General features: G+C 48.9%; 6 protein-coding genes across 10 annotated transcripts; 2 read left to right on the top strand and 4 right to left on the bottom strand.

Moving 5' to 3' along the window:
- Positions 1-5,310: 5,310 nt before the first annotated feature.
- On the bottom strand, positions 5,311-10,313 carry LOC120688420 (trihelix transcription factor GTL1-like). Of its 2 annotated transcripts, none has more exons than XM_039970739.1 (3): positions 9,153-10,313; positions 6,687-8,379; positions 5,311-6,527 (listed from the first exon to the last, which is right to left on the bottom strand). In XM_039970739.1, the coding sequence occupies exons 1-3, from the start codon at positions 9,557-9,559 to the stop codon at positions 6,516-6,518; spliced, it is 2,112 nt and encodes a 703-aa protein (XP_039826673.1). In that variant the 5' UTR covers positions 9,560-10,313; the 3' UTR covers positions 5,311-6,515. The 2 variants fall into 2 exon arrangements, with proteins under 2 accessions (XP_039826673.1, XP_039826672.1); XM_039970738.1 differs by having other exon boundaries at positions 5,311-6,531; positions 9,153-10,306.
- A 19,529-nt stretch (positions 10,314-29,842) lies between these two features.
- LOC120688418 lies at positions 29,843-40,908 on the bottom strand. 2 transcript variants are annotated; one of them, XR_005681086.1, is made up of 4 exons: positions 39,949-40,907; positions 38,655-39,203; positions 38,303-38,572; positions 29,843-30,279 (listed from the first exon to the last, which is right to left on the bottom strand). XR_005681086.1 is itself a non-coding variant. In XM_039970737.1 (4 exons), the coding sequence occupies exons 1-3, from the start codon at positions 40,813-40,815 to the stop codon at positions 38,462-38,464; spliced, it is 1,527 nt and encodes a 508-aa protein (XP_039826671.1). In that variant the 5' UTR covers positions 40,816-40,908; the 3' UTR covers positions 29,843-30,279; positions 38,444-38,461. The 2 variants fall into 2 exon arrangements, 1 of the variants encoding a protein (XP_039826671.1); XM_039970737.1 differs by having other exon boundaries at positions 38,444-38,572; positions 39,949-40,908.
- Positions 40,909-44,118: 3,210 nt separating this feature from the next.
- LOC120688416 (sphingoid long-chain bases kinase 1-like) lies at positions 44,119-52,184 on the top strand. 3 transcript variants are annotated; one of them, XM_039970733.1, is made up of 9 exons: positions 44,119-44,420; positions 45,652-46,182; positions 46,287-46,655; positions 47,635-47,728; positions 47,802-47,839; positions 48,639-48,785; positions 49,835-49,934; positions 50,061-51,019; positions 51,263-52,184. In XM_039970733.1, exons 2-9 carry the CDS (start codon positions 45,775-45,777, stop codon positions 51,413-51,415), a joined length of 2,268 nt encoding a protein of 755 aa, XP_039826667.1. In that variant the 5' UTR covers positions 44,119-44,420; positions 45,652-45,774; the 3' UTR covers positions 51,416-52,184. The 3 variants fall into 3 exon arrangements, with proteins under 3 accessions (XP_039826667.1, XP_039826669.1, XP_039826668.1); XM_039970735.1 differs by having other exon boundaries at positions 44,145-44,420; positions 45,702-46,182; positions 51,263-52,111; XM_039970734.1 differs by lacking the exon at positions 44,119-44,420 and having other exon boundaries at positions 44,580-46,182.
- Positions 52,185-54,631: 2,447 nt separating this feature from the next.
- Positions 54,632-55,515, bottom strand: LOC120688417. Its single transcript, XM_039970736.1, has 2 exons — positions 55,320-55,515; positions 54,632-55,166 (listed from the first exon to the last, which is right to left on the bottom strand). Exons 1-2 carry the CDS (start codon positions 55,405-55,407, stop codon positions 54,943-54,945), a joined length of 312 nt encoding a protein of 103 aa, XP_039826670.1. The 5' UTR covers positions 55,408-55,515; the 3' UTR covers positions 54,632-54,942.
- Positions 55,516-77,009: 21,494 nt separating this feature from the next.
- LOC120688415 (pyridoxal reductase, chloroplastic-like) lies at positions 77,010-95,666 on the top strand. Its single transcript, XM_039970732.1, has 10 exons — positions 77,010-77,168; positions 93,386-93,464; positions 93,497-93,568; positions 93,753-93,830; positions 93,943-94,036; positions 94,217-94,340; positions 94,490-94,591; positions 94,682-94,833; positions 94,933-95,026; positions 95,280-95,666. Exons 1-10 carry the CDS (start codon positions 77,025-77,027, stop codon positions 95,463-95,465), a joined length of 1,125 nt encoding a protein of 374 aa, XP_039826666.1. The 5' UTR covers positions 77,010-77,024; the 3' UTR covers positions 95,466-95,666.
- LOC120688414 (methionine gamma-lyase-like) lies at positions 95,517-99,413 on the bottom strand. Its single transcript, XM_039970731.1, has 2 exons — positions 98,509-99,413; positions 95,517-96,444 (listed from the first exon to the last, which is right to left on the bottom strand). Exons 1-2 carry the CDS (start codon positions 99,317-99,319, stop codon positions 95,819-95,821), a joined length of 1,437 nt encoding a protein of 478 aa, XP_039826665.1. The 5' UTR covers positions 99,320-99,413; the 3' UTR covers positions 95,517-95,818.
- Positions 99,414-117,289: the final 17,876 nt, after the last annotated feature.

The raw sequence follows: 117,289 nt of genomic DNA, 5'->3' as shown, positions 1-117,289 counted from the left end.
ATTAATCCGTCATATACAATTCGAGTAATACATGGAAATTAACAATCGAGCTATGGATGGCTAGGTGACAACCAGAGATTCTCTTTCGGGGTATATTTCCATTTTGTGTCGATTTTGAACAAAAAAAAAGATGGTTTGTGTATATTAATCCAATGCAAGTTGGATGGTAAATTGATGAGCTGCTTCTTTTTTGTCAGTTAACTGGATGTGTGCTTGCTGTGTTTGCATTGCCAGCCGGACGATCTGTTAGACTTCGGGGAAATGCTAGTTTTAGTCTACTGATAACATATATGCAACGCAATCATGTGGGTGTCATTATCAGATAATTAGCTGAGGCATTAAACTAAGCGGGGCCACTTGGTATGGCGGCTACAGACATCCAGGGATTAACTAAATCGATGACTCTAATTAAACAGCGTCACCTACCATAGAGACCGCACCATTGGAATGCAAAGGGTAGGCCTACTCTTGAATCGAATTTGTTGTTTTGAACTAGACTATTTTGTTTCCTTTTTTTTCATGAAGTGTCGAAAAAGATTCTACAATAATTAATGTGCATCAGAAATAGCTGTTTTCTGCAAAATGTGTATCAACATAGTTTTAGATTTTTAAAACTCACCGTGAATTTGCATTTTCGCTAATTTTGAATGCAAGCAGATTTTTTAAAAAGAAAAACTCTAGCAGGCACGCTTGGTGGATACGAGGCGCTAGAGGCGGCACGAAGGCTACCCAGGGTAGTGTTCCAGCAGATAGGGAGAGAGTCAAATGCTTTAGCTCATGACATGGCCCAGCTCGCTGTGCGTCTGAACCACAGTGCAGTCTGGCGCGGTCGTTTTCCTGCTTGCGTTGAGCGTTGTGCTGCTCAAGATGTAAACGCTCCAGTTTAATTAATAGAACTCTTCCTTTTCGCAAAAAAAGGTAATTAAGTTTGTTTAGAGAAACGACAGTGTCGACAGCCATCTCAAGCTCTCAGAACGCCGGAATTGAATTAGGGCACTGGATTTAGATCGAGATCCTGCCAATTTTACTTGCTAGCTAGTAGGTAGCTGCTTGTCACGTGTGATCCCGTTCAAGAAGTGATATAGATCCGGATCGACCCATGCAAACACATGCTTGCACTTGCACTCTGTGGTGGTAAATGGTAAATCTACAGCGTCGCCTTGAGCAGACAGATCCAAACCCAACAAGAGAGCTTGGTAAATGGTAGTATGCCGCTAGTCATGTCGAGCCGAGCGTGCATGCACCGGATAGATGTTGAGCTTGCCTGTTTGGGATAATGGAGGACAGGAGGAGCTGCCTGCGGGCGGCTGATGAGCTCAAAGCCTCGGCATGCGTGAGCGCTGGCAACCGTACTTCCCCCTGCAGTACGCCCCTGCTCCCCCTCTGTACATCGATCAGGAGGGAGTACCCGGTACGGTTCTGACGCTTGCATGCCGTGGATATATATATATATATATATATATATATATATATATATATATATATATATATATATATATATATATATAGGTAACCGCTTGCTTGTGAAAATTAATATTTCTGTTTTTTTTGCCAACTGCAATTTTCAAAAGCTTCTCCAAATTTTTGTTCCAAAGTGCTCTGGCCCTTTTTGGGCAATTTTATGCCCCAATTCATTTCCGGACGACGGAAATTACCCGCCCTGAAACTTGGCAGGGGTTCCACTCCACGTAACATTACGATTTCCCTATGACACGATGAAATTCCCGCTCTATATATTGGTAAGAGATAAATGAAATTTCGCGGTTCCAAATTGAGGCTAATTGAATCATCTCACACGGGCAGCGTTAGCAGGAGAAGGACAATCCTGGTGTAGCAGGTCGGGTGTTCGCCTAGCCAGGCTCGTCGGGGAGTAACAGCGCCTCGTGAAGCGTGGAGTCACCGCACATGCTGCCGCGCAGTAAATTCGTACGCCGTGCTCTTTTCACCTTTTTACCGCCCCCCCCCCCCCCCCCCCGTTTACTCTTTTTTTTTACCGCCGCTGCTGCCTGCTGGCACCCTTCCGCTCTGCGTAGAGTACCTGGATCGCCAAGAGTGGGAGAGAATCGGATGGAGGTGAGGGGAAAGGGTAAATTTTGCTGGGATCGGAATGTCCCTCGGCTCATGAGGTTTGTGTGCGCTTGCCTTCTGGGCCTTCTGACTGGACTGCCTTTTCTAATCATTAGAAAAGCTGCCGGCTGTCCACAATGGCAAGAGCAAGAGCAAATTTGCTCTTGCCTCGTTTCCCACGCCTTCTCTGTCTATAGTGTCAAACAGTGCATCTACAGTGCCAAACAGTAGATTTACTCCTCCATTTCCTCCTATCGCTGTGGACGGTCTTAGAGTGAGTGACACACGGTTCTTGTGTTGGTGTAGGAGTACACTACAGCATGTGCAAGAGCTACACCTATACAAAGCCGGTAAATAGCATGCGTGAATTTAGCAGCACATTTTACAAAAGGATCACTTCAAGAGGTACGGTTGGCAAAATGGCGCTCTCCATCTTCTCATGAATTTATAAGAATGGGTTGCAATTGGATTTGTCTAGCACTCTAGCTAGATACTGATGTAAATGTACTGATCATTGGGCTGAGATTTTTACCACGACAAAAACTACCTAGGTGAAAAGTCAATACAGGTGGTAAAAGAAGAGAAAAAGGGCCCGGATGAAAAAGGGGGGCCGCCGGGCAAAATGGGAAGCAGGGCCGCATGCAATGTGGGCTCCACTGGACATGTCTGATCCCTACCACCCCGTCCCCTTCCCTTCCTGTTTTTTTTTCACTACTCCACCTCCTCTACCCCGGCCCCTTGTACCTTTCTCACCTCCCCATGTGCATCATTCAGCCTGCCTGCTGCAGCAACAAGAAAGCGGTAGAGCCATGCCCCTCCCTTCTCATGCTAATTGCCCGAGCGCAGAGAGAGAAAGCCCCCCTTCATTCCCAGCAGAGAGAGATTTTTGCTAGTAGTACTTGCTAAAAGAAAAAAAAAACGTGCTGCAAGTAGATGCAGGGTGCACTGTAGCTAGAGGAAGGCGCAGCAGCAGCAGCTCTAGTGTAGACCACAGACCAGTACCACTACATGCTAGCTAGGCCGCAGGCCAGGCAGGCATCGTCCCGGTGGTGTACGCCTCGACTCCTCATGCTTCCGGCCGGCTGCTGATGAGAGCCTCCCACTCCAGGCTGCTGACGCGAGATCAGGCACGGGACGAGACGCCACCCATCCACCCGGCAGGGCGGCACCCGCGCCGTGAGCTAGAGATGTGAGCTCGTAGCCGCCGGGCAGGCCGGCCTGCGACGCGGGCGCGAGCGGCTGGCTGCGGCCACCACGTTCCCCGCTGCATAGTTTAGCAGGGGAAGTGTGTGTGTGTGGGGGGGGGGGGGGGGGGGGGGCGTCGATCCCACAGCAGCGCGGGGCGAGCCTTTTTAACTTTTTATGGCGGACACGCCACCCCACGCTCCAACCGTTTCTATACGGATCCCCAGCCAGGAAGGCAGGCGGGCGGCAGCCACCCTGCTGCTGAGCCTGAGCCTGAGCCTGAGCCTGGCCCTGACTGGCTGGCCCCCGCAAACCAATTTTGTAAGTTAATGAGTTCTGATGATGCGGTCAAAGGCCTCAAAATATTCGTTTCGCGGTTTCCAAGTGAGTTCTGAAATTAGTTTTTTAATTAGTGTTCGAAAAGCCCTCCCGACATCTGGTCAAACAACGACGAGACACCCAAAAAATTTTGATTTTGGGAACTAAACGCTCCCCAAATGGATCAACCAACATAAACTACGAGCCCGGCCAGCCCCAGACGCCTGTGGCGCCGACTCCGAGGCATCTCGAGGCTTATTTACAGGGAATGGTAATTTTCCTCTCTCATAGAGTAGCAGTAGGAGCATCTCATCAAGTGCTAGGAGCAAAATCAAATTCACCAATGGGTGGATATGGATTTTATTTGTGGGACTGTTTCCCCTTCCAGGAGTTTTTTAAATGTTTATTGTACCTAAATTGAGTTCTACTCCCTTCATTCCAAATTGTAGGTCGTTTTAGCAAATCTAGATACGTAATTTTTATCATGTATCTAGACATAGTATTTATTTAGATGCATAGCAAAAATTATGCATCTAGATTTGCCAAAACGACCTACAATTTGGAACGAAGGGAGTAGTTTTTTTATGTAGGAGGTGAGGAGATTTTCCGCGGAGACTACCACAGGGATCGGTCAAATATGAATACTAGACTAGGGTGGGTATATATCCTTGTCCATTGTGATTTTTCCACAGGTTGGGTGCTGGCAACAATAGTAAGAGATTATATATCGCTCTAAATTTGATTGAGTTTAACATGGTAAAAATCAATTTTCTATGTTATGGTACATAATGGAAACTAAGATCGAACTTGTGTACATGTGTCGCATAAATGATTATCCAATCACCAAATCATATCTATCAAAGGACAATATGTAATGCACATTTATTTGAAGGAATATTAAAATAAACAACTAAATTCCCCAAGAATTACCTTCAAAGTTTTCTACAAGAATGAGGAAACTTTCACATAAAGAATAAAAGTGTAATCATTCTAATTGTAGTTTTTAAATAATACGTATTCCATCTCCAACAACATTTTTAATTTGTTTTGAATTTTCAATTTGCATATATTTTAATACTTTTATTAAATATAAGCTATTTCTAGTGGATAGCTTTAAGACGCAGTGTGCCTATTTTGGATCTGTTACAATTGTTCAATAAAATTAAATGTGGCTTCACCTCCCTGTATCATTATAAGACCATATGTAATGCAGTAGTTTACCGAAAATTGCAAGAACATAGTAAGAAATGACTATAATTTCAAAGGGGGCTCAACCTTTATTTTGATAATAAATTGCGTAATTATGCTAATTACGTTTTTCTAAGCAATGTGAGCATTCATTCTCCTAACCATTATTTTTAATTTTGTGTGTTTTTTTCAACTATTTGGGTTGCTTAATATTTTTTCTTTCTTTTCATGGTTTATATTAGCTTCGAGATGCAATATATCTGATTTTGGATTTGATCGTATTGTTTAGAAAATTATGACCTCAGCTCCTAATGGTATACTTAATCTTGGCATGCATGTGAGGGCAATCTCACAAAGGTATACCAATCTTGGCATGTTAGTATTAATATATAACAGGAGATCCCTTACTGGATCTAAACACAAACTTTACAATAAATGACACGCATCGGATCCTAGAGTATGATCAGAGCTGAGCAAACAATTTTATCTTACTCAACTGACTTCATTCTTTAAATGCGGTTGACATATAAAATCACACTTTAAAGCATTATATGGGACGATGATAACAAGAATTTAACATATAATATGTCTCAGGTATACACTGTAAAGTTTGGTAACGATAATCTTAGAAAGAAAGAAAAAAACTTAGGTAACTCATAATGGACAGTTTAGTTGGTCGGAAAATATAAAATGAAAAGGTGAAAATGAAAGGGAAAAATGAGGAAGGAAAATGAAAAAACTCCCGCATGCACCAGCTCTAGTTCTTGTTCATGCCACATGACCAGCAAGTCCTTTCCATAATTTTGTTTCACTGCTCCCTTGCAACAAACTACCCCACTGTAAAGTTGTAGTAGCATGCACAAAATTTACCCAAGTAATTAACAGCGCACTGCGTCACCTGCCACTTTTTTTTTTGCCACCTTGTCTGCTTGTTCTCTTTAACCGCGATCGAGCTCTTATTACCGCCTTCACGTGCCGTTTTCACCCCACCAATTTCAACTTCTTCTCTCTCCGCGAACACCCCAAAGCTTGAGGGTTCTTATTAATTACCACAACAAATCAATAAATAACCACATCACCAATTTTTTACTGTAACACCTAAAGAGGTGACCACTGTAAATCTGTAATTAACACAGCAACGAATCAAGAAATGGGAGGATCGATATGGTGGCTAGAAGCGACGACGACGACATGGATCGAGGTGTTGTTGCGTGCATGAGCAATGGAGAACTGCCGGAGCTTGGAGGAGGGGGGGAGTTCTTGAGGTTTTAGGTTTTTTGGTATGTAGAGATATAGACGAGCATGGAGGAGTCGGCAGCAGGTAGGTAGATACAAATGGTACAGGAGAGGCAGAAATGGAAGCCATGGATGAGAGGGGGGATGAGATGATCACCGGGGCCCGGGTGAAATGTTTGGGTGCGGATGGATCGATCACTGGACCATGCCCAGGAAAGATCCGGCTGTAGTTGTCGCGGCCGCGGCCGTGCTGGGAGCGTTGGTGCCGGGCGGATTGCCGGCGCCGCCGCCGGAACTCGGCCTGACGACGTTCTGGTGCTGCTGCTGCGGCGGCGGCTGGTGCTGCCGCTGGAACTGGATCTCGTACTGCATTTTGTTGCCATCGACGTCGTCGTCGTCGTCTTCGTCGTCGTAGTCGTCCTCGTCCTCGTCCATGTTGTCGCTGTCCGCGCCGTCTATTCTGTTGTAGCCGCTGACCGCCGCCTGCGGCCGCTGCCTCTGCTGCTGCTCCATCATCTCCTTCATGATGTCCTCTGGCTTTAAATGTGCAGCGTTATGCAATCAGCATTGGATCACCAAAAACGAACAGCAGGTACCACATGTACGGTGCAGTTTAGCTATGGCCACACCAACAACGCACATGCATGTGTGAAATGTCTGGCTAGGAGTGGCTAGCTGGCTGGCTGGCTTACCTTCTCCGCCGCCGAGCCGGTGACGCCGGCGCCGGCGCCGCCTTCGCCGAAGAACCTGCTGGCCGCGAAGCTGCCGTTGCTCGCCTGCGCTTGCGTTGCCCCGGAGCCGCCTCCGGTGGCGCTGCGCTCGGACGCGCCGCCGCCGTTGCCGTTGCCGCTGCCAGCGGCGGCGTTGCTGCCGCCGCCGTTCTTGGCCGCGTGCTGGGACGACTGGGAAGGCAGTGTCGGCGGCGGCGGCGGCGGAGTCTGTGAGATGGGCGCCGCGGCCGTAACCGTCACCGTCTCCTGCGGGTGTGTTGACGGTGCGCTGGCGTGCACGGCGCCCCCGGCGCCGGAGGAGCTCAGCGCCGCCTTGTTGCGGTAGAGCGCGTCGAGCTGGTGGAAGTAGGGGCATGTCTTGGAGTCCTCCGGCCGCTTCTTGTTGCTCTCCTTCACCTTCTTGAAGTACTTGTTGATGTTCTCCCACTTCTCCTTGCACCGCTTCGCGTTCCGGTTGTAGCCCATCCGCCGCATGCCGGCGGAGATCTCCTCCCAGAGGGGCCCCTTCGGCCCGGCCTCCTGGTACCGCGTGTCGAGGTTGCTCCGAAGCTGGATCAGCGCGTGCACCTCCGCCTTGGGCCACCGGGAGGACGTCGGGCCGCCGCCGGACCCGTCGTACCCGCCGGGGGTGTCGGCGTGCGGCGTCTCGGCCGGCGTCATGACAATGTCGATGCTTTGCTGCTGCGCCGCTGGCGCTTGCGGTGTCGCCGGAAGTGGCGACCTCTGCTGCTGCGGCGAGGGCTGCGGTTGTTGCGCGGGCGGAGGCTGCGAGGCTGGCGGCTGCTGCGCCAGCGGCGGGGCTGCTGGCGAGGCGGAGGTGATGGGCGTGGGGTGCGGCTGTGGCGGAGGCGGCTTCGGATGCTGCGGCGGCGGCGGCGGCATGGCGCTGATGGTGGGCGCGGCGATGGACGGCATCGGGATGGTCTGCCCGGTGATCTTCTGGATGAAGGAGAGGACGGCGGCGTCGCGGGAGGCGGCCATGGCGCGCTCCTGCGCGAGGATCTCCTGCTCGCGCGCGAGGCGCGTCATCTCCTGCCGCCGCCACGCCTCCTCGCGGATCATGCGGTCCTGCTCGCGCTTCTCGATGGCCTCCAAGAACCGCTGCTGAATCGCCTCCTGCCGCTCCATCACCTGCTTCATCAGGCCCTCGAAGAACCGCATCATCTTGCCGCTCCCGCTCCCGCCGCCGCCGGCCGCGGCGCCGCCCTCCGACACCCTCTTCCTCTTCCCGCGCTCGTCCGCGCCGCCGCCCAGCTCCTGGGTGCCCTCGTCGTCCGAGTCCTCGTCGTCGGAGTAATCCTCCGTGTTGGACGTCGAAAAGCTCATCTGGTTGCCGAACGCCATCGCCGGCATCCCCGCGCCGGCCGCCGCGGCAGGCGGCGGCTCGGCAGGCACGCGCACGGCCGACGGCGGCCCCGCCGCTCCGGACACCCCGACGGAGGTCGCCGGGGGGGCGAGCGACGCCACCGGCGCCGGACCTCCTCCCGCCCCGGCGGTGCCGTGCAGCGCCTCCAGCTGCGAGAAGAACCGGTACGTCTTGCCGTCGTTCCGGCCGGCGCGGCTCTCCTTGGTGCGCTTGTAGTACTTGTGCACGTTCTCGAACTTCTCCTTGCACTTCTTGGCGCTCCGGGTGTACCCCTTCTCGGCCAGCTTCCTGCCAACCACCGCATCGCCATTAGCAACAGCAACAACAAGAAAAAAGCTTCCCTATAATTACCTTGCATCAATGGCGTACCATCGCCACCAACCACCCGCGATTTCAATCATACATGCAACACAACTGTAGCCCTCACACAAAAGTTGCATGCATGTAGAATTTTACTCGATTTGGGCACCCATGGAAAAGATAAAGAAAGGCATATGCACACACACATCCATGCCGCGCTAGCAGTGGTAAATCCCAAGAAGAATGCGCAGCGCAGAGGAGGAACGAACTGGGAATAAAAATCCCACCTTTTTGCGCGAAATTCAGAGGCCAAAGAGAGAAAGTTTGGGATCGATGCCCCCGGATCTGAAGCTTTGTGTGAAACTGTGAATATTGCTGCTCGTGTCTACAGCTTCTGATTGCTCTTATCAAAGAGACAAAGTGATAGATAGATAGATAAATAGAGGGGGAATTTTTTTTTCTGCAAAGAAAGTGGGGGGAAGGAGAGCGATATCGTAATATTTTAAAAATAGAAAAGTCACTGTGCTCGTGAAGGATGGTTAAGGAAAAGGTAAAAAGAAGTGTTCTTTAGCCGGGTAAGTAATTAATTAACTGCGGCTTCTAGCTAGAGCCAAATCGCGCCAGGGGCCGGTCCCGGAGGCCGCCGAGATTTCATGCAGCATTCCGCCGCGGCGGCGCGTCGGGACGAGGGCGCCGGCGCCGGCGCGCGGCGACCGATTCGTGCAGTGCGGCGGCGTTCAACAATTCAGCTAGTTGTTTACCTGGAGACCTGCTCCCAGAGGGGACCCTTGAGGGTGGCGTCCCGAAAGGCGGCGTCCATCTCCGACCGGATCTTGAGCAGCTCAAGCGTCTCCTGCCGCGGCCACCGGTTGCCCGCGGAGCCCCCGCTGGCGCCCTCCTCGCCAGCGGCAGCGGCAGCCAGGCCCTCGGCGTCGAAGCTCCCGGCGCCGGCGCTGGACGCGCCGAGCTCGTCGTACTGCTGCGCCGGCGCCGGCGGCCGGCTACTGATGGGCGACGGCGCCTCGGCCAGCGAGATCCGCTGCCCGGCGCCGCCGGCTGGCGAGAATGGCGGCGGCATCTCCACCTGCTGTGCGCCGAACTGTTGTGCCGGACCTCCACCGCCGCCTCCGCCTCCTCCCCCTCCCCCTCCCCCGTGCTGCTGCTGCATGCTAGCAGCTCCTGCTCCCGGACACGCGCACTCGTGCACGTCGCCCCGTGTTGTTACCACTGGGGAATGGAGGTGATGAGACGATCAGTACATGAGGGGCAGGTGAAAAAGATGGGGGAGAGCAAGGACAACTGGAAAGAGGAGAGAGAGGCGGACCTCACAGTGATAGAGAGCGGAGAAGGAAAGGAGGAGAGGGAAAAGAAGGGAAAGGAGGGGAGGAGGAGAAGAAGTAGCCAGAGAGGAAGAAGGGGAGAGAGCACTAGTACTACAGGAAGGAAGACTGGCAAAAAAATGTACTCCCTGCAAGAGAAGGAAGAAGGGAAGAAGAAAGAAGAGGGGGGAAAAGAATTAAGATACCATCAATAAGCAGCCTTGAATAAATAATAGGGAGGATGGAGGAGAGAGAAGGAGAAGGAGAATATGATAGCTGTGATGAAGGTGAGGAAGAAGATGGGGGGTATGTAGGTTGAAGGAGAGAGAAGATGAGAAGTGAAAGTTGAGAAATGCTGAGTACTGGTGCGGGAGAGAGAAAGATGGAGGTCTGCACAAGATGATGAGGGAGATGATGTGGGAGATAAAACAAACAAGATGCTGCGTTGTCAGGGGGGCTTTACCTCCCTGCCTAATACAACTTGTTAGTAAAACCAAAAGGATAGGAGAGAGGGAGAGGAGTGTAGGGCAAAAATGGTATATAGAGAGAGAGAAGCATGTGAAGCAGGAAAGAGAAAGGGAGGCAGTGCTGGAAACTGTGGGATGAGTGAGAAAGGGGTGAGAGAGATTGGAGGAGGCTTGTAATAAAAGGTAGCCGGGCACAAATACCTCTTTACAAAACTCCCTACCTCAATCCCCATGGAGGAATATGTTGGATTCTGTGATCATCTTACTTATTTTCCCACAGAATATCTAGTCATATGTTATGCACAAGATTTTTACCTTAGTTAAAAAATACAGTAAATTTTGGATGTACCTAATCCTACGGTGCCCATCATCAACGCCGCCTCTCTTTTTAAAAATGGTAAATAATAAAATGAATTTAGATGTTTTATGTTGATAAATAACTGGCTTCAGTGGTGACATACTGAGATAGCTTGAGGTGAAGGACCATTGGAGCATCCAAGGAAACTCCCCACAAAAAAATTCACCAGCCCAAGGTCAAACTTTCAGAGGAAGAAATCCGCAGATAAGGGCTAAATTACAAAAAAACTTCTTTTTTTACTATCAGACATACAGAACTGAATTAGTTAGGGTAGAAAAAGCAAAAAAGAAAGACAGAAATAAAGGCAGTAGTAGGAGTGTGAAGGGGCAGACAAGACCACATTATAACAGCTGTAATGTGGGCCCTCCCCGAGAGCGAAAGAGGTGCAGAACGTGCCCGGCGATTAACGCGGACCCCCATCCCCACACGCCCCAGACCAACCCCACCAAAGCGACCCACAGGAAGACGCCACTGGTTTGTGGGGCCACGAAGTTTTGCGGCCCACGAGTCATGCGTACAGGATGGGTTAAGATGCGTGCCCGAGTGGAACAAGGGGGTATAAAAATGGCCATGCATTGGCATGTTGTGGTTAATCCCTCACTTTCCAGGTAATAAATGCTCATGTGGCCTTTTTTAATGATTAGGCAAAAAAAATCTGGGTGATTAATTAAGTTAACCACCCCAATTATTATTCCCCTGCTTATGTTAATGTATGGGCACGACGGGGTTGCCATTTCGTTTCACATGGGAATAATTTTTCTTAGAACAGGGTGGACGGGGTTGAGTTGAGGTGCCGCTATGGACACAAAATATCTGTACCAGAATACCTAAAATTTTGTCGTGTACAAATTAATTTTCTATAGCCAAACAAGTGTTTCTGGATTCACTATACCTTTTGTTTTTGCATGTACTGATTTTTGTGTATCTTTGTCTAGTATATGTTAAATCAAAATGTTGAGTACTGTGTATAGATGTATATTATCATATCTTTAACTCATCATTTTTGTCCATTTGCATTGGCAGTTTTAGGACGCCATATCTTTTGTCTAAGTATGCATGCATGGGAGGATTTTGGGTGTTGCTTTTAATTTCATGGTATCTTTCCCTGACATCTTGAACCAAAATATTGAGTATACAACACACATACATCACCGTATCCAAATGATCAATTTTTTTATATCTATACCGAAGCTTTTAGGTTCGTCGTATCTTTTATCAATGTATGGATATTATTATTAGACCAGGCGTATCTTTAGCCAGCGTGTTGAATTGAAACACTGAGGAGCACCTAGATATCACTATATCTTTAACTTGTCGGCACATGATTTATTATGCCAATCTGTCCTATGGTTTGGTATAAATGTAGTATGGCAATAAATCTAAATTCTTTCTTTGTTAAAAACAAATATGCATGATGTATAGAAAACACATGCGATTTGTTATGTCATAGCATAAATATGCATGCATGCCTCTTTCTTTCAATGTTCCTTATTAATATATTTTAATTGCATGTATCATATGGTATTGCAAATACCAAAACCATGGGTGCTCCTGTGTAAATATATAAAGATACTCATCAATTTTCTCCATCCATATCTGCATTTTTAGGTTGTCGTATCTTTTTTTAAGTGCATCAATATGTTATTGGATCATAACTATGAGCGTCTAAATCATCAACGTGCTGAATCAAAACATTTGATTACCACCATGATATCACTATATCTTTAACTTGTCGGCACATGATTTGTTACTTCACTCTGTCCAATGGCATAAATATAATGCGTCAAGACAATGTCTCTAGAAAAGTGTACAAATGATGTGTAGCTAAAAGAATGCATGGATACTTTGTTATGTCATGGTATCTAATAGCATAAATAGTGTGCATCCATGAATGATGCAGGAGTAGGTGCCCAACTATATGTATAAATGTGTGTTCTTCTATATATATATGTGACAAATTTTGATCAGCTAGTAACCCCATTATACTTTCATGTCAATAAATCATGCATTGTATGGTACTCTACCTAATAGCATAAAGAACAATGAGACTAGAGACTACGGGCAATTCCAATTGTTCTAAATTATTTTACATGTAGATGAACGGCACGATTATAAAGTAAATGAAAAATCCTCCTTAAGATGAAACTTTACACAAAACCCCAGCATAAACTTTTACTCAAATGTCCCTTAAAAAAACTTTTATTCAAAGACAACATATCCATCCTCTTTCTAATGTAAAAGAACTTATGCAAAGAATGTGTGATCTCTCCATTTGAACATATCAGAATTGTCACTTACCATAAACCTGATTTTAGCTTATAGACAAACTTGTAAAATCTATGTACTATTTTATATACAATGTGAGATATAGCATATAAGTTATGGGTATATTTCGCGCCTCTCTTGAAACATAGTGGAAACTTGGACCGGTGCTTTGAATTGAACTTGCTGCGCGTAGCATTACTCCTAGAATATTGTGGTGACATCCGGGTGCGCGTAGCACTGCACTAGGTTTGGAAATACGCTGAAATTAAGGGTGAGAGAAAGAGGAGGAATCTTTCCCTCCAGGTGGCACACGATCCCACCGGCATCACCCATGGTCTGCCGGGCGGAGGGTAATGATTGATGATGCCTTGAGGGGTGTGTAAAAGGCTCCATCCCACATCACCACGTTAATTATACTGCTAATGCCATCTTATTGCAATAAAATATGGTCCATAGACTTGTTAATCTTAGGGGTTCAATTTGTTGCATGCCATGTCGTCGCTGCCTTTTGCATGCAGACGGCGGCGGACTGGGGAAGCTCCATGTCTGTGATGAATTCAGAATTTCAGATGGTAACTGCAGCAGAATCCGTTTAAAACATTCAAGGGTGCTCTTCCAATGTGTTGAACCTTATTTAGCGCCGGGGAACAGTCCTATCTGGTGTTAAATTCAATGTTTGTGGTCTTGATATACTCTGGCCCTGTTTAGTTCCCACCCCATAAACCCCGTAAACGCAAAAAAACCATCACATCGAATGTTTCGACACATGCATGGAGTACTAAATGAAGTTTATTTACAAAACTTTTTGCATAGATAGGCTGTAAATCGCGAGACGAATCTAACGAGCCTACTTAATCCATGATTTGCAACAGTGATGCTACAGTAACCATCCACTAATTATTAATTAATCATAGATTAATTAGCATCATTAGATTCGTCTCGCGATTTACAACCCATCTGTGCAAAAAGTTTTGTAAATAGACTTCATTTAGTACTTCAAATTAGTAAGATTCCAACGCAAAGAAATTTGCGCCGGAACTAAACAGGGCCTCTCTATCTCCCTCCATACTCGAAACGAAAGTCAGTTTGGACAGTGACAAGGTCTTCAAAGCTTAATTTTGACTTCTTATTTTTATAAAAAAATATTTTATTGCAAAGTGATATATTTATATTTTTATGAAAGTATTTTTCAAGACAAATCATATGGTTTGTATTTTGAAAGTCAACAAATTAAAAATTATTCATGATTTATATCAATGTTTGACCAAGCCTTGTCCAAAATGACTTTCTTTTTTAGTATGGAGGGATTATGCCTTTTGAAACTTTTAATTTTCTTATTCACAAAACTTATAATGATCCCACATATATGTAAGCATTTAGCTGATATCAGCAATGAAGTTCTTTTACTGCCGATATATTCTTTCTTGCTTTTTATAGATTAACGAAAAAATCAAGCCTCAATCATTCACAAGTGAATTGAATATCTATAGCCAAATTAAATATTCTTTCTATATTTTAAAGTTTCTTTTTTTGTGTTAGTAGGCTTATTGTCAAGTGCTAGTTCTAATGTATACACTTGTCCTTCTAGCTACCACAAAAAAAAATCACCTTTGCTGGATTTCCAAAAAAGGACAAGCTGTGTAGTTTAGACCAACTGTGGTATAGTTGACCGAAGAAATGGGACCTGATAAGAAGCCCACAAAACAGTTGGTAAGTTGCGACTTTTTTTTACCACGTGCTGTAGGTCTATAGGAACAGTAATCTATAGCCAGAGAAAATTCAGACTATCCTAGCTAGACCACATATCATAGGTTTATTTGTTTTTCCTTACTTAGCAAGGAAAGGAAAAAAGATGGTAGCAGACGTGTAAGCAATTTCCTTTCATTTCTTGGCCACATCTCTTCATATCACCATATATTGTCGGGTGTTAACCATTTATATGTACATGCGCTGTCTCGTCTAATCCCCATTTTTATTAATCCGGGATGGCGTGGGCCCCGCACACTTGCAGGTAGTAGACGCCTCTGCCCGGCCAACTTCCCTGACCACATTGGCGGCGCGTGTTAATCCACAACTGTTGGTGTGACTTTAATCTGTTCTTCTTTTTCTGCTCCTACTACTAAACTCATCCGCTTAGGCGTCACTTTCTGATGGGATGCATGCACGTCAATGGAGGCTTACCATAAAAACTCAGCTCACGTAACAGAGACTGTGAATGATAGATGCAACCTCGAGTGGTTAGCTAAAAATAAAGTTGGATTGGATCTGGCAAATTCACTTGTTTCGAATATTTCCACCACACAAATGCAAATTAATTAGTTGTTGCCCGTTACCCCGGCCCACTTAGCTTATTGGCTTGCGTCATCCATCTTCTCCATTGTTTTTTTATATATATTATCAATCACCGCATATTCTGTTCCATTGTTTATTTCCAAAAATATTTTTTTTGTTGATGCTTTCAATCCGGTTCCGTTCGTTGCTGAGAAAATAAATGGATTATTGTCACCAGTCTCGTCATTTTCTAGCTAGCGACGAGTTCCTTTTAGTTCAGTTTTGGGGACCTGACGTTCTAAAGAAAGCGCTCTGAAGAGATGCTAGCTGATGCTGTGTACTTTCCTCTCAATTGAGCCTGTTAAATCACAGTCCAATTATTCCCTGCGTCAGTTAGCTTACCTCCAAGCATGCGGCAGCGCAGCAGCTCCTTAATTTCCACACTTTGAGAAAACATCAAGTCGTCGGTGGAAAATCAGGCTGCTTCAATTATTGTTCGTTTCTTCCCCTCTTTGTGGAAGCATATTTACCATGGACGAGTTGGAAAAAGGTTGGTTGGAAAGTTCACAGGATGCCTTGGAGTTATCTTTTTTTTTCCTCCCATGACCATGAGGGTAGGGCGCTAAATGATCATGAGGCCGGAGTTATGCGCTGCCTTGCCTGCTTTGGATCGTACCATTAACCTACTGTCCAAAAACATACGTGCACACGGCCGGGTAATAAATAGATTAAGTTTTACTTTTTGAAAAAAAGATTAAGTTTTAGAAAATAAAGGTAAGGGCATACCCAGTGCCGTAAACTTCCCGCAATGTGCGAGGTCTGGGAAGGGTTATTTTAAACACCAAACATTTCGCGCACAAATGTGCAGAGGCTGGGGCTCGAAACCGGGCCTTCCAGTTACAGAAAGTAAGCTCTACCACTGCACCTTCCTGCAACATTTCTCATCGTTACACCGGTCATCTTTATTCAACACAAATGATCTTATATCTTTTTTTTTTGAGCAAATGATCTTATATCTTTAGGAAACATATAAATAACCTTAGCCCGTCGATAATAAGGAAACGAAAAAAGGGGGGGAAACACGACTCCTTAAGTCCTTATGACCTTATTTGGAATGACCAAGGTTTTATATTCTTAACCGTCCACTAGCTAGCAGGCATCTCTTCCACCCCAACAGCACTAGCATGCAGTGCGGCACCACCATGACGTACATGCATTGCAGAGGGAGGAGAGAGGGAGACCCCATAAATTTAGCGGCGGCAGCGGGCAGAGCGGCAGCTTTGGCCGGTGCCTTTTTTGGTGCCGAGGCGGGCGCGACATCCCGAGGAAGCTGACACCGGAATGCTCCCAAACTCGCCGTTGCCAAAGCTGACGGTGGCGGTGGTGGACGAAGCGCGCGCGCCCGGCGCCCCCCGGCGTCCGGGGCAGAAAAGGCTGCGGCCACCTAAATTATTCGCCTGCAGCGTCGCCGGCGAGGACGCCGGCTCCTCGTGTCTTCCCCTCTGCAAAAGGGGAGGAGTATGGAGAGCGCCGGCCGGCCGGACGGGATGACCTATCATCTGCGGGTCAGGACTCAGGGAATGGCACTCATAGGTTCATCAGGTTCACTGGCTCACGGCAATTGCTACTGCTCGAAAATACCACAGGATTTGACCAACAATTTAATCATCTGTGCATTTTAATATATATTTCTATTCGGCAATGTTTTTACTCACATGATGGACGAAGTCAGTAAATAAGTAAACTAAAATTATCTTGTTTTGTCCGTCACATGTTTTTCAGCCGTCCAATTGAGAATTGTATAGAGATAACTTCCACGATTTTGGAAATACGTATACGATCCCTTGCGCGTATTGACCGTTCGGCGATTGTATTTGTGATGCCGATGGCTTTGGTTGTTTATTCTCCTCACACTATTAAAAACTATTTGTAGAAGTATTCTATTTTTTCTAAGGATGGCCCAAAAGGTAATACGCTGCTACAAATGGAGCAGGATTATTGTAGCATCCAACCCGTTTCGAAAAATGCATTTTTAAGAGCGGGTGAAGGCATCCCCCGCCTTAGAAATAGCCACATGAAAAGTGTAGTACAGTAGAGGGAAGGGTATGTTCCAGATTTAAAGTAAGAAGTTCGAACCGATTGATGCAAGTGTGCATACTTAGTAAAAAAATTATATATAGGCTTGTGCGAGTGGGATGGATTTATTTTCAATTATTTTCGTTTTTTATTTTCTAGAAATTGATCGTACACGTCCCTACAAGTTGATTTATAGGAACGGATGATGACGTGATCCAACTTTACAAATAGATTACATGGGTGAGTACATTACGCACTCTTCTAAATAACTATTTGTAGCTGCGAGAAAAGCAGGAAAGAGTGCGGCCACACCTTAACCAGTGCGTTACTTGGGGAGTTCAGTCAAATCAGAATCGACCATTTCTTCTTAATAATAAGTAAGCCCACACGTCCCCGTCCGAAACCCAGCTTCCAAATGGCAAACCGTTGTTTAATCCAGTTAATTAAGCGACAGGCCATCTCACATCAACGCAGAGAGGCGCGCTTTTTTTTTTAAAAAAAAAGAAATTCAATGCGCGCAACAGTGCAAGGATCACCCATTCACCCCCCACCCGCCCGCCCGCGCTCGTCCAGTCCTTTCACATTTGGAGGACCAGGCAGGCAGCTCCACCTCCGTTCCTGCTGTCGCTTTGCCACCTGTAACGAACATTGCACTATTTATATCATTTCGAGTGATTTTGGTGATCATATGACAACGCAATAAATGGAACTAATGGTTTTGTTAAGTGAATATTTCTAGATCCCAGTAATGAAGTAAAAAGGCCATGCAAAGCAAAACACGAAGAAAGAACTCAAAGAAACTCTGAATTGGACGAGTTCTACTGAAATCAGTAGCACCGGAAGAACCGATGCCTATAGCATCGGTGCATCCGATGGTTGTCGGAAGATCCGACGCCCTGGCATTGGCACAAGTCTGTGCGCCTCTGGAGATCAAGTGAAGAAAGAATGAAGCACCGGTTGAACCGACGGTGTAAAGAGAAGCGTCGGTGCATTCAACGTACTATGTTCCAGAGACGTTGTCAAGCGTGCAGCAGCCAAGCTTTCAGCACCGGTTGAACCGGTGGTGCGTTGGAGCAAGGCGTCGGTGCAATGACGTCAGCAAAAGCAACGGCTATATGCGGATCAAGTGTCACCGGAAGAACCGACGCCTAAGCATCGGATCAACCGATGGTCCCTGAAGGTGCTGCGGCCGTGTCAGAGAAGCCAACGGCTAGTTCAGAGCGCAGAGTGACCGGAAGAACCGATGCACTATGCACCGGATGTTCCGATGCCTACGCAGAAAGCTGGTAACGGCTACAAACGGCTAGTTCGACTTGGAGGCCTATATATATGAGCTCCCCCGGCCATTTGAAGTTTGCTGAAGTCCCAAGACATCTCATACACACCCAAGAACACTTCCAAGCCATACAAGAGCTCATTGATCATATCCTTAGGTTTTAGCACTAGCTTTGTAAAGTGTGAGTGCTAGATTAGCTCTTGAGTGAGTGAACAAGCAAGGTTGAGATCCTTGTGGCTGGTTCTAGAGTGAACCACACTTGTATTACGGTGCGCCGGCCCCTTGGAGCAATTGGTGGCTCGCCGGCAAGTCAACGACCCTCCGGTTTGGTGTGGAGCAGCGTCGACGATATTGTGCGGGGGACGGAGACCCCTCCTTCGTGGGCAATCTCCCTTAGTGAAGATCGGGATCAAGGTGACCGTGATTGTGTTCATAGAAGAGACTTGATTGCCGGGAAACGATACTCTTCGTGAGTGCTTCAACAACGTGGACGTAGAGGCGCCTTTGTGGCAATCCGAACCACGGGATAAATTCTCGTGTCGAGAGTTCGCTTTCTCTCATCCCTTCCATTAAGCTTCCGCATTTCATATTGCAACTTGTGTGTCTTTACTTTCTTAGTGTAGTATCTTGCTAGGATTGGCTATAGATTGCCAAACTCTTTTGGGATGAGGGTTTCACACTAAGGTGAACCGTAGTTGCACATCTAGATATGTTGATCTAATTTAAGTTTTGTGCAAACTAGTTGGAGCCATAAGTTAAGGTTTTAATAGTACCTAATTCACCCCCTCCCCCTCTTAGGCTAGAGCATCCGATCACTTTCACCACCAATCACGCAGCAACATTGTAAACATAAAACATTCTCTTGTTCCGGCATGCAGCAGGCTGTGCATGCATGGGGATTTGCAGTGGCGACGCCAGTGGAGTTTTGTATGGAGCTGCTTGTCCAGGATCTCGCAGCAGGGTTGCTGAGCATGGCACAAATGGCACAACTCTGACAAACTAACGACGAACTCGTGTATGTGTGTGTGTGTCTTGGGGAGCGCCGAGGAAGAAGGCCAGTCCGGTCAGTTATCAGATGACATGGGGGCATGGGGCGCAGGCAAACGTTTGGATGGTGCAATAATTGTGCGCGCGCGCATGCAGTGCGCGTATCCGTTTACTTTGGCGGCCAACCTTTTGACAATGGGTTGCAATGTTTCATCAGAACCGGCATGACCACACACAGGCAAGCTAGCTAGCACGCAGCGGTAGCAGGGCAAAGACGACGTGAGATTCTCCTTTGCCAAATTGCCTTGCCCGCCTGACTGCCTGACGACGATGATTCCGTCCGGCCGGTGAATTACCTAGCCCCGTCGTGTTTTGTACCCAGCTTAGCTTATTGTTATTGCTGTGTCATCAGGTCATGGAGAAATTAAAACAGTGCAGAATAATGCATCTCTTTTTATGATGATGATGATGACAGCTTAAAATCAAAGGCTAAAGAAAGATGATGGCCCGGAACAAGACCAAGCTCGCGTGCATGGCATGGGAAACGCCAAATGGCCACGGCACCGCGCCAAATGAATACTGTGAGCGATCGAGCCGCCGCTCCCGAACGTTCGTTCGCACACCTCTCGTGCCGAAATTGTTTCCTGCACGGAGCATGCGTCTTTTGTCATCAGCGACGCATGGATGGATCTGTCGACAGGAGCGGAAACATGCAGGTCGCGATTTGATAAATATATACATATGGCATATATATAATTATATATATCATATATACCATCAGATTTAATTTGTGTGGAGATTATTCTTGCCCTCTCTGCTACAGAGAGAGGGCCAGTATTTCAATTGAAATCGATAAGTTAATTCAACTTTGAAGCAGGTTAATTAGCATCTGATGGCTGATGACAAATTATTTTTTTTTGAAACCTCACGGGTGGAAAAGTATATATCTGCTGGCTTATCCAGGATGCCGTCACGCGTCCGTTGCGTGCAAGGACTCTCCAGGCTCCCCGTCGCCGCCCGCCGTCACCTCATCGCTCGCTCGCGCGTACATGCGCAACCACACGTGCGCGTGTGAACGAAAACAATAAATAAACTGCGGCACGAGCGGCTCCCACACGTGCGCCGTGCCCATGCACACGGCCGGGCCGCCCCCGATGGCGTGCCAAAGTTTCACTGTAGCGTAGCGTCGCGAGCTTTCTCAAGTGTCAAGTCTCAACCCCACCCTTTTGTTTCGGGATCGCGTTGAAAAGTCAGAGCTCCCGAATACGCTTTCGCTGTGGTGAACACGTACGGCATCCACACACCCGGGAGGGGCCGTGGGGGATGGGACGGGAGGCGGCGGGCGAGATCGATCATTCCGACTGATGGCGAGATCTCCCTCTCCTCTCCTCCCGTGTCCTGGTAGTACTGCCACGAGCTAGTGGCCGACTGGCCGTAGCGCCGGTACCCCAGTAATTGACCGGCCGGCAGGTTTGACCCGGACGGCCACCATCAGCGGCGGCGGCGACGCTGCTAACGAACCGCTCCCCCAACCGTAAACGAGCTGTGCTGTCGGGACAGGCGATCACCCGCTCTCCGCCGCGCGCGTCTTGGAAAGTCAACCGCGCTGTTCGTCCGTGCGCATGCCGCCGGCGAGCGGGCTGACTGGCCACTGACAGTTACCAGGCCTCGAGATCAAGGGAGAATTGGTCTCCTTTTTTTACCACTGGATGAAGCGACTGGACGGGCTCGCTCGTCGCGCAGCTAGCCACAGCTACCGTCGGCCGTCAAATGTCAATCGGGAGCGGCGGCGACAACTGGTGGCAGGCGAGGCGAGGCCGACGTGCATGGTGGCTAGCTGCTGGCTGCTGTGAAATTAAATGTGGACGGCATCAGGAGGCGGCGGTGAAGAAGAAGGACGACACGGTTTGATCCATGCGCTAGATCCTCGCTGTTGTTTCTCCGTTTTTCCACGATGTGTTGACCGGGGTGCTGACCGGTTCCTGTCCTTGGATTTGACCTGGTTTTATCAGCTTCCAATCCAAGATATAGATGCTGCGCGTTCTCGAGGAAACGGTGTTCTAGTTTTTTCCCCGCCTTGTTCCGAAAATTTCTAACTTTAGAAATGAGTAGTCGTACGAAAAACAAGGGTACCAGTCCACAGAGTAGTCGTCCAAGGTAATAAAGTAAAACCAACCCTGAAGGTGACGGTCAGGCCCCCTCTTTTTTTGGCCCCAACAAGCGATGCCTTCACCGGAGGAACACACGGAGAGCTGAAGTGAAAGCACCTCACTGTCAGCAAGCTAGTGGCGTCTAGGCCCGAGTGGCGTTACTGTTCGCCACCGTCACGGCAGCAGCGGCGGCGGCGGCATGGCTGAGCGGCCGGCCGGCCACGCATGTGGCTGCGCTCGCGCCAGGCATCACGCGCGTGCGGCTGCACGCATCATCGAAAGCCAAGCGAAATTCCACATCCATCTCCGATGAGACCGATGGCTATCGATCGAGGCCGATCGTGTTCGTGGACGACGACGCGGCGTCCGGAGCCAAATTGAAAGCTCGCGTGGCCTGGGGAAAACAACAAGGGCGTTCCCCGGGAAGGCGCAGCCACCCACGAGGCCCCTCCGGCGGAAAGGGACTAATGCCATTCCTCTTGTAGTCTTGTGGGATGTGGGGAGAGCTGTCACGGCGTTCCGTTCCGTTCCGTTCCGGGCACGGGAATTGCAGACGCCGACCGGGATGGCACCTGGTTACAGCCTTACAGGGACGATGCAGATGGTTCAGGGTCAAGTTCAGTTCAGTTCAGTTCAGACGAGCAAGCCAGGCTGCTACGCCATGAAGGCCAAGGCCTGTGCGTGTAATTTAAATTAACTCGGTGCAAGTACCCAATCTGAAACACGTACTGTGGGGATTGTACGACAGCAACCGATCCTGAAAGGCTGCAGCCGACGCAGCTGATCTGAAAGTTTCACGGCTCTGAGAAGCTCTGAGAAGACACAAAACCTTGCAACAGACTGACGCGACTCGGAAAACCATACGGTTCTGAACACACACACTGAGGCTCTGAAACTCCGAAAGGTCGGTCGGTCAGTGAGTCCGGCTGTGTTTTATTTCCAAAATTTCTCATTCCAAACTTCACTATTTATCTATCACGTCAAATCTTTTGACTGCATGAAGTATTAAATGTAGGTAAATAAAAAACTGATTGTATAGTTTTGATGTACACGACAAGACGAATTTTTTGAGCCTAGTTAGGTTATGATAGGACAACAATTACCACAAACAAACAAAAAATGATACAGTATACTGCAATGTCCGATGTAACTCTTTTTACCACCATTTTAAGGATCTAAACACAACCTCACTCAGGCTGCTCGCCGAACATTTAACGCACGGTCTCCGGGCACCTCGCCTTCATTGCTCAGCCAGTGGCCAGCGCCTGAACCTGAACTCGCGTGACGCCCGGACGAAAGGCGCCATCAGTACCTGTACTTCCAAGCTCGCTCGCGAAGTCAGTAACCGTACGGGCGCCCTGCTCACCAGTCACCACCCTCCCTTCCGCGGGGTCCCTATCTATCATGTGGAACATAGATAAGCCATTTATTTTTAAAGCCTATGAGGCCTAAATTAGATTCAACATTATCTAAAAATATTTTAATATTTTGACATAATAGATTCAACATATCTTATAAACTATTTCAACATTTGAATATAATAGATTCAACATTTATTAAACTTACGTCAACATTTTTTTTTGAGGGGGGCGGGGGCTTCTCTCCGGACTCCGACGCCGGCGGCAGCGCTCCCCGCGGCGGAGAGGCGGCCGGCGGGCGGCCGCGAGGGCGCAACGGCGGCGGCGGTGCAGGGGAGGGCCGCGGGCGGTGCGGAGCATGGCCGCGGAGGCGGTGCCGGGGATGGCCGCCGCGGCGGTGCAGGGGAGGGCCGTGGGCGGCGCGGAGCACCGGGAGCAGGCGGCGGCGAGCGGAGCCACCGGGAGCAGAGGTGGCGATGGTGCACGGGGTAGGGGAGGAGGAGGAGGCTGGGCCAGGGGCGCGGCGGCAAACGGCCGTCGGGGCCGTTTGGGCGGCGGCGCACAGCCGCGGGGCAGCCCCCGGCGATAGGTGGCGGCGGGCAGTGGGAGGGAAGAGGGGGAAGGAAGAAGGAGGTGGGGATTAGAGTTTAGGTGGGATCCAAGAGTTGCAGTTAATTTGCACGAATCTCAAACACTGGAAGATGATTAGAAAAAAACTTCCAGAAGATATATAGGTTCCACGCCCTTCCGCGTCCGCCTACCGCTATGGTTGGCCATGCAGCCCGAGCCTGTTAGCCTGGCACGAGGCCCGTTTTTTTTTTGGCCCGGCCCGGCCTGTTGACCTACAGGCCCGGGTTGGCACGGCCCAAAAGAGCAGGATGTGCTTGGGCCGCACCCCAGGCTCGTGACACGGCACGACACAGCCCGTCCGAACAATCGGCCCGGTGGCGGCCCGTTCCCCTCCACCCCACCGCAATGGCTCCTTGGAAGCCTGAACCTTGACAGCCCAGCCCACGAGTGGCGCCCGGCCCATACAACCCCCCTCCCCCGCCTCCTCCCATCCAACCCTAATCAGCCGCCCCGACTCCCGAGCGGCCGCCGGCAGGACGTGCAGGCCCCGAGCGGCCGCCCCCGCCCAGACGCTGTGCCGCCCAGTCGACGCCCCCGCACGGACGCCCCCACGTGCTCGCCGTCCGTCCCGGCCCCGGCCCCCTCCACGACCACGAGCCGTCCGCCTGTTCGTCGCCCCCAGCTCGCGCGTCTGCCCCGAGCTCCGCCCCCAGGCCGACTGCCGAGCTTCGTCGTCCGCCGGTTCGCCGTGCTGTAGCTCCCTCGCGCCTCTTCCCTCCGCGCGTGCGCCGGCAGTGGCTCCCTCATGCGCGGCGGCGCGCGCGGCGTGGACAACTCCCTCCCCGCCTCTTGCTCTCCCTGGGCAGATCCGCCGCCCGGCACGGCGGTACGCCGTGCTTTCGGGCCGGCCCGACGGCCAACGGGTCGTGCGTGCCAGGCACGAGCACGGCGCCAGCACGGCACAGCCGGCACGACGGTGGCACGGGGAGCACCGGCACGGCACGGCACGAGGTCATGCTGGGCTGGGCCGGGCCCGTTGGCCATCTATACCTGCCGCTCTAACCGTGCGTGCGGCCGGCATTAAGTGGGGGTGCCTGCTGCGGGCACGGGCGCATCCGCGCCGGAGCCGGCGCCCGCAAGTAAGTGTCAGCGGCCGCCCGTAGTGCGCGGCTGCCGCTGTCGCCGGAGCTCCGCCCGGATCTCTCTGACCGGCCCACCCGCCCCCCAACGCTTCGATTCTCCACGGAAGCGGTTCAGTCACCGGTCCGCCCGCCGCCAGGGCTCGCCGTTTTAACCGCCGCAGCTGCGTGGGCCGGTGGCAGAGAGGGTTCAGAGTTCGGAGTCAAAGATGAACAGCACTCCGGTTCCGTGATTGCTACGGGTAACTAGTCAATGACCCGCGAAGGTAACAAGTTAGGTGACGGCAGAGCTTGAGCTCCGATCCACTAGTCGGTACGCAATCTGTACACCCGTAGGCCGTAGAACACTGGGAACACTGCATACTACGGAGCCACAATTATTGGAGGAGCACTACCACTGGCGGAGCTACGTGGGGGCAAACTGGGCCCGCCCCCCCTTGGTCTAGGAAAAATTATGAAGATTCGAGCACTCAGCTGTGCCTGCTCCTCGTTGAGGAAGATAGATGAGAGGAAAAATATGTGAACTATTATTTGGACCATTACTTATGGGCTTCAATATGGGCTGGGAGACCTAAAGCTTGCTGCTAGTTCATCTACTTCCCACGCATGCTGCTAACCTGGGCACATCACGCACACACACATGATGCATCTGCTTCTGTGGTTTCCCTGCGACTACGAGATGGCCGTAGCTGTTACTGTAGCAATCGCCCCCCCCCCCCCCCCCCCCCCCCCCCCCCCCCCCCGGTATTGACTGCACGCTCCGCCATTGAGCACTACCAAAAGAAAAAAAAACAAACTGGCTGAGGAGACCTTGATGACAGGAGTAGCGCAGTTTAGTATGCTACCACTTGTTACCTCCTCGGAGGGTTCCAGAAATGTTCCGTTCCGTTTCACTGTCGTGGTGTTGTTACCGTGTGGTCAGCGCGATTCCATTATGGCGATCGCGCGTCAGGACGCTTCGTGGCGCGCGACGAGCTGTCCGCGCTCTCCGCAGTCCGGTCTCTACGTGACGTGAGACTCCACACACCCACGTGAGTGAGTCGTGATTTTTTTTTTCACCCACCTCCATATGATTGACGTTACAGGTATTTATTTTTTTCTTTTCATTTTTTTCTTTTTCCTTTTACGTTCCATAAGTGTTGTTTTTTTCTTTTCCAGTTTTTCCTTTTTAACTTCTATATGTCTGAAGTTTTCTTGACAACTTTTATATGAAAATCGTACTAAAAAATTATACCAAGACTTGTGCTTAGAAGTTGCATGATAAATTTGTGCGTACAAAAGTTTTTACTTTCTACTATGTATTTCTCTAGAGAAATTCTCTTGACAAAGACTTTAGAAAAAAATCTACTAAAAATTATGTCAAGCATTTGTGCTTAGAATTTGTATGATGAACTTGTACATAAAAAAGTTATCCGATAAGTTTTCCTAATTACATCTTTATAGAAGTTGTGTTGAAAAGTTATCTCGACTTGTACATAAAAAGTTATCCGATAAGTTTTCCTAATTACATCTTTTATAGAAGTTGTGTTGAAAAGTTATCTCGACAAATTATATTTTCACAAGCTGTATGACGAACTTATGCATCAAAATTGTGTGAAAAGTTATCTAAAAAAGTATACTAAGAGTTGTACTCAAAAGTTGTATGATGAATTTCGTACGTAAAAAATTGAAGAACTTGTGTAAAAGAATTTTTGTAAGAGGAATCTCCCTGATAAAGACAACATTCTACAAGTTATGCTAAAAATTATGCTCCATAAGTATTTGAAAAAAATCTATGGATTAAAATTGTATAGATCGTAAAAGTTATGCTAAAAATTTATATGTATCGTGAAAGTTATACTAAGAAATTATTCCTCAAGTTGCTAGAAAAAAAGTTATATGTAAAAGTTATGTCTATCATAAAAAGTTATGATGATAGTTTATTCTCCACTGAAGACGCGCAAAAGTTATACTAAAAACTTATATTTACAAATTATAAATTTCCAAAAGTAGAAAAATGCGGGATGAGAAAACTTTCCAAAACTTTTTCATTTTTGAAAAAGTTGTAACTTATATACACAACTTATACTTCTCTTTCTGATAATTTCTTTATTCGATAATTTTGTGCCACCACTTTCATGGTATGAACAACTTATAGGTTATAATTTTTATCTTTTATGAATGTTGTTTGGAGAATTTATGTATAACTTGTCCACAATGTACACACATACAAAAATGATATAACACAAAAAAATATTGAATGAAAAACGAAATGAAAAAAAGGAAGGAAAAAAGCCTGTTGGCGCCGCAATTTTGGTTTTAATTTCACACCCGCACCAAATATTACTGATCCCTGTATCCCAACGATCCCGAATGAGTTCAGTAAAGAAAATAAACTATTATGTGTGCGGAAAGAGAATGATTTGATTTTGCGTGTAGAAGTAGGGAGCAATAATTTACTGATTACTAAACTAGGTGCTCGGTGGGCTCGTGGACCGCGGTAGCATTTAGGTGCTTGTCGGCTGCGGAAGCCAAAAAAGGAAAGAGAATAGCACAGAAATCAAAAATGGAAAGTTAAGCTCTGTCTGAAATCGTTTGTTGGTTTGGCTGCTGGCGCGCGCTCTAACTAGCAAAGCCCTGTGGTCAGCTGCTAGTAGCTAGCCGATAGATAGATAGATGCTCGCGGATAAACACGGTGAATAATTCCCCTCCCCTGCTGATAGAACGTACGGGAGGTTGGACGATCCAACCGGTAACAGATCCGGGCACAGCGAAGCTTGCTTGCGTGAAGCTAGCGCAGCGTCGGGATGAGGCGCTGTCTCTTTCTGACCGGATCGGGACAGGCCACTAGGCTAGCCTTGTGTATGAACGGAACAGGAACAGCGTGGTAACAGCTCGAAATCTCGGCTGATATTTCTGACCGCGAACCCGTAAAATTCCCAACCGCCGGCGCCGTACTTAACCCAGGGCGACGAGCTCCGTGTCCACGCCACGGGCCGCGTCCCTTCTCCCAGAGCAATTTGCGCCGGGCGTGGTCAGCTTCAGCTAGCTGACTAGCTCCTCGTTAGTTGGAGCTAGACTGCTAGAGCTACCAGTACTCGTACGTGACTGTACTGGAGGGTGAACGGCCGATCGGCCGCTCGATCCGCGGCTCCAGCCGCGCGCGCGCGCGGCTGAAAAGCCTGCGAGGTCCACGGCTTCACGTGCCGGCGTGCCGCCGCCGCCGCCGCGCCAGCCAGCCAGCCAGCGAGCTCGCCGCGGTTCGTACACCGGCGGGACACAGACGGGACGGGACGGAACGGAGGCGGGCCGGGCTTGGCTTCTCCGTTGCGGCACGCATCTGGTTCTCAACTGTTCTCAACCGATGGAGCATGGATGGCGATTATCCTTAATGGCGAGGCATCTCCTGTCTCTGGAGGCCCTGCCTGCCAGGTGCCAGCGGTGGCAGTTCCAACCGCCTTGTCGCCACGCAAAACATGCTGGGCGGCGACGGCCGTGCGTGGTCGTGTCCTCAGAGCTAGCAGATCGCTGTTCACCCGCCAGTCTCGATCGGTGCCGTGCAACGGCGCGAGGGGCACTTGGCTGCTCGTCTCCTGTGCGTACACGATTTCTCAGGGATCACAGGGAGGGGGAACCTCGTGATTTTCGAGCTCGTGTTGCGTGTGGCCGGTCGGCGGCGTCGCAGTTCATGGGCTTCTCGGTTAGGTTTCCCACCATCTTCCACAGGTTCAGAGAGATTAAAAGTTAAAACGTGCACCGGTCAGAGGACCGTACCCGTCGCGTGTCAAACCAAATTCTACTTGGCATCGCCGGCGTGGACGGCAACATCTATAGTACGTCCCCCGGCTGCACGCAAGGCAACAGGGCTTCCTGTCTTCTTTTTACACCGGAACAGATTACCTACTAGGGGCTAGGGGTGGTAGCGCGAGACTTGCTAGAAAAGCGTTCGTGGTAAGTGGTTAGGCAACTGACAAAACATGGAGCGTGGAATCTGCAAGAAGCGCTGGTACAAGTGAAAGGAGGAGTCTCTTTTTTTTTTCCTCACACGGAAACTTCCATGGCGTGGTCCTCTTGATCCGAAGTCTGATGCCGCTCGCGACTGACATGGAATAGGAGATGAGGACCACACACGCAGAATGCGTGATCACGGGGGATTTGGTGGTAGCCAATGCTGCACTAGGTGTCCTCCAGGCTCCAGACCAGACGGAGCTCGAGCTCTGGACCTGGAAGCAAGAGCTACGGGATTGGTGGGCGGCCAAAGGAACTACGGGAGCAAAGCGAGGAATGTATTTGTTCTTGTTCAGCCTAAAGTCTTCCTTACGTGCACTTGCAAGTTGCATCAGCATGGCAAGCACATTGACCTGACATAAGATCTTTGGTGCAAAAGTTAAACATAATTGATAACAAGACACTGCAGTAGTTACATTCCAGATTTCCAGGAAACATCACAGAGGTCATCACACACGATCGAGTTGTGGAAATTTTAGCTTCTTTGGTCCATAGTCACAATTATTTTGCACCGTACCTCCCAGGACTGTGTACAACACACAGAACTTAAAAAGCCCATGCAATACATCATCCCAAGGTTTCATGCTGCATCTTTCGAGTCATATATGACATGCCAGGAAAGAACTACAAGGTGGGAAACAAAACTACATGGACCTAGATGGGCCTGAAAGTCTCTTTTAAGGCAAAGATGGGCCTTAAAGACTGTTGATCCTCAATGTTCAGAGTCCACAGAACACGTCCACGAAAATAACATTGCAAAAGTAGGTTAAAATCTGTGTTGCTGGAGGCTGGAGAGCAGATGCATAAAGCATTGCTCAGATGATTATTTAGCAGAGACTTATATTTAACAATCAGCATTCAGCACAATGAGAAGCTGTGAAAAAAATGAGCTGTAACCCTCACATAAACTGACTAGATCGAATGGCAATTTAACTAGTAACAAGATCAGGCAATTGGAAATGGAGTTAGGTCCATGTCCACGTTCATTTTAAATATCGACACTAGACATACCACAATAAGGTGGTTTCAACACTAGATGACGTCAGACGGTCACACAGAACTGAAAGGAAAGCGTGGACTTCACAGGCCTGTTCTGTTTAGCTCATCGAAATTTCATAAGATTCGATTACTTCAGAAATCTGCAAAATCCCCCATGTTCGAAAGGGCCATATGACTCTTAGGACTAAATAAGACCAAATTCTAAAGTCAGTGTACTCCTTTATCAAACTGTATCCAGTTTGGAAGACTGGAACCCGCTGTGGCTCTTTAGGTAAGGCTTCACTTTCACAGGAGATGGTTTTGAAATGCAACACCAAAGAATAGATCAAATGGATTCTCCCTCATGGCTCTTGTACTTTACACTGTTCCACAATCTAACTAGGGTATCAACTATGAAGAAGGGTTACAGTCTTACAGCTCTACAACCCACAGCTAACATATCACCACTCTTACCTGATTTCATGCATTTCAAGGAGAATCCATGAAGTTGAGTAAGCTGGTCTCGGAGAATGAAACCAGCCGGTTATTTCTCTCAGACTAAAGGTTTAGTCAAAGATCTCTCTTCAATAGGTCTCAGGCCGCAAGTATCATACACCAGCCGCATAGAGGTTCCAAAGCAAAAAAATTCTCCAGTATGTCTTTTCAGCAAATTCTTGTCAGCAACCGCTACAAAAGGCAATTTCAGAAAACTCAAGTCAATCTGGCAGCTTGTATACTTCTATATTGCACTAAGATATATTAATATTTCCACTGACTTCAACCAAGACAACACATAACTTTGCTAACAGATGGAATATATGCAAGAACAACATGAAATGCTGGTTATAGCAAGCATTGTATGTAAACTTGAAAAAAAGGTACTTAAGAGTTAAGAGAGATAGGACACAGACAATAACAACACATGCAAACACAAAATGTTGAAATATTTTGGCTCATAAGGAAAAACAAATTTCCAAAATAATTAATTTCATTTAGGTAAATGCTAATGCGGCATCTTGAGTTTTCTTTTACCTATTCTCGATTTTCCACCACCTGTGATGCAGATTTACTTGAAAAGAATTTTATTTATTTTCTAAATTTTATAAGCTGTGAAAGATGGAAGCCTCGTGCAAACTCAAACTACAGAGGAAAACAAAATCTTGTGGTAGCGGTGGATGTATGATTTCTAAAATAACTGTGATCTCCATGAATAAGATTCCATGTACTGGTGTGACTATGAACAGTTAACATACTACCCCTGCAAGCATAGTACTGGAATAAATATACCTGAGAATAGATAACTGATTTGTAACAAGCAGCGGAGTTGGGCTTTTATGTTTTCATCTCTAGCTGCTTCTATAGGCTTATAGCTTTTATAGTTGTTGAGATTAAGAAAAGGAACCTCGTGCTTGATATTTGATATTGCAAACGTATACTAGAGAAGATGATGAACTTCAGTGTTCTGCACTTTCAGGTTAAATCATGTTTTCCACTAACAGGATTTTTTACACCTAAATAAGTGATTACTCCAAACAATTCCCCCTAAATTTTGCCCAGGGAAATGGGATATACTGGTTGATCAGCAATATGACTGGTAACTAGACCAGCAATCAGCTTTTGATGAGCACGTGTATGTATAAGACTAGATTTATTATCTTGCAAAGCAACCATGTACCCCTTGACTCAGCGTCCTCCTAGTCTGGACTCAACAGTAGCATAGTTTATGACTACACCAGAGGATCTTATAAAAGTCAGACAGTAATTCTGTAGACAAGTGCTCTCATGTCTCCAATCAGCAGGCATACTGTTCTTTTCTTTTTTCACTTTTTCAACTTTTTCAGGAACATGCACATCTATATACCCCTCTAAGGTCCTATTTCGAGGAAAGGAAAAAGTGAGACTTGAACTAGACTCAAAAGTTTATAACAAAGCTAGAAGTTTTATCCTTCTAAGAAAAAGGATGAATTAGTTTGCATAAACTCCAAAGAACTTTTGGTTCCTATAAACAAAACAAGCAGACAAGTATCACTGGCAAAGTAAAGTTTTAGAAAATTGGCAATGAAATGGTATATCCTGCTCATGCTAAAAGCAAAAGTCAAGGTCGATGGTACATATGGTAATACGAGCACGACACGTTTGTGCATAAGCAGTAAAAACAACAGTGCCATTTTCAGAATTCAGAATGACAAAAATGATAAAATTTTCTAGTGGGTATGCCAATTTAATATAGGTTCCTATTGGCATAGCTACTATGAGAGGTGTTCCCTTTGTATCCATGTTGAAAAAGGTAACACAAAAGCAACTATCTGAACAGTGTGTACTGATTGTGAAAGCTAGTGTTGGAGTATATTGAGCCCATGTGTATAGAGGCCCATCTAGAGACCCATGTATAGGTATTATAAATACCCACCCATCTAGGGTTGGAGGAATACAACAATTATTCTCTCCAATATGGTATCATTAGCTTAGGGTTTCTCTCTCTCTCCTCTCTCTCTTCTCCCCTGCAGCAGCCGCCGCCGGCGCCATGGCCGGCCGCCGGCCGCCGGCGCCGCCCCTCCCGGCGTCATCCCTCCTCTCCCCTTCCTCCTTCCCTCCCCTTCCTTCCTCCTCTACAGTTGCCGCCCCTGTTCTGGGCGCTGCAGCCGCCGCCCCTGCTCTGGGCGTTGCAGCCGGCGCCCCTGCTCTGGGCGCGTGGTCGCCGGCCGCCGCCTCCACCCGGGCCGCCTCTGCTCCACCGGCCGTCGCCCCCTCTGCCGCGATGGTCGTCCTCGATCCCGTCGTCCCAGATCCCGCCATCCCTGCCTCCCTGCCCGGCTCTGCCGCCGCCGCTGCGGGCGCGCGGGGCGCGGGCGCGGGGGGCGCTGGGGGGACTGGGGCCTCGGGCCCGGCCCCACCCTGCCGCCGCCCCTGACCCAGCCGCCGCCCCTGCTGCGGGCGCTGGTGTCGCGGGGGGTGCAGGGGGCGCGGGCCCCCCTGGGACAGCACTGCAGGCGCCCTCTGCAGTTGCCGCAGCTGCTGCCCAGGCCACCCAGGCTACTCAGGCCGCCGCCGCCGCCCATCGCGCCGCCATCGCAGCCGGCAAGCAGCCCTTCCCCGCCGACGCCGCCTTCCCGGAGATCCTCCACGCGCCGACCACGTCCGCTCCAGCGTGGTCCGGCCTCGGGATGGCGCCCGCGGATGCGCCGCTCTCCGCCGCCGCCCTCCGAGGCAGCAGGCCGACGCCGCTCTCGCCGCGGCCCTCCTCACCGCCAAGTCGGAGGCTTCGGCGGCTCAGGAGCGAATCCGCGTGGCAGCCCTCGCCTGGGAGCGCGAGCGCGCCACGGCCGACGCCCTCGCTCTCCGGGTCGCCGAGGCGGAGCGCTACCTCCGCGTCTCCTCCGGCCTGCCCGTCGACCCCGAGCACGGCGCCTCTTCCTCCCACCAGTCCCCGCCCGCTGGTTCTGGACCCCGGTACGACCCGACCGACCCCATGGTCGCCCAGCTCCACCTCCAGGCCGCTGGCGTCCAGAACATCAGGGCCCTGATCTCCGTTCTCCTCGACCCCGCGTCCTCCTCCTACGGCCGCTGGCGGGACCAGGTCCTCACCCTCCGCCGCTACGCCCTCGACGACCACGTCCTCGTCGACTCGCCGATCGAGGCGCGTGACGTGACGTGGCTGCGCCTCGACAGCGTCGCCCTGTCCTGGATCTTCGGGACCATCTCCCTGGATCTTCAGGACCTCGTCAGGACACACAGCGGCACCGCGCGGCAGACCTGGGTGGCGCTCGAGGTGCAGTTCCTCGGCAACGCCGAGTACCGAGCCCTCCTGCTCGACGCCACCTTCCGTACCTTCGTGCAGGGGGACCTCTCCGTCGGTGAGTACTGCCGGCGGATGAAGAGCATGGCCGACGCTCTACATGACCTCAGGGATCCGGTGTCCGATCAGGTCTTGGTGCTCAATGTCCTACGGGGCTTGAGTAGCACCTACGACCACCTGAAGGGCTGGATCGCCCGCCAGAGGCCCTTCCCCACCTTCCTACAGGTCCGGGACGACCTCTCGAGGAGATCACTAGAGGTCTCGCGCCCGGATCGTCCTCGCCCACCCCTGCCGCGCTCGTTGCTGCTCCACCGGCCTCCTCCGCTGCTCCTGCCACCTCCCTCCTTGGTGCTGCTCCTGCCGGGCAGACCGGAGGAGGGGGGGCCGTGGACGTCGCCGACGACGTGGTGGTGGTGGTGGCACCGGTGGCCCTGCTTCTGGGGGTGCCGGTACCGGTGGGGGCCGCCGGGGCGCGCCGCCCTCGGCTCCGGCTCCCGCTCCTGCACCTGCCCCTGGAGGTACGCCCTGGCCATCCTTCAGCAACCCATGGTCAGGGCGCATCTCGATGTGGCCGTTCCAGGGTCCGGGAGGGGGACCTCGTCCTCAGCTCCAGCCGGCGGCCATGTTCACTGGCACTGCTCCACTCTTCGCGCCGTTCTGGACCCCGCCCGCTCAGCCCAGCCAGCAGCCGACCTGGCCTGGGGGGTGGGACCAGGCCGCTCTGGCGCAGTCCTTCAGCACCAAGGGACTGACGCCGCCGGCCAGCACCGAGTGGATCACCGACTCGGGTGCCTCGTTCCACACCACTCCTGATGCCGGTATCCTCTCTTCTGTCCGACCCCCACACCATTCTTTTCCTTCTTCTATCATGGTTGGTGATGGGTCTTGCCTTTCTGTTACCGCCGTGGGTTCTGCTCCTCGTCTTCCTAATATTCTTGTTGCTCCTCAAATGGTTCACAACCTTCTTTCTATTCGCCAGTTTACTGCTGACAACTCCTGTTCTATCGAATTTGACTCCTCTGGTCTTATGTGAAGGATTCGGCTTCCCGGCGTCCGCTCCTCCGATGTGACAGCCCGGGGCCCCTTTACACTCTTCGGCTTCCTGCTTCCGCTGCCTCGCCTTCGGCTTCTTCGTCTACTGCTTTTGCCGTGACGCATTCTTCCACCACCTGGCACCGCCGGCTTGGTCACCCCGGCCGCGACGTTTTGGCTCAGCTCAGCCGTAGTACCGATGTTCCATGTACTAGGGCTCCTGCTGAGCACCTCTGTCATGCGTGCCAGTTAGGTCGTCATGTTAGACTTCTGTTTTCTTCTTCTTCGCATGCTGCGCATGCTTTTGATCTGATTCACTGTGACCTGTGGACATCTCCTGTACTCAGCATGTCTGGCTATAAATATTATCTGGTCATTGTTGATGATTTTTCTCATTACTCTTGGACTTTCCCTTTGCGCGCCAAGTCTGAGACATTCCCCACCCTCCTCCACTTCTTTGCCTGGGTGTCCACTCAGTTCGGCCTCACCGTTAAGGCCGTCCAGTGTGACAACGGGCGGGAGTTCGATAACTCCACCTCCCGGTCCTTCTTCCTGTCTCGGGGTGTTCAGCTGCGTATGTCTTGTCCGTATACCTCTCCTCAGAACGGCAAGGTTGAGCGGGTGATTCGCACGACGAACGACGTCGTGCGCACCCTTCTAATCCAGGCTTCTCTGCCCCCGCGCTTCTGGGCTGAGAGCCTCCACGCCGCCACCTACCTGCTCAACCGTCTTCCGTCCACTGCTTCTCCTGCTCCCACTCCACACCACGCTCTCTTCGGTACCCCTCCTCGCTACGACCACCTTCGGGTCTTCGGGTGTGCGAGTTACCCTAACACCTCCGCCACCGCTTCTCACAAGCTGGCGCCCCGCTCGATTCGTTGTGTGTTCCTCGGGTACTCCCCTGACCACAAGGGGTACCGATGCTTTGACCTCACCTCTCGCCGCGTTCTGATCTCCCGACACGTTGACTTTGACGAGTCGGATTTCCCCTACTCCACCTCCTCCACACCTTCTCCTGACCCCGAGCTGGACTCCTTGTTTCCGACTGACCCGGTGGTTCAACCACCGTTACCTGTCTGTCCTTTTCCTGCAGGTTTTTCCGGCACACCGGCACCGCTTCCGGTGATCCCTACTGTGCCGAGCGCGGCCCCGGTGCCCGCGGACGCACCACGCGCGGCCCCCGGACCTCCGGTCGTGCCACGCACGGACCCGGTGTCTCCCGCTGCGCCACGCGCGGCCCCGGTGCCTTCCCCTGCACCTACGCGGTACGCTCAGCCGGTGCAGGTGTACCGGCGTCGCTCGGCGCCGACCCCGGCGCCGCAGCGGTACGCTGAGCCGATGCAGGTGTACCGGCGTCGTTCGGCGTCGACACCGGTGCCGCCTCCTGCTCCGGAGGCTCCTGCGACGCCGACACCGGAGCCGTCGCAGCCGCCGCCTCCTCCGGCTCCCTCTCGAGCCGAGCCGGAGGTGTACCACCCGCCGGTCATCCATCGGGATCCTCGACATATCCATCCCATGGTGACTCGGCGGATGGCGTCTCAGGCCGCAACTCTCTCCGCCACCGAGGGAGAGCCGCGGGTCTCTCCAGTACCCTCCTCTGTCCTCGACGCCTTGGCGGATCCTCACTGGCGTCGCGCGATGGAAGAGGAGTACGCGGCTCTTCTTGCCAACCAGACGTGGGACCTCGTGCCGCGTCCGTCTGGTTGCAATGTGGTGACTGGCAAGTGGATCAGGACGCATAAACGTCGGGCTGATGGCACATTGGAGCACTACAAGGCTCGCTGGGTTCTCCGGAGGTTCACTCAGCGGCCTGGTGTGGACTATGATGAGACATTCAGCCCAGTCGTGAAGCCCGCTACGGTGCGCACGGTCCTCTCGCTTGCGCTCTCACGCTCCTGGCCTGTGCACCAGCTGGACGTGAAGAATGCGTTTCTTCACGACACTCTCTCAGAGACTGTCTACTGCTCTCAGCCGGCGGGATTTGTGGACTCGAGTCGTCCGGATATGGTCTGCCGGCTCAACAAGTCTCTCTATGGACTGAAGCAGTCTCCTCGGGCTTGGTACTCTCGGTTCGCCACGTTCATGCTGATATTGGGGTTTACCGAGGGCAAGTCCGACACGTCTCTCTTCGTCTACCGCCGTGGGGATGAGACTGCATATATGCTGCTCTATGTCGATGATATTGTGCTTACAGCCTCCAGTCAGCAATTGCTTCAGAGTGTCATCTCCTCTTTGCAGCAGGAGTTCGCTATGAAGGATCTCGATCAGCTCCACCACTTCTTGGGCGTCATTGTTAAGTCTCGCCCGTCTGGTCTTCTCCTTCACCAGCGGCAGTATGCACTTAATATCCTGGAGCGGGCTGGGATGACTGATTGCAAGCCCTGCTCCACTCCTGTCGACACTCAGACGAAGCTGTCTACTGATCTGGGTGATCCGGTGGCTGATCCTACTGCCTACCGGAGTCTGGCCGGCGCTTTGCAGTACCTCACATTCACCAAGCCGGACCTCACCTACGCTGTTCAGCAGGTCTGTCTCCATATGCATGATCCCCGGGAGTCACACCTTGCTGCGCTGAAGCGTCTCCTCCAGTACGTCCGTGGCACTGTGGACCTCGGCCTGGTGCTTCACCGCTCGTCCTCTGCTGAGCTGGTGGTCTACACCGACGCTGACTGGGCTGGCTGCCCGGACACTCGTCGCTCCACTTCCGGCTACGCCGTCTTCCTGGGCGGCAACCTGGTCTCCTGGTCGACCAAGCGGCAGCCGGTTATCTCCCGCTCCAGTGCCGAGGCGGAGTACCGGGCTGTCGCTAACGGCGTGGCGGAGGCGTCCTGGCTACGACAGCTCTTGGCGGAACTTTACAGCCCGCTCACCAAGAGTACGCTCGTCTACTGCGACAACATCAGCGCCGTGTATCTCTCCACCAACCCCGTCCAGCATCAGCGGACGAAGCATGTGGAGATCGACCTACACTTTGTGCGCGACAGAGTCGCAATCGGCGATGTTCGGGTCCTCTATGTCCCGACTACCTCCCAGTTTGCTGACATCTTCACCAAGGGGCTGCCCTCCTCGACCTTCTCGGAGTTTCGATCCAGCCTCAACGTAGCCGGTGGCTAGTTGTGGCTGCGGGGGGTATTTGCCCTTTGTATTCTATTTGTACTCCCATCTTGTCCAGTCTTGAACGCCGCTGCGTCGGTTGTTCAGACTGCGGGGGGTGTTAGCTTTCTTGTTGTCCAGTCTTGAACACCGCTGCGCCGGTAGTTCAGACTGCGGGGGGGGGGGGGGGGTGTTGGAGTATATTGAGCCCATGTGTATAGAAGCCCACCTAGAGGCCCATGTATAGGTATTATAAATACCCACCCATCTAGGGTTAGAGGAATACAACAATTATTCTCTCCAATAGCTAGGCATGCAAATAGAGCATTACGAACAAACATGGTCAGCAGACTAACTATCTGCACATGAAATTAATTTGGAATTCCTAGGGTTCAGCACACAAGGCGTTTCCCAAGCAGAAAGGAACTATAGTTATTAACTTCTGTACATATCATTTCCATATCTCATTCAGTAAAAGCAGAAAGGGTAAGGCTGGTCGTTGGCGTTCATGTTAAACTTAAAGCTGTTAAAACATTGGCCCCAAATGATGGCTCAATTTATCTGTTCTTAGCAATAGAAGCACTGTAGGTAACGAGGTGGAAAATAAAATAAAATGATTGCATCAACCACAAGATAGGTCAATAATACTGGAACAACAAATTGTACTAGCCTGAGAAGCCATCTGAACATTTTGTACTAAAGTGCCCTATAGGATGCAGGTACTTCTTACGCTTAACACTAACAAGCTGTTTTTAAATGTAATCTACTAAGAGAGGATACAGAAACTACCTTCAGTAACTACCAAGTATAACAAGCAGTTGACTACTGTCAAGCACTTGAGGCAGAAAAAAAGAGCCCCCATAACACTTGACTCAAAGAATGTAGGGTGGTAACTACATATTCCAGGTATCATCTGGATAGAAAATATACATCTCTGTTTTCCATCAGTCATAGGGAATCAGAAGCTGAACCAAAAGTCCCACGCCCACATTGCCGAACAAACATAAACAGAGTACCATTAATAGACCCTTTAAGTGCACTGCACAACCTTCTTGGTGCCTGTATCAGCAGAATGATAGCTTAACACTTGTAAAGAATTAAGAGAGAAAACGAGGTGCTGCTAAGGAATGATAGTGCATACCAGATGCCAGAGCTTGCTTAATGGAGATGAAGAAACTTGGATCTCATCTATGTCAGGTAAAGGGGGTGACCGGAAGCAAAACACCTTTCTTTTGAGGTCATCCCTACCACTTGATCGTATGTAAGACCCCCTAGTTATGTTTCCATCCTTCCAGACTTCCTTCAAGAAAAATAAGATAGGCTTCTTGCACAAAGACTTCTGAACATCCCTAGTGTCAAAATCAAATTCGTTTCTCTGACTCATCCTATTATAAGCAATGTAAGTCCTTTGTGATCGCTCCAAATCACGAGGAAGAATAACATTGGGGTATACTTCAATAGCATAGCCCAATGCGACAGAAAATGTAAGCTTTTGGCTTTGATCGTAGCAAACTGAACGCTGCAGGAAGCTCATGGGTTCCATTTTCATAGCCTTTGTAAACAGATCCAAACTCTCAAGAGAGTTCAAACCAGGGTATATGGGATCCACAAGCTCCACGTGGTGGATACTGATGAAAGGAGCAATTGGATGAGACGCCAATAAACCATGAGCATTGCCTCTAATATCCCACTGATATATGACACAAAGGGGAAAATGACATTAGAAGGATGGATGTATTCACATATGCCCAATCAAAGAAGCTGAAAAAAATAATTTTGCAGGATGATTGCAGAAAATAAAACAAACTTTGAATACTAAGCTATTATCATTTTCAAAGTTCAAACACATCCACTGCCTATTTGACAGAGAGGCACTGAGACAGTACTGTAGAACAACCAAGCAGGTCCTGGCCAAAGTGTAGGGTCCAGAAAAGAGACCAAACAAAAGTAACCTTCAAGTCCTACCAAACTTCCTTTCACTGTCATAACCATCCTGGCAATTCCCTACTTTTTGAGGCGTTAAAATCAATGATATAAGTTATAACTGAGCAGCTCAGATGGCACAACAGTGGAAAGCATCACCTTCCTTTCTAACCTAAGGAAACAAGCATGACTGATCTAGTAAAGTTCCAAACAACGCATCAATAGAGGCATCCAGGACCAGGATCTAGCCCAAGCTCTGCATCGCAATAGATCCATGAAGATTCCATACATTTTGTTGGTTTATATTCAGATTTCAGAGTGTCCGAATGGGGGAAGACATGTGGTCCTCGGGTTACTTTCATGATGTGGCTAAGAACTAGTTTAGGAGCAAGTCCCATACAGCAAAACAGTCTAAGCTCTTCAATTGCTTCATGAATACTAACTGGATCAGAGGTGTATGCACCAGCTTTACGATTCAATTCCCACAAAATATTGAAGGGTAAGCTAGATACCTGGTGGAATCCATACTCGCGAGATAGGGGCACACCGAGCTCCGTAATGCAGGCATGAAGGCGGTCGTCGCTTCCATACAGCTTGGGGTACCTCTCGATGCACACATCGAGCGTCTGCGCGAGTGCGACAGCGAGGGGGAAGCTGAGCGCGACGCCGCCGCCTCCAAACGCCATGCTGTGGCTGAAGTAGGTGTTTGCGGAGTGGCTCTCGGACGACGCCCCGACGTACACCATCTCCCTCCAGTCGTACTTGCTGAGCACGGCGACCAGGTTGTCCGCGCACAGCACGGTGTCGTCGTCGACAAGCACGACCCACCGCACGCCCGCCCCTCCGCCGACGAGCCGCACGGCCTCGGCGACGATGCGCGCGATCCGGAGTCCCGACGGGTGGCCCGTGGGGTTAGTGTACCTGAACCTGGAGGTGTCCTCGGACACCCGGATCGGCGGTAGGGATCCCTCCCAGGAGGCGCTGGGCCCCGGCGCGGCGGGCGCGCCCGCGTCGAGCCAAACGTGGCCGCGCATCGCGGCGGGATCCCACCACAGGCGGACGTACTCGCGGCGGCGCGGCCAGAGATGCGCCGACCCCGCGATGCCGAAGACGATGTGGCCGAGCGAGAGAGGCGAGGCCGCGCCGGGGCCACCGACCGCCGCGCCCGCATCCGACAGCGCCGAGTGCTCGGAGGCGGCGGGCGGGCCCCCCTGGGACGGGGAGAGCACGAGGAGGAGCCAGAGCTCGGTGGCGAGCAGCACCGAGAGCAGCGCCAGCACGGCGGCGGCGAGCGGGCAGTGCCGCGGCGGCAGGAGCGCGAGCGGGAGGAGCGGCGGCTGCTGCGGCGGCGAGGGGGCTGCGTGGTGGGGCTTGGGCATTGGGCTCGGGGGTACACGCCGCCGCCGCCGGTGGCCACGAACATTGGGGGTTGTCGCAGGCGGGACGTGGCGATGTTTTAGGGATGGACGGTGCGAGACAGGTCGCTGTCTCCTCCTTGCAGTTGTATAACACCATACCATTCCATTTCAAATTCCATTCGCCTTTCGCTCCCCAGAAGAAAACCAATTATTCCCCTTTTCTTCTACAATTAATTTTGAATCTCAGCTCCTGACCGTGCCTTTAAATATTCACTCAGATGGTTTGAATTTGAATTCCACATCACAGTATCAACTATCAAGTCCATGAAAGCGAGAGATTAGCGAGATTTAAGATTGCACGTGGAGGATGGTGGCTGCTGGATTGTTTGGTGCTGATTCTATGCATAATTTTTTTTATCTTATTTTTTCGAGGGAGAATCATAGGCTTCTGACTTGTAGTGTAGGTGAATGGTACCCCAACCTTCAGAAAAGAATATCATGGTGTAGTGGGCTACAAGCGAGTGAAGCAAGGCAATGCCATGTGTCCAGAGATTGTGATCGCAAGAATTCTTTCTTAGGGGACCTGTAGAATATGTTCTCTCCTCTCATCAATCATTGTTGCAATGCTTGTGCCAAAGCTTGGGTACTGTGATGCGATACAACAGCTTGGAGAGCTCACAGCTGGGGCTCAGCGGTTGGGGTGAATTAGCAGGAAGTGGTTGAGATCAGTGAGCTGGAAATTGCATCTCAAGCAACTGCAACTCCATGCTCCAGCAGCTGTGGATCAGTCTGCAGTTTGACAGGAAAGTAATTACTGTGCTGTAGTGTGCTAACCTGACTGTTTATACTAGCATAAACACTGAGGATGATGAGTGGCCTGTTCATGTGATTGGTTTGGGGTTTTGGAAGCTGCATAGGAGTACATGTTTTGCAAGAAAGATTGAGGGAAATTCTGGTGCTCCATCGTTGTCCTCGTCCCTTATTCGTTTTGAGACCGAACACCATCCATTCGTTTCCCCTCTCCTCCCCTGTTGTGTTCATTTCATATCTTGATAGAACTTTATGAAACTGTACTGGTATACCACATAAGCATGCATCAGCTATGGCATTGCATAAAACGAATAAATTCAGCTGGTATTTGTTTCCATGTTCCCTTCAAGAGCGAATGGAAAAAGAACAAAAAAGGATGCCTCTTGAACTCCGTGCACAGAGTTTTGAGCTGTTTCATCCACTACTTTCAATATATACTTTAAATTTGAACTTCCATAGCAAAAATAGTTTAACTTAAAACCTTTCAATGAAATATTACTTCTCATCAGGTGATTAGATCGATAAATGGGGCATCCCGTATAAATTTATTTCAACTGGACAATGCATAAATATGTTACCCTTCTTTTGACCCGGCAACAAGCTTGACAACAAGCATGGTTCCGGATAAAGCAAAATTGCTCAAGTTGGATCGCTGATCCAAATATAATCATTTTTATTATAACTAGGAAATTGTGTACATGTGTTGCTATGGATAAAGTTGGTATAAATATCTCGACCTGCAGGGGGCAAGCTGCCCCCGCGGCATTACATTTAAGAAGAAGACCTTCTCACACAGGCCGAGAAAACCCCCGAACCCCGGTCCCGTCCTGACACTGGGAGGCGTTACCCGTGAGACTACCTACCTGGGCCATACACGGTCCTCAGGCCGATCTGGGCCGCTTCTTTACCTGTGCTTTGGCACACAGGACTGGCGAGGGGATTTTTTTAACCCCAGCCCGAAATTCGCTCCCACAGGGAGTCAAACCCAGAACCTGAGGAGGTGCTACTGAGCCTCCTAACCAACTCAGCTAGGAGGCTGTTCGCAAGTTGGTATAAATATCAGATATGTATTAGTACCCTTGTGTTAATTTGTGGAAATCTACATGATCAAGCCATGGATGGAGGGGGTTAGTGCAACTCGCATATGGGATGTACTAAGGTCCACCTGTTAATAAAGACGGACCAACTAAACGGACCAAACAAAAAATTATTAGGTGGAAACTTTACTCGTTTTATAAATCGGTATAGATTTGTGTTGTGCTCAACATTAGATTGCCCAATACCAGACCATACGGAACACACATAATTGTAACAGTGTTGATTGTACATGAAACACCTCCCATTTAAGAACATCTATCTAGAATAAAAGTAATTCAAACAATTGGAACCTGTAAGTGTTAGGGACGTAATTGCAAGAAATAATAAGCAAGCATATATGGCTGACCAAGTAGGTCATATCAGTTTAGTGAAATGCACAGGTGATTCCTAAACTTATTTGTATGTATGTGTCACTAAGATCCCCAAACTATTAATTTTTAGATCCGGATCCCTCAATTTACATATATGATTCAATCAAGGTCAAAGCATATCTATTCATTGTTGATTTGCTTGCTTGCCACAAAAGTTATCAGTTCATCATTTCTACCGCTGGTGGGCCCTTCGTGAAATTCACTGGTAAAAGGAAAATTTCCATTAGGAACCTCATCCCAAGCTTGACATCTTCCCCCGTCCTCTCTCTTGGCAATTAGACTCCAAATCAGCGTCTGAAGGTGGAGAGAGATAGCCACATTGATATGCTAAAAACGCAGGCTTATGTTAATTACTTACATCTGGACCTTCACTCACACTATTAACATGTGTAGGAACATAGATTGATAGGCCGGGAAACTTCCCATACAAGCTTATAATATGATCTGGACATATATTAACTTGTAATAAGTAGTGTAAGGAGGCACAGAATGCAAGATTTGCAATTGTCTTAGTGGCCTAGATTGTTAGCGGCACTAGTTTGTTTTCTATACAAGGCTCTATTTTGGTATAAAATGACGTTGTATCTGTTTAGGGAGCTTGCAATCGGCCCATAACATAGGTTTGAACAATACATATACTGGGCCGTTTTCACTCACGAAGATAAAATAGTACAGCCCATGTACCTTGAGCAGCAGGTCCAGGGGTCCAGCCGAACCCAAAGCCCAAGCTCCGTCCATGCGCCAGACACTCACACTCGCTTTGACCCCGCCGCCGCCGCCGCTACGCGCGCGGCGGGCCAGCGTTCCACCGACATGCGGGCCCGCCGCTCCTAGGGGCCCTCCATCGCGCGGCACATCATCGTGCGGCCGCGGGGCCGAGCAGAAAAATCCAAGGGAAAGCCGGCGACCTGCCCTGTTCGTGGAAGATACGCTGCGTGCCATAGCAATTAGCAAGAACGCGGAATGGGGGCCGATTAGCTCTAGATTAACCGGACCATTTTGCCCGATCGGAAATAAACTAAGGCAAAGCAAACCCCACTATATCGTTGCCGTGCTGTCTGTCTTCCATTTAATTAATAAAATAAAATTTTTCTCCCCCTCCTCGTCTCGTCTCCTCCTCCTCCCCCCCCCCCTCGCCTCTTCCTTCCTCGGGCGGCTAGCCAGGCTCTCTCCTCTTCCTCTGCCTCCGCCGCCCACGGTCGTCTCCGACCACTGCGAGCCGCGAGCTAGGGTTTGGCTTCCCCCGCCTAATCGAGCTCGGGGATTGGCAGCCCTCCGCGGCGGGAGGTCTCGGCTAGGCTCGACGCCCCCCGCCCCCCCCCCCCCCCCGCGGTTCGATCCGATTTGGTGAGCGCCCCCCACCACCTGCGTGCTTTGTGTGTTTGGGGTCCTGGGCGATGTGGGTTTGGCGGAATTCGCGCGAATTTTGGTCTAAGTGGATTTCGGATTATTTTTCTTTTGTCGGAAGGGATTGTTTGGGCTGCGAGCGTCCTGTGGTCCGCAGCCCCAGCCACAGTGGTGGCGTTTACATTTCCGCGATTTTGTCCCGGTTTACTGTTGAATTGGGATTGCGCTCTGGGAGAATTTATGTGATTCCATGCGTTGCGGGTGCAGCAACCCATTGCCCGGATGGGAGCTAGTACTGTAATTTGGTGTAGATGAGTGAGTAGTTTGAATTTTGGATAAGACGACCTCATACCGTGGCCTAACTCAACCTGAATTGCGGGTTTGGGTAAGTTAATATACTGAAAATGCTACTTGTTCATGCGTGTATGATCGAATCACGAGAAATTTCTGCTTTGTTCAGAGTGTGAATAATCAGGGTTTTAATTTGAATTCAGCTAGTGATTTGTCTACCGTTCCTGCTGTGGGGGGAACAAACCCTCTTGTTCTTGCCACTAGAATTTCTACTCAATCTATTAGTATTTACATGGTTTCTGTGTTTCACTGACATTTTTTTGTACTTGTGGTCCTCGAGCAATAGTAGTTTAGACTTCAGCTGTGTGATTGGAGTAAGTTCATCTGTCTCATAGTTGTATCTGAGTTGTTAGCGACATTTCTAAAGCTTGAGTATGATACAGTGTTTGTTAGGAGTTGCTCGGTACCTTCCCGTATGAAAACCCTTGCCTTCTGGTTTCTAAAGTTAGGTAGCAGAAGGTTTTCTGTTTGATCTTTTGAAAGAGCCAGCCTGTGTTCTACCTAACAGTTTGTTTCTCTAACGCTGCTTTTTGATCTTTTTGTTGGTCACAATCTATCTGTTAAGAGTCAGAGATTCTTAGCAGCGTTGAAAAATCGCTTTCTGATTTTTGATCTTCCCTTTAGAGAGTGGACAACTGAACCATAGTCGATTTGCCTCATGCACTACCTGTAGTTTATATTGTTTGTGTATAATTTGTTCATGACTTCTAAAATTGTATGAGCTAGAATTCTAAGCTTTCAGGGCTACTCAGGAGCATGTAATTCTAAGAATTCAGTGGCTTTTTATAAGAATATAATATATTAGTCAGTTAGGTTACATGTTTATGCATAGTAATTTAGAACCATTTTTATCAAGCTGATGTCCAGTTACATTTTACAGGCTTAGTCATGAGTGGTTTCTCATGAGCTTCCCCTATTGATGCTTTACAGCTCTATGCTTTTTCTTAACATGTAACATCTCCGGATGTTATCCATGTACTGGATATACCATTAGAAGTCAGAGATGCAGAAGTCTGACCATCATGAGCAGAATCTTACTTCGCCAAGAGGGCTAATCCATAAAATACTTCGTCGTACAAATAGCAGGCGTTCTCCAACTGCTGCAGAGCAACAAACTTCTCCTGTATTTCCAGAAACAAGTAACACAATATTTTCAAAGCAAAAGGATCCTGATGATGTCATCAATGATCCAGAAAAGGCAAGCACACATAGTATTCGAATTGAAGATGAGAAATCTGATTTACTTGGATGCGAGGTTTATTCTGGAAAGCTTACATTAGATAACAGAGCTAAAAGTGTATCAAGTGAACAGTCTGGATCAGGGTCTGGTGGCAATTGCTTTGATGCTAGGCTCAGCACTGAAGCCCTTATATGGGGTTCTAACATCCTTAAGCTTGAGGACATTGTATCTGTAAGATATCTCATTGACTTACATAACTTGCACGCATATTTTTTTCAGTTCTGTTAGTCTGCAACATCTGGGATCAATTTAAGATATATAAAATGACCTTACAGGTATCGTATCATTCTGGTCTCCGGTATTTCACGGTGCACTCATGTCCTCTTGAAAAAAGATCCAGTGGACTCTCCTGCTTTATGAAGCCTAGAAGAACCCAAAAGGATTTGAAGTTCATATCAACTTCTCCACATGAGGCCTTTCGGTGGGTTAACAGTTTTGCAGACCAGCAATGCTATGTAAACCTGTTGCCTCACCCCATGGCATCTAGCAAGAAACATTCTTCTGAACTCATTCCATTTGATGCCATGCTTGATCCTTATGTTAAATGTCGGTCTCCACCAAAGATTCTTGTCATCTTGAACCCTAGATCTGGACATGGTAGATCTAGCAAAGTTTTTCATGGAAAAGTGGAACCAATATTTAAGGTATGTCTATCTGAGTATAAGCATGTTTCTTATCTCAAGATCGGATATATGCTATCTGTCACTTCTACTAGCTAGATTAATAAAAGAGAATCTTAGTCAATTTGTAATCACGCTTCACATGACCGTATTTAGTAGGATGTCTCGTACTCAAAGACCAATGTTAGGACAACCTTCTCATTTAAAACCCCTTGCTATGCTTGTGTTTCATACTTTCATGTTCTCTTTTTACCAGTTATACTGCTCATATTAAGATATCTGTTTAACTGACAAAATGATGAATTACAGATTACATTTTTTTTTCATGTTCCCTTGTTTACCATTTAAACATGATTCATTGGTCCAGCCGCCATAGAGCATTTAATATGTATTTGGTATTTCTGTACTAGACATTCTCAATTTCTAAGATATCATTATTTTACTGGATACCTTCTCTACGCATGATATCAAGTTGGGATTTATGCTGTGCATTAGAAACACCAGTATGCATCTATTGGCTGTAAAAAATACTTTATCCATATGTTACCAGGACTCATTATCAAGGTTCCCTATCTAGGTCATGTAGAGTTGGAAAGGCATGCTAGTTGTTATTGTCCATATGTTTAGGGACTATGTTACTGAAACATTGGAACCTGAAATTGTTCCACGCTCCTGCTAGGTCTACTCTTTGTGCAAGATTGTATTTGGAAATACCATTCTACTAGACTAAGTTCTTTAGGAATCATCAAGTCCAAATGAATCAAGACTTTGATGCCATTGTGCAGATGTCTGATTCATGTCTACTTAGCTCTTGTTATAAGTTACTGTCAGTTTCCTGCTTCATGACCATGCCTTTTAGGACTATTCTTGTTATATGCTGTCGGTCATAGAATGCTGAAGTTATTAACCTTTTATGTATGAAGAAATGTATGTCATCATGCTTGTTACATTTTTTAGTATCTCAGGAACTTAGGTATGGTTTAATAACAAGTGCTAGCCACAGCTTGCAGGTTTCAAGATGGAAGTGGTAAAAACTACACATGCTGGTCATGCAAAATCTCTTGTATCAACTATTGATTTTAGTACCTGTCCAGATGGTATATGCAATTTCACATCTTAGATGAGTGTTTTAAATTCACCATCTGACTCATTTTCACCTGTATTTGCTAGGTATTGTATGTGTGGGTGGTGATGGAATTGTAAATGAGGTTAGTATTAGTTTCATCCATGCATGTTTTCCTTCATGGTATCCAGGTGTCTTTTCTTTGCTATAGCGTATCTGATAACTTGCTCGAGAAAAGGTAATCATAATGATGGACCCATCCATCCTGATTTCTGATGTTGTTTCAGCTTGTGTGACTTTTGGTTTTGATAATAGCACCATCAATAAACTACAACAGTTCTCTAACCAACCTAGTTAGCTCCGCAACTTGACATTTTGACCTACTCCATCAGGAACAACTTGCTCAAAGCTTAGGGTTTTCTGTGAGTGAACATCACCCATGTGTCTGAAGTGTAGTAATGGTAGGGGGCTAGACTTGCATTGTAGTTTGAAAGTGATAACACTAGCATTTGATATAATGCCTCTTGGCCAAACACTAATCTGTTCAACCCATTTACATGAAGCAAAGACACAAGTGTAAGCAAGTCACTATCTGTTGATGGTACTGCTCCATTTGGAACCACCTTGGAAGTGCATCTAACATGTCCATGACATTTCAAAGTTTTCCTTGAGGGAAGCTTATCAGGCAGACAAGAAATTTTGTGCATCATATATGATTTCTCATGGCAAGTTTTTTTTAATTGTGTTTTAAAATCCACAGAAGTTCTAAATCATGTTCAATTGCATTACTTGTTTGCTGCTATCATACAATGTGTGTTGAAACGTCATTTAGATCCTTGTGCATTTGCTACTTCTCTGAAGTCATCCTCACCTTGCATGCTTAACAAATAGTTATGCATATGCTAACTACAGGTTCTGATGCTGTAAGCAATTTGATTGTGTAGGTTCTCAACGGTCTACTATGCAGGGATGATCAAAATGTGGCTGCCTCTGTTCCAATCGGTATTATACCTGCCGGGTCTGATAACTCACTTGTTTGGACAGTCTTGGGTGTTAAGGATCCAATTTCTGCAGCACTGTCCATTGTCAGGGTAAAGTACACTTTATTTTGTTCTGCTTCATCTTCTCTGTCTTGTGCTCCTTCTATTTCCATGTAACTTATTGTCATTTCATTTTAAAAGATCCTAAAATTTTGTTGTCATGCTGGGTAGGTTACCTTGTGTTCTTAGCCAGAACTGACTGCTTTGCTATTTCATTTCCCTGGTTTAGAATATTGAATCCGATCTAGGTTAAGCTACATGCTGATTCGTGATTAATGGTGGTTTTTGCATTACGAAGAGACAAGATTATCTAATCTGACCAGTCACCAATATTCTGCCACTTTATTCCCCTCCCTCCGCCCCCCTCCCGCCTGACCTACATGGGCAAATCTTCTGCATGTCTCTAACCTAAATTCACTTGCCTCACAATGCTGCCTGCTTTTGACAGCAACTGACCAAACTACTGCACGTCCATGCTCTATGGCATATTCCAGTTGCTGTCTTGCTGTCAGCTGCACCCATGTTTCTCCACACTAGCTGCTCACTACTTGGGTTTGCCTGTGATCTTGTTGTAGGATAAGTAACTCAATTTTTCTCCTGTAGCTCTATCATTTTCCTATATAATATTTTTCCAGGGCTCTGAGGCCTAATGGAGAGTAGAATTGTTAAAAATAGTCATTTTGTGTAGGATTTCGGTCACTCAGCGTCTGAAAGCTGCTTAATCTTTCCATTGTGTCACTTCAATAGTCAAATGTACTATTGGAATGCCAATTCTAATATATTCTAATTTGACTATAAGCTACCATAAGTCCTCTCAAAATATCTTCTTGGAGCAACTATCTTTTTGGAATTATATGTTAGACATGCCAAAAAATATTTCTGTATATAATCTGTAGTGTTATTATAATGAGGCCAAATTTAGCCACCTCACCATCTCAAGCATCCTTTTCCTTTGTTAATATTATCTAGAAGATTGAAAAATAGTTGAAAGTATGGTGTGTCCATATTTTTGGCAATACTTATTTTAAGTTCTATTTTGAAAAATCTAATGTGGATATTTATTGTATGCAAATATTTATTGGATCATTTGTTGGTTGCAGGGAGGTCTTACGCCTATTGATGTTTTTTCTGTTGAATGGATTCAAAGTGGGACTATGCATTATGGCACAACTGTATCATATTTTGGTTTTATTAGTGATGGTAACATATTCAACATCCCATACCATTTTCCTATCTTGGTTCTTAAAATTAGCTTCTTGAACTAGCCATAGGTGACTTTTAGTTTCTGCAATAAAATGAAGTGATGTTCCGTCTTATCTCTTGCAGTTCTTGAACTCTCAGAGAAATATCAGAAGCGTTTTGGTCCTCTCCGTTACTTCGTAGCTGGTTTTCTCAAATTCCTGTGTTTGCCAAAGTACAGTTTTGAATTGGAGTATCTTCCAGTATCAGATGTCAATGGTGCTGAGCATAGAATTTTGGCAGGACAAGAAAAGGTTGATGCATCCGATCTTTATGATGATGTAGTTCAGAGATCGAGAGCAGAATGTTTACCGCGTGCCTCGAGTTTATCTAGCATTGATTCAATAATGTCTACAGGCATCATGTCTGGGGCAGAGCTGGAGGTTTGTAGTCCTCGTGCAAACAACGAACCTTCTGAGCTTGTTCGTGCGCTTGACCCAAAATCAAAACGTCTATCATTGGGCAGAGCAAGTACATTCAAAGAACCAGAAGAAGTGCTCCATCCCCAGTCTCATGGTACATCTACTCCCAGCTGGCGTAGGTCCAAATCAAAGTCAAGGACTGAAAAGGCGTGGCCAGGCTTGACTATGACGAACGATGCAAAATCCTCTAAGGTTAACATGGCGCATGACAAAGAGGACACATCATCAACAATTTCAGATCCTGGACCCGTGTGGGATTCGGGACCAAAGTGGGATGCGGAGCCTAAATGGGATAATCAGCCTAATTGGGAACCTGAGACTCCAATTGAGCTCCATAGTCCTCGGGAGGATATTGAGCTTGGTCTGACTAAGGAGCTTGTACCAAGCTTAGATGAGAGATGGACAGTTCGGAAAGGACGCTATCTTGGTGTATTGGTGTGCAACCATTCATGCAAGACTGTGCAGAGTCTGAGCTCTCAGGTTGTTGCTCCCAAGGCTGAATTTGATGACAATTGTTTGGACCTGCTCTTGGTTGGTGGAAGTGGAAGACTCAGATTACTGAGATTTTTGGTGCTTTTGCAGTTTGGGAAGCATACATCTCTTCCAAATGTAGAATATGTAAAGGTATGTTATGGCTCTTCTCTTGGTCAAGTATCAAAATTTTACTTCGTTCCTCTACTCATGATAGTGTTGTTTTGATTTTGGCTCGATGCATGTCAAGCATTCTGTGTCACACAATTGTCACCTTTTTACATTTCCATGGTTAATGATCTCTGTGTTACTTTTTTTTTTCTTGAGAAGGATCTCTGTGTTAGTCATTCCACCAGAAACTTCACATGCAAAGTTCACTGCTGTGCTAAATTTCAGGTGAAGTCTGTGAGGCTCAAGGCAGGCCCAAATACGCATGATGGATGTGGTATTGATGGTGAACTGCTCCATGTTAAGGGGCAAGTTCGCTGTAGTTTGTTACCTCAACAATGTCAATTGATCGGCAGGCCAGCCAAAAACCCTGTACAGTAGCTGTAAATACATTACTCTGCAGACTCAGTCTGCAGCTCTTGAGGTCAGACAAGAATCTTGCACGGTGAACTGTGGAATTTTGTCCGCATCCACTCATCCGTAATTATATTCAGAAGTCAGAGCATCCTTGGTGACACCAGCTCTAGAGATGGTACATTTGTGCTTGATGAGCAAGAAGGTGCTGGGTGGGTGCTATTTATCCAGATGTAAAGCCAAAGCCTATCTCAGACAGCAGCCTGCTGCGCACGTATTGGTTTCGCCTTTTCTCTTGTCTGATATCTAATGGATCTACTATAGAGCCATCCAGATGAGTGTACTTGGGTCCAGAACATATTGTTCCACTTTTAGCCCCTGTTGTGTGCGGTTGTTTGGAGGTCCCTGATGCCGGCCATTTGATTGCTCATTACCCCCATTAGAGGGACAACCCCTCCAGCGCGTGTCCTTGATCAGCTTGTTGTGTTTGCAAAGTGTGAATAAGACTATATAGGCCTGTTGGATTCCCAGTACAGTTGTAGGGTTTCAGCAGAAAGGGACGGACGATATTTGTGGCGCCGGTGCTGCATCTTTTTTCATGTGTAACTCTTGTTTGTGATGTATGAGCTGTGTAGTAATTGTAAACGTTGTCTGCTACACGAGTTGGAAATTTCCCATACGTGCTGTTTTCTGCTGGCGAATAAGCAGCGCATGCTTCAGGGATGCTCTTTTTGCTTGCATGCTGTTGGCAAGCGGTGCTTGTACGAGGAATAGCTTGCCGCCAGGCGAATTTTCAGATGTGATTGTGAGATAGTTGTGACTCGGCAAGTCATTTTCGCGACGATATTGGTTTCATGGAACAGGATAATGTTTGCTTTGTTTCGTTTCTTTCTGGTGGATGATGATGCACTTTTTCGGTGAGCACTCTCCAGACATCTTACTGGGACATAGAACTGGATAACGTTGTTGACCGGACACTGAGAAATCGTTGTGCATGTTGATCCTACTTGGCAAATGGTAACAATTGGAAAGGTTGAACATGCAATTAGCTAAAAATAATTCAAAAAAGCCAACGAATATGCAGGTCCAAACCCAGCGCAGGCATGATCGAGTCAAACATATCGCAACAAAGAGAGCTGGGTACGATTAGCTCACTGCTATCTGGTATCAGCAAGCCCCCTTGCAGATTTTTATTAGTATTTCCACAGGATCAGAAACTGCTTCTACCCTGCCGCCAGCCCGGGTGGCGGCCACAGCCATCCGACTCAGCACCTGCAATGGCATCCCTGCACCGGGGCGAGCTGCCCGGGGCCGACGCACCGCCCGCCTCGCCGCCCGCCGTAGTGGCACATGTCCCTGCACGCGGCGTTGGCCGCGCCGTCCGCCGGGTCGCACTGCTCCACGGGGATGGTCACCCCGCACGGCACGCTCGATGGGTAGTCCGACTCCACCCACGCCGCCCGCGCCCGGGGAGGCGCCGCCGCCAGGAGCGCCGCTGCATGCAAAAAGGGAGAGCACCGCGCCGCGCCGGGGGTCAGATTACGCACGGATGCGACGCGTACGTGCGCGCGTCCATGCACAATCCGACGCGGTGGCCGCGGCCACGCGCCACGCCGGCGCCGGCCTCAACTTACCGGTGAGGGTGGCCGCAAGGACGAGGAGGGCGCGCGCGGTCGGCGGCGCCATGCGATCGACCTCTCTGTTTGTTCTCCCTCCGCGTGCGTCGTCTCTGCTCCGGCGCGCTGGGAGGTGTCGACAGCGACGCTTGCCTGGCGGCTCCGCGGCGCGCGGTGCGCGCTGGCAATATAGTGGGGGTGTGGTGGTGGTCACGGCGCAGGCATCGGAAGAGCGGCGCGGCGCACGGCGCAGGGCCGCAGGCTAGGAGAGGGCAAGTACACGTGACGGGACGCCGGGGGTGGCACTGCTCGCTGGCATTCCTGTGGGGGCAATAAGAAATACAATCCTTGCGCCAACTGTTCGATTAATTTGGTGGCTAAATATGACCCCGTATCTTGGCAGCATGCTTTTGAGAGATACATTACTGATCTCCTGGACTCCTGCTAAACGTACAGGGTGTTACCGTGCATGCACCGAATGAGCTGTTGAAAAATCAGGGCCGTTGGTAAATATGGCTAAATTTATTGTATTTATTAACTTCTTAATGAAATGCTTGCCGAGGCAAGTTCTCAAATATTATTGTATATTTATTAAATGCAAATTATGTGCTACGCCAAGCTAATTACGAGTACCTTCGTTTTCCAAACTCATACTGGGTATGTTTCTGTACGAAGAGGTTACCATGTACTATGCCGTGTCTATGTATAGTATAGGTGAATATTTTGTCTCATGTAGACATGGTTAGGCTGGCACCGCGAGCGTTCAGAGCTTGGAGTGGGAGGAAGAACCTGTCTCTGTTCTCAGTGCAAAATGAAACGGCTACTCGAAACACCGGTCTCTGATTGGAACTTGATCGGCAACAAGCTTAACGTACGCCTCAACTAGCAAAACAGCTACGTATAGTATAGGTAAAATGGAAAGCAAGAGGCAGACAGCAGAGGCGGGCGAGCGAAAGGCACCTGATGATTGTCTGTGTCTCTCGCCGCCTCCAAAGTCCAAACTCACATGTACGCTTTGGATACAAAAGGCAGAACGAAGAAGAACAAACAAACGCAAGCACCATGCCACCAAAAAAAAAGGAAGGAAGAAAGAAAAGGGTCACCAAAATCAACATGCAGATACACTACCTATGATACGCGGATACTTCGCAAAACTCACGTACCGGTATCGGATACCCGTACTCCACGGATACTCCCGGATACGTATCCCATAAGTATCGGACTATTTAGGTATTTTTAAATAATAAAAATAAATCGGATACTTGTGGGATACCTGTGGATACCTGTCCGATACCTTCAAACCCTAACAACACCACTCAATCACTTCATATAAAAGGTTCTCCATTCAGCTGTGCCACCCTCTCATCCCCACTCGCGCAGCCGCAGGCCCGCAGCAGCCTCGCAAGGCTCGCGCGGCCGCTAGAGAGGGAGAGGATGAGCCGCGGCCTCTAGAGAGGGAGAGGAGCCGCGGCCGCCGGAGTTAGCCGCTACACAGAGAAAGAGAGAGAGAGTGCCGGAGGTTGGGGAAGAAGACGACCGACATCCATTCTTGAAACAGATGAACAGGTAAGATAAGGTTGATTCTTGAAACAGATGAACAGGTAAGATAAGGTTGGTTCTTTTTTTCCTTTGCCCCTTTTCTTTTCTAATAATTATAGAACATATGAATATATGAGTTTATGACGCATTATAGTTCCTGTAACTTCTATTTTCTCACATTCTAGTTCCTGAAACTTTTATTTATTTTTATTTTTTATATATATTAGTGTATCACCGTGTCCTTGTTTTTGGAAAAATAGCGTATCGGAGTATCCCCGTATTGCATACCGGTATCCGTATCCGCATATCCGGGCAACATAGTACACTACCCCCGGCGCCTACCGTACGCTAGTGTAAGTGTGCTACGAAAGCTCCGGCGCCAGGGCTAGCAGAGGCCTGCTAGCACTTGCAGTGGCAGCCCCGTCCCCGGCCGAAGCTGAGGGACACGCACTGGCCGCCGCGCCGGCACCCGCCGTAGTGGCACATGTCCATGCACGCGCTGTTGGCCGCCGCGTCCCCGGGGTCGCACTGCTCCACCGGGAACGTCTCCCCGCACGGCACCCCCGACGGGTAGTCCACCCACGCCGCCAACGCCGGCGCCGGCACCGGCACCGCGACGATCACTGCGAAAACCAGAAGGATACCCGTCAGCGTCAGCCATTCCATCCCGATCGAGCCAGCGCGCGAACAAACTAGCAGCGAACATGGAGACGCCGAAACTAAACGCGCCGCCATGGCCGCGCACGCCGGCGTGGTTTCGTCGTCGTGCGCCTTACCGGTGAGGGCGGCGGCGAGAACCAGCAGGGCGCGCGCCGGGGGCGGCGCCATGGAGACGGCGGCGCGGCATGCAGGTTTGCGACCCATCAGTTCGAGACCACCCGGACCTCTGTTGGTCTCTTTCTGTGCGTCGTTCCTGTGCGATGGGAGGCGGCAAGGTGGTTGGCTGGCGGCGCTGCGGCTCTCCGCTCTCTGATGCGCGTGATATATAGAGCGAGGCGATGACAAGATGGGGGTGGCGGCACTATGGGCTGTGAATGTGATACAGAGAGATGACGAGCGATGGAGCAAGCAGCAGCTAGCGGAAGTTGCAAAGTGGCCGGAGCAGCAAAGGCAGCAGGCGAGAAGAGGCAGGGGGAAGCCAAAGCCAAGTACATGTGATGTGACGCCGGGACGGTTTGCTGGTGTGGTGGGACAATAATATGATATAGTAGATAATATAATCCAACTGTCAACTTGCACCTGAAGCTAATGTAGAATAACGGCTGGTTAATTAGGACATGATGAGCGCGTATCAACCCTAGTGTGTGCTTTTTTTGCAAAGATATTGTAGCAATTAGTAGCCGACTAGCCGTAGCCGGTAACACAAAGTAACTTGTCACTACATGAGTTCCATCTAGTCCTCTCCTTGAAAAAAAAACATGTTTGGTTGTAAGTATAACCAATCAGTGCCCTTCGCAAAAAAAAAGTATAACCAATCAGTGCTTAACTTGACGAACTAATTAAGGACGTGGTTGGGTCCAACATGCTAAACTTTAGCCTACTTATTTACACGCCAAATAGTAGAATTAAATATAGGCCAATTGTTGAACTAATTACGCAGATGATCGATGGCTAATTAGTTATTAGAATCCATCAACCAGCCTTGATTAGCTCTCATTAGCTTATGTTGAGTATCATTAGCATACCGAGAGCTAAACTTTAGCAACCCTTATTTTAGCACATCTATCCAAACACAAATGCAGTACACGGTAAAGTTGTGTCGTGCGCGACTATTTGCGTACAACTTTTATATCCTCTCGGATCTCCCGAGTTCACCTAGCTTGGCTAGCTATATATATCCGGTGATGAAACGACACGCCACGTTTCCAAATCCAGGGGCAGTTAGCAGAGTCCTCGTCAAAAGGGGCAATCATGCGTGCCCCCCGTTCGATCAACTCCGATCGTCCAACTGTCCAAGTACGAGCGGCCAACTTTGTGATGATCCCGGCCGGTTAGTGGCGTCTGATGATGATCCGGCCGGTCGGATCGATCCCCCAGCTGCGAATTTGAGAACATCCTATCTACATCCTGGGCGTGTCCTCCTCGATGGCTCGATCGACATGAGCTCGTCGACGAGAAGGCCACCACCACCCGGCCGGTCTAGCTCCTCGGTATCAAGGAGAGACCGGCCGCCGGCCGGTCGATGGGCGAGCTAGCTACGGCTTAGCTAGCGCATGCACGCCGGCAGCGTCCATCGTGTCCCCGGTGGAGCCGTCGCGCTCAGCCCCCGGTAGCTGCTAGCTGCTGTCCACTCAGTTCCCGTTCGTGCCGCCGGGCGATGGAGCTGATCGATGAGCTAGCAGCATCATTCGGAGCCAGCAGCGACCAGGCCACCCGGTCGCACACTCCAACAGACACTAGCCAGGAGCCGTGTTTCTTGCGCGTCGTCGCTACTGCTTTGCGGCCTGTAGTGGAAGCGAGGCGCAAGTTGCTAACCATGATTGTTATCATCATCGCATAACTAATTAAAGCTCTCATCGACCGAATATACAAGCAGCAAGAAGGCCGATCGTCTCATCACTGGCCAGTGATCGACGGATCACGCGTGCCAGTGCCACCACCCTTCTGTGGAAAACCCAACGGAATCTGAATATTAAACAACAAGTGCACTGCCGGATCCTCTCGCGCGCGTCTCCAGGCCGGAGCCGGCGATCACTGGACGAATCAGTTAGCGGTGCAAATGGATGATTCTTATACGCACATCCGATACTCTTTAGTTTAAATATTATACTATATTTTAAAAGTAAGATATTAATTTTTTTTGAAAAAATAGTACAAATATTTGAACTGAAAAATCGATTGATCCGGCAGTCGAGTATGCAGATGCGGGGGAGGCGGGGGCATTTCGCTTTGCGGAAAAGGGCGCGCGATCCGGGAAGCCGGATGAATGTGGCGAGGCCCAATTTTTCTAATCCCAAGTGCGAGTGCGACGCTAGCTAGCGGTCTATCCGATCCGCGCTGAAAAGAGCTCGATCTCCATGGATCGCCCGGCCGGCGCGCGCGCGGGTGTAGAGATAACGCGCAAGTGCGTTACCTTTCCGGTCGCGCGCGCGGTCAATTTCCTCTTGGCCATCGAGCGAGGATAAGCTAGCGGCCGGGCCGGCGGCGGGCCATGGCGGGGACATGAGGTGAAAGCTGGGCGCGATCGATCGAGGCATGCCTTGCCGCCGCACCACCGGCGGGGCTCATTGGCCAGGCAGGGGGCGGGGGTACCCCGTGCACCCGTGTGCGCCCGCGGGACTGGCTCTAGCCTAGTACCTCTTAGCTAGGTCGAGCTAGCTAGGTGATGCCGGGAAGGAGACAGTGATCGATGGACCGGGCTTTCGCAGCGCGCCGGCCGGCAAGTGTGTGTCGACGAGCGAGTGGACGAACGCGAGCCGGCCGGGCCGGGAGCGGGAGCGAGAGCTCGCGCTAGGGCGTATCTTCCGCGCACCACTGAGCTGCAGGCGCCTACGGATTTGTTGGTGGAGGCCGGGCTCTGAGCGACGCGGCATCATGCAGGCGTAGAAAGCAGCATGCAGCAGCAGCCACGGATCCGAATCGGAGTGCATGTCTGTCTGCGGCTGCGCGTGGTTGGGCTACTGTTGGCGGTGAGAAGGCACTGAAGCGGTTGTTGTTTTTCTTTTTTTGATCAATTCATGGACGGACATCACTAGGCGAGTTCGTCTTCAATTGTTGTAATAGGTGATGCTCAGCTCGTTCCATTGCAGAGGGTCGGTCCAACCCTTTTGTCCTGGTAAACTTTTAGCATCTCTCTTCTTTCATGGTCGCCTTTATATTTGCTGTCGAGCTCTGCCACTGACAGCATCAATTTTACGATGTACACCCTCCGTCCTGAAACGTAGGGCATTTTAGAGTTTTTAGAACAGATTATGGTTGTGTAGAAAAGACTCTCCTACCCCTAATTATTATACATTAGAATTCTATTTGGATCATTAAATATATACTAATTAAGGTATCATGTCATATTTCCATGCACCTCCCCCACATACACCTCCTCCACATGGTTGCATGCACGTCTTTCTACTGAGAAAGACTCGAAAACGATACACAATTAAAATAGTTGAGTCTACTTTCAACTTAGAATGTTTTATATTTGAGGATAAATTTTGAGTTCTAGAATGCCCTTCAAGATAGAGGGATTACTTTTGATATAAAAAAACGCAATTCAAAGGAAAAGAAAAAAAACCGCGCCGTAGGCATACTATACTAGGCTACTAGCTTTAGTGCCAACTGAAGGGCGCACGCCCAGCAGCAGCTCTACTGAAAAGCACGGGGAGGTTAGCCCCTTTCCCAGCTTTGTGAGGGGCCTAAAGAACACTAGGCGCGCGTGTTCAAGTGTTCCACCCTGGAACAGCCGTCTTCCACGATCTGTAAAGCAGGAACAAAATCAGCGAGCAAGCCCACCCTGTCGGCCGTCCCCGAGTCAGAACGTCTCAACTCTCAACCGTTTTGTGGCCGGCCCACGGCAGTTGCGGCAAAATGGAAACACGGGCCTCCATGAGGGGCGCAGCCTCTCTCTCTCGGCAGGCCTCGGGTAAAAGGCCGGCAAGGCGCTTTTTTCTTTTTTATATTTTTTAAAAAAAATCAAAATTTCAAAAATATATGTCCGTTTTGAAAAATTTAAAAAATACCCCCGGTCGCCCCCCATAGGGCGACAGGCCCTAAGTGTAAATTTTTTCCTTTAAATTTGCAACGAGGTCCCTAGAAAAAAAAGGGCCCTGTCGCCCCCCACGGGCGACAGGGGCCTGTCGCCCACCCCAGGGGCAACAGGGGCCTGACGCCCGTTGGGGGGGCGACAGGGTCCCCTCCCCCCTATATAAGCCCTGGCCGCCATTCGCCGCTATTTCTGTTGTCATTTGAACCTAAAAATTCAGGAAAAAAGAGGGGTGAGGAGAAGAAAAGCAGCGAAGCTCTGCCGGATTGCGTACTTGTGATCTACCGGTAACTTCCGTATGAATCCATTGATATTGTATAACAATTTAATTTAATTAGCGGATTAGCTGAATTAGATTTGGTGCTTTAGAACACTCGTTTAGTATTACCATTTCAGTACTATTACAGACTTGTTTTTAAATTAATTATGAATTAGAATAGAATTATGAAAGTACCTTATTGATATTGTAGCATAAGGCAATGACTGCCTCCAATTGTGGAGGATTTGCATGGATCGAAGAAAAATCTAGTATAATACTTGATATCATGACCCATCTTGTTATCAGTAAGAAGTTGGATCCGTTAGCGGATGGTACGATAGAGATGGTGTTGTCCAAAGTAGTAGAGTTTAAAGATTTCACACTATTTCGAGGTATTACGACGCAAGATGTAAAGGGACACCTGCTAGAATGTCGGAAGATATACATGAGAGTATGTGAACTTGCGAATCATCCTAATATCATTGGATTCTTACAAAGTTCTTGTAAGATATGGATGCGGCCAAAGGTGCATGAGATGCACATTAAGGTAACTCTCATTCAGTTGTAATCCCGTCCGTCATTTCGAATCCATATTTATGAAACAGTAACATTGTTTTTTAATTATATGCTAGGATTACCCCGAGGACACGGAGTTGATTAACAAAACGATACCAAATTTCCGTAAATTGGTATGTATCTTCGGTGGACTTATGCCGCAAACTAGACGAAGGAGGTGGATAAGATCTTCGGGTGATAGTACTTGGCCTGCGCAAGAACAGATGCCCGGAGGTTCGTCGAGTAATGCTTCAGCACCTCAACCACCAACTTGTGTTAACTGGGATGACGACATGGATGACTTCATGCTTCCCAAACCATGGCCTCCAACACATGATGTTCCTCCCCCTTTACATGAACCTAGAATCAGAAAAGAGACAAAGGGAAAGGCAAGAGGTTCGTCAAGTCATGTTGCACCACCTGCAGCACAAACTTGTGTTAACTGGGATGACGACATGAATGACTTCATGCCCCCCAAACCATGGCCTCCAACACATGATGTTCCTCCCCCTGTACATGAACGTAGATCCAGAAAAGAGAGTAAGGGAAAGACAAGAGGTTCGTCGTGCCATACTACACCACCTGCAGCACCACCATCTGTCAATTGGGATGACGACCTAGATGATTTCATGTCATGATCTATAACATATGATGTTCATCGGTTTAAGATGTATTCGCATTTAGTATTGTTAATGTTGTATTATGCTTATATGTATGTCTCGTACCTAACTTTGCATTCACTAGACATGTACATAATGTCAAGTTTGAATCGTACTTAGTCGTAATGGAGCATCGAAGTATAAACATACCATCTATTGTATGTAATGGAAAATACGAGAGTGATCAGAGGCAAACGTTGAAGTGTATATATAAGCGGTCCATAGCTATCTCATTACAAATAAACATCAGAGATACAAACATCACATAATATAACGATAAGAAATAAGAACTAAGAAATGCATTACATAATGTGAACCATCAAATTTTACATCATTAGACAACGATAATGAAACACACATCACACATGCAGTGGTATGGCAGAACCCGTTGCAAACTACGGTAAACAGATTTCGGACTAACCTAACATGTCTTAGGTAATTTAAAAAAAAAACAGAACAAACACAACAATGCAGCATGTCACTAGCACTAGGGTAGTCCTAGTAGCTGTACCCCCACGTAGCAAACTGCGTTGAGCCTTCTCCGCAGTATCCACCCATTGCAGGTGGTGCAGGCGGTGCAGGTGGTGGTGCCGGAGGCGCAGGGCCCTTCTTCTTGTGACAAGGGCAGTTGCAGTAAGGAATAGTGCATGGTTCATCCTGTGAGCCGGCAGCATTGCTGGTATCATCAACTTCATCATCTTTGTTACCCTCGCTCACTTCCTCATAATGGTTCACCTTACATTCCAGATCAAAGATCTTTATCTGGAGGTACTCGATGAACTCCTGAACAGAATCAATTGGTGCAGGATCGACCCACCTAGTAAAACCACAGTTTTCTGGAGTATCGGAAGACTGTAAAACAAATTTCATGTAAGGTGTCTCATTGAAGAAAAAGAAATGAAACAACCGAGTATTACCCATGCGTGTGGACATTTAAAGAAACGCCGACCGCCATCCATCTCGTCGGTGCACATCTGCACTAAGCAGTCCTCACCATGTCTGCATTTTGGCCACGGTTCTCTACGGTTATCGTATTGTCGAAGAGGAGTTTCATTGGTAAATTCACTCTTTTGTTGTGGAGGAAACTCAAACACTGGTTCCGGAAAAGGAATCAGGTCCAAGAGGCCCCTCCCATATTATGGGGTCTCCCTTTCTTCCCCCTTTTTCTTTCCCAAAACCATAGTAATTCTTCCCGCTAGACTCACCTCCAGACATTGGGTATATAATGAGCTTTGGTGTTTGAGTGCTGCTGGGAGTTCACAAACTTCGGAGTATTTATAGACGCACAATGGTCTGATACCCGGAGTGTGGAGTGTAAATGCATCTAAAAAGCCTACATGACAACACAGTGAAGAGGCTAGATGACCTAACACTGAAAAGGCTGGATTCAATTCTCGAAATGAATACTCGATGCATCTATGTGCATGCCTAGATCGCTCGGTCGATCGCGCCTAGATGCCGCCTTCCCCACTACACGCCACAGACCTTCGCTGTAGAATGACAGGTCCGTCGTCCTCGCCAGAGAGACTGCTTTGAAGGTGAGCTGGTGTGGTTGCCGTGTTGTCACATCTTTTTGATAAGGTGGAAGGGCACTGCTATTGGGTTGTCGTCTTTTGTCACGTATGTCTGTACAAAGAATGCGAGATTTGGGAAACCCGTGATCGCCGTGCTGAGCAGTGGCAACCTGTGATCTCGTACTCGCAGCTAGATACACTATAGTTCCTATTTTGAGCTATTCGAGCGTGTAGTCATCATCATCGTCGGTAGGATCTCGGCCGCTAACTCCTACCTAACCTAACTTGTCCTTCATTAAATCACGGAAAAAATTCGCAAGAACTTTCCTTATTTCACGAGCATTATGGAACCCACAAACATAACAAGTTCACATCAATAGTATCTATAGAAACAAATGACAAGTAAACTAGTACAATCATAAACATCGGATACAAATTAGCGGTCCACAGCTATCTCATTACAAATAAACATCAGAGATACAAACATCACATATATCTAACCACCCCTAGGGCGTCGGACCCTCTTAGCCCTCTGCTGGGCACGGACATGGCCCTCGGAGTAGGTGAGAACATCCGGAGACCTCACCTGTCGCTCAGGACGCACATGGGGCTGCGGTGTCTGCTGCTGAGAGATCCCAAGTGGTGCTCCTCCAAGCTGTGAATACCCCAAGACATCGGGGTCACCTTGCGCGGCAGGCTCTTCTGGAGTCAAGCTGTCGAGGTCGTCTAAGGTGGAACCCTCGTTATCTGGTCGAAAGGAGGAAGAAGAAGGTCCGGCGCCCGCATCGGGGTAGAATCCTACGCATAAAATGCGGATGTTAGCGTTCCCTCGTGTCTTTCGTCATGACATGTAGAAACTGAAATACGAAACATAAACTAACCTGTGTAGTCCGGTATCTGTGGCCTAGGTACCATCCCTGGATACGGTCCGCCAACTGGTGCTGTCCCTCTAAACATTCCAGTATGGCCGAACACAGTAGCTGGATCGTATTCTGTTTGTGATATTAGTAAATATATAGGAACACTTGATCCAATTTTAAAGAGATATGTACGTTACCTGCACTTGGGAAGAACTGGGACGTTGGCCCGTGCACAGTCGACGGACACGGGAACGAGGACGAGGCCTGCGACGACCCGTGGCTATCTTCGTACTGCACACGGCTTTCCAAGTTGTGCACTACCTGACGCAACTGGTCACGCTGCCTCGACCATACCTGTGTCTGCTCAAACTGGGTCATTGTGGATCCGGCACGTACCCTCGTCAGGTAAGTCGAGCAGTCCGTCTCCATCATGTTGCAAAGGCGAAACTGCATCCATTCAGTAAAGGAACAGTTAGAAACACATGAATTATCTTATGAATATTAATATATATATATATATATATATATATATATATATATATATATATATATATATATATATATATATATATATATATATATATATATATATATATATATATATATATGCAAATATGATCAAAAGACTCACCGCGCCAGCTAGTGCCTCCACGTGGTGCCGGGCATAGCCATCTTGAGGCCTTGCCTGGGGTGGCTGCGGGTGAGTGTCAACATAAACCAGACGAGCCCGAGTCCGGGGTAAGTACCAGGTGAGGTAAGACCTTAAGGAGCTGTCTCTGTGTGGTCCTGTTGGATGGACCAAGTGTTCGTCTGCCTGTTTCCATTGGTCCACCCATGGCTGCATCTTGGTGAGCCAATCATCAGAGCACGGCAAGCCACTCCTTGACAACCTACAAAAGTGGACCACGAAGAATCGTTAGATTCGACACGAATGTATGAGCCAAGTTCATTCATAATTACCTGTGGTCCTGGCGACTGACACGCTCCAACGCGGTGGGCACCGGAAACTCCTGGCGCTGCCCAAACTGTCTCCTGACTCTCTATGGGCAATATGCCTCAACCGCGATGTCATAAACCAGGACGGCGGTAGTAAGCCACAGGCTCGCATTCGCGGAGCAGTGCGAAGACAGGCCTGCTGGTGCACGGGTAGCCACAGCCTTTGGGCTGTAAGGCTCCCAGACAACGTCCTCGAAGGACCTGCTGCTCGCGGGTGCGGGTTGATCGGACCTGCTTTCTCGACGCGGTCAACCAGGGCAAAACGGGCCTCCAGGTCATCCTTCCACAAGGCCGCCACCACACGCGGACCTACAGCCTCCCCGACGATAGGGAGGCCGAGGAGGTAGGCCACGTCCTGCAGCGTAGGAGTCATCTCTTCGAATACTCGGAGTTCCTTGATCTGCACAATGTTGGATTTCATTTTGTGTCTTCTCCCAGATTTGAACAAGAATGAGCAGAGGCCACCCACACTCTAGAGCTGCTTGCATGTACTTCTGCCAGTCATCAGTGCTGTGTATCATCATCAATTCCAGTAAATTACTTTCTACCTCCCAATTAACAAGAGACTGGACGGTGATCACATGTGTCAACGGATCAACACGGAACCCACGCTGCAGCCACTTACATATGGAACCAAAACTCCTTTCCAGAGGTTTATCTATGGCGCTAGATGTGCACTTAAAGGCAAAAAGATCTACTCCATTTGGCCCATACAAAATATTGTAGTCACCATAAAATACTTGAAACTGCATTTTGCTCGATATATCTGTATATCACATAATACTCTTTACTTCACTACCTTATTTAATAATCCGTAAAAACTAAGTATGAAATTCAACTACAACGTATAAGTATTTATAACTACGTGATGACACTCAAATTCTATACTGCATATGCCAAATTTTATTCTAAATCATAATTAATTTATAAACACGTCTCTAATAGTACTGCAATTATAATAATAAATGCGTACTACTAATTTTCTAAACTAATTTACTACTACATAACTACAAACTAAAGTATCATTAAACTCCTACTTAAATGGTTCTACTACAGCACTAATTAAATTAAATTACTCACCCCTACTTAAATACGTACTACTTAAATGCGTACTACTTAAATGGAAAAATATATAAACTAAATGTACTAACCTGCAGATCACAAGTGCTGAATCCGGCTGGGCTTCGCCGCTTTCCTTCTCCTCACCCCTCTCTTTTTTTCTGGATTTTTGGTGGAATTTTCGGGCTCAAATGGGGAGGGATGGGAGGTTGGATGCTTATATAAGGGGGTACCCCGGTCGCCCGAAAGGGGGCGATAGGCCCCCCCTGTCGCCCGCGGGGGGGGGGGGGGGGGGGGGGGGGGGGCGACAGGCCCCCCTGCCGCGCCCGTGGGCGGGGCCCAGTGGTCGCCCGAGGGGGGGCGACAGGCCCCTCTGTCGCCCGTTGGGGGGGCGACATGCCCCTTTTTTTCCAAGAATCTCGTTGCAAATTTAAAGAAAAAAATTACACTTAGGGCCTGTCGCCCTATGTGGAGCGACCGGGGGTATTTTTGAAATTTTTCAAAACGGACATATATTTTTGAAATTTTGATTTTTTTAAAAAATATAAAAAAGAAAAAAGCGCGGCGGCAAGGGCGTACAAGAAAGCCCACGTATGTGCTGCGACTGGGCCTACGCACGGAGGGCCGCGGCCTGCTGTCCTTCTCATTGGCTTTCCTTTTTTTTTCCCAATTTTGTTTTTTAGAAACGAATCAATCGGCTGTCTATATATATCCATATAATAGTACTGGCGGGCTGGCGGCAGTGGTGCATTGGTTGAGAGAAAAGAATCATTCGGCTCAATAAAGTTAGCATATAAACTAAACATTACGGACTGTATCATATAGGCGGAGTGGTTTGTCGTTGGTAAACATACATACAACACTAGTAGTAGTGGTTTTAGCGATCTCAGCTACGAGGATGTGAGTATGGTTAAGAGAATACAGCTCCCCAGCTCGCTTCTAAAAAATGACAGAGTTATTTTTTAAAAATAATATAATGATATAGTAGTTTTGTGCAGAGATACAGTAGCCGCACTACATATACTACTATGCATGTGACATCGGAAAGACAAGTCTGGCCTAACTACTTTGAATTAGGACAGAGTTAAGTACGACCATCATGTCGATATATACTCTCGGCCCCATCTGAACCCCAACCTGCAGACCCTTATGCCATGGGGGCGAGGGTTTGAATAGTTAGTTGTTGTTGGAGATGCACCACAGTATTTTTCTTTTTATTTTGGGCTGTGTCTTGTTTGTTTGTGTCAGTGCGCGCGTCCCTGTTGTTGTATAATCTGTAATTCGCAGTAAACGAGGGCTCTCTCTTTGTATTACAACAAGTTAGTAAAATGAAAGTTTTTTTAAAAAAAAAGACAGAGAGGGGTGAAACCATGCTTCAGCAACTAACTCATCAAATTAATTTTTTTTAAAAAAGCAACTCATATTATTCGAAAAAAGCAACTCATCATCAAATGCAGACGCGTAATACTGCTCGTCGTCAGACGAATGCATGCATCTACAGTGGTTGTGTTTTTGTAGTGTGCCGCCGGCCGGGCACGAACGGTCTTAGCTTGACGCAAGACTACCAGAGACCAGCAGCAGGGGTACCACGCACCCAATGCACATAAGACAGCAGTTTGCAGATAAAAAAGATTTCGTTTGCGACGAGCACGTCACGAGACACGACCATTAATCAAGCATATCTGAGGACCATAGAGAAAGAGCTAGACAGGATCATCTTTTCTATTGCCGAACGAGACGTTCCTCAAGGTGATGATTCTGCATGCATGTCTTACTAGCTAGCTACGTGTCGATCTGCCGTATAAAAAATCGCTGCATAAAAAACTGACCGTTGATTCGACACTGTTCATCATGTTCATCAGAGTTTAAATCTCCTCTCTTTCAAGCAGGGTTTACCTTTTCGTTTTTTTTCCGAATCCCGCCATTTGCCGGAAACGAAATTTCGGCCGAAATTTCGCCGAATTTCGCTAATTCCGAACGGAAAGAGAATTCAAATTCAAAAAACGAAATTTCGGTGAATTCCGACCGAAATTTCGGTGATTTCGACCGAAATTTCGGTGATTTCGACCGGAAAATGATGTCCGTTGTGATTTTCGTACTGTTCCTGAGGTCAAATGAAAAACTTTTGAATACCAACTTTGTTCAGTTTTTCGAGATCTACAACTTTTGTTTCAGGAACTTTTTCATTTGATCAATGGTTTGAAAGTTATTTAATTATTTCAAAAACTACCAATTAAAAGTCTTGTCATTTCATGTGACAACTTTCATTTTCTCTCTTAGGCCTCAACTGGACTTTTATTATTCTTGTTATGGCGGATATTTCTATAAATTTTTAGGGACATTAGTTGATCCAATTGAAAGTTGTTTTAAATCCAGGACAAACATGATTTGAATTGGTTATCAATTCATGTGACAGTGTTTGAATTTTTTGTTTGATTCAATTTGTATAGAGAATTGTTAAAACATTCTGAAAGGTGTGTTTTCCGGTAGTTTTCCAACGGAAAGTTTTTCCCTGCTCTATAGATGGTGACAATTCTCTTGTGGCCTAAGATTTTGGTCACATGCATGCTGTGGATGCAAGAATTTGACCTTCTCTTCTTATCCTCGGGACTGGAATGGCGTCGGAGGAAATTCACTGGAATAAGGTTACAGTCACCGACCTACTATTGCAATGCAAAGCTTTCTTCCACGAAGTGGGGGCAGATCAAAGGCCACAACTGACTTAATCTGCAGTTGCCAATGGAGAAGAATTGCCAATGGAATTTAACACGTATCAGCAATGGCCACAACTTCAAAAAAAAACTCCCAAGTCTCCATAGTTACCGGCTACAAAGCTAGAAGAAGAGCCAGATCGAGGGCCTGGTTAAGAATAATAGACTACAACAGACAGAGGGCTTTAGCTGCCATCTCATTCGATCTCACCGCTACATACAAAAGAAAAGAGCTGCTAGATGATAATATAAAAGCAGATGCAAAAGGCAAAAGCGAAGCAAGATTGACGACGAGCCTAATTGGACAGCACGAGGAAACCAGATCTACTAGTCTACTGATGAGAGTATAGTCCACCCGGGCCGGCCGATGGATCATCATCCTAGTTGTAGGTATGCATATGAAATTGAATAGGTACCTCACCAATATCATGATAAACCAAAGTCTAGTTGAAGTCGAGGGGAGAAAACAAATTTTTGCACATGAAATGACGAGTCATTCAAATTACGGTTTCAAATGTTAATTTTAGCCTAGCAAATGATCTTAGATTTGAGTGTGTTCTAGTCCTATTTGCTTAGAAAAACACCTAGTTTTTTATCATATTTTTTACATATTTTTTTACAAATTTTTTTGAATTTTTGAATTTTGAAACGAAATTTACCGAAATTTACCGAAATTCCACTTCCCGGTAACTACCGAAAACGAAAAAAATACCGAAATTTCGCCGAAATTTCACCGAAATTTTGAACCCTGCTTTCAAGGCAGGCCCTTGTAACTCATGCATTGCGCGTAGTAGGTGTCATGTACGCAGATGCCCGCAGTCAGACGCCACAGTACACGCATGCATTACTATAGTAACATGCAGTGACTCAGCGCTAGCTCTCTCGACCTCTGAAGAGATTTTTTTTTTTGAAAGACAAGATCGATCTCTTTTTTTTCACCGTGGTTGTGTGTGCTCCTAGCAATGGTGAAAGTTGAATAATGCAGGACCCTAGGGCATGCAATGCAAACACCAGCGAGAGCGAACAACAAGCCCACCAAATTCCAAATCTCGGGCCGCGCATTTCACCCAACCACTCCCCCACCCGCTGCCGGCCCCGGCCCTCGTCACCGGCCGCAAGGGTTTCGCCGCCGGCGGCCCGGCCCCGGCCCCTCGCGTCCGTCGTGATCGCGATCGACGGCTGCCGCGGCCCCCGCCCCGCGCCTCCAGCCAGGCAGCGGCCACAGCTGTGGGCCCGGCCCTCTGCCGCCGTGTCCCTTGTCACCATGCCCCCCGCATTTATGGTTGTTTAATGCCGTCTGGTTTTTTCCATGTGGTTCGACTGTAGCCGTTGCGGTGCCTGGCTCCGCGTGCCCGGTCCGGCCGACAGGCGGGACCCGGCGAACTCCGGCCCACCTGTCAGCGACCCGGTGTAGGCTGGTTTGCTTGATGAACCCGTGAGATGCGCGAGCATCCTTTGTTTATTGTTTCCGTGACTTCAAAAATCATTTTTTGTAGCAGTAATCATTCACACATCATGACCGCTCCCTGGACCACGCCGGCTCGGGCACCTGTGAGCTCGTGTCTATACATACCCCTGCCCCTCGCGCAGCTTCTTGCAAAGAAAGGGAAAACGGGAAGAAGAGAGAGGCCCCGGAGAGGGAGACCTGAGAGGGATGGGGGAAGAAGAGATATGAAGCTATTCGCTTCTGAGTGGAATGTTGTCTGGTTCAAGGTCTTGCCTGTGATTTGAGGATGGAGATCTCGTGTAGTTTTCCATTCCTCGAATCTGCGGGATCTCGGACCAGGCTTCATTCCCCTCAGATATAGCTTCAAAAGATGTCGATCCGGTGCCCGGGGGACAGTTCTAGATTTGTTCTTGTTCTTGGGTTTTTGATATATTTGTTTGCGAGGTTTTGTTCATGAGATTCCTGGTTGTGTTCTTGGTGTGGAGTACGTACAGTTACTTCCTCTCGCTCCCGGATCTTATCTCGAACTTCACTGTGCCTTTTCTTTTCTTTTTTGCTTGCTGCGAACCCGAGGAGTAGCAAGATTGGTGTAATCATGGCCTGAGCTTTGACTTCTCTTTCCTCTGTGCATCTCTGACAGGTGCTGAAAGTTTCCATCATTACCTTTTGATTGGGGAGAATCGAATCTTTACTTCCTCTCTCCTCTCTCCAGTTTCTCTCTCTTTGCTTCTCTGATTCCGATTATTATTCTTCTCGGTTCTCCGGATCTCTATGCACGCATGGATTGCTATGTATGGGTGTTCACAATCACAAAGTTTTCGAGAACAAGTTATTCACGAAGATGCTACTGGTTGTAGATTTTGTATGTATCGATCTGACTATTCTTTGCTAGGTTTGATGATGGTTTTCTCGGTGCTGAACCCTGCTTCAAAGTTTTGGAGCGTCTATCTAATCCTCTGGACAAGAGATGCAGTCTATGCTTGTATTTTCTTCATGTTATGTTGGGACCTGGAGCTTGATGTATACATAATAACATCGATGTATGTACAGGTACTTCGGCTGGGTGTGTTCTTCTTAGCAGGCGTTTCTGATGTGTAGTTATACTTGATACGGCTGGAGCTTCTATGTGGAGCTGGCTCGTTGTTTTGTACCTGGCTCGATTATTGAATGGTTTCCACTCATAATCTGTCTCTCTCTAGTCAAGCTAGCATGCACAGTGAAGATATCTGGATGAATTAATGTGATATTTGTTCCCTGCCTAAACTGTTAGTTACCAATAAGCAGCAAGATTATCTGATGCACCATATGTTCTTGTTGTTCTGAGCAAAGCAGGGAAATTATGTGGCCTTCAATATTCTGTTGCATGAACACACTTCTTGGTATATAGTGCCTGTGTTAACAGTTCCCTTGTCTATTATTTTGTGCAACTAGGTCTACCTATGCTAATCCTGCAGAAAAGTCCCAAGTCTCGCTTATTTTCAGTGCCTGGTTGAGTATTCAGTCTGCATCACTGCTAGATATATTCACCGTTCAGTTTCCTTTGAAACATGTCACCATTTCATGTCGAAACTATACTCCATACTTCGTCAGCTACTTCAACATAATCAGAATCCGCAAAACAAGCGTGTACGTGTCATCATTCAAATATTATTCGGTTACTCATATTTGTATTAAATCGGGCCTGTATGTACTGCTGGATTTTTTTTTTCTTTGGCTATATGCAGCTCAACATGTGAAAGTTTTTCGTTCCATATACATGGATGCTAGCTAGTTGAGACACGCAAAAATGATCATGGTCGATTCAATCCATGATTTAATCTATTGTATGTACTTTTTACTACGTACATACGATGTATTCTCAATGAAACTAGGCCTATAGCCCGAGCATTTGCGCGGCTAGTATTGAAAATTCAAAAAATTTCATGTCACTTAAAGATTATACTATTTTTTTACCATACATCACCCTGTGCATTATCGTAAATTATGGCTTATTGTTGGTTAAACAATTCAAATATGATCTACCTATGATAACAATTTGATTTGTTGAGCTTTAACAATATTATTCTTATTTTCATTTTATTTTGATTAATTGTTGTTAGCTTTAGTTTTTATTAATAGTATATATATCTTTAATTCTTCGTAATGGCATTGGTGGGTGATTTTTAATTAGGCACGGGGTATTTTAGGCTAATTTTTATCATAATGTCAGAGGTGGGTAATTTTTATTTCTTTATTTTTCTCCGATTAACGTGGGAATTTCTAGACCTTGAGAGCGAACGTGGAGGCTCCGTTTGTTGGCCAAATAATAAGATAATAGATGAAAAAAATAATAATACTAAAATTTGGCAAAAATTAAAGCTCTCAAGGAGTACATATGAACAAAGGCTTTGGTACATATATATACTACTGAAATTAAACTGAAGATCTCGTATTGACTGATCGGATTGTTTACATGCTCTCCATCTATATCTACTGCTTCTTGATACACCGAATCCTACATGTAGTACATACGTGAGTAATGCCGGTGGTATTTTCGTCTCTACTTTTCAATAAGTGAGCTCACACATCAGTCTTTTCAGCACGATGCGTAGTAGCAGTGTACTGTATACTACGCTGTGTTTAGATTCAAAATTTCTCTCTCTAAACTTCACTATTCATCTATCACATCAAATCTTTTGCCTCATACATGGAGCATTAAATGTAGGTAAATAAAAAAACTAATTGCATAGTTTTGATGTACACGACGAGACGAATCTTTTGAGCTTAGTTAGGTCACGATAGGACAACAATTACCACAAACAAACGAAAAATGCTACAGTGTGCTACAGTGCCTGATGTGACCTTTTTTACCATCATTTTACGAATCTAAACACAGCCGTAGATAAGTTAGCTAATATATGCGAGTTTTCTTCTGTGGATCTGTCCTGCTCGTGTTGTCTTGTTCAGGCTTTGAACAATTCACAGACTACAACCTTTGTCCACACCTAAATTAAAGCCGCACTTCATTTTACTTTTTTGCTCGATCGTAAGAAGGGAAAAAGAAAACACTGATTGCAAGCATGGCCATGCCACAAAGAACTAGCTGGTAGCTCGATCTCGATCTCCTTCGTTAGCACATCCGATTCGAAGAAGTTTAACCCTTATTCTTAAGTTCAGTATAGGAGCTAGAAGAAAGGCATGCATAAAATTACAGCGTGCGTGTAACACGGTACAGTGATGCTTTACAGAGTTACAGTTCGGGTATCTCTGCTCTTCTGGTTCAATCAGCACGGCACAATCGAGGGAATTCTGGATTGCTTTTTTGACCGTAGATAGGTTTGGTAGTAGTATGAGAGCATGAGACACTCACTCCCTGTAACTGCTACTCTCCTGGCCGTAAATTCACTCGACCCATCGCCGTCGGATCAGAGTGTTGCAGCAGCTAGCTAGCGAGGTCGGATGCGTGCGTAGAGCTCCCTCGCAGTGCTACTCGATCGCCATGGGAGTACGCCGTTGCAGCGGGGAAAAGGAGGTGTCGCCATGCGGTGCGCGCGGCATTGATGGATGGCCCGCGCCCCCCTCTACGCGCAACGCCAATGCATGCTGCAGGAGAAGCAGGGAGCCATGAATGCCCGATTGATCGAATTCAATTGAGCCGGCCAGCAGCTGTGCCCTATTCTCGGTTCTCCTCCCGTTCTTGAAGAGAGCGCCCCCGGACGGACCGGACAGCAGACTGCTTGCAGCTAGCCGGGGAGTAGCTAGGGTCACCGGTCACGTCGTCGTCGCCCGCCGCAAGACGGCCGGCCGACGGCCACTGTATTCGTGTGTGTGCAGTGTGTTTACATGAAAGTTCTTCAGCAAATGAAGCCATGGACACGGAGGAGGACAAGGATTAACATTGTTGGGTCGATCCGCTAAACAAATAAGCTTTATGAAACGAAGAAATGGGCTCGAATATGCCTGCGCAAATAAATTATTGGTCGGTTTTAAATTGTGTTATATATATTACTCCTTGGTGTTAGGTTGCAAGCAAAATCCAGATATACGTTCTAGCTCGATCTGCCGCATACCTTTAATAAAGGGCAAAATGAGTACTTCCACACGCGTTTTCATTTGGACTTTTTCAGAAAAAATGTGGCACCTATTCATCATTAACAGTACGATTTATCACTCAATTCATGGGGTAATGGTTAGGCCCGGCTGGGTTCAACTCTTTTATTAAGTGTACCATCTGCTCTTTTGTTAAGTGTGGGAAGGAGGTGCAACATACACGAACTAGCTAGCAACAGGCAGTGTAAAATTTTCAAGGATATTGTACTTGGCCGGCCCCTTCCCATTGATCGCCGATCTGCACCATTCAGAGGCATGGCTTTGTCCAGGAAACGACGCCATAACTGAATTGTTTAGAGTGTGTGGGAAAGACTTAATTTTCACTGCAAAAAAAGGTTCATCATAGGCCCTGTTTGGATCCATGGGTTAGAGTTAGATTGGGTTAGATTGGAGTCATCTAACCCAAAAGTATCCAACAGGGTGGGTTAGATGCATCTAACCCACCCAAAAAACTATCCCCCCTAAGGGGTGCTTATTTGAATAAGATTGGAGTGGGTCCCACCTTTTCCCCTCTTTCTCTCCCCACCTCGGATCCTTCTGCGGCAACCATCCCCTATCCGTGAACTTCCCGATCCAAGCCGCGCTGCCGCTACAACTCGCCACCGCCCCCTCCCATCGACGTCGCCTGTGCTCTGGCATGACGCAGCAGGCTGAGATCCGCCGCTCCGAGCGCCGCCATTTGCCGCCGTCCGCAGCCCGCGCCACCGCCGCCGGCAGCCCGCGCCGCCGCTGCCGGCCCGCGCGCGGATCTGCGCCGCGCCGCACGCAACTGCCGCAAACCGCTGTGCTGCACTCCGCCTCGAACGCCGCCTCTCGGGGCGGATCCGCATCGCACGCAACTGCTCGTCGTGGCCGCCCACTGCCGCCGCCGCAGACCGCCGTGGCCGCCGCGTCCCGGGGCGGATCCCCCGCCGCCGCCACCGGGGTCGCCGCCCGCCCGCGGCGTTGGATCCGGGGCGTCATCGAAGCGCCGCCACGCGAAGTGGAGCTCGGCGTCGAGCGGGCCAGCGAGGCGTCGGTGACCGCGGGGCGTCGGTGACCGCAGCGTGGACAGGGAGGGCGCCGCCGAACGCCGCGACGAGCACAGCGGCGAGCACCCTTCTCCGGCGTGATAGAGAGGGAACTTTGGGAGGGAGAGAGGAGCTAGGGAGGAGGGCACACAAAACTGGCCACACCAAATCCTACTGGAGAGAGACCAAATGATTGGAAAAGTGCATTTAATTTAACTCTAATCCTTGCATCCAAACACCTCTTTAGTTAGAATTAGTTTTGGATTAGTCATGAGCTAGAAACTAACTCTAACTTCTAACCAAGTTAGAGTATCCAAACAGGACCGTACCATAACTAGTTAGCTTATCCTCGCATGGTGGCTAGTTGGCTTATCCTCGCATGGCATGCAGAAGCTGCCTGCCACGACTACCTTGAAACACTATCAGTGTTGTTGGTTCTTGTCGCAACTGACAAGCCAATGCATATAATAACTATTTGTGCCTAACAATAGGGGATATATATATACTAGAAGTCTCTAAGGCACGGATACTCGTTCGGGTTTCTACTTTTAATTTGAACGTGTTTAGAAAAATTATAACGTTTTGATAGACTTCTCGGATGGAGACAAACTTTAGAAGAAAATTTCAATGAGATCTAAAACTTTCTATTTGTTTAGATGCCCGAATAGTTAACCAAAACTTTAGACAAGAGTAAAAATGAATAAAACTCTTTCTTTCTAAAGTTTAGATGGCCGTGGGATCTTTAGCTCTATGTTATTTTGGTACAAATCGCGCCATATATATATATATATATATATATATATATATATATATATATATATATATATATATATATATATATATATGATTAATTTTATCTGGCGTGGATGGAAGAGAGAGATTATACCAGAGACGGTCGTACACAGAATTTCGTATTAGTACCCATTATCTGAAAAAAAAAAGAACCGTCCTCCATACAGCCATGGAGCCATCGTCCCTCCCACTAAAAATGGACACACCTGACTACCTGAGAAACAAAGCTGGGACTGAAGCTGAGACCGTTCCTAAAAATGGAAAAAAAAGGAGAAGAGGGTGCCGGAAAGCGGCGCCGGCGCGGGGGCTGCTGGAGGGTTCCCTTTGGACGACCCTGAAAGTCCGAAGGCTGTCAACAGCCGAGAAGGCCGCGCCACTCTAGGCGCGGGAAAGCGGTGTCAGGAGTAGCCCTCACGCCCAGGCAATCGATTGCGAAATGATTTCGGTCCGCCTGCGCGAAAAGGCCCCCCGGGGCTCGCGCGCTCCGGACGCCGACGCCCGCCCGCCCGTGTCCGGACGCGCGCGGGCGCGGCGGTGCCAGCCAGGCAGGGCAGCCACCGGCACCCGCCCACCCCAGCGCCAACGGAAGGCGACGCGAGGTCTCGCGCACCGAGGCCGCCTGCCCGGCCCGAGCACCGCGTCTACGAGGAGGTAGCTAGCCCCCCTGCCGCTGCCGGAGACTTTCGTCACGGGCCCCGGGCATGGAGACCCGTGCCGGGAGCGGCCGGCTGCCTGGCTCCTTCAAGCCGATCGCTGCGGCCATTAATTCCCCCGCCAGCCACGGCCGCGGCTCACGGGGCCACTGCAGCACGGCCTCGTCTGGCCCCTGCGTGCGTCCACCATCGCCCGAGTGCTCGACGGATCAATCATCAATGGCCTTGTTTGGCATGCTAGTGCACGCTATGAATAGTAAATTTTGACCGCTAATTACGGTGTCAAACAAAGCCAGTTTACAAAACCAACTTCAGAACCCCCGCGCTAGTGACTCTGAAGAATCTAATGAGGCCTTTGACCGCGCGATTAGAGGATGGTTACTGTAGCACCACTATAGCAAATTATCGATTAATTACCGTCATTAGATTCGTCGCGAAAAGTTATACCCATGCCTAAAAAAGTTTTGCAAATAGACTTCATTTAGTGCTTCATGCATGCGAGATTCTTTTTTCGGGATTTGTGCGCGCTAGAATCCTAGCGTTGCCAAACAAGGCCAATGCCCTGCCTCTGGCTGGCTCTGTGTGTGTGAGTGAGAAACTTGGGAGTTACCACCGTCACCAACCAGTCAGCAGGGGAGAGTACTAGCACGAGTAGCCAGCCCAGCGTAGCGCACTGTGTTCCACCCACCGGCGGCAGGGGCGGAGCTAGATACAAGGTTGTGGGTGCGGCTGCACAAAAAATTCATAATCTTTTATCACTTCTAGATTTCAACTATATTTACTTCATTATCATGCATATATTATGAAGTGCCGCACCCCCCTATATTTTTCTCTAGCTCCACCCCTTCACCGGCCACCGGGCACCACCGCTGCCGCCGGAGATTCCTCGCCCGCCTGTCGCCGGTCGCGCCCACGTGTGCGCGCGCGCGCACGCGCCCCTCCTGCGCCGCCGCGTTCGGCGTCGCAGCATCTTTCGGGCCCCAAAGTATAACCGGACTGCCTCGTGGGTGGACCTGGGCCGCGACGACCAGCCCGTGCTTGGTTTCGTAATGGGCCCGGGCAGCTAGAACTCCGGGGAGGAGGATCCAGGAGGATTTTTATCGCGGATGAACGGACGGGAGCGGGCGCGCGTCTGAACCCGTGCTGCTCCCCCACCCGCCGGCCACCGTACTCCACCACCGATGGCTCTGCCGCCGACCGCAGGGGCGGCGCCACCGGCGGTGCCCTTCGCTGCGCAGCCGCGCGGCCACTGCCTCCGGCGGCTGGGACCGGCGCCGCCTGGCGCGGCGCCGCGGCTTGGGCCCCTCTTCTGGCCGTGGGAAAAGGTCTGATCCAGTCCACAACCCTCTCCTTCTAATCTTCAATGCTACCGATCGTGTTAGCAACTTAATCACATTTGAGCGCTCGAATAGGTGTAATGTGACGGAACCACCAAATTAAAACTCTAATTAAGCGTAATGGCCGTCATTTGAACACATCGGGCACATTAGCTTAACGGCTTAATTTGGCTATCCTTTCTCAACCCACGTCCCGATCGAAACATCACCGATAGTCCCATGCGAGGGTGGGCGCAGATGGTAAGCACGACACATATTCGAAAATACAACAAGTATACATAAGACTTTACCTTAAGTTTTTACAAACCAAGTTTGAATAAATACATAATTTACAACTTTGCATTACTGAAACCCTGATTCAACTAGAGGAAAGGGGCCTACAACTAACAAAAGTGTGCCCTAGAGAGATCCCTATCTAGACATCTGGCTCCACCACCTCCCATCCCTCTGCATCACGGCGGATGAACTTAGCGCAGCAGGGACAGAAGTCTACGTCTGCGTGTCCTGAAATAATTATGGCAACAAACCCTGAGTATACTAATACTCAGCAAGGCTTACCCGACCAGTGGGTATAACTTAGCCCACATATCTAGACATGCAAGGCTTTTGGCTGGTGGTTATTTGCAGAAAACAGCGACTAAAATAATTCCTCACTTTCCTTATTTTAGCCCAAGTTCTATATGAATTATTATAGTCTAATATTTGCATAACCAAATCTAGAGCAAACATAGTGGAACGATAAATAATATTTCAGATGTTCATCAATATGGATATAACCAATGTTTCCATCACAACACTACGCTGCGACGCAGAGTGACTAAGGTGCTCATATCCGAGAACGACTGACGGCGAATCGATTCGATTTAACCTTGCAAGGTGGACCTAACCAACACGGCACGCATTAGCCCCATCGGACAATACGAACCAACCATTCCCCTCCCCGCCTCGAACTACAGAACTGCCCCACCTGCATATAGTCAATCGAGCCCTACGAGAGACCACCAAAAGTAAACATATGCATCCCAATTCTCCGCGGCCACTCGACTGCCCTAAGGGGTGGGTAGAAGTTCTGTACTTCCGAAGCAAGGCAAGTACTCGGCTTACCGGTTTCGACTACCTCCTACTCCCGGCATGCGGTTAGTACAGTTCAAACATGATCAGCAGGGCCAACAATGACTCGGTCCTCAACCGACACAGGCGGAACTACACTTCTCCCGCCCGGTCTCAGATTCTATTCTTTCTTTCATTCCAAGACTTTCATCCAAAATTAGCACTCATATCTGGAAACCTACAACCATCCTACATCTCGCGAGTAACCAATTATTACTCGACTTCTACCGAACCCTATCTAGCATAGCATTGCTAACGTCCTATACATACTAGTACAACTCAAGGACACCTAGGGTTCATGCAACTAGGGTTTCAAACAACTCCTACACGTAATGCATAAGTAATAAATACATATATAGGTGTAATAATTTAAATTAATAGGATGTGCAACGGGGCTTGCCTTCGGGCTGCTGCACAGAGCTGGGGTCAGACGGGCCTTGGGCCGGGTGCTCACACCTCTCCTCCTGGGCTTGCGTCGGCTGCTCCTGCGGTGCCGCAATCACCTCAAAGACGGCGCCCTCAGCTACGGATGCTACACGTATGCATATGAAATAAATGAGTGCAGCTCTATGATGTAACTGATTTACTTTAACTGGAAAGCCCTGCGGACTGTCCGCGCCCAAGTGGCGGACCGTCCGCCGTACAATTCTACCGACCCACAAGAGACAACAACGTCTCTGGAACAATTTCTAATTCTACCTGCGGACTGTCCGGCCACCCTTGGCGGACCGTCCGCAGTTCACGTATTCAATCCACCAGAGACGGCAACGTCTCTGGACAAAAACCTAGACTCTACTGCGGACTGTCCGAGCCCTAGTGGCGGACCGTCCGTAGTTCAATCCTGTGAGCCCCCCACCAGTGACATCGTCTCTGGATAAACTTCATATTTCAACGGCGGACCGTCCGCTCCCCTATAGCGGACTGTCCGCAGTCAATTCTGCTAAACTACCAGAGACAACATCGTCTCTGGACGAAACCTAATCTGACTGGTGGACTGTCCGCACCTCCCAGGCGGACCGTCCGCGATGCATAATTTCTAACCCGCGCCACAGGCGGCAGCAAGTGCGGCGGCGACGGCGGCGGCCGTTTACCGGCGTCGGCGACACACCGCGGAAGGGGAAAAAGACCGGGGAGCACAATGAACTCACCACGAATCCATTCCCACGGTCGGTTCGAGCGGAGGACGACCGGAGGGGCGGATCGACGGTGGAGCAAGCTTCAAGCACCTCCAATGGTGTCCGGCGGTGGCGGGGGCGATTCCGGCCGTAAGAAGCCGGTCTAGGGGTTTGGGAAGGTGGAGGAGGTGCCGAGGAAGGTTCCCGCATGAGGAATCGAGGTTTGGTGGCCGGAGGAGGGAGATCGATGGAAAAGGCGACGACGGCGCGAGCGCTCGAGCTCCGCTCGGCTTTGGACGAAGTGAGGAGAAAGAGAGAACTGACAAGTGGGTCCCACATCCATCCAGATAAATATCTAGGCGATGCCTGGCGGACTGTCCACCGGCCCCGAGCGGACTGTCCGCGAGGCAGGTGTTACAATCCTACCCCCTAAAAGAAATCTCGCCCCGAGATTTAATGAATGGCAAAAAAGGGAGAGTTAGAAATTGGCATGTACCTCGATTGGCTTGTAGCAATTCCGGACATTTAGTCCGAACAAATTCTTCCGTCTCCCAAGTAGCTTCCCGCTCGGAGTGATTGCTCCATTGCACCTTATAGAAGTCACTGGTCTGATTCCGAGTGACCCTAGTCTTGTGATCCTCAATTTTGATTGGATACTCCGGATAGACAAGATCGGGCTCCAGTTGCAATTTTTCTATATCAATCACCTTTTCTGGAACACGGAGGCATTTCCGGAGCTGAGAGACATGAAAAATATTGTGAACCGCGGATATTTGGGCAGGAAGTTCCAGGCGATATGCTACCGGCCCACATCGCTCAATGATAGGAAAAGGCCCAACATAGCGAGGGGCGAGCTTTCCCTTCACTCCGAATCACTGGACTCCTTTCATTGGAGATACCCTCAAATATACATGGTCTCCCACTTGGAATGTGACGGATTGACGTTTCTTGTCCGCATAACTTTTCTGTCGAGACTGGGCTATTTTCAAATTCTCCTGTATGAATCGGACTTGTTCTTCTGCCTCACTGACCATCTCAGGGCCGAACACACTTCTTTCTCCGGCTTCTGACCAATTCACTGGAGTTCTGCACCTCCGCCCATACAACGCCTCAAAAGGAGCCATTTTGATGCTTTCCTGATAACTGTTGTTATAAGAGAATTCCGCTAGAGGTAGGCATTCATCCCATTTCTTGCTATAAGAGAGCACACAGGCTCTAAGCATATCCTCCAGAACTTGATTGATCCACTTAGTTTGACCATCGGTCTGGGGATGATAGGCTGAGCTGCGAATAAGCTGAGTACCTAGAGATGCATGCAACTGTTCCCAGAAACGGGCAACAAACTGTGAGCCTCTGTCGGAAATAATTGTCTTGGGTACTCCATGAAGACTCACAATCCGCGCCATATATATCTCAGCATATTGATGAGATGAATAACGTGTCTTGACTGGAAGAAAATGGGCGGACTTAGTGAGACGGTCAACGATAACCCAAATAGAATAATATCCCTTTGACGTGGGAGGCAAACCCACAATGAAGTCCATACTAATATCCTCCCACTTCCACGAAGGGATATCCAACGGTTGTAGCATACCAGCAGGTCTGAGATGACTTGCCTTGACCCATCGACAGATATCACACTCAGACACATATTTGGCGACCTCACGTTTCATCCTAGTCTACCAGAATCGATGTCTGAGATCTTGATACATTTTGTTACTGCCCGGGTGAATGGAATACCTAGAAAGCTGAGCCTCATCAAGAATTTGTTTCCAGAGTTCTAAATCCTTAGGCACCACCAGCCGGTTCTTAAACCATAAAACACACTCGCCATCTAAATGGAAACATGCCACTCGAGGGTCATTTTCTCTGAGCCTTTGCCTAATCTTTTCCATGCCAATATTGCCTTTCTGAGCCGCAATAACTTGATCTCGAAGAGTTGGAGTGAGAACAATGTTAGCAAGAGTACCCTCAGCTACAATAGCCAAATTCATCTTCTCCATTTCTTGACACAAGGTTTCATGCAAAACTGTAGCTGAGACGCAGTTGCAACTTGCCTTGCGACTCAATGCATCAGCAACAACATTTGCCTTGCCCGGGTGATAATGAATCTCCAAATCATAATCCTTTATCAACTCCAACCACCACCTCTGGCGTAAATTGAGCTCACTCTGGGTAAAAATATACTTAAGACTCTTGTGGTCCGAGTATATGTGAACAGGATTGCCCAGAAGATAATGGCGCTAGATCTTTAATGCATGTACTACTGCTGCCAGCTCCAGATCTTGAGTGGCATAATTCTCCTCATGTCATCTGAGGGCTCTGGAGGCATAAGCAATCACTCGCTGGTCCTGCATAAGGATGCAGCCTAGGCCCGTACCTGATGCATCACAGTACACATCAAAAGGCCGGGTAATATCTGGCTGAGCGAGGACAGGGGCAGACGTCAGAAGCTTTCTCAATGTCTGGAAGGCCTGCTCGCATTTGTCGTCCCAACTAAATCTCACCACTTTCTTGAGTAACTCAGTCATGGGCCTAGCAATTTTTGAGAACTCCGGTACAAACCGGCGATAATAGCCTGCTAGCCCAAGGAAACTCCGGATCTCTGAAACAGACTCTGGAGTCTTCCAATTCAGGCCATCCTGAATCTTGTTAGGATCAACAAAAATCCCCTTGTCTGAGATGATGTGGCCCAAGAACTGGACTTCCTTGAGCCAGAAATCACATTTACTGAATTTGGCATACAGCTTGTGCTCCCGCAGGCGCTGAAGCACAATGCGGAGATGTTCTGCATGCTCTTCTTCATCCATGGAAAATATCAGAATGTCATCAATGAAAATCACAACGAACTTATCTAGCTCGGGCATGAACACCGAGTTCATGAGATACATGAAATCAGCAGGGGCATTCGTTACCCCGAAAGACATGACCAGATATTCAAAAAGTCCGTATCTGGTGGAAAAAGTTGTCTTGGGAATATCCTCAGCTCTAATCTTTATCTGATAATAGCCAGAGCGGAGATCAATCTTGGAAAATACTTTAGCCCCGAATAGCTGATCAAACAGAATATCGATCCGGGGAAGGGGATATTTATTTTTGATTGTGACGGCATTCAGAAGTCTATAGTCCACACACAACCTGAGGCTTTCATCTTTCTTTTTCACAAAGAGTGCAGGACAGCCCCAAGGTGACGTGATAGGATGGATATAACCTTTATCAAGCAGTTTTTGTAATTGTTTCTTTAACTCTGCTAATTCATTAGGTGGCATCCGATATGGCCTCCTGGAGATTGGCGCCGTGCCCGGTTGCAGTTCAATAGCAAACTCCACAGCACGGTCAGGTGGCATGCCCGGCAATTCCTCCGGAAAAACATCCGGGTATTCACATACCACTGGTATGTCTTATAGCTTCTTACCCTCGGCGTGATGCACCGCATGGACCAACGGAGTGGAGTTCATAAGACTTAAGGCCATCGAACCATGAATAGGAGAGTTGATGTGCACAGATTGAGAAACAGTGTCAAGAACGACTCTGTGAACTCCCATCCAATTCATGCCAAGAATAATATCCAGCTTCTAGGATGGCAACATTATAAATTGGGTGGCAAAAATCTTTCCCTGTAACTGCAAAGGTACTAGTCTAACACTTGATTAGTAATCAAGTGTCCCCCGGGTGAGTGAATATTATATGGCCTGGATATGTTCTCCACTTCTAATCCCAGTCGGCTTACACATTCCTTGCTAATAAATGTGTGAGATGCCCCAGAATCAAATAGTACAGTAATGGGATGTCCGTTAATAGAGAACGTACCCGACATCACTAGTGCTCCCTCAGGAATATCCTCAAGGGTAGTGTAGTGCACCTGCCCCGGCTTGAAGTGAGCCACTTGCAGCTTCTGGTTCTGCTGGCTCGACTGCTGGCCTTGCTTAGGTGGCATTGGACAGTTACGGGCGAAGTGTCCTGATTGCCCACAGTTATAACAAGGGAACAAATTGGGGCGCACCCCCGGCTGCTGCACCCAGACCTTCTGCTCATTCTGCTGAGGAGCAGGAGGCCTGACTGTCCCCTGTGGCTGAGTGTACTGAGGGGGCCTGTATCCCCACTGCTGCTGTGGCTGGTGCTGAAAGGGGGCTTGCTGCGGGCCTGACTGCACCAAGTGAAACCTCTGAGGGGCACTGCGAGAAGATCCCGCTGCCGGTGCCTTTCTCTTCTTTTCTGCCTTGTGGGCTAGGTGGGCGTCCTCCTGTATGATAGCCCCATTGACCAGCTCACTGAAACTGTCAAACTTGACCATTGCCAAGCGATCCTGGAGCTTACTACTGAGCCCCTGCCTGAAGCAAGCTTGCTTCTTCTCATCGGTGTCTACATGGTACCCCGCATACTGTGCCAGTGTGTTGAAGGCCTAGGAATACTGTAGCACACTGTTATTGCCCTGCTTCAGGGCCAAGAACTCTGTGAGCTTCCTTCTAATCACTCCCGCTGGAATGTGATGTGCCCTGAAGGCTTCCTTGAACTATGCCCAAGTGAACCGGCTGTCCGCGGGGAACATTGCCACATGATTGTCCCACCATGTGCGTGATGGGCCCCTAAGCTGCTAAGCGGCAAATCTTGCCTTGTCTCCATCATTGTATGGGTGCATGGTGAATTTGGACTCGATAGTCCGAAGCCAGCTGTCTGCCTCCAGTGGTTCATCCGCCTTATGGAAGAGCGGTGGTTGAGTAGCCAGGAACTCTGGATATCCAGGAGCAGGCGGCTGGTGGTGATGCTCAGGCCGCGGTGCTCTGCCCTGTGCCACAAGCTCACGGAGGAGTGCCGTCTGCTCATCGCGCCCAGTGAGCATGGCCGCGATGGCCTGGGCCAACTCAGGAGGGTTTGGTGGTTCTCCCATTCTGCATTCAACCATGATTGGGTTAGTTCCATCATTCAGATAAATTGAAACCAAAACCAATAGTAACTAATCCTTTCTATTCATGGCACAATGCAGAATGTACAGTTTCAAAACAATTCTGTATGATGCTTGCAGGCGGGGGCGATCGATTGGCGCAACCAGTTGGTCTAACCAATCTGCCTTGGTCCAGCCGAAAATGGTATGGCGAACCGTCCGCAGCACATGGGCGGACCGTCCGCTTTACCAAAATTAAAGCTGACCGGACCGTCCGTTGAGATTCTGCGGACTGTCCGCTATACCCAATGTCAACCCAACTCAGTTTCAACTGGTTCTGGTAAATTTTCCTTAATGTCCGGCGGACCGTCCGCTTGTCACAACCGGACTGTCCGCGCAACACATTTGAACTGCCCGACCGTGTTCTCCGGTTCGACCGACACGCTTTCACAACCCATTCGCGCCGCGTCTATAAAACCTTACGACCCGAACGTCACCTACAAAAGTCCTTAAGACCTTAAACTCACCCCCCATCACTTCTATGGAAAAATCTCAAAAACACTATAAAACGAGATGCATGCTCGCCCTACGTTCTTTCTAATAAAATTTTTATACTTTTGAACAACTTTGAAACTAGTCATGCCCGTACCACCCTCAGTGCGTTTCGGCTCTGATACCAGCTGTGACGGAACCGCCAAATTAAACTCTAATTAAGCGTAATGGCCGTCATTTGAATACATCGGGCTCATTAGCTTAACGGCTTAATTTGGCGATCCTTTCTCAACCCACGTCCCGATCGAAACATCACCGATAGTCCCACGCGAGGGTGGGCGCAGATGGTACAAACACGACACATATTTGAAAATACAACAAGTATACATAAGACTTTATCTTATGTTTTTACAAACCAAGTTTGAATAAATACATAATTTACAACTTTGCATTACTGAAACCCTGATTCAACTAGAGGAAAGGGGGCTACAACTAACAAAGTGTGCCCTAGGGAGATCCCTATCTAGACATCTGGCTCCACCACCTCCCATCCCTCTGCATCACGGCGGATGAACTTAGCGCAGCAGGGACAGAAGTCTACGTCTGCGTGTCCTGAAATAATTGTGGCAACAAACCCTGAGTATACTAATACTCAGCAAGGCTTACCCGACCAGTGGGTATAACTTAGCCCACATATCTAGACATGCAAGGCTTTTGGCTGGTGGTTATTTGCAGAAAACAGCGACTAAAATAATTCCTCACTTTCCTTATTTTAGCCCAAGTTCTATATGAATTATTATAGTCTAATATTTGCATAACCAAATCTAGAGCAAACATATTGGAACGATAAATAATATTTCAGATGTTCATCAATATGGATATAACCAATGTTTCCATCACAACACTACGCTGCGACGCAGTGACCAAGGTGCTCATATCCGAGAACGACTGACGGCGAATCAATTTGATTTAACCTTGCAAGGTGGACCTAACCAACACGGCACGCATTAGCCCCATCGGACAATACAAACCAACCATTCCCCTCCCCGCCTCGAACTACAGAACTGCCCCACCTGCATATAGTCAACCCAGCCCTACGAGAGACCACCAAAAGTAAACATATGCATCCCAATTCTCCGCGGCACTCGACTGCCCTAAGGGGTGGGTAGAAGTTCTGTACTTCCGAAGCAAGGCAGTACTCGGCTTACCGGTTTCGACTACCTTCTTACTCCCGGCATGCGGTTAGTACAGTTCAAACATGATCAGCAGGGCCAACAACGACTCGGTCCTTAACCGACACAGGCGGAACTACACTTCTCCCGCCCGGTCTCAGATTCTATTCTTTCTTTCATTCCAAGACTTTCATCCAAAATTAGCACTCATATCTGGAAACCTACAACCATCCTACATCTCGCGAGTAACCAAGAATTACTCGACTTCTACCGAACCCTATCTAGCATAGCATTGCTAACGTCCTATATATACTAGTACAACTCAATGACACCTAGGGTTCATGCAACTAGGGTTTCAAACAACTCCTACACGTAATGCATAAGTAATAAATACATATATAGGTGTCATAATTTAAATTAATAGGATGTGCACCGGGGCTTGCCTTCGGGCTGCTGCACAGAGCTGGGGTCAGACGGGCCTTGGGCCGGGTGCTCACACCTCTCCTCCTGGGCTTGCGTCGGCTGCTCCTGCGGTGCCGCAATCACCACAAAGACAGCGCCCTCAGCTGCGGATGCTACACGTATACATATGAAATAAATGAGTGCAGCTCTATGATGTAACTAATTTACTTTAACTGGAAAGCCCTGCGGACTGTCCGCGCCCAAGTGGCGGACCGTCCGCCGTACTATTCTACCGACCCACCAGAGACAGCAACGTCTCTGGAACAATTTCTAATTCTACCTGCGGACTGTCCGGCCACCGTTGGCGGACCGTCCGCAGTTCACGTATTCAATCCACCAGAGACGGCAACGTCTCTGGACAAAAACCTAGACTCTACTGCGGACTGTCCGCGCCCTAGTGGCGGACTGTCCGTAGTTCAATCCTGCGAACCCCCCACCAGAGACATCGTCTCTGGACAAACTTCATATTTCAACGGCGGACCGTCCGCTCCCCTATAGCGGACTGTCCGCAGTCAATTCTGCTAAACTACCAGAGACAACATCGTCTCTGGACGAAACCTAATCTGACCGGCGGACTGTCCGCACCTCCCAGGCGGACCGTCCGCGATGCATAATTTCTGACCCGCGCCACAGGCGACAGCAAGTGCGGCGGCGATGGCGGCGGCCGTGTACCGTCACCGTCGACACACCGCGGAAGGGGAAAAAGACCGGGGAGCACAAGGAACTCACCACGAATCCATTCCCGCGGTCGGTTCGAGCGGAGGACGACCGGAGGGACGGATCGACGGTGGAGCAAGCTTCAAGCACCTCCAATGGTGTCGGGCAGTGGCGCGGGCTGATTCCGGCCGTAAGAAGCCTGGTCTAGGGGTTTGGGAAGGTGGAGGAGGTGCCGAGGAAGGTTCCCGCATGAGGAATCGAGGTTTGGTGGCCGGAGGAGGGAGATCGATGGAAAAGGCGACGACGGCGCGAGCGCTCGAGCTCCTGCTCGGCTCTAGACGAAGTGAGGAGGAAAGAGAGAACTGACAAATAGGTCCCACATCCATCCAGATAAATATCTAGGCGATGCCTGGCGGACTGTCCACCGGCCCCGAGCGGACTGTCCGCGAGCCAGGTGTTAAATGTAAGCTACCACTGTGTTTGACTCCGGGATCGATCGAAACTGTAGTACTCAGAGGATTGAATACTCGTCAGTACCAGTGCAGCCTAGCGTCTAGGACTTGCATGCAGTTGCATTTTTTTGGGAAATTGGTCTGTGGCACATCCCCAAATGGTGAATTTGTGAACAACACACTCCACTCTTTAAAATTGTGCACAACACACACTCCATTCTTTGATTTTGTCTCCAACACACCGCACCACATAAAAGTCTTCTTTGCCCTTGCACAAAACCGGGCCCACCAGTCAGCTCTCTCCCTCTCCCCCATCCTCCCCGCCGCGCCATGGCGTTCACCTCCGTGCTTGCCCCGTCCTTGCCGCATCCGCCCGGCCGCGGCTGCCCCGCCACGTCGTGGCCGCCTCGCTGCGTCCGCCCCGCTCGCCGCGCCACCACGGCCGCCCCTGCTCGCCACGCCACCGCGGCTGCCCCTGCTCGCCAGCGGAGGGAGCTCCACTGGGAACCCGCCGGGTGCCATGGGCTACGGGCCCGGAGCTCGATCCGCACGCCAGGCCGCGCGAAGGCCGCCCCGCCGCGGGCCCTCCACCGCCGCCGCCCCTGCTCGAGCTTGCGCCGTCCCGCCCCGAGGGAGAGGGGAGAAGGGGTGCTGCCGCCGCCGAGACGAGCTGGAGCAGCCAGCAGGGCAGGGCGCGCGGCGAGACGAGCTCGAGCCTAAGCAGGGGCGCTGCCGCGGCGGCGAGCCCGCACGCCGCCCATGCCCGCCCGTCTTCTCCGTCCACACTGCATGCCGCCCACGCCCGCGCGGACGCCGGTGCCATGGCCGCCGGGATAGGAGGTGGAGGGACGAGGGCCGGCGGAGGGAGCGGGGGCGGCACGGCGGCGTGGGAGGAGGAGGGGCGCCGAATGCCGGAGCAGAGGATGGCTGAGACGGCCACCTCCCCAAGCCGCCGGAGCTCACGGTCGGCTGGCCCGCTCCGCGCACGCCGCCGAAGCTCTCGGTCCCGCGGCCGCTCCTCGCGTGCGCCGCCGCGGCTCGCCATGCGCGCCGCCGCAGCTCGAGGTCCGCGGCGCAGCGAGGTGGCCGCCATGGCCCCGCGCGGAAGGGGGGAGGTGCCGGGAGGGGAGAGGAGGGTGACCTGAGGACCGGCGCGGGCGCGGCTTGTAGAGGGGAAGGAGGAAGGGGGGAGAGGGAGAGAGCTGACGGGTGGGCCCGGTTTTTGCAAGGGCAAAGAAGACTTTTTATGTGGTGCGGTGTGTTGGAGACAAAAATCAAAGAATAGAGTGTGCTGTGCACAATTTCAAAGAGTGGAGTGTGCTGTACACAAATTTACCATTTGGGGATGTGCCACAAACCAATTTCCCTTTTTTTGGGGGGGGGGGGATGCAGTGCACGATTCCAAGCTTTTACTCCAAGACTGTGTGTCGCTCAACTCCCTATTTAGTTCCCACCCCGTAAACGCAAAAAAGCCGTAAACGCATTAAAGTGAAAAGGAATCTTGCTAATTTGAAGTACTAAATGAAGTCTATTTACAAAAGTTTGCGTTTACAGGTAAAACGAACTAAACATGACATGAGGCTGAATGCACGGACCGCCTTTATGAACACGGCAGGCGAATGGGACACCGGCACAAACTTGATGTTCTGTCTGAATGCGCACCGAAAAATTATCTGTACACCCTGCAGCTGTGATGGAACTTATCATGACCCTCCATCTTGTGACCAACGGTGTGATCTCATATCCCATGTGAATGTATAAGAGATGTATTTGAATTTTTTTTATCGTATACCACCTGCCAGCATGCAAAGGTTCAGACTGATGGTGACATAAAGTTGCTTTTTCACCAACCCCGGAGCGACATAAAGCTGAATCACTAGTGACATAAAGTTGCTTTTTCACCCACCCGTATGACATAAAGCCGAATCACCCTGCTAATCTATTTTTAAAGCTGAATCACCTGTTAGTCCATTTTCAACCCGTGAGGTACTCATTTCAAATTTTAAAAAGCTACCGTTGCACACAACCATCTTCTAATTTTTTTATTTTGACTAATAACACGTTTATTTGAATGTACCTCAAGATACCATTTTTTGATATACACCGTGATATTGCGTATGAAAAATCCATGAACACACATCTTACTTTTAAAATACAATATCAAATCTAAAATTGAATCATGATCACATTAATAATGTTCACCAAATCGAAGTACAAAGGAGGGTACGCAACTGTACCACTGCTTTTTAGTGATGTACCAAATATAGTCTAAATATATATTTGATCCCACTGTAGCACGGTGTAGTACTCTCTTCTACCCCGTGGTACAACATATGAAGAACACATAAACATAGTTTTTGCTCATGATATATATTTGATCCCACTGTAGCATGGTGTAGTACTCTCTTCTACACCGTGGTACGCCATATGAAGAACACATAAACATAGGTTTTGCTCATGATATAAATTAATAAATTCTTTTAGTAATATACACCATGGTACCAACGAAATCAAAAGTAAATATTGATGTGTTCTAATTTTTCATGACAGATTGAAGAACCCATGAATACACATTTTGTTCAAGAAAAGCAATATCCAGTGAAATAAAAATAAAATTTTCATGTTCCAGTTGTTCAACTGAAATAAACATGAATCAGTAGCAAGTGAATTCATGAATCTATAGCAATCACTAATCCATGCAATTTTTTTCACCCGCATACCACAAAGCAGAGATGCAACTGACTAATCATTGCATCCATCAGAGAGATCAGGGACTAGGCTTCCCTCCACGAAGAATAGAACCAGAAATAGAAGGCAAGAACAAGAGCCAGAGCAAAGTCCGACGAGGGACAACAAGAATCGGAGGAGCTGGCGGCGGCCCGGGCCGTGATCAAGCAGTCGCCGTGTGCCCGTGCGTGCTCAAGGGAGCACCAGGAACTGCCTCCTCGGCGGCAACGTTGAGTGGTCGTTTATGGTGCCGACCTTGTCGCCGACCTCGAGGGCCTCCGCGGCGGCCAAGAACGCGGCACCAAGGGCGGCCACCATGGCGTTCTTCAACTTGCCGGTGACAGCCACCTCCACCTCGAACACCCCCCGTCGCGTTCTCCTTCTTGAACTCCGCCTCGCCGGCGTTGCCCAGCGCCACTGCCCAGCCCTCCGAGCCTGAGGCGAGGCGGTACACCACCGTCTTCCGGGCGCCCAGCTTGTCGCCCTTGTCGGCGACCTGCACACGCTCGAACTGCTGCCCGTCGAAGCGGTACGCCGCCTCCAGCGGCTAGTTGTGCTTGATGCCGATGGCCAAGGGGTTGCGGACAGCCAGCGCCGTCGTCGCCGGCGGCATGCTCACCAGCGCGAAGTGGGTGAGAGACACGCCCTCCACGGTGATGCACATGTGGCGGAGGGGCCCGCCGAAGATGAAGATGACGATGCCCACGCCGGCCTCGAACATCACCTATTCATGGATGAGAGATTTCTTTAGAAACTGTGCAAGAACATTGGAATCATACGTGTACACGCACGAAGTCAAGCAGATGACCTTGGTGGCCTTCGGCTCGAGAAGCAAATGCGCCGCGAGCGCCAGCTCGACCCCGCACGCCATGGCGCAGAAGTACATCGGGTACAGCTTGCTCTGCAGCACCGGAGCCAAGCTCGAGGACGCTGCCCTTGCCTGGGAGGAAGACGGTGCAGAGCCCCGCAGACGCACCACCCGAGCGCAGCCTTGCCGGCGCCGGCTCCGCGCTAGTGTGGGTCCACGGCGGCTCAGGCGTGCGCTGGCGTCCGGCCGCGCGCGTCCCCGGGAATGATAAGTACATGGACGCCAGGAAGTTCATCTTGGCGCCGGTGACCAGGTCGAGGCGGAGCGCGTAGTTGGCGCCCTCGTGGTCTCCCCTGCCGCCGTAGAGCGCGTGGAGCCGCAGCAGCGCCGCCGAGCCGCCGAGGCATCCAGCGGTGCCCCGCCGCGCGACAGTGCCCGTCGCCCAAGCCGAGCACGGCGCGCCGGTCCCGGCGCCGCGGGATTCCTGCCACAAGCTGCCGTACGCCCACACGCCGCCCCGCTCGATGAGGTCTTGCAGGTGCGCCTGGAGCTCGGCGGCGCCGACGCCACAGGCCCGTCCAGGTGCGGCGGCGTGGTGGCCAGGTGGTGGGTACAGCAAGCGAGCGAGCGCTTGCTGCCTGCGAGAAGACAACTAGCACTCGCTTCCGCTAATGGGCGCCTCGCCCCAGGCACCGCCAGCGCGCCTCTGGGTGCGATCGCGCGCCCTTGGTTCGCCTCCACCTCCCAGGAGCCTCACCGGCGGGCGCCTACGACGAGCTCGCGCTCCGCTTCCGCGGGAGCCTGCCGGCATCCACGGCGGTCAGGGCCGCGCCGGCGTCGGCGCCTCTCGCTGGCGCGGCGGCCGCGGCCTCTCCTGCCGGTGCCACCGGCAACGAAAGCACGTTCCTCCCGTCCCACCACCGGATCTGGGCCTTGCCTGGTCGTACGGCCGCCGCCCAGCATGGTACATGTGCCGACGGCGCTCCGCCGCACCACGCGCCGGTGTTCCGCTCCACGGCCTACCCTACTGAGAAGGTGGATCTGATTTTCGAGTTTTGAAATGAGCCCCTCCACCACCCGTCCCAAGCTCATATAATCGGCCGTGGTGGTCGCCAGAACAGCTGTATATCTCGGAATATGTGTATACATATACATACGCCTGCCAAAAAGTATGTACATTGACGCGACATTATCCTGAGATGCAGCTGGTACAGCACCCATCCCAATGCTTATATGGATGGTCCAGATAACACCCACCATGATTCTATGGTGTATAATATTCTGGTCTGAATGCGCACGGCCTCACTGAGCCTTGATTTCCTGCCTCCCTATGCACAAACCAAAACAAGGATCCGATGACCCTACAGGCCTAGACGCCATTTATTCGTGGAGCTTGGTTAGGTTAGCAATAGTACCTTTTAGTATCCAGCCATGGATCAAACGGCGAATGTACTATTTTAATCGAAACAGTCAGTAGATTGTAGTTAGCAATGCTGCAGTCTTTTACACTCTTCCTGATGCTGCCGTTCCTCTTTATCAAAGTCATGCACGGACACCCAAAAGTTCCGTGTTGTGTGTGATTGTCTTTGGAAGGAACCTAGATGAGGTGCCAAAAGTTCACCTTTGTTACCAGCTCATGGACGGCCAGCTGTTTTGAACTCTTAGATGAGGGGAAAGCCAATCAAAGACACAACAATTACGGCCGCAACAATTATAGGGCTTACTTTTTTTTTCTTTTAGGTAGACAAAGCCTCCCTATTTCCATTATCAGAAAACAAGCCTTCAAGAAAGAGATCAGGAAAGCATATAAGTGGAAAATACACCACATAGACATTATAAACAGGCACCCTCCCTCTAGGCCATTTCTGACATTACTTGCTCCATTATGATGAACAGTAGATACTGACGGAACCTTGTTCAGTTTTATGCATAATTTGTAACTGTACAGACATGATTTCGATTCTCTGCATCAGATCTCTTTACAAAAGCTTCTAAATTGTAGGATTTAGCTGATACATCATACTGAAGCTTGTCAAAGCAAGCAGAGGATATTGAACTTTGTCAAAGCAAGCAGAGGATATTGACCTGAGCTAGAGAACATTTCAAGTTTGCTCTCGCCGTATAGTTTCTTATGGACAAGGGAAACTTTCAAGTTTCATCTCTTATAGATTCAGGCTTCTAAAAACTTGAATTACCTCTGCTGAGCTAAAAAGACAACCGTGCATATTTGTAATCTCACATTTCTGTCTGAAGTCTCAACTTAAAAGTGTTCGCGGTTAATTCAACATCAGCTTCTCCTGAAAGTAATATTGCTGTTCACAACTATAGGTGAAAGTTGGCCCCCTTTCTGTTTCCCCCATGGGCTTTGGTACGTGGGCCTGGGGAAACCAGCTTCTTTGGGGCTATCAAGAAAGCATGGACAGTTTCGTTCAAAAAAAAAAGAAAGCATGGACAGTGAACTTCAGGAGTGCTTTAATCTGGCTCTGAGAAATGGCATAAACCTTTTTGACACTGCTGACCTATGTAGCACCGATACGGATAGGCGTATCAGTATCGGCCCGATACGGATACGTGGATACGTCAAATTTTTGCAAAACTTAAAGGCACAAAGTTGTATCGGAGTATCGGATACGGATACGCAGATACATATCGGATACGTGATACGGGGTCATGTTGAAGTATCGGGGTTACAGAGCTGCTGACTCTTATGGAACTGGAAACCTGAATGGACAAAGCGAACGGCTACTCGGTAGATTTATACGTGAATTTGAAGTTTAGAATAACACAACGACTCAAGATGGTTTCAGGAATCCATTAACTGATGCCATTTCTGTCAGATTTTCAGTTACGGTGGTTTTATAATGCTGTTCCTTGTGTTGTCCCAGGGCCGATTAAATCTCCGGATGATGTGGTCATTGCAACGAAGTTTGCTGCGTATCCTTGGCGACTTACATCAGGCCAGTTTGTCGGCGCCTGCAAGTATTCCCCCAATTTGTTTGCTTAATGTAGATCAGCCACATTTCACTTGCTCAGTACAGTTTTTCTTCAGAACATCTGAATTTGTAGAACATTAGCACAAAAGCTTTAGCTGCAGGAATCATTGCATAACATGGCCATCAATCTGAGAGTTTATTTGACTCATGAAATGTCTATTTTCAGATCTTCTTTGGAAAGGTTGCAACTGGATCGGCTCGGAATTGGACAACTGCATTGGTCCACTGCTAACTATGCACCTTTGCAGGAACGTGCTCTCTGGGATGGACTAGTTGAAATGTATGACAAGGTCACTGTACATGGAAACATACACATCATATATCATGCCATGTCATTATTTCAAGTTACTGAATTCCACTTATTATAATCAATGCAAATACAAGGCATATTATTTGGTCAGTTAGGTACATAGTCTGACTGCAATTTTTTGCTTCTCAGGGTCTCGTTCGTGCTGTCGGTGTCAGCAATTACGGGCCAAAGCAGCTTGTGAAGATCCACAGCTATCTAGCTTCTAAAGGTGTTCCCTTGAGCTCAGCTCAGGTAGCTGGCCTGCAGAAAAATTGTTAGCTCTATGTCTTGTCGAAATTTATATTCATTGTTGCATTGTCTGAAAAGTAATAAGCCGTGCAGGTTCAGTTCTCGCTACTGAGCATGGGTGACGAGCAGATGGAACTGAAAACCGTGTGTGACTCATTGGGCATTCGGCTCATTGCGTATAGTCCGCTTGGATTAGGGATGCTGACCGGAAAGTATGAAGCTTCTAGCCTTCCAAAAGGACCAAGGTGATGGGAATGGAAGCCTTTTATTGTTTCTGAACTCTTGTTTTGACAGGCAATGAGTGCATGTTTTCATGGTCTGATCATCTGTTATCTGCACTGCAGGTCTGTGTTGTTCCGGCAAATTCTTCCTGGATTGGAGTCTTTGCTGTCCTGTCTGAGAAGGATTGCAGAAAAGAAGGGGAAAACCATGTCTCAGGTACTTTTTATGCACATATACACAATGCAAGCACGCATAAAAAAAAAGAAAAAAATACGGGCGAAGTTGTTCAGAAAAAAAGACGGGGGTGGCTTGTCTCAACTCTGAACCGCGGTTGTAGATGAAAGCCACAACTAATATGGCTTTTGATCCTCCTGCGTTTCTTGTGAATCAGTTTGTGTAAATGTGTGTCCATCTGAACTTCTGACAAGGTTTTTGAACAAAACCGATGCTATGATCGATCTCAACGCAGGTGGCCATAAACTGGTGCATCTGCAAAGGCGCGATTCCCATCCCAGGCGTGAAAACAGTCAGGCACGTCGAGGAGAATTTGGGTGCGCTCGGCTGGAGGCTGAGCCCTGCTGAGATATCAGAGCTCGAGTCCGCGGCGATGGCGGCTCCGAAGAAAATGATCCAGAACGTCTTTCAGACTGCCTGATCATGCACAGGGATATGAATGAATCTCAGTACCAAACATCAAAGAACCATGTTCAGATAAGGAGTAGCGAGACGCTTTCACCGCTCAACTCTGAAATGTTGCTATGTATCTTCCTGCAAGGAAGTTCAGATTAAGCAGCACACTGATTACACTTATTCAGGTCCGTTTCCTGGATCCCCAGAGATGAAGCGGCTTACACTACTATCCGTCTGAACTGGAGGGGTCAGACGGTGCTTAACCTTAACCTTGCTTACTCAAATGGTAGTAATAATAGTGTACTATACACCAGAAGAAACAGGCACAGCATAACATATATCACCCCCTGCCAGCACACATTTGGATTCGAACGTCGGTCAGTGCTTGCGGTGGTTGGTGGTGCCGGCGTCGCGGTCGGCGGCGGCGGCCTTGTGGTGCAGCGGCGGCGGCGGCTGCATGAGCGCGAGCGCGCTCTCGAACTGCGCCCACCGCTGCTCGAGCGTGCCGTTGTAGCCGACGGACATGCGGACGAGCCCCGGCGAGATGCCGGCGCGCGCGCGGTCCTCGGGCGGCATCTCGCTGCTGGTGCTGCTGCCGGAGCAGGACATGAGCGTCTCGTAGTAGCCCAGGCTGACGGCCATGAGGCCGAACTGGGTGGTGTTCTGGAGGTGGTGCATGAGGCGGTTGGCGCGGTCCTCGGTGCCCATGTCGACGCAGAGCATCCCGCCGGAGCCGTAGCCGGGGTTAGCCGCGGCAGCGAGGCGCGCGTGGTGCGGGTGGTCGGGAAGCCCCGGGTAGAGCACGCGCAGGCCCAGGCGCTGCATCCGGGACGCGAACGCCAGCGCGCGGCGCGAGTGCTCCTGCATCCGCAGCGGCAGGTGCGGCAGGCGCTCCGACAGCTCGAAGGCCACCTTGGCGTTCATCGTCGGGCCCAGCAGCATCAGCGCCCCATCCTGCAGGTCCATCATCGCGTTCACCAGGCTCGCCGGCCCGCAGATCGCGCCTGCATGCGTGCACAATGATACGTGCCATCTTCAAGTCAAGTTTCCCTGTACAGCAGTAATACACAGTAACGCAGACACGGTACAGGATTTTGTAGACACGCCCAGGCGACAGGGGAGCACATCTACTATCTGCACATGGCCGGCCCTTGGCGGCTTGCCCGCCTGCAGGGAGTCGGGACAAAGTCACCCGGTGCACTACGGAATGGAGGTGGGGTTCGTTGTACGAAACAAAGACAAAAGGACGTGCATCACGGGTGACACCAGCATGCATGGCAGCGCTCGCGATCGCTACCACACCTACTACCACTAGCCGTAGCAGCTAGCACTAGAAGATGAAAAGGTTGCTTGGAAGAGGACACGGCGCGGCAGGCAAAATGATTAGCCGGATGACGGGGGGCCGGTTGCGATCGGCGCACAGGATGGAGGCGGGGCCTGACGTGCAACACATGGAGCGTGCCAGAGTGACAGGCCGGGACGGACGGCCATGTATGGCTAGCTAGATGGGGATGGGGTCACCACGCCACGTACCCGCGGCTAGCTAGGGGCGAGGCCACTGATGCTGCATGACTCACCTGCTTGTCGTTTGTTTTTTTAGGGGTAACGGGGGAGAGAGTCCCCACCAATATATTATCGGAGCCTTTAAGGCAGGCTCATTAAAACTAGTTTCAGCAGGTTAACAAGGGGGAATTGTTTCTAGAGAGTGTGACTACATATTTGAACAAAAGGAGTTACACCAGGTCTCCGTGATAGCTTGGTCGTCGCGCGGCAGTCGGCACCGCCAGAGTCGTGCTTCCGCCTTGCAGCTTAGAATCAACTGTAGATGGGAGGGGGTTTCACCTCTGAACACGACATCATGTCTATGTTTCCAAAGCTGCCAGGCGCATATCAGCAGGTATGTCGAGTAGTGGGCCTGTGGCAATGCCGCTGGCTTCCTCAGTTGCCATAGTTGTGTAACTGACGCATTTGCTAGGATGCAAAAACCCAGTTGTAGCCAAAAACATTTGGCAAAGGGACAGTGGAGGATGAGATGGTCAGGGCTCTCCATCTCGGGCGTGCATAAGTTGCATGTTGCATCCTCTATGATGTTCTTAAGCAGCAGGTTTGTTTTGTATTGGATCTTCTGTTGAACCAGTAGCTTGTCGTTTGTTTGGAGGGCCGAGGGCCTCGGCCTGCGTCGTCGCCACCACATGGGTGGTGCGCCATGGCCGGGCGTTTCTGTCGTGGTCGGAAAGGGTAAAGAAGAAGAGTGAAAGAATGGCGTGGATCGGTGGATGTGGGTGAGCTTTTGGCAACGTCGACTGAGCCGTGCGTAGTTCGGTTAAAGCCGAAGGGTGAATCCTGCATGGTAAAACTAGACACTACTTGTGCCTGCACTGAACACCGCCCCTTGCGTCAAGAGAAAAAGATTCACATCATTGTGTGATGAAACCTAGTGATGGGTATGGGAGCCCCAATTCCTGACAGGGAATCTCAAATTAAACAACTTGAAAAGCGCACGTGTGTGTGTCTTTGAGTAGGAGTATAATTATCCCACGGTTGTTGGCCCGTAGATGCGGTGCGTGCGCTGATGGATGCTGTGATAAGAAAGAGTCATGTCCCTTTCTAGTGGGTACTCCAGTCTGGTAATCTACCATACTAGGCCGGTAATTTCTTTATTTTCACCTTTAATTCCCCTATACACGCAGAATATCCCTCTCGGGATTCCACGTGACGGCCAAAAGCTTTTCAGCTCCAGCTTCACTGGAACGTGACGCACTCACGTAGCCGGCCGTACAGGACAAACGAGACCGCCGCCTACCAGTACGCATCTACTCAGCACGTCACGACGCTTAAGATAGGCTTCAATTTCTTTTTCTAATCACAACTTGCAAGTATTTTTTTAATTTTTTTTATACTAAGCGTGCATGCGCTCCGCTAATGCAGCGCGCGTCGTGGAACGCCCATTCCGCGGCCTGGTAAATTCCAGCCACAGACTGTTCTCCTCGTCGATCGTCTCGCTAGCTGATGAAGGAAAATAGAGGATCGGAGAGGAGGACGAGTATGCAGCAGCCGCGTGTCCTTACCGGCGATGATGTCGGCGCCGCCGCTGATGAACTTGGACACGCTGTGGACGACGACGTCGGCGCCGAGGCGCGCGGGGGAGACCACCACGGGGGTGAAGGTGTTGTCCACCACCAGCTTGGCCCCCGCCTCGTGCGCCACCCGCGCCAGCATCGGGATGTCCGCGACGGCCAGCGTCGGGTTGGACATCGTCTCCACGTACACCACCCGCGTCTCCCCGGGCACCACCGCGGCGCGCACGGCGGCCTCGTCGTCCGCGTCCACGAACGTGGCGCGCACCCCGGACGCCCGCGGCAGGAACCGGGACAGCAGCGCGTGAGTGCCGCCGTACAGGCACCGCGACGCCACCACGTGCCCGCCCGCGCCCACCAGCTGCATCAGCACGGCGGAGATGGAAGACATCCCCGACGCCGTGCAGTAGGCGGCCTCGGTGCCCTCCAGCGCCGCCATCTGCCGCCCCAGCGCCAGCACCGTCGGGTTGAAGTGCCGGCTGTAGATGTACATGTCGCCGCGGTCGGGCCCCATCTCCCCCGCGAACAGCCGCCGCATCGTGTCCGGCTCCATCACCGTGAACGTCGCCGACGCCTCGATGGACATGTTCACGCCGCCGTGCTCGCCGAACTCGTGCCGCGCCGCGGCCAGCGCCGCCGCCGGGTCCGCCTCGCGCCGCCGCGCCTTGGGCTTCTCGTCGTCGCCGCCCAGCGCGACGCCGCCGCCGTTGCTGCTGCCGCTGCTGATGTTGTTGCCGTCGCCGAGCCCGTCGCTCCCGAACGGGCGTTTCAGGGGGGTGACCAGCTCGGAGGCGGCGGCCATCGGGACGGGTGCGTGGGCGTTAGCTGCAGGGGAGGAGCAGGAGATCGGGTTCAGGACTCGGTTAGAGAGCGGTGCGGGGGAACGGAACAGGGGATGGTGGGCAATTTATAGGCGAGGCCGGGATCTTCTGCGGCCGCGACGACGTGGACGGATCGGAGCCGCACGACCGGAGGAACGGTCGGCGGATGGAGGGGGCGCGAACCGGGACCCGTTCTACGGCCAGGGGAGAAGAAGGCTGGAGATTGAGAAACCGCAGCACGATATCTTCGCGCCAAGTGTAGCGCCTGGACGTTTTGCTAATAGTAAAACAGTTTTTTATTTTGTTTAGTGCAGTGTATCTCCAACCATAAATTACTGCACTTTACTACTATTTGTGAATCTGATATCTGCGCTCTTAATTTCACTACCCCTCCTGTTACTCTCAAATATCTTTTTGGAGATTTCGACCAAAGATATGAGGCAGGTTCACATGCTACTATGAGGCAGGTCTGAATCTGGTAGAAGAGATATCATCACTATTTTCAGCAGTGCTACACTAGTGCTCCTAATATCTCTGGAGACACCGATAGAGATAGAACCACCAATGGCTGGCAGGCCGGCACCTTCCCTGCCCATTCCGAGCAAAAACTTTCCCTGGAACACATGGCAGTACGCCGCTCCCCAGCCGTCGCCCTCGACTTCGTGACCTTTCTGTGCACGCTCTCTCGTGCGAGATCCGTGCCGTGCATGAACCCAGCCAGCTGATGGATCCACAGCACCTACCTTTTTGCCCCCGTGGTGAAAGTGAAACGGTGAAACCCGGGAACCCGGGCACGTTCAATGAACCGGAACGAACTCACAAGTCACAACCACCCCCGTTCGCGCCGGCACGCACGAGCCAAGTTTGATTTACCGTGCTAGTGCAGTAGACCAGTAGTGCCATTCTCGGGCAGGCTGCAGGCAGACCACGACGAAACTGCCACCCGTGCCCACGCACGCTCGCTCGGAGATTCCTCGACGACCGATGGCACCACGACACGCCACCGGCTACCCCGGGGAACCTGCTTGCTCGATCGGATGATGAATCTGGCCGCGACCCCTTTCTGAATCCGGCGGAACGTACGGGAGGCCAACCCGAAGTGGGATGCCGCAACGGCCGCTGGAGTGGCCATTTTTGTTTCGTGCAGCGTGTGCGTGTCTCAGCGGAGGCGATGATGGATCAGTTGTTGACAAGCCTGCGACTGTGACGAACGAAGCTGAGTTCTTGGCGTGGATGAGCAAGGCGAAGCCGTGCACGGCCTCTGCTTCCGAAGATGTCGCGGCACGCACGGACGATTGGCAAAGGTGTGCATGCGTTGGCGGAGGGCTGGTGCTCACGCCACGTGTGCGGTGAGCCCGAGCCCCGAGCCTTTGATCCACGCCACACGAGCGCACGCGGCAGCTGGGAAAGTTTGCCTTTTGCTTACTAGGCCATGTAAGCACGAGGATAACGAACCTTATCATCGCGTGGCCGTGTGAGTCATAAGCCAATCGTCGAGCTGATCCGAGTTCAAGTCTGACTTTTGTGAGAGCCCGGTACGTGCCAGGAAACAAAAAGGGGAATTGGGAGTTGAACAGTGTGCGATTTGATTTTGTATTCCGTCGTCGAGAAACCTAAACACTTTGCTCGGGAAATTTAGCCTTTTCTCTCCGGGGATCGCTTCGAGAAAATTTCAGGACCTGTGGCTCGAATCTGTACTCAACCCTTGCGTGGCAGTCCGCAGTCTACGCCTTGTAGAACTCCATTCCGCTCCAGACAAGCTCTGAATCTGAGGTCTGTTTTGGGGCGCATGAACATTCCTGAAACTCCGCGTGAACAAGGTACGGGGCTGCTGGCCTGGTGGGCGGCGCTCCGATCCGGCACGCAGCCCCCCGTGACGAGGTAACGGTGACGATGCGGACGCCCCTGGCCCCTGTGTCCTTGGAGCTCGTCCCGTCTCGGCTTGGCACCCAGAGCGATGGGGGGAGTGCGCGTCGCTTTCTGATCCGGGCATGGCGCGAAAGCCCTGTGCTCTCGTGGACCCTCCTCCCTTTTCGAGTGCGTCGGGGTGGAGTGGAATCCGGAGCGGACCCGTCCTGTCCAACCATCCACTAGCGAGTCGCGACGGCCACCCACCAACTCCGCCCGGACACGACCGTGCGCGGCCCAGCCGCCGGCGGCCGGGGCCGGCCGGAGCGCCACAGGTCCATCGCCCGTGCTATCGCGTCCGGTATCCGTATCGTCCTCCCCGACGATCGCCGTCGCCGGTGCCTTTTCTTATCCGATCCCCTGTGCTTTGCGCCCGCGGATCCATTTTGGTGTGTCCGGTTGGAGAGTGAGCTTATCTGAAAGCTGCGTCCGGGCACGGAAGATTATAGCAGCAGATTTTTTTTTGTTAAAAAGGTAGCAGGCCGGAGGAGAAGCGGGCGTCGCCACCTATCAGCCATGCTTAGCAAAGCAGATGCCGGCGGCGGCGGCCGGAGCTTGCTTGCTCCGTTGTCAACCGACGTGGAGGACGGAGGAGGACCGGAGCGCGATCATCTCCTGCGTCATGCATTTTGTTCTGCCGTGCTTTTCCTGCGGCGCGAATTGCGAGACACGATGATGATCCATCCACATCCGCACCCGCATCGACCGTCAGTAGTATTTTATTCTTGTTAGGCCAATCTGGTGGGAGTGGGAGACTCGTGAATGAACCCTTGTTGTTTTCTTTTTCTTTTTCTTTTGACAGGAAATGGGCTCTAACTTCTACTTCTAGTTATGACCGGCACTGGCTGCAGCGGGTGCTATACAAGCACCCAGCTGCCCCCCGGAGCGATGGGTTTTCCTGCGCTACAGAACGATCGGACGGAGGCCATGGCGGCCCCATCGCCTCGCTGCTGCATCTCCATCGGCGTCGATCATTTATGTAATATCGAATATCGAACTCTGATTCTCTCACTAAAATGGTTTAGCCCACGACTGTAATCCTCTAGACCATATCTTAGGGTATTCGTTGAAGTGCATTGTCTGTAACAAATCTTTCTACTTTAATCACAAAAATACATAAATCTTTTGCGTATTGGATAAAAAAAATCTCCATCGGCGTCGATCGACGACAGGAGCAATACCGCAGCGGCCCATGCCTTCGAGCTTTTTTTTTTGGATCATCGCCACCATCTCGCAAAAAAAGTAGTATATTCTTAGGGTGTGCTGGGACTGGAAGGGACCGGACATCCTTGGCATTGTTCAATAATTCCATGGCTTTTCAAGATTCCACAACTAATCCAAGCATTGGATCCATTTATCCTTTGTGTCCCCAAGTGAAATACCGAGATCGCAACAATAATTCAGAGCGCGCTTGGCGTCGTGCACGCGGGACAAATGGTGCTCCCGTGGCAACGGCGATGGCGACGCGGAGCTGATCGACGGTTTGCAGATAACATCATCCACGTAGGCTCGCACGTGGCAGCAAGGCCATTAGTACTTAATAGTTATCTTTTTTTTTATAGATAACGTATGCTATACAAACCAACTTCGTATGCAAACTCCAATCTGAGCCATTGGATCAACATTCAAGGGCATGAGGATGAGATAATTTTACAATCTGGATCCGCCCTTGGATTGGGCAATCACATTTTTGCAAATCTCCCTCCCACGCCCCTGTGTCCCTCCCCTTGGATGTTGATCTGATGGTCCAAATTGGAGCTTCCATAATTTACATACAAAGGTGGTTTGTATAGCATACGTTGCCTTTTTTATATCTTATATATGGGCGGTATCGCACCTTCGCTATGTATAGTATGAGGTTTTTAATACGCTATAAGCTAGGGTGCGCCCGTAAATCACATGGGCAAAATAAATGGACAATGCACGGATATATACTGTATGACGACCTAGCGATACTTGACTAGCTAGAGTGTGACGGAACCGCCAAATTAAAACTCTAAATTAAGCGTAATGACCGTCATTTGAACACATCAGGCGCATTTGCTTAATGGCTTAATTTGGCGATTCGTTCTCAATCCTCAGCCCGATCGAAACATCACTGGTAGTCCCACGCGAAAGTGGGCACAGATGGTACAAGCACGACATAATACTTAGAAATACATACACCACGACGAGGAAACATTAAATTTTACAAACCGAGTTCAAAAGTACATATAATTTTTTATAAGTTGCATAATTTACAAAATTTTACAATAGATGTGACTTAAGTTCGAATAGAAAGGATCCTACAACTACACTAGCCTTCATCAGTTCTGATTCTTCATGACCGGTCAGACCGGTTGACCAAATCGGTCAGACCGGTCCAGCCTGGACCAACATTGACTACCGGTCTGAAAGGATCGGGTGCTCTAGCCTAAGAGGGGGAGAGGGTGAATTAGGCACTAATAAAAACTTAGACCTATGGCTCCAACTAGTTTGCACAAAACTTAAACTAAAACATGCTATCTAGATGTGCCACTAGGTTGTTCTAGTGTGAAACCCCTATCCCAAAAGAGTTTAGCAACCTATAGCATTTCCTATCAAGAAACTATTCTATAAAAGTAAAGGCACACAAATTGATAGTATGAAATGCGGAAGCTTAATGAGCGGGATAGGAGATAGCAAACTCTTGATGCGGGTGTTTATCCCGTGGTTCGGTTAGCCACAAAGGCACACCTACATCCACGTTGTTGTAGCACTCACTAAGAGTATTGCTACTCGGCCACCAAGTCTCTTCCGTGAACACAATCACGGTCACCTTGGCCCCGGGTTCCACTAAGGAGCTTCTCCACAAAGGATGGGGGTCTCCACGTCCCCCGCACAAAGTGTCGTCGCCGCTCCACACCAAGTCGGAGGGTCGATGACGTTGCCGGCGAGCTTCGCGCTCCAAGGTGCCGGCGCACCAAGCTCTTGTTTTGGTTCGCTAATGAACCACAGCACAAAGGCTCGAAGCCTTGCAATCTCACTCACGAAGAGCTAATCCTTTACACAACACTCTCAAAGTGTGCTAAGGGCTAAGAATATGATCTTGATGCTCTTGTATGGCTTGGAGATGATCTTGGGTGTGTGTGTGACTTCTAGCAACTCCAGCAAGCTTCAAATGGCCGGGGGATGCCATATATATAGGCTTCCAAGTCGTGTAGCCGTTGCTCCAACGGTCAGCAGAAAACTGCGTATCATCGGATGAACCGATGCCTCTACCTGGGGTAGCGTCGGTTCATCCGGTCACTTTCAGACCCGAAGTAGCAGTTGAGCTTCTGACGCATTCTGCGACCCCATCGGTTTAACCGATGAGCTGGCATCGGTTCAACCGGTCACTCAACTAGCCATTGGCCTCTTTCTCTCCTGCTGACATCATTACACCGGTGCTTTGCTCCGATGCCTCGTTGGTTCAACCGGTGCTGAAGATTTGGCTCCTGCGCGCTTGACATCGTCTCTGGAACATGGTACGTTGAATGCACCGATGCCTATCTTGAAGCCGTCGGTTCAACCGGTGCTTCACTTGATCTTCTCATGATCTCCAGAGGCGCACATAGTTGTGCCAATAGCCAGGTCGTCGGATCATCCGACAACCATCGGATGCACCGATGCCTATAGCATCGGTTCAACCGGTGCTACTGATTTCTGCAGAACTCGTCCAATTCAACGTTTCTTTGAGTTCTTTCTTCGTGTTTTGCTTTGCATGGCCTTTTTACTTCATCCCTGGGATCTAGAAATGTTCACTTAACAATACCATTAGTCCCATTGATTGTGTTGTCATTCGATCACCAAAATCACTCGAAATGACATAAATGGTGCCATGTTCGTTACACGGTCAGACCGGTCGACGCAAAAACTGAGGAGCTGCATACTCAGCCGCAAGTGTGCACTCCTCCGCCCCCCTAATCTAAGGGTCTCGCTCCACCACCTCCCACCCCTCTGCATACCGGCGGATAAACTTGACACAGCAGGGGTAGAAGTCAATGTCCGGATGGCCTTAAATAATTATGGCAACAAACCCTGAATATACTAATACTTAGCCCGCAAGCGTGCACTCCTCCGACCCCCCTAAACTGAGCAGCATGCATGATTTACAAATTAACAAGCAACTAATACCCAAAACAATTTCCAACTAATTACCTTAACTACCCTAACCGAACCCTCTCAGCCACGGCCACACCGGTCAGACCGGTCCACACGACCACTCACAGAAAGTTCACAGGGTCGGATGATCCGCCCATAGGCCGGATGATCTGGCCCAACAGTACCTTTTGCCTCTGCGAAGTTTCGGATGATCCGACCCACAGGTCAGATAATCTGGACTCACTACTACCGGTCAGACCGGTCTATCCAACCGGTCAAACCGGTCTATGCAACTCTAACGTGCCAAAGGTAGAATTCCCTGCTGCGCTAAATCCAACCCACCAAAACTGAAATACTTCTAGGCTCTAGTTGAGTGACTCCTATGGAGGGAATCTACCAAGGGAAACCACTTAAAACTACCTAAAAAGAGAGATTGAGCCATCCAAGCCAAAACACCTTGGATGAACAATTTCGTCTACAAATTTCAAAACACCCCCTAGGCTCTAGTCCAGGGATTCTAGTAAATGTGTTGAACCAAAGGAATTCACCTAGAACCACCTAGAACGAGAGATCACCATCACAAGCTCATTTACCTGGATTGACTTCTCCTCTCGCGAAGAACTCAAAGAACCATAGCACCTCCGGGGAAATCAAGTGGGAGAGATGATCTTCCACCGGTTGGCAGTCCTCCTTGGCCTAGGATCAATTGGGAATGGAGGGATTTGGGTTCTAGGGTTTGGGTGAGGGAGTGAGCTCGGGAGAGAGTGAGAGAGCTGGTGAGGGTGGATGATCTGATGAAAGAAGAGAGAGAGTGATTTAAATGCTGTGGGGCCCAAAACGGTTGAAACAGGTTCAACCGGTCAGACCGATTGTCACGACCGGTCAGACCAGTCCGAGTTGAACTGTTCCAAAAATTGTTGAAAATTTTTCCACTAGTGGTTTGTGTCGGTAATGACTGTAATTAGCCTTAATGATAAGTAATTAACACCAGAGGTGTTACAACCCTTTCCCCTAAAAGAAATCTCATCCCGAGATTTAATGGAGGTGCTAAACTGCAAGAAAAGTGAAGGGTTAGGTACCTTGGTAAGTTCGCAACAACTCCGGATATTTGGATTTAAGAAACTCTTTGGTTTCCCATGTGGCTTCTCGCTCAGAGTGATTGCTCCACTGAACCTTATAGAAATTACTGGTTTGATACTGAGTAACCCGAGTCTTGTGATATACTATTTTCACTGGATACTCTGGATAGACAAGATCGGGCTCCAGTTATAATTTCTCTATGTCAATCACCTTTTCTGGAACACGGAGGCATTTCTGGAGCTGAGACACATGAAATATATTATGAACAGTGGATAATTGGGCAGGAAGTTCCAGGCGATACGCTACCAGCCCGCATTGCTCAATGATAAGAAACGGCCCGACATAGCGAGGTGCCAGTTTTCCTTTTACGCCGAATCGCTGAACCCCTTTCATGGGAGACACCCGCAAATAGACATGATCTCCCACTTGAAACAGGACAGATCGACATTTCTTATCCGCGTAACTCTTTTGTCGGGATTTTGCAATCTTTAAATTTTCCTGAATAACCCGAACTTGTTCTTCAGCCTCACAAACAACATTGGGTCCGAAAAAATTCCTTTCTCCGGCTTCTGACCAATTTAATGGAGTCCTACACCTTCGCCCATATAATGCCTCAAAAGGAGCTATTATGATGCTCTCTTGATAGCTATTGTTATAAGCGAACTCGGCTAAGGGTAGACATTCTTCCTATTTCTGATTGTAAGTGAGTGCACACGCTCTGAGCATATCTTCCAAAATCTGATTAATTCTTTCTGTCTGGCCATCCGTCTGGGGATGATAGGCTGAATGCGGATCAGTTGCGTCCCAAGGGCAGCGTGGAAATGTTCCCAGAATCGGGCAATGAATTGAGTACCCCGGTCCGAAATGATTGTCTTTGGAACCCCATGGAGACTCACAATACGGTCCATGTACAATTGGGCATATTGTTTTGCCGTATGTGTGGTCTTTACCGGCAGAAAATGAGCCGACTTGGTAAGGCGATCCACAATAACCCATACCGAATCATACCCCTTGGAAGTTTTGGGTAAGCCGACAATGAAATCCATACTTATATCTTCCCACTTCCAGGATGGAATACTCAGGGGCTGTAAAGGGCTGGCTGATCTCAAATGGCTCGCCTTAACCCTTTGACAACTGTCACATTCCGATACATATCGGGCAATTTCTCGTTTCATCCTCATCCACCAGAAATGTTGTTTCAAGTCTTGGTACATTTTATTACTGCCTGGGTGGATAGAATATCTAGAAAGATGAGCTTCATCAAGAATTTGCTTTCGTAGCTCCAAATCTTTAGGTACCACCATGCGATTATCAAACCACAAGACTCCCTCGCTATCTTGGTGAAAACAGGCAGCCTTAGGATCACTTCCCATAAGTCTTTGTCTGATCTTCTCCATGCCTGGATTACTTTTCTGTGCAGTGACAATTTGATCTCGAAGCGTAGGTGTGAGGGTAACATTGGCGAGTGTGCCTTCGGATACAATGGCCAGATTTAATTTTCCCATCTCCTGGCATAGAGTTGCATGCACTACTGTGACTGAGATGCAACTGCAGCTGGCTTTGTGACTCAATGCATCGGCTACAACATTAGCCTTGCCCGAGTGATAGTGAATCTCCAGATCATAGTCCTTAATCAACTCCAACCACCTTCTCTGGCATAAATTTAGCTCACTCTGGGTAAAGATGTACTTGAGGCTCCTGTGGTCGGAGTAGATATGCACTGGATTACCCAGAAAATAATGGCGCCAGATTTTCAATGCATGCACCACTGCTGCTAGCTCCAAATCATGGGTGGCATAATTCTCTTCATGTCGTCTAAGGGCTCTGGAGGCATAAGCAATCGCCCGCTAGTCCTGCATAAGGACGCAGCCTAGTCCCGTGCCTGATGCATCACAATAGACATCAAACGGCCGAGTAATATCTTGCTGGGCCAAAACAGGGGCCGACATTAAAAGCTTTTTCAAGGTCTGAAAAGCCTGCTCACAATTGTCATCCCAATTAAATCTCACCCCTTTCTTAAGCAATTCAGTCATAGGCCTAGCAATTTTGGAGAAGTCCGGCACAAACCGGCGATAGTAACCTGCTAGCCCAAGGAAACTCCATATCTCGGGAACAGAGGTAGGAGCCTTCCAATTCAGGATATCCTGAATCTTACTAGGATCAATAGAAATCCCCTTTTCTTAGTTGATGTGGCCCAAGAACTGGACTTCCTTGAGCCAAAAATCACATTTACTGAATTTAGCATACAATTTGTGCTCCCGCAGGCACTGAAGCACAATGCGAAGGTGCTCCGCATGCTCCTCTTCGTTCTTGGAATATATAAGAATGTCGTCAATGAAAACTACGACAAACTTATCTAGCTCAGGCATGAATACCGAGTTCATGAGATACATGAAATGAGCAGGGGCATTTGTCAGCCCGAAAGACATAACCAGATATTCATAAAGCCCATATCTGGTAGAAAAGACTGTCTTAGGAATATCTTCAACTCGGATTTTGATCTGATGATAACCCGAGCGGAGATCAATCTTGAAAAATACTTTGGCCCCGAATAGCTGATCAAACAGGATGTCAATCCGGGGAAGTGGATACTTGTTCTTGATTGTGACGGCATTCAAAAGTCTATAGTCCACACACAATCTGAGGCTTTGATCTTTCTTTTTAACGAAGAGTGCAGGACAACCCCAAGGTGACGTGCTAGGACGGATATAGCCTTTATCAAGCAGTTCTTGCAATTATTTTTTTAACTCCGCCAGCTCATTGGGTGGCATCCGATAAGATCTTCTGGAAATTGGTGCCGTCCCCGGTTGCAGTTCAATGGCAAACTCCACACTATGATCAGGTGGCATGCCTGGCAGATCGTCCGGGAAGACATCCGGATACTCACATACCACTGGTATGTCAGCCAAATTTTTGCCCTCAACCTGATTCACTGTACACGTGGAAGGCATATGGTTCCTCAAAGTCAAGGTCATAGGATCATGAACAGATGATTTTATGTGCACAGAGTGGGCATTAGTGTCTAAAAGAACTCCTTGTTCCTTCATCCAGTTCATGCCAAGTATAATATCCACTTTTTGAGTTGGGAGTACTATAAGATGTGCTATAAATCCTTTTCCTTGTAACTAGAGAGGCACTCGCCTGACAATTTGGTTGGTAATTAATTGTCCCCCAGGCAAATGAATATTGTATGGACTTGGCATATTTTCTATTTTTAATCCCCGCCTAATGGCACACTCCTTGCTAATGAATGTATGAGATGCCCCAGAGTCAAACAATATGGTGACGGGACGATCGTTTACAGAAAATGTACCCGCCATCACTGGAGCTCCCTCCGAGATACCCTCAACGGTAGTGTAGTGCACCTGTCCTGGCTTGAAGTGAGCAACCTTGCCCTTCTGATTCGGTTGACTTGCTTGCTGTCCTTGCTTGGGCGGCATCGGGCAATCACGTGCAAAGTGTCCCACTTGCCCACTGTTGTAGTAGGGGTACAAATTGGGACGTGCCCCCTGCTGCGGCACCCAAACTTTCTGCTCAACCTGCTGAGGAACAGGAGGCCTGGCTATCCCCTATGGCTGCGAGTATTGGGGTGGCCGATAGCCCCACTGCTGCTGTGGTGGCCTAGACAAAGGCTGGTGCTGGAAGGGGGCCCTTTGTGGTACAGTCTGCACGAGTCGGAATCTCTGTGGGGTACTGCTAGCAGATCCTGCTGCCGGCGCCTTTCTCTTCTTTTCTGCCTTATGAGCTAGGTGGGCGTCCTCCTGAACAATAGCCCCATTGACTAGCTCACTGAAGGTGTTGAATTTAAACATTGCCAGGCGATCCTAGAGCTTTTTGCTAAGCCCCTGCCTGAAACACGCATGTTTCTTCTCATCAGTGTCTACGTGGTACCCATCATATTGAGATAGGTTATTGAAAGCCTGGGAATACTATAGCACACTATTGTTGACTTGTTTCAGGGTCAAGAACTCCGTCTGTTTTCTTCTAATCACTCCGGCTGGAACATGATGTTCCCTAAAAGCTTCCTTGAACTCTGCCCAGGTGAACCGAGTGCCAGCCGGGAACATGGCCACATGATTACCCCACCATGTGCGTGCGGGACCCCTGAGCTGCTGTGCTGCAAACCCTGCCTTGTCCTCATCATTATATGGGTACATGGTGAACTTTGATTCAATAGTCTTGAGCCAACTGTCCGCTTCGAGTGGCTCGTCTGCTTTATGGAAAAGCGGCGGCTGGGTCCCCAGGAACTCCTGGTACCCAGGAACAGGTGGTGGGTGGTGGTGTCCTGGCCGTGGTGCTGCCCCCTGCTCCACGAACTGATGAAGGAGTGCCGTCTGCTTGTCGCGCCCCGTCAACATGGCCGCAATGGCCTGAACCAAATCAGGAGGCGGCCGTGGTGCTCTACCATCGTCTGCCATTCTGCATTCAACCATGATTGGTTTAGTCACCTTATCTTGATTACTTAAAAATAATAATCACGACATCAACTAATATCCAAATCATGGAAGAAATTGCAGAAACTACAACATTTAAATCCACTGGCATGTGTTCTGTCTGCTCTACACCGGTCGGACCAGTGCCACCAACCGGTCAGACCGGTCTTCCTGGCACTATACCGGTTTAACGTAGCGGAACCGGTCAGACCGGTAACAATGACCGGTCAGACCGGTCTGTACCCAGAAATAAACTTTATTGCTAATTCTGAAGTGAAAAGCCTCCAAACAGATCCCCAAATGCACTTTTCAAATTAATGAATGATATGATGCATGAATACCAAAGTCATCATCCCAATGCAACCGAAAGAAAATACAATTAACATGATGCATGGACGTCCTGCGATAAATCTCTCAATCCCAAAACCAATCCTCTAATTACAACTCCAACATAAACAATATAGGGCTATATAGGGCTATTACGAGTAATCCCCACTAACACTACTAAATTACTTTCATCCTAAGTCAGAAATCCGTTTTTAATTTGTAATTTTTGAAAATTAGTCATGCTCGTACCACCCCCGATGCATTTCGGCTCTGATACCAGCTGTGACGGAACTGCCAAATTAAAACTCTAAATTAAGCGCAATGGTCGTCATTTGAACACATCAGGCACATTCGCTTAATGGCTTAATTTGGCGATCCGTTCTCAACCCACGGCCTGATCGAAACATCACTGGTAGTCCCACGCGAAGGTGGGCGCAGATGGTACAAGCACAACATAATACTTAGAAATACATACACCACGAAGAGGAAACATTAAGTTTTACAAACCGAGTTCAAAAGTACATATAATTTTACATAAATTGCATAATTTACAAAACTTTACAATAGATGTGACTGAAGTTCGAATAGAAAGGATCCTACAACTACACTAGCCTTCATCAGTTCTGATTCTTCATGACCGGTCAGACCGGTTGACCAAATCGGTCAGACCGGTCCAGCCTGGACCAACCTTGACTACCGGTCAGACCGGTCCACAGACCAGTCAGACCGGTCGACGCAAAAACTGAGGAGCTGCATACTCAGCCCGCAAGCGTGCACTCCTCCGACCCCCCTAACCTAAGGGTCTCGCTCCACCACCTCCCACCCCTCTGCATCCCGGCGGATGAACTTGACACAGCAGGGGCAGAAGTCGACGTCCAGATGGCCTGAAATAATTATGGCAACAAACCCTGAGTATACTAATACTCTGCAAGGCTTACCCGACGATGGGTATACATAGCTCATTATCTAGACATGCACGGCTTTCTGGCTAGTGGGTTTGTTTTGCAGAAAAGCATCTATAGGTGGATCCTTATTTTCAATATTTTAGCCGCATATATTATATAGATAGACTATCAACTAATGTTTGCATATCTAAAGCAATCATGTTAGAGCATTCAATAGTAATTCAAATTAGTATCCATCATATTTCACTAATATTCTAACTCATTTTTTCTAAGGCGACAAAGAGATCAAGGCTCTCATATCCACGAGACACGGCGAATCGATCCGATTTAACCTTGCAAGGTGGACCTAACCAACACGGCACGCATAAGCCCCGTCGGACCACACGCACCAACCATTCCCCTCCCCGCCTCGAACTACAGGACCGCCCCACCATCATATGGTCAGCCGAGCTCAATGTGAGACCACCAAAAGTAAATACATGCATCCCAATTCTCCGCGACTACTCGACTACCCCAGGAGGTGAGATGTGGTCCTGTACTTTCGAAGAGAGGCAGTACTAGGTTTCGACTACCTCCTACTCCCGGCATGCGATTAGTACAGTTCAATCCCCGATCAGCACTGTCGATAACGACCGGTCCTTAATCGACACAGACGGGGCTAAGACAACCAGGAAAACGGTCCTGCTGCCATACCTACATATCATCATCATTCCCCGTTCGGTCTCAAGTTTCCATCATTTCCACATTTCATTCCATATCTCAAATACTGAAGTATAAAGATAAATATACATCTCGCGAGTAACCGGCAATTACTCGACTTCTAAGTATCCTATATCTCGCGAGTGATAAGAAATCACCCGGCTTCTATCGAGTTCTATTAAGCATGGCATTACTATCGACCTATACATACTAGTATAAAGCCCAAGGAAGCCTAGGGATCATGCAACTATAGTTTCAAACAACTCCTGAACATAATGCACAAGTAATAAATAAACATATATATATAGTGAATCATAATTTAAAATAATAGGACATGCACCGGGGCTTGCCTTTGTAGGAATATGGGGTAGCAAAAACAAAAATTTCTACCACATAAACCAGAATTACTGCAGTTATAGATCACGGGATTACCACTAGACGCGTGGTTGCGGAACTTCTATAGTGCGTCGGTGTAGTGCAGATGGAAGCCGGCAGTGCAGTTGCGTGAACCTCCTCACGTGCGGCTCGTCCTTTGTGCAGCAGATGCGGCACCTCCAAGGTATCCACACGTACGAGAAGAAGCGTCGCGATCCGGATTGCTAGATCCGCGAAGACGACCTAGGGCGTGGGCGCGAAGGAGGGGGTACTTTAGCGAAACGTGAACAGCAACCGGGTACTGTAGCGGCGTGTGAACAGTAAGCCTGGGATCCCTCCCTTGGCCTTCCTCTTTGCTTATATAGCCCCGGGGCGCCCCCTTTAGATGGGCTTGGGCTTTCCTTTAATGGGCTTGCCATAGGGTGGCCCCCTAATGGGCTAACCCTATAGCGCCCCCTAATAGGCTTCTCCATTGAGGCCCATTAGTGCAACTAAGCCCAGTCTAATTTGGATCTCATCCTCATTAGGCTTCTTTCCCTTAAGTGTGTGACCTTATGGGCTCACGCGCGAATAGACATGACCCGAGTACTCTTACTCGGCCCAATAGTAGACAGCGGCCTCTAGCAAGACATGTCAACTCCTATGCACACGCAAAGATCATATCAGACGAGCCGTTACAATGTCATATATATGTTGTTCCCTTTGCCTCACGATGTTTGGTCTAGCTTGAAGCCGACCACTCTTTCTCGATCCAGTGATTCGGAATCCTTGGTTAACTCTTAACCCTAGCATGACCATGTGTTTCTTGATCCGAATCACTCGAGGGGCCCAGAGATATCTCTCTCTTGTAGAGAGGGGCAAATCCTATCTTGACCAACCATGTCTCACAACATGCTTCTTGACAGACCCGAAAGCCACCTTTATAACTACCCAGTTACGGTGCAGCGTTTGATGGCACCTAAGTAAGTCGGTTCACATCTTGAGTACATACGATGATCTCTGGTCTTAGGACACAGCGTACATATTGTGTAATGAGAAGTTATCATCTCATGTTGGGTCAGTTCAATCTCATGTCTTACATGAGCCCACATTATTAGTTTGACATCCCCATGTCCATGACTTGTGAAACGTAGTCAATCAACTAATACATGTGCTAGTCTAATATTCATGTGTGTCCTCACATGAGCTCCGACTAGGAACACTTTAGAATATCCATACAAGTAAAGAGTTTCACAAATACTTCACATAAGCATTAATCAATACAAGTTGTCATCCATGTATATTCAAGGAACACTTTATTAATCATAAATATAAGGAAATATGATTGCCTCTAGGGCATATTTCCAACAGCCTTCGGGTTGCTGCTCTGCACTGGGGTGAACCGGGCCTTGGGCCGGGGCCTCACGCCTCTCCTCCTGCTGGGCCTGCTCTAGCGGCTCCTGTGGCTCCGCAACCACCTTGAACACAACCTCCTCCATCGCGGCTGCTACACGTGTGCATATGCATATGATATGAGGAATGCATGCATGATTTACAAATTAACAAGCAACTAATACCCAAAACAATTTCCAACTAATTACCTTAACTACCCTAACCGAACCCTCTTAGCCACAGTCACACCGGTCAGACCGGTCCATCCGACCGGTGAAAGCATCTAGGCCCCTAATTCGAGTTTTGGTAATTAATGACAACAGTTTGTGGATTAACGATTTCATTTGAGATAAAGAGTATAGGTTGATCCACGGATGAAAGAGATTTGGTTGTGAATGTATGGAGTTTTGGAGATGATGAGCAAAGCTCGGGCTCAAGGCAAAGGTATAAAATAGGGCTTTTGTATTTTACCGGTCACAAGGAATTTAGTGGATGAAAAGTGACCGGATTTGTTGGATAGATAGCCGTACTATCAAGAGGGGTTGTGTACTCATGCTTGACGGATCTTTAGTGCCATTTTGCTCAAAATGATGAAAAGAAGAAGAAGAAGTTCATCAAGAAGAAGAAGAATGGCCAAGCTTATTTTGTTGAATGGGATTCCGATGCAAGCTCCGATGATGATGATGATGATGACAAGCCATCCAAGGGAGTTGCCGGGATCGCCATCAAGGAGGCTCCATCACTCTTCTCTACACCACATTGTCTTATGGCAAAGGGTGGTGCAAAGGTACAACAAGATGGTGAACTTGATGAACTTTCATATGATGATCTTGTTTAAATGCTTAATGATGCCGATGAATTCATGACAAAGGAAAATGTTAAGTTTAAGGACTTGAAGTTGAAGTTTACTTCTCTTCAAGATTCCTATGAGGAGCGAAAGACTTCTCATGAGAATCTAAAAGAAACTCATGAGAAGCTTGAGGAAGCTCACAATACCTTGCTTAATCGATGATAAATCTTGTGGCTCTATCTCTACTAGTTCTTTTTGCACCAAAATTTATAACCCATCTTGCAATGAATCTCTCATTATGGAAAATGATTTGTTAAAGAAAGAGATCACTTGTTTGACTAATGATTTGAGAAAGTGCTATGATAGTAGAGCCAAGTTTAATCATTGTTGGGCAAGCCAAAAGTTCACATTGAATAAGCAAGGGTTTGGATATATTTCTAAGAAAGTGAAGATGGCTTTTGTGCAAACCAAAACTACTTTTGTGAAGAGTAGTGGTAAGCCATATTGTGAAAAATGCAAGAAGGTTGGTCATGTTGAGAAGAATTGCACCAACAAGAAAGTCATATCCTTTGATTCAAGTTACATGCTTATGAAAAATTCAAATGGCAATGTTAGTGCAAAATTTGTTGGGATACCTATAAATGGTGCTAAAAAGAATACCATTTGGGTGCCAAAAGTCTTGGTCACTAACGTTCAAGGACCCAAGAAAGTTTGGGTACCTAAAAGAGTTACTTCCTCTTTGTAGGTGAATTACAAGTCCGGAGGAAGACATTGGGTGCTTGATAGTGGATGCACTCAACACATGCCCGGAGATCCAATGATGTTTTCCTCTCTAGATGAGAATGTGGGTGGCTATAGTGACATCATCTTTGGTGACAATAGCCGGGGCAAAGTCAAAGGAGTTGGTACAATTCCTATCTCAAGCGATCATTCTCTTTCAAAAGTATTGTTGGTTGATTCTCTCAAGTTTAATCTCTTAGCGGTCACTCAACTTTGTGATTTTGGATATAAGTGTAGTTTCACTAAAGATGATGTGGTAGTGACTAGCTTGGATGGAAAAGATCACATCTTTATGGGATTCAGACATGAGGATGTATATCTTGTGGATTTTGCTACTAAAGAGGCAAACTTGTCTACTTGCTGGTTCACTCAATCATCCTTGGGTTGGTTATGGCATAGAAGGCTTGTTCATGTTGGCATGAAGCAACTCAACCGACTTTTGAAGCATGATTTAGTAGTTGGCTTGAAGAATGTGAAGTTTGAAAAAGATAAGCTATGTAGTGCATATCAAGCCGGAAAGCAAGTTGCAAATACTCATCCCACTAAGAGTGTCATGTCAACCGAGAGACCATTGGAATTATTGCATATGGATTTATTTGGTCCTACAACATATAGAAGTATTGGTGGGAATTGCTATTGTCTTGTGGTAGTGGATGATTACTCAAGATATACATGGGTTTTCTTTCTTCATGACAAGGCCGATACATGTGACACATTCAAGAAATTCTTCACAAGGGCCGAAAATGAATTTGAACTCAAGGTGAAGAAAGTGAGGAGTGACAATGGAAGTGAGTTTAGGAACACAAGAGTTGAGGAATGGTGTGATGAGAAAGGAATCAAGCATGAATTCTCAACCAAGTACACTCCGGAACAAAATGGTCTTGTTGAGAGGAAAAATAGAACCTTGATTGATATGGCAAGATCAATGCTCTCCGAGTACAATATTTCGGATAGCTTTTGGGCCGAAGCAATCAACACGGCTTGTCATGCCTCAAATAGATTGTATTGCCATAGATTTCATAACAAGACCCCATATGAGTTGCTCATTGGAAGGAAGCCAAATATATCATATTTTAGAATGTTTGGTTGCAAATGCTATATTCTCAAGAAGGGAACTCGGTTATCAAAGTTTCAAAACAAATGTGATGAGGGTTTTCTTCTTGGATATTTATCTTATAGCAA

This window comes from Panicum virgatum, chromosome 9N (assembly GCF_016808335.1).
Source record: "Panicum virgatum strain AP13 chromosome 9N, P.virgatum_v5, whole genome shotgun sequence".
NCBI lineage: Eukaryota > Viridiplantae > Streptophyta > Magnoliopsida > Poales > Poaceae > Panicum > Panicum virgatum.
This window is presented reverse-complemented; position numbering and strand designations above follow the sequence as displayed.

What these genes read in the sequence shown, in the direction of transcription:
- LOC120688416 (XM_039970733.1), top strand. Translation starts at nt 45,775, where the DNA reads ATGCAGAAGTCTGACCATCATGAGCAGAATCTTACTTCGCCAAGAGGG. An exon ending in AGCTTGAGGACATTGTATCT is followed by an intron (nt 46,183 to 46,286) that starts GTAAGATATCTC and finishes ATGACCTTACAG; the next exon opens with GTATCGTATCATTCTGGTCT. An exon ending in GTGATGGAATTGTAAATGAG is followed by an intron (nt 47,840 to 48,638) that starts GTTAGTATTAGT and finishes TTGATTGTGTAG; the next exon opens with GTTCTCAACGGTCTACTATG.
- LOC120688420 (XM_039970738.1), bottom strand. Translation starts at nt 9,559, where the DNA reads ATGCAGCAGCAGCACGGGGGAGGGGGAGGGGGAGGAGGCGGAGGCGGC. An exon ending in CTCTGGGAGCAGGTCTCCAG is followed by an intron (nt 8,380 to 9,152) that starts GTAAACAACTAG and finishes GGTGGTTGGCAG; the next exon opens with GAAGCTGGCCGAGAAGGGGT. An exon ending in CCGGCTCGGCGGCGGAGAAG is followed by an intron (nt 6,532 to 6,686) that starts GTAAGCCAGCCA and finishes GCACATTTAAAG; the next exon opens with CCAGAGGACATCATGAAGGA.
- LOC120688417 (XM_039970736.1), bottom strand. Translation starts at nt 55,407, where the DNA reads ATGGGTCGCAAACCTGCATGCCGCGCCGCCGTCTCCATGGCGCCGCCC. An exon ending in TCTCGCCGCCGCCCTCACCG is followed by an intron (nt 55,167 to 55,319) that starts GTAAGGCGCACG and finishes TGGTTTTCGCAG; the next exon opens with TGATCGTCGCGGTGCCGGTG.
- LOC120688414 (XM_039970731.1), bottom strand. Translation starts at nt 99,319, where the DNA reads ATGGCCGCCGCCTCCGAGCTGGTCACCCCCCTGAAACGCCCGTTCGGG. An exon ending in CGGCGCCGACATCATCGCCG is followed by an intron (nt 96,445 to 98,508) that starts GTAAGGACACGC and finishes GCACGCATGCAG; the next exon opens with GCGCGATCTGCGGGCCGGCG.
- LOC120688415 (XM_039970732.1), top strand. Translation starts at nt 77,025, where the DNA reads ATGGCTCTGCCGCCGACCGCAGGGGCGGCGCCACCGGCGGTGCCCTTC. An exon ending in TGGCATAAACCTTTTTGACA is followed by an intron (nt 93,569 to 93,752) that starts CTGCTGACCTAT and finishes GGGGTTACAGAG; the next exon opens with CTGCTGACTCTTATGGAACT. An exon ending in CAGTTTGTCGGCGCCTGCAA is followed by an intron (nt 94,037 to 94,216) that starts GTATTCCCCCAA and finishes GTCTATTTTCAG; the next exon opens with ATCTTCTTTGGAAAGGTTGC.
- LOC120688418 (XM_039970737.1), bottom strand. Translation starts at nt 40,815, where the DNA reads ATGCCCAAGCCCCACCACGCAGCCCCCTCGCCGCCGCAGCAGCCGCCG. An exon ending in GCGAGTATGGATTCCACCAG is followed by an intron (nt 39,204 to 39,948) that starts GTATCTAGCTTA and finishes GTCATATATCAG; the next exon opens with TGGGATATTAGAGGCAATGC. An exon ending in TAAGCAAGCTCTGGCATCTG is followed by an intron (nt 38,573 to 38,654) that starts GTATGCACTATC and finishes CTGCTGATACAG; the next exon opens with GCACCAAGAAGGTTGTGCAG.